Below are 130,838 nucleotides of genomic sequence, written 5' to 3' on the forward strand. Positions count from 1 at the left end.
CATTAGCTGTTTTAATATTTTAAAGTCTGCACATTATTACACACTTGTTAAATAGAATATTGGAAGCAAATGAATGACATTTAACACTATGTACAAATACACTTTTAATCATGCCATACAATATCACCGTGTTCAATGCACCTTTTATATCTACACCAGACTTTCAATTACATTTCTCTCAAGTTGTACATATTCTGTATATTTAGCATTAGCTTTTTTTTGTCATGCGTAGCGCCTCCTACAGCCATGACACAAGTACCAGGGCGCTGCGTGATGTGTGGGTATTCAGAGCATGCGCCCTGTCTGCGGCATGAGTAGGAGCTCTCTCTGCAGCACAGGGTCGCCCCCGACTGGTACCCGCCGGCCCCCTGCCGTGCTGTCCGTCACCAGCGTGATCTTGTTGAACACTCCGCGACCAAAGTATTTGGCCACGACAGCGAAGCCATCCGATGAATGCTGCAGCTGTCGGGAGACAATCGTGACAGAACAGTGCAACTTATTTCAGCAATATGTAATCAAGCAGGAACTTTATACAGAGCAGTTAACGACCCATTAAAATGTGATATTTTTGCAGGGGCCATAATTACCAACATAAAATTTGACACTGATTACCAACATTGTTTTTTAAATCGAATTGTTATAATTTTATGAAAATTAGAACTAAAAATTTTTCAGCAATTTTCCACGTGGTTTATTATAGGAAACAATTATTCTGTTTATCAATGTTTGAAGAAACGTTTGTGTGGATGACCAAGCCAACAATTGTTGGATATATTTACCAAATGATACAATACCACATGGCTATGACCAAATAAATCAGAATGCACCCGATCTCCTCAGATCTCAGTAGCTCACCAGGTTGATCCTGGAAAGTGTGCGGCAGGGTGGCCACCATGCACATCAGATTTTTAAAACCTGCTGGGTAAAGTAGTGGGTAGCATAGGGCATTGCAGAAAAAAATCCACTACTATGTTGTATTTATATGTACGTATGTTTAACTACTTTCGCACCGTTCGTAGCCAACCGTGCTAATCGGAGATGATACCATGTGTATGTTCACCGCCTTCACCAACCTGGACTGACCGGCACGAAGTGTTGGTCAGGTAACCCCCACAACCACATAGAGCATCGACAGGCCCTCTCATCCATCAGTGAATTGACACACACCTCGTGGTGGAAGGTCTCGTGCAGATCCCGTGAATGCTCTTGAGCGCGAATGCGCTCCTGTAGCTTGCGGTTTTCGGGCAAGCAGGCGGGGCACTCGGCATCGCTCTCGGCGTAGCCCTCGAAGCAGTGCTGGTGGTAGGCGTGCTCGCACAAGAAGTGCACAGATGGCAGCTCCAGCGGATGCTTGCACACGCTGCACTTTGTCACCTGAAAAATTTTCGCACTGGTGGAGAAAAAAAAGAGAGTTATAAATCATCAATCTATAAAGTCACAAAACAGCTGTCTAGAGCGTTTTTTTCATCTGTAAGTACCTTTCCTTGTAACAGTGAATACATTGTTGATAAGTACCGGTGCAACTCTACGGGAATTAGTCACAACCATGATAAAAATTTGTGTCCTTTAAGGGTAAAGCCAATGAAACATAAGCATAGCTTCAGGAATGGAAATAAGTTGACAATGAGGAACACAGACAGTCTTTTCACATATTTCGCACTGAGAATATTATTAGTGGTTGGCACAATGCGCTATGAACTCAGCGACCCGAGTTTGATTTGTGGCCAAGGATAACATCAGTGGCAAGCAATATATGAACTGGTGCTAGGACTCCCTTCACAAACATACACTGCATTGATCAGCGTGGCGAAGTATGGTCAAGTACAGGGAAGGTTTGATAAAGCAGTAGAAAGATTAATGGTTGTAAATGTATTTTGATTTCAAGAAAAATGTATTAACTTGAACAACTTATTCTTTTCCAAAATGGAATTGTTACTATTTCATAGTCATGCATGACGGTTATTAAAAATGCAAATAGTTCATTAGAAACTAGATTACAGTAACTGCTACAATTGTGTATTACAGTTTGAGTAAAACCTTGGTGGGCAAAGAGGCTTTGTGTACAAGTGGTGCTGTAACTGTGCATACACACCCATATGTATGTAGGACTTCTATGTATAACCGTGCTAATCGGAGGTTTGGGGGAAGGACAACAAACTACACAAAAAGCAATTTTAAAGAAATTAGTTTTCAATCTAGATGACTTAAAAGTGCATAGCTCCAGTTATTTCTTAAATCAGAAAGAACAGCGTTCCAGACGACCACAGAAGCGCATCTGAAAGTGTGCGATGCGGTGACCATCTTTGTTCGATTGCCAGTCAAAAGCCGCTGTGAGGATGACCAGAGTTCGTGTGATGGTTTATTCTCCAGCACATACACACACCTGGTGCGCAGCTCCTCAATATGGCCACGGATCTTCTCCATTTCCTCTCGATACCCACGCACGTACTGCTCATCCTCCGCTATCTGCTCGCACTCTGACTGTAGCCGCCGGATGATGTAGTCCTTGATGACTGCCAGTGTGGCTGTTGAGTTGTGAGCCAGGGTCTGCACCACTGCCAATATGTACCACAACAAAGATTGAATAAGTTTAATATCAGGAACATTTGACCAAATCACCCAGAATACGTTCGACCTCACAGATATTAGAAACTCGGCACGGTGGAGCCTGGATAGAGCTTGGAAGGGCAACCACGATGCACAAAACATGTGTTATAGACTGCTGTGGGATTGTTGGGGGCCGGGCAGCAACATTGTTGAACTGTCCTTCTATCCTCGTAACCACATGCTCTCCACCTTCAAACCAATCGCACTGACCAGCATGGTGAAGTATGATCAGATAACCCCTCTCCCTACGACCTATAGGGTGTATGGAGGCCCTCATCCAACAATTTATTGACAATGGTATGTACATTAGGAACTGTGATCATTATAAATGTCGAAAAGAGCGTTTTAACAGTTACAACATTGACAATGTTTATGAATGCGAATGTGCAATGTGGCTGCGGTGGTTTTACCAAGAAGGGGCGGCATGAGGTTATTTTGGTCGATGTGCTGTAGCACCTCCGTGATGAACGGCCGACAGTTTTCCTCCTTCCGCGCAAAATATCCCAGGGCCTGCTCCCACAGGCAGCTCTCACGGTCACTGTAGCGCTTGCACGCTTCGATGACACGTTGGTAGTCATCGCTTTCCATGTGAAACCGCACTATCTGCTGATATCTGCTCCGGGAAACAAATACGCAGAATTCGTATATCCACACACATGCAATGATGTAGAAAATCATGACTGTCACACTTGCCAAAGGAGCGCATTTAATGAGGCATCCAGCATCTGCTGTTGCCACACTGTGCTTTTCTTCCCAAATTGCTTCACTTTATCATCCCATACCCTTAAGGCTCTCAATCTTCCGATTAAATATTTTTTTTGCAATATCGCAAATAGTGCTCAACAACGGATGCCCATGAGTCACGGCAAACGTTACTTTATTATTCAGTAATATTCACAGAGTTCCTAAAGTGGAAAATATGCGCACTCACAGCTGTGCCTTCTCGTAGAGGAACAGAATGCCATCCTTGAAGTTGTTCATCTGACACATAATGAGGGCCTTGTCGAAGTTGCTGTTGAACGCTCCGCTCGTCAGCAGAGCCATTGTGGCATTTTCCAGGTTCTTTTTTTTCTAACTCATCCAAACGAAAGAAAACCGAGTGTCATTACTTCCATGTGCTCCTATTAGAGGTGAAATTCCTGCCGCGTTTGTGAACACTGAAGCCATTTGCTCCACCACACAATGCAGTTATTAAAAAGTAGAATATCTTGCATCTCCTGCGATTCTCTTCTGTTATTACTGATGAGCTACAACTTGAGCCTAATTAACATGAAATATGTACACAAGCATCAACAAATATGAATGTTTGCGAGGCAGAACTAAAATTGCATGGTTATGAGTTAACTTAAAATAAACGTTTAGTCATCTCTGTACTTTTTGTTGGAATTCAACTCCCATACTGGTATGTCTAACAAACTCAATTAAAGCTGCCATTGTGTAACATGAATGAAAAACTATTTTGACTGACAGCCTAACCAGTTGGGCAAAAGTATACCTACCAAACACTCATAAAGTTCAACCTGGTTAAGCAGTGATTGGTAGTGGTCTGTCTTATACCCCCTTGAAGAGAGGTAAAAATATACAGTTGTAAAAATGTGTTAACTAAAATATCTCTGATTTCATGTATCACAATATCTCCCACCAGCAAAAGGAGAGAATAGAGATAGACAACCCACTTAACTCTCTGCAACTACTTACATAATTTAATATCAACAACACCTAATAGCTAAGCAATGAATCGTATTCTGGTGCTGGCACACCTGTGGATCAGTCTCGTGCATCCAATCGCACAGGTAAAGCTCCAGCAAGGTGTCGTTGACACCCTGCGAACATCGTGGCTGCACCTCAGCCATGTGCTCCAAAAATGCTTTCAGCTGCTCCCGGTTATTGGCATATATGTGGATGAATTCCTCCGGGTTTGCCTGCGCGAACACACAATTGAAAACGTCAGATCCACGCAGACAAAACAGGCATCCAACCTGGACCACAATTACATTCACTTAGTTACAGCAAATCCATGTACCGTTTACAGCTCAATTCGCCTTTGTAGATTCATGTTTAAAAAAGCAACCACAGTGCCATGTGTATGGCAGCTACTTTTACAAACGTGGGAGGAAAGAATAAGGATGTGCCAGGCAGACGTTTCTTGCTCAATAATTTTTTTCATGCCGTTGTTGTATTCTTACAAACATTACAATTGAGTTTCTACTTGTTATGTTCAAAGAGGGAATTTCGCGCTACTGAATGAACCTTTTCGGCTTCTGCCGCGAAGGCAGAGGCATCCCCGTCGCCGCCGTGGGGATCGGCTCGCGGCCGGTACCCCGTGCACAGCACTTTGAGCAGCCCTGTCGTCTCCACTGGGGCGTACTGCACCAATGTCTTGCCGTACTTCTTCAAGTTGCTCTCGGCCTGCTCAAACGGCAGCTTGGCAATGTACACCAGAGCTTTGTGGCAGTCCTGCACACGTGAGTGACGTCCACAAAGCAGAAGGGGAAAGGAAAAAGACGAAGCATGTTGGGACTTATGAATTCTAACAGCACAGCAAAGACGCGCATTTTTTTTGTATGATGTCCACGGTAATTGAAAAAATATACTTTCGCTTACATTCACAATTACAGTTTTTTTCCCAAGGAAGATAGCAGACTGACATAATATTTAACTACAGCATGCGATTTACAAAGATATGATTTGAGTTACATCCGTAAAAAAAAACAAGATCTAGTTTTGGCCCTTCAGAGAACCATAACATAGTTTAGTGCCGTACCGCATACACCTGCATATTTATTTGGTAAAATACTGTGCTCCTCTGCAGCAGTCCAATACAAGAAACACACCCTGCTGGAAGACTTTATTCCCATATTTCAGTCATGAAATTGCAATATTAAATAACTGTTATGCCATGCTATTTTAATGCACCAGAGAGACGGTATGAATTGATATGCAAATTACAGTTGAAATTGACTTAATTTTTCACATCAGTTGTAAGGAAGCAGTAAAGCATGATGATTAGTAAATCATAAAAAGCTATTCACACTCCTTTGAGTCTTGCTCATCTCCTACTGGACATCAGTGAAAAAGAGCTTTATAGCTCATCAGATTCCTCCTGTATAAATACATATTCTGATTCTTGCTAGAACTCTTGCGAAATTAACACAATTTTAGTGAAGTGGTTAAGCGTGCAGGGGTCATGGGTAAAAAGTAACCTTGATGTCTTCAAGCTGGATCTTGAGGTACCACTCGTGCTGTCCGTCCTTCTCAGCCAGATAGAGTGCATGGTCATAGTATCCTGCCTGGCGGAGCACCTTGATGGCCGTCTCGACGTCGAACGCCACTTCACTCGTCTGTAACAGGCACGCACGTTCAACGTTACAATGCAAGCTGGCATTTTAAACAAAGGAAAGTATTGCCGGGGAAGACATTTCTTCGTTAATCATCTCCAGAAAAATGTATAATGGTGAAGGTAATCATTCATAGCCCTTTTGTTAATCCACTGCTGAATGAAGGCCCTCACATACCAGGTTAGTCATGGGGGTTGTTTGAACATATTTGACCACACAGGTCAGTGTAGATTAGTCCAAATTCCAAATTTAAGGACCATATATCCCCATTATGAAATGTTCTCCACGATGCTAAAGAATTAACACAGTAGTTTATACGTCAATTTGGAAATAATAAAAAAAAACATTACTTAAGTACACTCCAGCATACCTTTATGAACTCTTCCAGCTTAGAGCTGTCCTTGAGCTTGGTATAGCAGTTGAGCAACAACGTGGTGTGGTCCTTGTTTGCTCGGGATTGGCGATGCAGGGCCTGTAGGTATGCCGTTAAGTTGTGGATTCGCTGAGCGTCTAAGAACTTGCGAATGACATATGACGGCTCCAACTTGCCAATGGTCCTGGTGAAAAAAAAAACCTCAAAGATGATACATCATTCAACACTACACATAGTATACATCTCATATACCGATGCTCTAAATTTAATGCACATGTATTGCAGTCATGTGTTAAGTCACAATTATTAATAACATCATAAGAATAAGTGCTCTCAATGCAGTATTCGTATGCCTCGTTCAGCTGACGCACCTTATGTACTGCTGTATGGCTCCATCGTGATCTCCCTTGCTGTAGAGGTGATCCCCATACTGCCGAAAGATCTCTGCTAATCCATCCGTGTCCAGGTGTTGAGTCTTTGCCACGCTGATAGCCAGCACGTACAGATTTTTCTTAAACAGCATCTGTTGTGATGGTAATGAAATGTATGTTACTGCTACTCTACCGGGTACATCCAACATGCCTGAACCTAAGCTCAGCTGTCACACCCAATGGATTTCATTATTTTTTAAACATTTACCCATTTTTGTTGCAGTGGCACCTTTGGTGTCATCTCATCCCCGTGACCACCTACATAGGAAGGCTACTGAATACATAGAGACTCATTTAATTTCCTTTTGGTTCTAGAGTTAAAAGCAGAGTGACTGACAAGAATCAACACTCTTTAGATAAAGCAATACTAATATAATTTGAAAATAATGTCATTCAGCCATCCATCAATTTGGTGTCTCGAGTGACCTGTTGCTACATTAAAAGTTTTCCGCTACTCTCCAATACATTGTGGAAAAGGAATATATTTTTGCTGAATTTTCTTGAACTATTTCAGTTATATTTTTTTATAAGAGCAGAAATATAACCACCTTTCAACAAACCAATAATAGTAAGATAATGCAGACAAGGAATATATATAAAAAAATATATTTTGTTTCCTGGTCTTTTTAATTTCTTAGGGTGGAAAGGATCGATTTGTTTTTGTCTGGTACAATAAGTGAATGTTCCTTACCTCCAGCTTGGTCTGCGTGTCCTTCTCATGCAGGGCAACCAGCTTGTTGTCGCCCGTTAACACAAAGAGGGAGCCCCACTCCACCAGCACGTCCACCACGTGAGGGAAGGGTGCCGAGTAGGCAATCAGCTTGTTCTCCAAGTCGTACACCGTCACCATGTGCATGTCCATCGCTTGCCGGTCCAAGCCACTCCCTGACGCTCTGTAAATTTAACATCTGGTCTTCATTACAGAAATTACCACCGTCTTTAAGAGTCAGTAAACAAATTATTAGCACAGAGAAAATAGATTTTAAAATGTCATTGCCAGAACCGTTAGCCTTATACGGAAAATAATATTACGTAAAATAACCCCCCGCAATCCGCACGGCGTGGGGAGGCCCTCATCCAGCAGTGAATTCCCAAAAGGGCCATACATGCACATTTATTAAAATCGCCCATTTATATTTAATTACTCATCATCATCATTGATCATTCATAATAGTTCGACATTTCTCAAATGGGCTGCATGAAACGTGGACCCACCTAGGCATGGACTTCGAATCCTTGGAGACGATGACCAGGTAACCGCGGAACCAGCACACGAGGCGTTTCTCTCCCTCGAAGGCGAAGCAGGGCCCACGCTCCTCGGGCTGGTACAGGTACACGCAGTCGTCACGCGCCACGATGAACTGATTGTCCTGCGAGAGGTCGCTGAGCGTGGAGCAGCGCAGGGCACATCCGTGGGGGTCCAGCAAGTGCCGCTCAATCTTTGCCTGGAGTACGTATGACTGTTGGAACGTCAAAACAAGAGTGGAGAAGAAACCTTAGTATTTAGAAAACATGTGTGTAGATGCTACGTCGTTTGTGTTGATGACAGGACTGACAGATGGTGACTGCTTGTGTAGGCTTTCACTCAGCAGTGAACAGATCATGGCTGCTGATGATGTATATGTAATGGATTGTTTGAAGCCACAGAGTAAAATACATTTTTACAAAATACAATGAAAATACTTTTTCTTATTTATTTTAAATTCAATGGTTGAAGCTACAAACAAGCTGAAAATTAGTATAAGAGAACAGTACAATGAGTGGGAAAACATTGTTAATTTTCAAATTTTTTATATACAAATTTAACATGCAGTGTGAATTAAATGCATCAAATATGAATATTCAATACAAATATATATTCAAATGCGGGTTCTAAATTTTTCAGCATAAAGGCTGGAAAAGTGTAAGAATTTTTCTTTTAAAATCTGTTATTAAACCACACAAAATTATATAGTCACCTGCACGTTGTCGGTGGTCACCACGAAGAGGTGCATCACCTTGCCCACCTGGCGGAAGGCCAGGCCCGTGATGGGGTACGTGCTCTCATGCACCACCTGTGTCTTGCTGTGGCGGTCACGTGTGATATCTCCCTTGATAAGTACCACGCTGCCGTCCGTGAATCCTGCAGCACAAACGCAGCGGTGGCCCTCACTTGCCAAACTTGCAAAAAAGAGCAGCCAGTAACCGCACACGCATGACAAAACATTTCAACGTGTTCAAATGCAACCGTATATCAAGTCGCTGTACAGAAACAGTAGGTAGGTTATATAAATTAAGTAGCCCCATTGGCAGAGGAAATAATGAATACCTTGAGCCTGGACTTAACAGTGGCAGGAAATCAACAACACAAATTGGTCGATGGCAGTTTAAGACAATGAGGGTAGCAGAGGAGAATGGTCAAATTACAACTGAAGGACAGTCGATTGAGTGATTCGTTGAAAACAAAATATATGTTTCCTGGTATTTGAATTATATGGATGACCACATTTCCAGGGTCTCTTGTTATCAATGTTCACAAATGCTAAAACACTCTCCAAGTGTCAGGTATTCACCTATGCCCATGTAGTTGAGGCCCTCGTGGATGGCGAGGCAAGTCACTTCGGTCGGCTTGTTGCTGGGGATGGCTCTGAAGATGCGGCAACACAGTGGGATGCCCGTCTTGTCACGTTTGTCCATATTCCACACTTTTACCTATGTTGACGAAGAGAAAAAAATACGTAATTGAGCAATTTCCTCAGAGAGTTACATACTTAATAGGAACGCCAATTTGTTTAATAAGCAACATTATTTAGCGATTGTAAGTAATAAGTGTATGTCATGCACATGTATAATTCAAACGTTGAACAAAACTAAAGATTCGAAGTGGCACAGTGGTTAGCGAACCGCATGACGAACCGGCAGCCTGTTCGCTACCCACCCACGGCTGACATCAGGGGTGATATCTAAATAACTAAAGATCAGAGGCGGCACAGTGACCAGCGTGGATCCTGGGCCCCTTCTCCAACCTGCAATGACCAGCGTGCTGGCGCATGGCCATACAACCCCATGACCAGGGGTCGGCAATCTGCGTCTCCGCAGCCGTGTTCGGCGGCTCTTTAAGGACTGCTTGATGACGCTAATTTATTAAGGACCACAATCATGTATTCACAACACATTTTTACAAAATTCGGAAAAAAATGGCTCTTGTTATTTTAGTTGCCGGCTCCTGCCCTTGACCGAAAAGGGTGGGTAGGCCTTCACCGAGAAGTGGATTTACAAAGGGCTATAAACTCATATATATTTTTTATGTGATGTATATCCAAAACCAGCGTTTTAAAATATTGAATTAGTGATGCAGTTACTTGAAAATGTGGAATATCGATTTGCAATGCTTCACATTCCCATTGGCGACAAAACGGGCATCAGAATTTACTTGCCATGGGGTTGATTCCTTGCTCGTCTTCCCCCACCGACACGAACAGGTTGTGTTGCTTCAGCTGGTACAGGTGCGACACCCGCAGTTCGTACGCCTTGAAGCTGCTCAGCTGCAGACTCCGATTGAGGAAGTGAATGTTCCCTTCGAAATGTGCGCGTGTTAAGGAACTTCAAGAGCATCGCACGAGTTGTCACTGCAGACGTGTTCACAGATTATGCCTAAATTTCCACAAAATAGAACTCCTGTGCTCTATTACCCACGTAATTGTCAGTTAATAGATAACATGCACTTCCTCCTGCCTGCGCCGCTATCAATGTGGTCCCAACGCAAACCCTGATTTGTTAATTTTAATTCCACGTGTCCAAACCTTTGTGTCGGTACAAATGCGCGGACACAACCTCATTTCTAGCCACAGCTAGTGCCCGTGTTCTCAAAACTTACGAGTCGGGGCAAACTGCATGGAATATCGCGCAGGAGACATTTCGAACGCGCGCAAATTTGGCGCCGCGTTGCTGTGATGAGACACGAACACGCCGCACAAAACGCATATCACCGGTATGGCGTGGGCATGTGACTTGTCTCTGTAGCATTAATAACCCAGAGGTGGTGGTGGTGCTGAGGACATGAACCAGTGGTCTTGTTTGGGGAGGGGTGGCCCACACCAAGAAGTTTTATGAAACCCACCGCAATAGCCTGTCCCGATAGACGGCGCAGGTCACAACGAGGTCTGCGCGAGAGAGCGGTGGCGCAGCGGTTAGCGCTACGCCGCGCTACGAACCCGCCGACCCGAGTTCGCTTCCCGCTTCACGACCAACACCGGTGACGACTATCTGAACCGGTCCCGGGTCTCCCCTAGGCCGACTCGGCCTCAAATGAGTACCTGGTGCGGTGGCTTAAGACATCGCCGCTGGGTAAGACAAAGGCGGCCGGGCGTGGCGCTGACCACCCACCTCCTCGGTGTGCCGTCTCCGCCTTCATAGGTGCTACTCGCTGACAGAACTTGCCCCCAACATTCTGTTAGGAGGCTATACGAGGGGGGATATTTGCCTTTTTGTTTTGTTTTTTTCGCCGAACACACCACCCCAACCACCACCCCCCAACTCGAGTGACCAACTCGGCGGGGAAGGCCAACAGGATATCCCCGAACAGCATCTGCCCGCGGCCGCAGGCGCACACGCTGACGTTGAGCGCCGCGAGGCCGTCGAAGGCCCCGGCGCCTCCCGCGGGGTCCCGCGCCGCCTCTTTGTCGAAGAAGGCGAAGCGCCGCCACTGCAGGAACGCCATGGTCTTCCCCCTTCCTCCCGCTACCCGCCTCGCACAAACCCTACAACGGATCGGCGCGCCTCTCACAAACCCTACAACGGATCGACGCGCCTCTCACAAACCCTACAACGGATCGACGCGCCTCACACAAACCCTACAACGGATTGGCGTGCCTCACAAACCCCTACAACGGATCGGCGCGCCTCACACAAAGCCTTCAACGGATCGGCGCGCCTCACACAAACCCTACAACGGATAGGCGTGCCTCACACAAACTCTACAACGGATCGGCGCGCCTCACACAACCCCTACAGCGGATCGGTGCGCCTTACACAACCCCCACAACGGATCGACGCGCCTCACACAAACCCTATAACGGATCGGCGCGCTTCACACAAACCCTACAACGGATCGGTGCGCCTCACACAAACCCTACAACGGATCGGTGCGCCCCACACTCACACAAACCCTACAACGGATCGGCGTCCCTCACACAAACCCTACAACGGATCGGCACAACTCACAAACCCCTACAACGGATCGGCGCGCCTCACACAAATCCTACAACGAATCGGCGTGCCTCACACAAACCCTACAACGGATCGGCGTGCCTCACACAAACCCTACAACGGATCGGCACAACTCACAAACCCCTACAACGGATCGGCGCGCCTCACACAAATCCTACAACGAATCGGCGTGCCTCACACAAACCCTACAACGGATCGGCGTGCCTCACACAAACCCTACAACGGATCGGCGTGCCTCACACAAACCCTACAACGGATCGGCACAACTCACAAACCCCTACAACGGATCGGCGCGCCTCACACAAACCCTACAACGAATCGGCGTGCCTCACACAAACCCTACAACGGATCGGCGTGCCTCACACAAACCCTACAACGGATCGGCACAACTCACAAACCCCTACAACGGATCGGCGCGCCCCACACTCACACAAACCCTACAACGGATCGGCGTGCCTCACACAAACCCTACAACGGATCGGCGCGCCTTACACAACCCCCACAACGGATCGACGCGCCTCACACAAACCCTACAACGGATCGGCGTGACTCACAAAAACCCTACAACGTATTGGCGCGCTTCACACAAACCCTACAACGTATTGGCGCGCCTCACTAAAACCCTACAACGGATCGACGTGCCTCACTAAAACCCTACAACGAATCGCCGTGCGGCGCGCTCCTACTGGCTGCGGTCGCGCATAACACGCGACAAGTAGGAGCGTGCCGCACGCACGTGACCGCCGAGGCGACCAATCGTCGTCGTCATCGTGGTCCGTGGGGGCGGGGGGCGGGGCAATCTGTGCCTGATGATGCCGGTTGTAATTACTGGCGAAACGTCGTGCCTCAGATTGTAAATGTTGTGGATTTGCTCTCCCAACACACCGGTGTGTTGCTGTACCAGCAACGAATTGGCACGTTGTTTACGTGACAAACCTTAATACAGGGTTTTTTTGGGGTTAGATCGCGCAGAGAAATGTGTCGTTATACCCGCCACCACCCGACACATTGGTCGCGAAAGACGACGTCTGACAAACCTTGCTAATTGGCTGTGTCGGGTGGTGGCGGATTTAACGACACATTTATATTTAAGTGATTTATTCCCCCCAAAAAAACCTTTATTATGCACTCATAGCTGTCAACTCATACGGTTTACCCCGTATTCGTACGGGGAAATTGGGTTTTGAGGTCCATACGGCGTACAGCCGTTTCAATACGGGCAATATTGTTTTTTTTTTATATTTGTTTGTGTTTCTCCCTTGCGATAACGGCACGGGGTGACCAACGAGGTCTGACTTGGTCTGTAATACGGTAGGCACTGACAAGGGGTTGACAGGTGTGTCCGCTGCACTTTCCTCTCTTGAATTTGTGCCAATGTGCTCAAATAGTGGCCACATCTTGTCCGGCACCGATCTCGTCTGATGTCGTTGTCGAGCACATTCCCTGTTAGGTCTTCCTCTCGTTCCGATTCCTTCTGGTCTTTTTTTTTCTTCCCCCGAACAACAACAACAACACTTGTAACGTCCATGTCGTTTCCCATCCTACATATATTATTTGGGTCTTTCGGTAAAGTCACGTAGATAGGTTCAAAGAAAATGACAAAAAAATTACGAAGTTTCGATCGCAACACAAGCTTCTTTTTCTTCCTGATGACGAACGCTTGTGTTGCGATCGAAACGTCGTTTTTTTCTCATTTTTCTTCGTACCTATCTACGTGACTTTACCGAAAGACCCAAAGAATATGAATTCCTGCAGTCACGACAGCTTTAAGTCAGCATCCTACTGATGCGTCCAAAGAGTGCCAGTTTCCCTTCTCCATCACTACCTGCACCACCACCAACCACGCCTCCTCTGTGCGCAGTCACAGCAGCGCTTATGCCAGCTGCCAATTCTAATCGAGAAGCGCTTATGCCAGCTGCCAATTCTAATCGAGAAGGGGGTCAATCACGTGGCGCGCGCGACGCCGCCGCGTGACGCCGACTCGCCACGTGACGCGAACTGGAGGGGCGGGGGGCGACCCCAAAATCCCCCGCTGCCCCCTCCCTCCTCGCTCTCTATAATCACGTGACCGGCACCCCGCCGAATGGGATGTGATGGTGGTGGGGGGCGCGGGTGGTGGTGGGGGGCACGGGTGGTGGTGGGGGGGCACGGGTGGTGGTGGGGGGGCACGGGTGGTGGTGGGGGGGGGCACGGGTGGTGGGGGGGGGGCACGGGTGGTGGTGGGGGGGGCACGGGTGGTGGTGGGGGGCACGGGTGGTGGTGGTGGGCACGGGTGGTGGTGGGGGGCACGGGTGGTGGTGGTGGGGCACGGGTGGTGGTGGGGGGCACGGGTGGTGGTGGGGGGCACGGGTGGTGGCGGTGGTGGGGGGCACGGGTGGTGGGGGGCACGGGTGGTGGTGGGGGGCACGGGTGGTGGTGGTGGGGGGGCACGGGTGGTGGTGGGGGGCACGGGTGGTGGTGGTGGTGGTGGGGGGGGTGAAGCGGTTAGCGGTACGTCGGAGCCACGTACCCGGGCATCTCGAGTTCGACTCCCGCTCACGGCCACCGACACTACTGACGATTATCTGAACCGATAATGGACTATCTGTTTGCTTAAACACGTGTTAATAATATTATTATTAATCCTTGATCGTTCCCGCGTGGATTAAATACCGGCCGTTCCATAGGATTCGGGGGGGGGGGGTCAATCCTACGTACGCAGGTGGGGGGGGGGGGTAAAAAGTCGGCGTGCGTACGGGGGGGTGGTGGTAAGTTTTGACAGATTTCTGCGTACCTACTAAATGGATGGCCCCTAAGGTCCACTCGGCCTCAAATGAGTACCTGGTGCAGTGTGTAAGCATCGCCACTGGGGGAGACAAAGGCGGCCGGGCGTGGTTGCCGGCCACATAACCCCTTCATAGATAGGTGCTGCTCGCGAACAGCACTAGACCCCCAACAGTCTATGTTACAGGCAATTACGGGGGATATTATTTTTTATATATATAAGTGATTTATTTACTTTGCCAAGACTTGCAAAGAAAAAAAAACACGATTGCGCTCCTTAACTTTCTCGCATTGTTTCCTGTCGTAACGTTCTGACCGCGTGCCCCTACTTGGACGTGTGTGCAATAAGAGCTTTACAGCTCATCGGGATTCCTGCAGGATAAACATTCTGTGTGTGTGTGGGGGGAGGGGGTCGTGGCCACGTGACTCTGGGCACGCCCCCCCCCCACCGCTCGTTGCGTGACGTCTCCGAAAGCCCCGGATGGGTCACGCCCACATGGGTCACGCCCCGCGCCCCCCCTCCACCACCAAGGAGCTGTATGTAAATGTGGCGGCCATGTTGGCTGAGGGGAGAAGTTGAAGCGGCGCCGTTTAAAGGGGCAACAGATGGTAACGGATTCCGAGGCCGTCGAGAAAGACGGAGGGGACGGCGTTTTAACTCGTTGGAGCGGGTTCACGGCACGCGACGTTAACGCTAACTTTAGTTGGTAGGGTTGCCTGCGGTGTTTTGCGATCCGCTTTGACTTGACGCCGCGCGCGGATCGGGCTAGCCGTGTCTTCGTCAGGGGTAGGGGGCGCGCAATGATCATGCGGATAATATTCGGAACAATCGCGGTCGTTACAAAGAACAACAACAATAACGTTACAATGCCGTGTTATTGATGTTACGATCAAGCGTACATTCCCTTAACTGTTTTGGTTTCATTGTATCGATTCCGAGTCGCGAATCGAATCGTGTCTCGATTAATTCGTATTGCCCGTTTCGTTTTAGGCAATATTGTTATTTTATGCCGACGTGTTAACATTTTTGTTGTTGAAATTTAATAGCTTTGCGTGCGATTTAAGTAGTGTATATTTAAACGTAAATATTTGAACGGACGTGTGAGCTTGTGCGGCGATTTCAACGCATTATTTGCGTTCCGTTATTTATATCAACATTACCGCTTAATGTTTACTGCTCAATTGAGCATTGAGGGTCCATACCTACAAACTTAAGGGTTCATACCTACAAACTAAAGTGTCCATTCCTACAAACTTAAGGGTCCATACCTACAAACTTAAGGGTCCATACCTACAAACCGGTCTTAAGAGTTTTCTCGTCATGAAACAACGCTACTAAAATTATGCACTCCCCGAAGGCCGTGCAGCTGATTGTGTAAAATATAAATATCTTTTTTAAATGCGGAGAGTATATATGCCTACACAGTGGTACTCTTAAGCAAAATAATGGGATACAGTATTGTAACATTGCACGGTAAAATATTTCTATATTGTTTGCTAAAATGACAAAAAATGGTAAGGGTAGTATTGCTTATGTAACATTACTACTAAAGAATAAATATTAATGAACGTTCAAACAACTTAAAAAAACCATGGGCGTAGATGTGGCATCACGTTGGATGTGTGTAAATAAGAACGCCATCTTGCCTAGGGGGAAGGGATGGAGAGTGGTGCTGCTGTTAGTATTGTGGGGTACGGGTGGAGGGTATAAAACCAGGTGTGTTATCCCGATAGAAACACGAAAACAAAATACATTTAAGTAATTAAAAATGTGTAAGTCATTGAAATAATTACTGGACCAAGTGAAATGTGTGAAGTGTGTGGAATCTTTGGTTGTAAATGCATGTTTCGAATTCGAAGTGATTTCCTGCTAAAATGAGCATTGATGAATTGATGCTGGTCTCCCATTTACAGCCCTGAGTAACTGTTGGAAATTCCACTCTCCTTTGACGGGGGCTAGTTTATCCATAGGGAAATCACGCTGTTGACTTCCCCAGAAAGTGGTACTCACGTTATCGACTCGGAGGGCTGATGGGCCGAGTTATCCCCCGAACCACGACGTGACCTCGCAAAGATTGCGTTTGCGAGCCGCTCGCTCTGCCGCAGAGCCACCTTTGCTTCGAAGGTGCAAAGTCTTGCCTCGAACATTTGTTATCGATATTTTCTCGAAGGTGGAATAATTGTACGCCTGTTCTCTTTCTGTTTTATAATCTGTAGGTATCTGCCATGCCTACAACCTGTGCAGCGATTAAATGTCCTGAGGAGCGAAGCAGAGATTCGTTCATGAGGGGTATCACCTTTCATGGGTAACAGCACAGTTTGCACTTTTTTTTCCCCAACTCTGAAATATAAAATGACTTGGCAACACTTTTTTAAACGCATTGTGAACAAACATTATCCACTTTATAAAGTGCCTACGTTCGTCAACTCTGATGCCAAGCAGGATTTAATCTGATTTGATACTTAGGGCTTACCAGGTGTTGCACTCGTGGGGCTGAGAGGTGTCACCCCATCGTGTGCATGAGTTTGCTCTGGATTCTCCGGTTTCCTCGTACACAAATCTATTCATCGCCTTGAATGGTCTTGGCCACACATCTCGGCACACGACCCTCATACATATGCATCAATTAGATACACAAAGTGTAGGAATAGCCATCGGTAAAATTTCTCCTCTCGTTTTTCTGGGATGGGGTCTGAAGTACCGCAACATCTACCCTTAGCCAAATGTGACCCAGGGTTGCACGATTTCGCAATTCCGACTGGCTTGCCACTAGGTGGCGCCGATATGCGCACAACGCATACCATAACCAGACCTGTTACGTTATTTTAACAACTACACCTCCTGCAAGTGTTTTATTTGTAACGCTGCTTGTTGATGTTTAGTTTTCCAAAGGATCCGTTTCGAAGAAAACAGTGGAGGATAGCTGTTCGCCGACAGACTCCGGATAAAAAGCTCTGGGAACCAAGTAAAAGCAGCTGTTTGTGCAGCAAACATTTTAAATCGGACATGTTTGACAAGACTGGGCAAACCGTTCGACTGAGGGACAATGCCGTACCCACAGAATTTGACTTTCCACCTCACCTGAAGGTATGTATGTTGATGTAATCTTACCTGTAAAAGTCACTTTGTCTGTATCTGTCTGTCCGTCTATCTGTGTACGCAACTTGCGACGCCGTTAACTCGCACTGTGGGGTTTACGTTTCAAAAAAGTACCCAGATACCACGCGATAAGCCCAGGGGTGAGCCAGCGCTATTCACCGGCTATCATCAGAGATTTGTTCATGAAGCCATCCAGATATATAAACACAGACACAACTTCAACCGAGAAGATGGGTACAAACTGAGCAATCATTGGAAGGACGTTATTAACCAGGTAAAGTCTTAACTGACTGTGATGTTTCCATCCGACTCTCTGAGTACATCACCAGGTTGAATGTCTTTACATTAACGGGCTATGTGTCTCACTAACACAGCTACCATTGCCCCTTTCCCTCTATGGCGGGAGCTCTCGTTTTTTAACAGACTAACTGGCTGTGATATTTCTGTGTATGTGTCTCTCTCTATTTGTGTCTCTCTGTTTATTTGTCTCTCTGTGTATCTCTCTGTCTCTGTGGGTATCTCTTCTCTCTTTGTGTCTCTCTGTGTGTGTGTCTCTGTGTGGGGGTTGTCTCCATGTGTGTGTCTCTGTCTATGTGTGTGTGTCTCCGTGTGTGTCTGTCTCTGTGTGTGTCTCTTTCTATGTGTGTCTTTCTGTGGATGTCTCTCTCTGTTTGTGGGTTGTCCCTCTGTGTGTGTCTCTCTCTCTCTCTGTGTCTCTTTGTGTGTCTCTCTCTATGTGTCTCTCTCCATGTGTATCTCTCATTGACATGCTGGTCTCTCCTCGAAGTTGCTCTTGCGGGTTTTTTGTTCTTGTTGCCCGGTTCTCTGACATTGACATGCTAATCTTCTCATTGGCACTCCCCCTGGTTGCTGGAGCCGTCTCACATTGACATGCTATGATCTTTGGTTCTCTCGGTAAAGTCACGTAGGTATACCGAAAGAACCAAAGAGTATGGATTCCTGCCGTCACGAAAGCTTCAAATCAAGATTGACATGCTAATCTCTTACATTTACGTAAAAATTCCATCTCTAACTCCGCCCACATACCCTTGGGTTGAGCCCACCTAAAGCATATATAACCTCGTGTTGCAGCAGCTCTTTCTCCTGCATCAGCAGTTCTCCTGCTGTGTTCGTGTCACCTGATGACAGTTGGTTGTGTTGCGATCGAAACGTCGTGATCTATTAATTTTCTATCTACGTGACTTTACCGAAAGAACCAAAGAGTAACTTTAATCTAGTTAAATTAACAATTTATTACTATTATTATATCACTACGCTGAGCGCACGCCATAGCATGCATCTGCACGTGCGTGAGAACACTGACACGTGGTTCCCATAGTAACGCACAATTACGATCGGTGGGGGGAGGGGGGAATTCTCATTCGTGTTAAAAATGCAAAAAAAATACACACAATGCTGATGTAAATTCTTCAAAGTGTGATGTCCTCTTCTCCCCCACCCCAATGTGTGCACGTACTACTATAGGGTCGGCAGATACTACTAATGCAGTGCGGGCGGGGGGATGGTGGGGGGGGTAGCGGCCCAGCCCTAGCCGGCCAAGGCGCCACCTCGGCCGGCTGGGCAAGCTAGGCGAGGCCAGGGTCTCTGCACGGGACTAGGCCTTGCCACGGCACTCTGTTAAGTTAGTAGTTAACTGCTATAGAGTTGATAGATACTGTTATAGAGTCGATATATATGACTATAGAGGAGGTACAAATTACTGTAAAGTAGTTAGATACTCCTATAGAGTCGGGAGATACTACTGCAGAGTCGGTAGATGCTGCTTTAGAGTCAGTAGATACGACTATAGAGTCAGTAGATACGACTATAGAGTCAGTAGATACGACTATAGAGTCAGCAGTTACTGCTATAGTCAGCAAATACTATAAAGTTACTACTATAGTCAGTTGATACTGCTTTAGAGTCAATAGATACGACTATAGATTCAGTAGATACTACTATAGTCATTGGATACTCCTGTAGAGTCAGTATATACTACTACAGTCGGCAGATACTATTATAGAGTCGGCAGATACTATTATAGAGTCGGCAGATACTATTATAGAGTCGGCAGATACTATTATAGAGTCAGCAGATACTATTATAGAGTAGGCAGATACTTTTATAGAGTCGGCAGATACTATTATAGAGTCGGCAGATACTATTATAGAGTCGGCAGATACTTTTATAGAGTCGGCAGACACTACTATTGAGTCGGCAGTTACTACTATTTAGTCGGCAGATACTACTATTGAGTCAGTAGATACCACTACGGTCAGTAGATACTACTATACAGTCAATGGATACTATTATAGATTCAGTAGATACTACTGTAGAGTCAGTAGTTACTACAATAGTCGGTAGATACCACTATAGAGTCGGTATATAATACTACAGTCTGTAGATACCACTATAGTCTGTATATACTGCTGAAGAATCAGTAGATACGACTATAGAGGCAGTAGATAATGCTATAATCAGCAGATACTGCGATAGAGTTATACAGATACTACTAAGTCTGCAGATACTACTGTAGTGTCTTCAAAAATCACTCAGACTGACACGTAACAAGTCGTCACCTGCTTACACTTTATTAACCTATTCTTGCACCAGTTGTAGGCACTTCTAAAACTATCTGTACGGTCACTTAGACCTAACCTCTTCCCACTAGTATCTACGTTACACCTCACTTATCCTGCCCTCGGCAGCTCTGCTCTCAGCGACTCCGCACACAGCGTCCTTGCATACAGTGCCTCAGCACCCAGCAGCTTCTCACACTGCACTGCTGCCCTTGACTACGCTCCCTCAGAACCGCTCACTCGTCTGTCCCGGGTGGGGGGTTCAGCCAACGGAACGTGACGCGTCGTGAGCGAGTGCCCGCGGCAGGTCCATCCCCGCGGGCAGAGCCGGTATCGCCCGGGTTGGTGGAATGTTCCGACGGTTTAGCAGAGCGAGGCCTCTTCCGCACCGCAGGTGACGCAGTACGCCCACCCCCGGGGTGGTCCACCTCGGGAGTCTCTGCCGCCCCGTCCTTGGACGTTAGTCGCTCCGGTCCTGTAGATGGTACAGAACAATCCCCCTCACGTCCCGTTTCCCAAGGCGCGGCAATCGGCTCGCCGGACACATCAGACATTGGCCGCATAGGATGTGGGGATGAATCGACAGGACTAGGCGAGACATATCTTTTTAGCCGCGACGGTTGCACGAATCAGCGCTGCTGGCCTAAACGAACACATACACACTGCGGCCGCCGGACCTCAATAAACTCGACTGGCCCTTGCCAAAGACGGTACAATTTAGGGGATGTGCCTAGGGGTACTTGAGGGCAGTGTAACCATGCCCTGTCACCTTATTGCCAAGGAATCCCCGGCCCTCCTTGTCCCCACGACTGCTCGTTTCCGGCCTGCCTGCGGGCCGAGTTGCTCCTGGCAGCCTCGCGGGCCAACCGCAGCTGATCCAGTGTTCGCAACATGGGGTCTGGCACCACCGACCCCTTCTTGGAAAGGCGCTAGCCCAACTGGACCTGCACCGGGGGTTTGGGCTCCCTCCCGTACATGAAGTAAAATGGTGAGAACCCCATGGTCGTTGAGGAACCCACCACGGCGCCCACTACGCAATGAGCGCATTCCACTGCTCGATGCCGCGCGGCCAACACGCTAACGACCCCACACACTGTGTATGAGTCGCGACGTCATGAGTTTTTACAGGATTAATCCGCACCGGACCTAAGCTAGATGGGTGATGGGACAAAAACGGCCGTGTGTCTGATGCGCCCGGACTCGCCTGTATACTGTGGGAAGAGGAGGTGTTGAAGCCGGAGGATGATGGAGACGACGGGAAACTGCCAGTCCCATAGCGGCAGTTGACGGCGATGTGGCCCGGCCGGCCGCACCTTTAGCATTTCCGGGGAGAACGCCCAGATGGCTGGCCCAGCTTAGAGCACCACTCTAGTGACGGTGGACGCAGCCCACCGCTCCTTCCCTCCGGCCCCTGGGTGAAGGAGGCACACGCCCGCTCGTCCGTGGCCGGCTCCATTGCGCAGGCCGCCACCGCCGGCCAGTCCTTGAGGGTGAGGTGTGCTTGGATGCTGCGGGCCACCCTCAGAGGTCAGGTCGTCTTCCGCCACCGAGAGGGTGACCCCTTCCCCCCCCCCCCCCCCAATTCACAAGCCAGGGAGAGAAGCCGCTCCATGGCGAGGGAATCCAGGGCGACTGTCCATGCGAGGGTAGGCCACGTGCCCCCAAGGCAAGGAGTGCACGACGATAAGCCAGCGGCGTCTCGTTCTCCCCATCGCCTCAGCCTGAATCTTCTTTGAACGTTAGACCGTGGATCAAAACAGCGGCGATCTCGGCGCAGGCACGCTCGAGGGTCACTCAATCCGACACGGGGATGGCAAAAAAAGCAGCCAACGAGTCTTCGTCGAGCTTGGAGCACCTCGTGGGATGACCATCCCACAGAGGTGTAGGCGGCCTCGAATCGACGACGAAAAGCCATCCAATCTCCTCCTGCAGCGGTGAACTGGCTAACCAGCGGCAGATGCCGAGACTTGTAAGTGCCTAGCAAGGGCAATGGGGTGGCTTCCACCTTAGCTGTTGACGGCTGCTGGCCGCCACTAATCTTGTTGCCCCGCCCCCTCTCTCTTCCATCTCTAGCCCCGCCCACGTACCCTTGGGTTGCTCCCAGCTCGGACCTATATAACCTCTTGTCATGGCAGCTCTCTCGCCTGCTTCAGCAGTTTTCCTGCTGTAATTGTCTCACCTGATGACGATCGCTTGTGTTGCGATCGAAATGTAGTGATTTATTTTCTACCTACGTGACTTCACCGAAAGAACCAAAGAGTATCAATAAATACTACTATAGATTCAGTAGGTACTATATTCATTAGATACTACTGCAGAGTCAGTAGTTACTGCTATAGAGTCGGTAGATGCTACTATAGTCAGTAGATAATACTAGTCATTAGATTCCACTACAGTCAGTATATACTGCTGCAGAGTTAGTAGTAATGACTATAGAGTCAGATACTGCTATAGAATCAGTAGATACTGCTATAGAGTTAGTAGTTACTTCTATAGAGTCGGTAGATACTATTACGGTCAGTAGATACTACTATACAGTCAGTAGTTACTACTGGCCTCAGTAGATACTACTGTACAGTCAATAGATACTACTAGAGTCAGTAGATACTTCTCACTCTGTTTTGGTGTTTAAGTATATATGCCTACATGGGGGTTAAATATTTTTTGAGGGGGCGGGGGGTCGACAACTTTTTGGAAACCTTTTAGATAAACTATTTACCCCCCACTTTCTATAACTTTTTGGACTTCTGCAAGTCTTTTAGAGTTTTGTTGACAGACAAATGGACAGACAAATAGCACGCGGGGCTTTCACAATAGCTTGGTGTTTGTATGTATATGTTAAGTTTTTAAGAGAAGACAAGTTTTTAAATATATTTTTCCCCCGGGTAACACCGGGTACTTCCTGCTAGTCTATATATGTATATATGTAGTGACTTGTAGCGTCACTGCTGTGTACACATGTAGTGTTGTGGATTCAGGAGACGTCGGAGACGGTTCTTGTAGGCAACACTATTGATTAAAACACCTCGCTCAGCAGTACAGTCCCAGGACACTCAGGGTTACTGTCCTCCTACACCTACTGTCTGGGGAGGTACTGCCTCCGGCTACTGTGCCCTAACACAGGACTACACTCAGGGTCCTCTGGCTATGGGTGCCGAGGGGGAGGCTATTCTAACTCGCCCGAGCCAGGGTGCGAGTTCTGACGACTGACCCACTGGACCCGGCCCTTACAAGGATGTCGGGCCAGGGGTTCCCAGGGTCTCACCGCTGAGCCGCACAGACTCCCGGCCCTGATAAGGACAGCGGGGCTAGGGGTCTCAGGGTCCTATCTAGCTGCTAGTCTTCGGCTTCGGTCTTCAACTGGTCCAGGTCGGCTGGGGAGGTCCCCTTTCATGCCCATTGAGGGGTGGGGCTGCGTGGGATCCCAGAACCCCCGCAGCCCCCCCCCCCCCGTTGGGGGCTCTCTGGGATCGTGAGCCCCCAGCAGCCGCTTCTCTCTTGGGCTGGCACTGCAGCCCCTCCCCTGACGGTACGAGGTACCGTTCCATCTACGGCGCTACACACACACGTGTGATGTCACAATGCGGGGGAGCGTCACTACCACGCAGGTCTACACACACACATGACGTCATCCCGTCTGGAGGTGGGAATGACGTCAGAGCCGGTTCAGGGGATCTGGAGGCCGTGGGTGAGGGCCACGGGGGTTGTGTAAGGCCGTGGCACTCTGAGTGAACTCGGCTGGACACGTGACCGGATCAAGTTGGGGGCCGGCAGCCACCTTGGGGGGACACGTGGACAGCCGAGCAGCTTTTCCAGAGTTCTCGAAGGTGGGCGTGGCCGGGGTGTGGCCCGGACACGCCGAGGTGCATATAAGCGGCCTCCTCACCAGGTTCGAGGCTGCTTGTGTCAAGAAAGAAGATGCCTCGTGAAGACGCCTCAAAAGAACAGTCAAGTCTCCAGTCAGCGGACCAGCCAGTAGCCTTCCTGGCTGGGTCATGCTAGTTGTATTCGAGAGTCTGTGTTAGTGAGTGATGGTGTGTGTTAGCAAGAATAGGTCGGTGGTCACCACCCTATGTTAAGTGTTACGTTGAGTTAATAAATAGTGTTGCCTCCCAAGAAGTTGTGTGTGCGCCTATTTCGAGCCCATTACATATATAAAATGGAAATTTGTGAATGTGTCTGTTCAAAATGTTTAGCATACTTCCCAACATGCAACTTGAAATTTGGCATGTGGGTAGCTTCCAGACTGTACACAATGTAAAAAGTATAAAAATATACTTTTTATTTTGGGGAGGGGGGGGGGATAATGGATATATAATATATTGTACGTAAGTGAGCGGTGACGTCACAACTGTGATGTCACCCGCATGCGGCAGCGTCATGTAGTGTGTCTGCTGACGTCACGCATCCCCCCCCAAACCCTCCGCGTAGGCCTTGTATCCCGCGCGGCAGGGGGAGTGGGGAAATAATGGATATCATATACTCGGACTAAACTTAATTTCCGTGCGAAGAACGGGTACACCTGCTAGTATGTAATAAAACAACTCATCAATGCTGAAAGTGGGAATCTAATGCTCAGGAGCATTTTCACATTTGAGACAACTTTTATGTTTTGGTCACATCCAGATCCAAGAGTGGAAGCCACGGAAGACACGAGCAGACGTGAATTGTGAGCAAGTCATTATCTCTACACCTGAAGACAATATTTTGCCCTCTGTATATCTGGTAAATACATGCAAACTTTAAGTTTATCAGATTTTTTTCATTTTAGTCTCCCCAAATGACTCGAACAGCTTGAATAGAACATGTATGCTTTAACGTGCCTCTTAGTTTATGAATTTAATATTTATACTCGGTATGTCAAAACATTTTAAAATACTCCACAATTTGTTACCATTTTGAGATGACTCAATTGTAATGAAATTATGTTTCCCACATGCTATCCATGATATGGAGTTTCCTTGGTAATTTGGCTGTAAAGTCATGCATCAATTAATACTGATAAAAATACATGCATCGAATTGTATAACAATCAATGTTTTTAGATTTATGAAACTAATACGCTAAGATAAGTCCACTTGAGTGAACAAAAATGTTCAAATGCAAACGAGATGGTAAACCGATATGAAATAAAAATGTTGATTCCTGCATCGAATCACAAACCTGAATCATAACAAATTGATGTTTGGGGGGAGGCAATTTATTGCTGCAACCCTATTTGGTAACATTTAAATTGGATCTACAGTTTAATCCAACACTGAATGCGTTCAACAGCCAGACATTGCAAACCCGTTTTACATACTGTGCCTCAAAACCTCATTATGTAATCAACGTTTTGTCTTTAAATCCATGTTGTATTTACGCACGCACACAGCTGTATTTGCTTACTTATGGATAAGGTGAAGGATTTGCATTTATCAACCGCTTCAATGCCGCAGCACCCCCAAAGCGCCTTAATAAAAGAGAAATATAAACAAAAAATTACGTGCGCAAAAGAAATTGGAAAAACTGAAAGGGGCGTAACGAAACAATGAGACAAACAACAAAGGGCATCGCGGATGCTTTTAATGAGCTTTGAAAGCTGCGCCTTTCTCTGTTGATTTCATTGCATGTGCACACATTCAAAGTCTTTTGAGGTTTGACATTTAAAATATATTTTCTTCACGTATGTGTGCAGGACCATCAATATGCAATACGCAGTATTGACAAGATGAAAAAAACGTTGCACATTGTGGAGGAGCAAAGAGATTTCTTAGCTAAGAAGCTGAGGAATGCAGAACTCCGAGAACAGCGTTTGCATACCACATGCGCAAAGATCTCGAATGAGCTGGAGAGAAATCAATGTCTCGTTAATGAGTTGAGGATGAAGCTTGAATCGTTATCTGGCGACCGTTTAAGTTCACAGTAATTGTCATTCTAATATCAGGTTAATGATAAAGTACACACCTTAACCCTTTGAAATATTTTTTTCTTTTTCACAGCACCTTTCATATTGAAATATTTTGTATATAAAATGTATATAAAAAACGTATCGGCATTATATTTTACCAGAATTAGTAGCATTAAGATAACTGTGTGCCAGAAGCTTTATAATGAAAGGCAAATTTTCATTATTTATTTATAAAATCCATTGATATAGTTTTCTATTTTATTTACATGTCGTATTTCTACTGCTTTGAAAATATACAATATACCGTTGCAACTTTAATTTCTGTACTTTATTATTCTGAATGTGGCAGAGGTATGAAAATCCTCATGTATGTTTTGTACTTAACTAAATCTGATAATGTAAACCTTATGGAATGAAAGTGTGGTAATACATATAATTTAGACTGGTTTAAATGACCCAATTACAACTTGATGCTTGGGTTTTCATATTACAATTCAAAAAGTAATAGCATAATCAGAATGAAGACTTCTCCGCATTGTCGCGCGATTCAACATACCAGCTGACTCCGACATGCGAGCCGATCTCACGTGTCCACATCTGGTGGACGCCTCTTGGGTGCGCTCACTCCTTTGGCCACCACTTTGTCCACCACTTTGTTGTTAGTCTCGACCACCGGGCATCACAACTTCTTGCGACGTGTCCTGCTCAACTACAAACTTGCACAGCACTTTTTTTTTATTAACACTCGTTTATAATTTGAAACATGTCAGCGTTGATTTGGGCAATGGAAAGTCTACCTAACACGAAGAGCCATTGCTCAAAACGTTGCCTATTTTAAATTGTCCCTCTTTAAGGCAGTGTTATTAATGTTCTAGTTATTTTGCACCACTATCAACGTAGCAGCATCACCAAACCATTTTTCTAACTTGTTTAATATACACCCGAAGCAAATTAATATTTCCACATCAACTAAATTTCACTTGCACGACTATCGATACGCATTTCGTTGTAAAGTGTACTGCAACAAGATGAAACGGCTCGTTTCTCGAGTCCTATATGATGTTGCCTGTACACCGAATGAACCCTGACCCCCAGCTGAGATGACCACCCACTTAACACACTGCGAGGAGTTCACAGCACATGGCGTGGCTTTGCCGGTGTTATATCTGCAGGCACCTTGCAGTCACGTTATGCAGTTTACCCGTGTTACTGGCGGACGGCGTTAATGAAGGTGACCTCGATATCAATGTTCATTATAAGATTGCATTTCCCCGTAGGATAATTATCGCGTTTTTAGTTTCCTTTTACAAATGTATAATGAGCCAATCATTTTTATTCCTGAAGAATATCTGTTACTCAATAGCTACGAATAGATAGCTTCATATGCCAATTCAAACATTTCATCAGAAACCATTATAATGTAATTCTTGAGGCCCCATAGTGCAACGTAGTGTCTCCAGCTCATCATCCAAGCTGTCTCCCTGACCTCTCGTGTAACTGGGAAGGGCCATTGCCCGAAACGTTGCCTGTTATACAGTTACTATTTTTAATAAAACTGTTGACAAACGGGATTGATTCAATTAAAAAGGGAAAATCGCCTTTGGCCAATTGGCTCCCCCCAACCCCCTCTCTCCCCCCTACATCTTCCCCAAACCTCCCTTCTCCCCTCCATCTCCCATCGTTCCACCCCCATCTCCCACCCCCATCTCCCTCCAGCTCCCCCCCTCTACCCCCACATCCCGCCCACATCTCCCACCTCCTCCCTCATCTCCCCTCTGAACCTCCCCTCTCCCCCACCCCCCACCTCCCCCCCCTTCCCCCTCTCCCCCCAGTGTGGTCATTTACCGGTGGGTGGGGTGGGATGGGAAAGCGGCTCTACATTTCCCAACGCGGATACGCTTCCGCTTGCGATTGGCCCGCGCCGCGTTATACGCGAGCGCGCGATTGGCCGTCGGAGAGGGGTGGCCGCGTCCGCGCTGGGAAATGTAAACGTGTTCCTCTCCGCGCCCCCCCCTCTCTCTCCGTCCCTCCCTCCGCCCTCGTTGCCGATGCTGCCCGCGTCCGCAGTCCGACGACGAGGAGGAGTGGCGCGCTCGGCCTAGCGCGGCTCTGTCGGCCTTCTTCCTCTCGTCGTGACTTCATTACTGCCGCTACTGCTCGTCACATCGTCGTCGGCGATACCGAAGCAACTCCCCCCCCTCCTTCCCTCCACCCACCCACCCCAGGTCGTCGTTGTCGCGGTGCGTGCACAGCGAGGCGGGATTCTCCACGGTGAGATGGCTTTGGTTGAGTTTAAATGAATGGTCGTGGGGGATTTGGTGAGGAGGAGGAGGAGAGACAGCGCCGCAAGATGGCTCGAGGCGGGCGACTCTTCCCTTATGGGTTGTGTGTGTGTGGGGGGTGGTTTATTTTTTTTTAGGGTGAACATTTATAATGAGATTTTTTTTTGAAAGAACCACCGGCCATTGTTACGCATTATTGTGTTGTTGTTTTCGCGCGGGCAGAGGTTGAGCGTACGACTTGTAGAGAGGCGTTGCGGGCATTGCCGTGGTGAGGGGAGTGACCGAGGGGTGGATGGTGGTGATGTTGATGGTGATGATGATGGTGATGTTGGTGGTGATGTTGGTGGTGATGATGGTGATGTTGGTGGTGATGATGGTGATGTTGGTGTTGTTGGTGTGTGATGATGTTCCGGGCTGCCTCCCTTCACACACGCGCACACTTTAAAGTCGTTATACGACAGCCACGTTCACAGAAAACAAAAAAAACGACTCTTAGTAAGCTGCCATCATCACGTTTGTTTGCGTACATTTAGTACTGTACTGTGTACGTCACCGGGGGGTGCTGTGGCTATGCGTCGGCTATCCGCGACACTCCGCTTCAAAACCCGCCTGAGGTGGGGTGTGTGCAAGGTAAGGGTTGCGATTTAGTTAACAGCCACGGATAGAAACGCAGTTACGTAACAATAACTAACAGTAGGTGGCAAAAACGCACTGCGCTACCACGTACCCCTAGGTCACAACACCCCCACGAGTTTAGAGTCCCTGGTCACGGCTAACGCCAGTGACGAGTGGTTGGTGAACGTGCCCCGCCGGTGCCGCTTCACCAGCCCCGCACCCTAACCTCATGGTGGTGAAGTATGGTTAAATAAACAACACCTCACCTCACCCACCCCTCTGTGACCTGCAACTGCGTGGAGAAAGAAGTCTTCAACCAGCAGTGGATCGACAGGATCTGCAAGTGAAGTCCGCACATGAAGCAGTCCACGTGTAACTTGCGTGGCCGCGGACCGGAACAAGATGATGTTTGTCCCTGTGTTGATGCCACCCGTAGGAACTAATTGGACTTGTCCATAAGGTGATTAGTGGGGTTTAATGGCATTGTTTACTGAAAGGATTTCTTCACTGCTGATCAATCGGCCCACCTCGAGGTTTCTCTCATTTGCCATGGTTATTTGTTTTACTGTGAATTCACTGTAATTCAATTGCATTACTGTACAAGTTGATTCACTGCAGAGTGCCACAAATAATGAATTCCTATTTGGTCCCTTGTGTTAAAAATAATAGACTACTTTGGCTGTAATCATCAAATACAAATAACTTTCTCCGTCCTTCATTGCCTTCATCGTTGGCCCATCCCAGTAACTGTATGATTTTATTTCTATTCCATGGGAATTAAAATTATGCAGATGAGTTTTTAATGCATTATTAATAACAGTCTGCAAGCATCAATCCGATGCATTGCGGTAAAAATGACGCGTGTGACGGCATAAAAAAATCGAATATCCCCACCCCCCACACACTAATTCAAATCAAGTGGTGAAGTACACTTTAGTGTTCTATGGGCTTTCAGTATAAAGATTTCAATACCGCAATTCAAATGCATTGTAATGCATCGCTGACTGTAACAGCATGAATTATTCAGCATCCATTAATTTGCATGAAAGATTGCTGCTTTTTGACGGAGCAGTATTAATCGCTGGACGTTTTGGCGTGCCCTCGTTACGTTCGAGGCTTAATTGAAGTTCGTTTTTCTCCTGCCCCCCCCCCTTTCAGAGGTGGCACCGAGGACACACCAGGCACCTCGAGACATGGAGCAGTGCCCGGGGGCAAAGGCGACTGATCCCCAGCCGATCACCGACACACAAGGCGACCGTCGCTGGATGTCCATTGTAAAAGCGGGTGGTGGTCGCATCCGCCTCTCTGTCCCGAATACAAATGACCAGTCGAGGGCACTCCACCACAAAGCACGGCTCCAGTGGGGCTCTTGATTTGTTGCGACAGTTTATTTAAAAAAAAATAGCCAAACCCAAAAGCAGAGCTGACGAATACGGTTCTTCAACCAGATTGCAGTGGTTATATCATCAAACCTTTTAATTGCTATTTTCGATTATTTTGAATATATTGTGAAGTTAAAGAGGTTTTGGTACATTTTTGATTCCTGTATAGTTTTAAGTGATACAAAGACGAGACGTATGGTTTGCATACTTCACCTCGCTGGTTAGTGCTGGTTGAAAGTGGAGAGCAAACCTTGATGCTGGAGCATAGAAGTTCAGTGCAACAATGGCTTGAGCTGGACTGCCCTCGACTGCCCACTACCTAACCACACAGCCATTTGACAACCTGTGTTATGCATTGTAGTCACCCTTCCAAAGTATCCAGGCTAAGGCGTCTTCAGCTTCCAAGATCTGATGAGATTGAGAGCATTTCCTGTGATTTGATCAGAGGCTTTATTAACATGAAAAACCAATGGAATGCCTGTGGTTCGTGACTCATAAAAAAATCTAAATGAGAGGTGTTGATGTTTAAAACTAGTATGGGCTATTAAATGCAATGTATAATGTATGTTTGTGAAATGTTCAATGAAATATTGTACAGTAAATGGCTTTTGTCAACCATTTTTTATTGTTGAAGTATATACAGTAAGTGATTCTGTTGTGACCAGGTCATCATTAAATCCACTTGCAATCTGTATTCTTTTCAAGCAGGAGCATGAATAATGCAATTTAATACGAATCGCAATTTCAAAGGTCCCACTGTAAGTTTGCCCAACCCCAATTGACTTGCAGCCAACTGAAGTTTTTTTAATGAGCCAAGTTTAGGGCCGTGTAAAACATTCAGTGATGCGTGCAAGTTTGAATATAATTTGCGGATAATACTTAGATTGGCTAAAATTGTGCTGTCCACATCATTGTGAACTAAATAAATCTCACTTTCAAGCTCTGCAGCTAGCAGTGTAGCACTACGTGTCAGAGAGAAGCCCCGGAAGATGACAATCAGATAACTCATTCTGAAGTAACTGTAGTACCTCTCTATCGACACTAGATGCCATACCTTTTAATGCCCCACAAATATTGTTCATTGTATGTCAGAAACATTTGCATGTTTCAGCCTCAGAGCTGCAATGAAATGGCTTTTTTTATGTCACAGTTTTGCGTGCGGTCCTTGTAACTGGACCGAGACCATCAATTCACTACTTTTAAGAACCCACAGTTTAACCACAGATGTCTCCCTAAATTTGAACCAAGGTTCTTTGAGGTGCTGTCACATTGTTCCGACCCCCGAGTCACCCAGCCACCCCCATGAATTATCTCTAAATGAGCAACTACATGAAACCTCCTGTTCATGGCTCATAGGCAAGGCTGTTAACTAATGTTTGTCGTTTCAGCACGAGTCCTACGTGATCGAGTGCAAGAGCAAGGAGCCCGAAATCCTCTTTGTGGGTGACTCCATGGTTCAGCTGCTTGGACAATATGAGGTTACCATCCCAATACATCTGATTTTAAATTGAATGGTTTTGAATATATATGTGAACACGATTTAACATAAAACATATGCTCACTAACCTTTTGACACATTTGTATTGTTATTCCATTTCTAAATAATATTACTGTTTCGTGCAATGCCATCTGTTTCCCAGATCTGGAAGAGGCTGTTTTCCCCCCTACATGCATTAAATTTTGGAATAGGCGGGGATGAGACCCAGCATGTGCTATGGAGGCTCCAGAATGGAGAGCTAGAAAACATCGACCCCAAGGTACCATTGTCTCAGAAAAATGCAAGGATATTATAAAACATTTTTTTTAAAAAGGCATGTAAGGCACTGATTGATTATCTGTTAATCGCTGTGGATTAAATGTGCTCATGACACCCCCCATTCAAATATTAAAAATATAGTTGCCAATTGAATGTTTTATACATTAGCTTTTAATTGGATGTTATTGTCTGATGTATTAAATATGAGTATTGACATTTACACGTTTGATTTTATAAACTTTTTTGGTTTTGTGTTTGTGTCTGCAATGTTGGTGTCTGATTCGTTTTAAACTTGACTTATTGTTCACACACACACAGGTTATTGTGGTTTGGGTCGGCACCAACAACCACAAGCATACACCGGAAGAGATTTCTGAAGGGATTTTAGCGATCGTGACGTACATAAATGAAAAACACCCCCAGGCTGCTGTTGTAGTTTTGGTAAGAAACGCATCTTGTTTTGGTGACAGCTTTAATACTCAACTACATTTGGCCATATTTCACTTAGAGTAGTATGAATGCATTCTGTAAAAAATAAAACATGCTAATTACTCTGTTTACAGGGATTTTCAGCGAGATTTTCTGACCAGCCACTTGTTAATAATTACGTGCTGAGGACGTCATAGCATCTCTACATATGGCCACTAATCTGTACCCTCATACCTCTGGGGTTCTTATCTGGTTGTTTATCTCACATTTGTCTCTCACCTCTGTCTCTTGTTTGTCGTTTTTTCATCATTTTAAAATCTCTATCTCGGTGAGCCATATCTCTCGATCATAGCTCAGCAGGCCACTCCAAGGGCCTTCACGGGCCCGATGTGGCCCTTGGCCTGTCAGTAAAAAAAAAAACCTGCTGATATCTACCGTTTGAGGCTGCTGAATTTGAAAGAAAAATAACCTCACTGCGTTGGTAGTAGTGCACAAGCAACTATAACAAAAATATACAACACATTGTCAGTAATACTGGTTTAAAAATATATATAATTGGTGACGTTCCGGGCAATGACCTTTCATAGCACAGTCATGGCATGATCGTCAATGCCACTAATTGATTGGATATATTGCTCACACTTGTGTTCCACAATTTGACAGGGCTTGCTACCTCGTGGGCGAGATCCAAACCCACTTCGGGAAAAAAACCTGCGCGTCAACGAGCTCGTGGCAAAAGCGCTCGTGCCCGCCAACGACGTGAAGCCGCCCCGGGCCCACTTCCTCGATGACAACTACGGCTTCGTACACTCGGATGGCACCATTGGGCGCAGCGACATGTACGACTTTTTGCATCTGACGACGGGCGGCTATGAGAATCTTTGCGGCCGCTTGCACGAGCTTATCCTGAATCTTCTGGGCGAGACGAACGTCGCAGCGAAGACACAGGGGGAACCATCCGCCTAAGCACCTGAATGCTCCCTTACCCCACAGACGGGCTCGTTAAGTTTTAGCCGACGCATTCTCATATGCAGAGGTTTTGTTCGGTCAAGCTTTTTTTTATTTACTTATACAATTTTGGGTTATAAAAATATTGGTCTTTTTTTAGATGACAGGTTTTGCTTTAGTAATCAATTAACCTTTAGACTGCAATCAATACAACAGTTTTGAGGATGGTAATGTAAATAATTGCATAATGAAAACCTGTTTAGTTTACTCTGGTGTATACTTGCATGTGTCAATTGACTCTTTTTAGTCTTTTGCTTAACAGCTCTAATGTTGCTAAAGAGCACTTCAGGTTGTATGGGAGGACCTTAAAATATTTGCAGTCCAAAGGTTAAGTGTCACTTCAAAGGATTATCAGAATGTCATAAACGTCTTAACATCATAATGCACACTGTAATCTGCCTATATGTCGTATGTGCCTGGATTAGAATAAGTAAGGCAATAATGCAATTAGTGGATTTTGTTTTATGAACAAAATTGCTGGAACCAAAAGCCTTATTTAATTTTCCTAATTTAAGTACAAATCTCACATTTTCTCCTATCAAGTTAACGATCAGTGTGAAGAGAATGTGCACGCTCATGTGATGAGACGGTGGCAGAACAATGGGGTTTGTTTTTGCTTGCTGTGGAAAGCTTTTTCTGTTTGTAGCATTTCGAACTTGTGTAACATTTAATTAAGAAGGAATATGTGACAGGTTTACTAGATAATTCCAAGAAAAATTGGTTCAGCAAATGTAAAATTTGGCAAACTAGTATCAAATGTGTTCAAACCAACGGTTCCACATTCACACACGCTCTCAATTTCTATATGTTGGAATCAAAATGTAACATGTTAAATTTACATTCGAATGTTTTTTTTATTTACAAATAATTAGGAATAGTGATTATGTAAACTTATGAGAGTTGAACAGATGGTTTTAACCTAAAAACAACTTACATTTTTGATTTGTATAACTTGCTGAACCCCAATCTTTCTGGGATGTCAGAACAAAGCAAGTTCATAAGTACTGCCAGTGAAAGTCGTATGATGAATGTTTTGTGTTTTAATAATGGCACAGGATGAATACTAATTTACAGTAACTGTCATTGCTTCACAAATATCACCGAAATAAAATGTAATCTCACACTAGTGTTTGTTTTATATACTTTTTGCTTGTTGCTGAACTTGCCACTGGCAATGTTATACGAACACCAAACTCTTGACTCTCTTAAGCGAATAACTCGTACATTCACACTGACCTTGTTACCTAATTAGGTATTGGTTATCAAAGCATTATAGACACTGAGTGTAAGCTGGTCTCTTTTTAATAATGTACTTATTTATATTGAATGCACTTGCATGTTGTGTCTCATGTTTACAATTAATGTGTTTGACATTTCTCTTTGAAGCTTATCACGATTATTGAAATGAGAGCATGGCTGATTGTGATTCTGTGCATGTTTGTTTGCAATAATCATTAATTAATTAACACTTAAAGCTGCATTGAAAATATAGTCCCCGCGTATCCTACAGTGATCTGGCCATATGACATCTAATATATTGTAGTTTATTTGAGAAATAAATGTTTTTGTCATTTTAGTCTGGAACAAGAGTTGACCATAACTGAGCTGGGGGTTATGCGAGTGCATAACGTTTAGAGCTGACAGAGATAACATTGGCACTAAATGTATTATTAGAGAAGGATACTGCATCTAAGCTGGACCCAAAAGTGACCAACGTATAAGTAAGAAAAATGTTGCACATAAAAGAAGATCTGATGCAGACAATGATAAGGAAACTGGCACAGTTTGGACATGTAAGACGGATAACAGGAACATTTTAAATGTGTGGAAAAAATGAAACCGGATTGAGGCCAGAACGATCTGCAGTGAACAATGAAACAGTTCTAAACATCTTCGCCCAGTGATTCTCAACCTTTCTGCACCCACGTGCAAATGGCAATGCAACACATTTTTTAAACCACCATGCAGTAAAAATGTGGTTAGTGACTCCGGGCCACTTTACATGAACTTGCAGACCATTACTTTTGACTAAGGGTGCAAAAACAAAATAGCGGAAGGTTGGCGCAGTGATAAACTTTATGAATGTGCAGTTTGTATGTTCTCCTGCTGTTCTGTATGGTATTGGCCAAACATTCCAATACTTAAAATGTCTGCAAATTACTTGATTAAGATTACACACAACTCCTTGCAGAACCTCTTGAAAAAGAGCCTTGAGGTTTCTTGAGGCTCTTCTGGATAAACAGGCTGAATTTTTTTAGTTTAAACCTTCACAATAATATTTGAGGATGGTGGAAAACGTTCTAAACCCTATAAACAAGAAAATACTAGAGCCACTTTGCCTTTTAGTTCATACTATTTGGTTCTATTCGGTAAAGTCACGTAGGTAAAAAATAAACAACAAAAATCACGACGTTTCGGCCACAACATAAGCGGCCTTTATCAGGTGAAGGGACCAGACTGTCTCGAGGACAGCACTGGAGAGAAACACAGCCAAGCTCAGACCGCGACCTTTAAGCTGTGTGATAGAAACTAAGGTGCCTTGACAAAGGAATTTGCATAAAAATTTGCATTTTATTGGCCGACTTAGCATGATGAACGATGTAGAGGTGGTGTACATGCGGGTGAACATGCCGGTTGGCGAGGGGCGGAGGGGGAGTTTACCTATTGATGGTGTGAAAAGGGAATTTTAAGAGCTGCGAAAGTTTGGGGTACCACTACTTGAAAAAAATATATACTGTACCATTGAAAATTTGTTTAATGTTTGGTTCGATTTAGAACATCTTTCCAATGGTTGCTTAATTTGAAACCATCTCGGTTGAAATTGTGTCTGTGTTTGTAGATCTGAATGGCCTCATGAACAAATCTCTGATAAAAACCCGTGGGTTTGCAAAGAACCTTGGTATCGGAGAAAATTATATCGTGATCACCCACAGCGTTGTAACAGTGATCAGCTACGGTAGAAGAATTCGTTCTGCCGTGTTTCAAATCTGATTTGTGCTCGCGAATTCGGTCAGAGACATGTCGCTTCGTCTCCCCGATATAGCAATCACCGCAGGTACAACTCAATTTAGTTCATGTTGTGTACACTTAAACAGCCAGAATACAACATTCTTGCTTGTACTGCTCATTCATGCTTCGTCTATTGCAGGTAGACACCCGTGATGGATTGTGAAAATTGATTTCCGCAATAAAAATAAATTTTAGAGAATGTTTAAATTAAAGGAACTTAACTGACAAATTTAAAGTGTATGGCGACAACGCACAATCATATTCATCATTTCAAATGTGGGCTGCAAAATCATGTATTTTAACAGACTTAAGACCCCAGGTGAATGTTGCTTGCAAATACTGTCCAAGGTATGTTTTTTTTTACACAGTCGTGGTACTGTTGTACAAATTAGCTGCCACCCTGGGCATTGGTGTGGAATCGTTGGAAACAACCTTGAGAGATCACTTGGGAATGAACAAGGTGTGCGCACATTGAGTCCCGAGAATTTTGATATGCAACATCGAGGGATTGTGAAAATATTGCATTGCAATCTTGACTTGTTGGAAGGCAGGCTGGGACAAGTTGAAGATGTGATTTATTACTGGTGAGGGACCTGGATTTCCCATCGAGACCCCCGACCCCGAATCCAAGCAGCTGTTTATGCAGCGGAAATATTCTCGCAAATATGGTGGTCAATGCTGAGAATATGCTGATTAACATTCTGTTAAAATAGAGTAATGTTTAGTCCTGGTCAATCAACGGCTGGATGATGGCCTCCCATGCTATATTAGTCATAAAAACTGTTTGACCATACATCACCATGCTGGTTGGCTACGTTGGCAACCCAGCGCCTTTATTTTTCGAGCTCAGATATCACTCGCCACTTAGCGGTGGATGGGACATTATTTCAGTTCGCTGGGTTCATGGTGCATTGCGCTAACCACAGCACCACGGCGCCCCATCCATTAAGAAAATGGTTTACATGTTCTCTGTACTGTATATGCAGTCGTAAAGAATGGGTTCTGTAACCGACGTACCATTACGCATAAGGCTGGGTCATAGAGATGAGAGCAGTACACGTATAATTGTTTACCCAAAATATTCTCTCCAGGGGCTCTGTAGAGCCCCCTCGAGTGGAAGCCATTGCATCGGCAGTGTTGCGAACAGGCGTGCACCTTTATCTTTCTGGAGTCCATAAATAGTTTACATTTATAGAGTCCAATGCAGTCGCATTTGGGATTGAAAGACCCCTTGTCTCGGCAAATTTGTTGAAGCTATCCTCTGACATTCCATTCACCTATGTATTTACGATTAAATCAGTGTCCACATGTCCTCAAGGCCTTGATCCATATTCTCAGACGTCATCTTGTATTTTCAACTGCTCCAGAAACATTGCTTTCTATCAAATCTCCGACCAATCTTAACACAATTCAGGAGTCATTCGCTCTTGCTTTACTGTGTCATGACCTTCCCCTCGCTGTATATTTATGTATTTTGCTGTTTAATACTGAAAACCCATCTCCTACCCTCAGTGACATATATATTCTGATCATAGGTTTTCCCCCTTTTTTCTTGCAACAAAACAGGTGTTAAGATGTTAAAACACCAAACTGAAACCTTTTACAAGGAATCATGTCTGCATTAACCACAATGCTTGTGGTCAGAATGCAATAAAAAAACATACTCTGATAATATATGCATTGTCCTTTAAATATGTATTCTGTTCTCTTACCCGCACGTATTTTTGTGTGTGTACTGTCTTGTACATATTTGCATTGTGTTCTGAGACCTTCCCACTTAAATATCCATTACTGTTACTTGGTTATCACATTTCTTCGTGGTTAAATGTTACGTAAAACTAAGCTGTTATAAAATAGTGCAAATCGAGTCATGGAGTGGACGCCACACTTGCCGCCACATTCACACAATACCAGTTTCGTTTGGTGGCCCTGCTCAAAGGTTGTTTTAGCGCCGCAAACCAGAGCTACCAGTTAAACCAGAAGTTCGCAATTTTGCTCCACCCCTTACGCCACCACATTCTGGTACACGTGTGCGTACTTTTCAATTGGCGTCGGCTGCGCGCACGGTTCCGTGTAACGCTGTGCGAGAAGAGGCTCTAACTCGAAGGTGAACATTTCTGACGAATACCGACATAAATCCCTGCCCCCAAAACTTCAACTTGCCCAGCTGTAATTTTCGAGGGGTGTGTGTGTGTGTTGTTTTTTACGGCAAGTGTACAGGAATGGCATGCCAAAGCTGCACGTATGCAGACGTCAGCCAGCACCTGCCTACCTAATCCTCGGACGGATTTTCCACCTCAGTTGTGATTGCCAAGTTATGTTTTTACGCGAGCACAATCTTTCAGGCGTGGACACAACAATTTTTTTCGCCAGAGGTGTATGAAATATTCACTTAAAAGAGTACACAACAGCTGTCTATCGTCATCTGTAGCATGTGTGTATGTAATCGTGCAAGAGGCTACACGTCCGAATCGATGTATTCAACTATCTCACACACACACATACACGCCTGCCACTATTTTCACAATGTGAATTACGAATTTTCTTGAGATCAAAGCAAACACAACATTGAGGCTTTATTATTGCCAGCCTAAAGCTCCGAATTAAGGTGAAAGCTGTAGTCCTTCCAGACCAATGTTTTACAGCAGTATTCGATTGAACAGGAAAGCTGTGGGTTGGTGCAGGCAAGGCATGATTGAGACGCATTGCCTCAGTGTGACACCAATGTCATAAAATATATCACGTTAAACATAATAAGAGATGAGACAGCTGTAACTGACAGGGCATACACATGTAAATCACATTGAGTTTTATCGTGGCATTTTTTGGGGGTCGTAATTTAAGTGTAGTAATGCCAATCCAAATGAAAATTGACAGGAAAAAAATTACAGTGAGGGAAAAAAGTATTTGATCCCCTGCTGATTTTGTACGTCTGCCCACTGACAAAGAAATGATCAGTCTATAATTTTAATGGTAGGTTTATTTGAACAGTGAGAGACAGAATAACAACAAAATCCAGAAAAACGCATGTCAAAAATGTTAGAAATTGATTGGCATTTTAATGATGGAAATAAGTATTTGACCCCCTCTCAATAAGAAAGATTTCTGGCTCCCAGGTGTCTTTTATACAGGTAACGAGCTGAGATTAGGAGCACACTCTTAAAGGGAGTGCTCCTAATCTCAGCTTGTTACCTGTATAAAAGACACCTGTCCACAGAAGTAATCAATTAATCAGATTCCAAACTCTCCACCATGGCCAAGACCAAAGAGCTCTCCAAGGATGTCAGGGACGAGATTGTAGACCTACACAAGGCTGGAATGGTCTACAAGACCATTGCCAAGCAGCTTGGTGAGAAGGTGAGAACAGCTGGTGCGATTATTCACAAATGGAAGAAACCCAAAAGAACTGTTAATCTTCCTCGGCCTGGGGCTCCATGCAAGATCTCACCTCGTGGAGTTGCAATGATCAAGAGAACGGTGAGGAATCAGCCCAGAACTACACGGGAGGATCTTGTCAATGATCTCAAGGCAGCTGGGACCATGGTCACCAAGAAAACAATTTGTAACACGCTACGCCGTGAAGGACTGAAATCCTGCAGCGCCCACAAGGTCCTCCTGCTCAAGAAAGCACATATATATGCCCGTCTGAAGTTTGCCAATGAACATCTGAATGATTCAGAGGACAACTGGGTGAAAGTGTTGTGGTCAGATGAGACCAAAATGGAGCTCTTTGGCATCAACTCAACTCGCCGTGTTTGGAGGAATGCTGCCTATGACCCCAAGAACACCATCCCCACCGTCAAACATGGAGGTGGAAACATTATGCTTTGGGGGTGTTTTTCTGCTAAGGGGACAGGACAACTTCACCGCATCAAAGGGACGATGGACGGGGCCATGTACCGTCAAATCTTGGGTGAGAACCTCCTTCCCTCAGCCAGGGCATTGAAAATGGATCGTGGATGGGTATTCCAGCATGACAATGACCCAAAACACACGGCCAAGGCAACAAAGGAGTGGCTCAAGACGAAGCACATTAAGGTCCTGGAGTGGCCTAGCCAGTCTCCAGACCTTAATCCCATAAAAAATCTGTGGAGGGAGCTGAAGGTTCGAGTTGCCAAACGTCAGGTTCGAAACCTTAATGACTTGGAGAAGATCTGCAAAGAGGAGTGGGACAAAATCCCTCCTGAGATGTGTGCAAACCTGGTGGCCAACTACAAGAAACGTCTGACCTCTGTGATTGCCAACAAGGGTTTTGCCACCAAGTACTAAGTCATGTTTTCCAGAGGGGTCAAATACTTATTTCACTCATTAAAACGCAAATAAATTTATAACATTTTTGACATGCGTTTTTCTGGATTTTTGTTGTAATTATTCTGTCTCTCACTGTTCAAATAAACCTACCATTAAAATTATAGACTGATCATTTCTTTGTCAGTGGGCAAACGTACAAAATCAGCAGCGGATCAAATACTGTTTTCCCTCACTGTACATTGTTACCACACAAACGCTGGCTAAATGCTTGCGAACAGTATTAGTGTGGCATTTTGTGTGTTTTTTTTAAAATGCATCCGCAGATATTTTTGTTCGAGAAGAAATTATTGGAACGTAGAAAGGCACGTGGGTTTTTGTGCTCATCACAACCTGAAGGCGATGAGGATTTACTCACACTATGCCGTGCTTCCAATGCCGTAAACGCCCATAAACCCGTTGACACATTCTCCTGATGGACAGACACACACACGGTCTCAGATTCCAACACGTAACAACACGTTAAAGACTCGGGGGTATGGCTCTGGACAAACAAAGTAAATGAATGCGAGTTTACTCTAAAAAACTGTAAACCTTTACCGGAGCAATGTTTTCCTGCAGCAAAGCAACGAGAAGGAAAACTACGGATGGTTTCAATGTCTCTGAGTCTCATCAACCGTGTGCACTGTTGCACGATTGTCATTGGGTTGTCGGGGTTTTTTTTTTTAGACAGGACCTAAACACTGATGGAAAAACAAACAACACTGATGGAAAAACAAAAGTGGTCAGTGTATTATTTCACCACGCCTTATGTCCATAAATGCAACGTTTAAAATGAATTATTTCAAAGCGATGAGAAGCAGCGATGAAATCAGCTCGCGTGCTGGTACCAGGTGAACTGTTGCATCGCAGTCATATTTGGATTTTCGCGTGGATTTTCATCCGAGGTTCCTCCGTTTCCCCCCCCTCCCCCTCTCCATATTTAGAAACATGCGTTCGGAGCATAATGGCCCCCGCTATAAATGCCCACACGATAAGCCACTTTCGCTGAGCTGCCATCGCCGAGGTCACTTCTGGAAAGAAAAAAAAAAGAGCCAACCCAGAGAGCTGTGTGCATCTCAGTGGGTGGCACATTACCTTGCGGTATCCCGTCCACCACGAGCCTGACCGCCCCCCACCCACCCCACCGCTCCACGCCACCCGCCCCCGTGTGCCTGGCGCCTCCTCGTGGCCACAGCTGGGCTCGGCTTCCCACCCCCCCCACCGCCCGCCGCCTCGAGCCGAGCTCTCATTTCTCTGCCGAGAGAGACGCGAGCCAGACGGCAAGGCGGGGAGACATCTTCCTCATCATCCTCATCATCATCCTCCTCCTCCTCCTCGTTCTCGTCGTCGTTGTTGTTGTTCTTGGTCGACCGGGCGAACACCCCGAACCAGCCCGGGGCGCGACTTAGCTTCACCGACGGACCGGAGGACATAGGACGCGAGTTTAGTCGTCGGGTTTTAATCGCCGATTCGACCGGTTTAGCCTTGCGATGTGATGCAGCCCCCAGCCTCGGCGACTTGAACCGCCGTGAACATTCGCCACCGAGGCGTCCCCTTAAGCCAAAGAGGATAGCCAGCCGCCTCTGCGGGCAAGCGCAGCCGGGAGCCCCAGAGCCAGACGCGGCCACACGGACAGGCAAAATTAGCCGAGTCTTAGGCTCGTCAGTCAGGCGCGTCGACTGGTCGGGCGCTTCAAGCCATTAGGCACCGGGTCAACTGATAAGCCAGATAGCTCGATGTACAAGATAGCCAACTAGCCAGATAGTTAGACAGACGTGCCAGATAGCAGTCACTCAGTCGTCAGGTTAGCCACGGGGTCGTCTTAGCCAGCTAGTCGGCGGTGCAGGCAGCCAGCCTTCAAGGCAGGTCAGTCAGTCGCTCAGTGATCACCTTGAACACGAAGTCAGATGGTCAGCTAGCGACTCGGCCACCGCGTTAGCCGCTAAGTCAGCTGGCTGCCCAGTAATCTAGTCATTAACTCAGCCGACTGTGTCAAGCCCCTTCGGAAGGACAGCTGCCTTGCCTGTCAAGGCATCTACGCTCCAGAAACTGCCTGAAGACATCAGTGGCGATGGCGAAGAGACCGCCGTGTTTGTAATGACGATGTGGACGGTGTGTGGCGAGCGCGTGTAAGAAGAGTGAGCGGTGAGTGGTGGGTGAGTGAGTAGTGAGTGGGTGAGTGGGTGGTGAGTGGTTGGGTGGGTGAGTGGTGAGTGAGCGGTGAGTGAGTGGGTGAGTGGTGAGTGGGCGGTGAGTGGGTGGGTGAGTGGGTGGTGAGTGGGTGGGTGAGTGGGTGGGTGGGTGAGTGGTGAGTGAGCGGTGAGTGGGCGGTGAGTGGGTGGGTGAGTGGTGAGTGAGTAAGTGGTGAGTGGGTGGGTGAGTGGTGAGTGGGTGAGTGAGTGAGTAAGTGGTGGGTGGGTGAGTGAGTGGTGAGTGGGTGAGTGAGTGAGTGGTGAGTGGGTGGGTGGGTGAGTAAGTAAGTGGTGGGTGAGTGAGTGGGTGAGTGGGTGGGTGAGTGGGTGGTGAGTGAGTGAGCGGTGAGTGGGTAGTGAGTGAGTGGTGAGTGAGTGGTGAGTGAGCGGGTGAGTGAGTAGTGAGTGAGCGGTGAGTGAGTGAGTGGTGAGTGAGTGAATGGTGAGTGAGTGAATGGTGAGTGAGTGGTGAGCGAGTGGTGAGTGAATGGTGGGTGAGTGAATGGTGAGTGTGTTGCCGGGACATGCTGCGCGGAGCTGTTGGTGACTGGACCAACGTTGACATCTCCACACGCAGCGGTGAGTGTGGGCACACGGGCATCATGCAGCCACCACCTCCTCTAAAGCTGATCACAGAGACCTTGGGAGACACCACACGCAGACACGCACAGAGACAGCCACAGACAACTCCACACTGACGTCGCAGTCGATGACGAGAGTCGTGACATGGAAGTGTCGTGACATGTTAAGGTGGTGAGGACGGGTGACAGTACTGTACCGGGTGATGATATAGGGTGACTACGTGGGGTGGGTGACATGGTGGGTGTCACAGGTCAGGGTGGGTGGTGATGAAGGGCGATATTTCACTGGGTGAACGACAATGGCAGGGTGTTCATGTCATTCACACGGAATTGTGAACGACATGGGTAACGAGAGGGTGACAACAATGGGTAAATAACTCGATAGGGTGACCAAGCAGGTCAGTAAGGCCCTGGTAATGAGGGTGGGTGACATTGTTAGGTGATTTGGGCTGGGTGTCAAGGATGAGAAGAAGCAAGACTGGGTGGCAATCCATGGTGACAAGGATTGGTAATGAGGGTGGGCGATAAGGCAAGGTGAAATGTGTTGAGTGACAAGGTAGGGTAAGAAGGCAGGCTTGCGACAGAGGGTGGGTGACACTGGATGATGAGGGTTCGTGGGTGACGAGGCAGTCAGGCTGACAAGTCGGGGAGGGTGAGTTACAAGGTATGGTGACAATGCCGCCTGACCTGACAGGTGGACATGTTAGGGTAACTGACAATGATGGATCAAAAAAAGATTAGGTGATATGGGTTATTGACAAGACAATGTGACATGGCTGAGTGACAAACAGGGTGAGATTGGCAAAGCAGATACGCACCAGGGGACTGGATGCTAAAGCACATATAATCGCGGCCTCTGGGGGATGTGTATGGAATGCGCATTATTACATTTGAATGATGATTATTTTATGTGTTTTGGCCACATTTACGATTTCGTTTCATCACCAGTGAAAATTGATACTATTTGAACCTGAGCTTGTCCTTCCCCGATGTCCATTCCGTGTTACGCGAGTGCCATGTGTTGTGTGCTCGAACCAGAGTTGGATTTCTTGCGACAATCATCATCCTCATCCTCCTGGTTGCTCTGTCTACACGGCAGCTCTTTGGCTACCATCTTCTCCATCCTCGCTTTTTCTGCCCTGTTATTCGTCACCAAACACGACCCTTCTTCCTTCAACTCTTCCAACATCCCAATCCTTGGTCTTTCCCTCGTTCTTTTGCCTTCCTTGCATAATATCCTTCTTCAAAACCGTCCCCCAGTGTCCAGTCCAGTTCTTCCCATGACTTTTATAACCATTGTTTTGATGATGCCATGGAGACTTCTTCAGTGGTCTCCCCTGACCAGCGAGTTAACTTTCTGCGCCACACTCATCACCAAGTGGAAATTGGAATCTGAACTTTGCCTCATCCTCCCTTAGGTTGACTCAGCCTAAAGTGGGAGTACCTGATGTGACGTGATGTGACTACTTTGGCTGTATTCCTGGTCACAATAACCAATGGAAATTGTATTCTTGGTTCTTTCGGTAAAGTCACGTAGAAGGGAAACAATAAAATACGTGACTTTACCGAAAGAACCAAGAATATGAATCCCTGCAGTCACGAAAGCTTTAAATCGAAATTTAATGGAAATTGGTTCATTAACCCTGGCATGACTCTCATCAGGTGTGGCTGCTCTGGTTGAATTCCTGGTCAAAGTCACTACTGTTGTAAATTGATGTCTCATGCTGATCCGAACCAGCCCTTGGTTGACTTAAACAAAAAAAACTCAACATATTAGTCAATAACACTGTGGCCTTAAAAAGCAAAAAGGCCGACCGACGTTTTGGGCAATGGCCCCAGACAGCACATAGGCCAGAGAGACAGAGTGGTTGGCTGAAACGAAATTAAGTACTATGAGGTGTGAAGACTTGGGTTCTATTCCTCGCTATGATGCAGAATAACAGTTTTAATAACTGAGCTTGTTCTGGACCTCAACTAGGTTGCCCCAGCAAAATATAAGCACATTACTGCATCGGGTGCAGTGTGGTCACGAACATCAGCACAGGGGATAGACAAAGCCTGTTGGGCATGCTCACTTGCACTACTTACCCCTACAGTCACAAGGTCTAAACATGTTATCTATAGGTACGTATGTTGAATTTCTTTCGCACCGTACGTAGACAACCGTGCTAATCAGACGTGCGGTGATGTACACTCTACACCGTCTGTATTAGTGTGCACACTGTGTTGACAATTGTTCTGTACATGTACAGGACTATATTGTATTTGTGCACAATGTACATTGTGACCACGGTTTTAGCCCAATGGACACTACGCGTGAACACGCAGGCCAAGTACTGTGTGCTGTGCAAGAGCGCACCCGGGATCTCGGGTCGTGTTACTCCAAGTCCCACATTTTCGAGGCAGGTCTTCGCTCGTCTTTCTCTTTATTTTTATTTTCCTGCCGTCGCTCCACGAATGGAATACAGCAGGGCTGGTGCTCCAAAGGCTTCGCTGCTCCCCATCACGTGGCCAAACCATTGCAATTTCCTCTTGACGACGGCGTTAAAGAGAGGCGACTCCTGTATCCCCAGCTATCGAGCGTTCATAATCGTCTGCGACACCCGTTCATTTGATTTCTGTTTCGGATAAGAAATCCGCAGGATCTGACGGTAACATTTAATTGCAAATGCCTGCTGACGCTTCTCCGTCACGGCTCTTAAGAGTTCACGTTTCACAGCCGTGCAATGACAATGGGAAACAGCTGAAGCTATTAAATTGCGTAAAAATGAATGTGTCCAGATACGCGATTATCACACTGATTTGGAACTAAGCCAGATGATGGTGGTTGTAATCACCGGCGAAATGTCCTACTTGAAATTGTCAATGTTGTGGGTTTACTCTCCAACACACCGGTGTGCTGAACGAGTAACGAATTGTGATGTTTTGTTTACGTGACAAACCTCACTAATTGGCTGTGTTGGTTGGTGGCGGGTTTAACGACGCATTTATATTTACTAACCCAAAAACCTCGAATGGATAATATTGGTCGCGATACCCTACGTTTGAAACTAAGCCGGCTTGTATTTCGAAACCACATCGCCCTCACTTCTCAAACCAACTATGACTCTGTGAAGCTCACCAACAGCTGAAGTGAGGTTTGTTGCAGGAATTCACAAAAAGTCAGAGCTTCTTCGCAGATCAGTTGGTTTGGGACGTGTAAGTGATGTGGTTGTGAATATCAAACGAATCTCGGACGTTCCTAACCAAATTCCCCAACCTTTTTCTTTCACTGTTTAGTGATTTTTTTAGGTTTTTAGTATTTTTTAAGGTTTTTAGTGGGTTTTTTTAGGTTTTTTGGAGTTTTTGGGTTTCTTTGAATGGTTTTGGGTTTTTTGGGGATTTGATTTTTTTTGGCTTTGTTTTTCGTTTTTTGGGATAGTAGTAGGTAAGTAATGTCAACAGTCGTATGTTTGTACGACGTACACATTGCATTATTTGCACGCGCATGGGGTTGCGTGCCGTGTGTATACGCGGTGTGCATTCACGTCACAAGAGAATGCACGTGGACTATCACATGCTCCCTCCCGTTGTTGATTTAATTGGCATATATTTCACTGTGACTATCTGCAGGGGAGACCGAAGGTGTTTTGGGATTTAAAGATCTTGTTTGAGCACAGTGTGCTGTCCAGTGTGCTAATGAGCGAGAGTGTTTCTGTAGGTGCTGGAGAGTGGAGTGTGTGTGTGCGTGTGTGCGTTTGTTTGAGGCCCATGATTTATATCTGTGGGAGAGTGTGTCTAAGTGTGTGCTCATGGTACATTAGCAGAAGCGTGTGTCTGAGTGTGGTCTGCGTGGGGAGTGGTAGTGTAGCGGTTAGTGCGCACTGTGTTGCGAACCCGGTAACCCGAGTTCGATTCCCGCTCACGGCCAACACCAGTGACAATTATCTGAACGAGTCCTGGGCCTCCCTGAGGTCGACTCTGCCTCAATGAGTACCGGGTGCGATGTGTAAACATCGCCACTTTGGAGACAAAGACGGTCCGGCGTGGTTCTGGTCATCTACCTCCTCGTTTGCAGTGCCGGCCTTCATAGGTGCTCACTAACAGCACTTGCCCCAACAGTCTGTTGAGGCTATAGGGGGGATTTTTTGTCATTGTGTGTCTGAGTATGCCAGGCATGCTTTTGTGATTGAGTCATAGCTTGTGTATTCGGGGAGTGTTCCCATATTTTTATTTCATTCAAATTATCATAAAATCGGGCCTAGATGTGAAATTTCGGATGATCAATTTTTTTAATGATTTAAATTGATCAAAAATGTGACATCGCTTAACATGATGTCACTTCCGTGCTTTTCCTGCTAATAGTGCAGTCATATGACGTAGTTTTTACATTGTGATCACTTGTTATTTAATTATTAAAACGTTAAAATATATACAGTACATGAATATTAGTATTTTCCTGATGGGAATTTCTATTAAAAATTTTAATCAATTATACATTTAAATTATTAAAGTGATTACATTTAGTGTATTAACAATGAGAGTTCTTAAAATTTCAATTAAACCCAAATTTGGGCCTGGAAACCAAAGATCTGAAATAAAAAGAATGTCATTAAAAACTCATCCCCCGTGTGTATATGTGGGGACAGTGGTGCAGCAACATTAGTTTGACTCCCACAATAAGATCAGTGGCGAGTGATAGCCTAATTGGTTCTGGGCCATCCTGTAGGTCAACTCCGCTTTGAACACAAGTAGTTGGTGCAGTATGTAATAAACATGAGCAGTGGGGAGACACCACTCCCGAGTGCACCGTGCTGGCCTTAATAGGCCCTCACTAACAGCACTTATCGCAAAAGTGTATGTAGGCCATCCAGGGGAGTATATCTATGGAAGTGTGTGTGTGTCAGGTTGTGTGTATGTGTTTGGTCAACTCTGCCGTGTGTATGGTTTACGTCTTGGGAGAGTGTGTGAACATTTGAGAGAGTTTGTCTCGTGTCTATGAGTCCGATTTGCCAGTATAGCATGGTGACTGAGCATGCATACATGCATAAGAGAGTGCGACAATATGTGAGATTTCGTACACATATAGTATTTGCCATGAAGCTGCATCTCAGCTCAATTATTCATGGTAGAGTTTTAGTGGTTTCATCAAATAAAGGCCAGGTTCCTACCTCAAACCCATTCCTTTGTTTCTCTCCTTTCTTTGCCATTAACTTCTTCATGACCTCTTGCCACCACCAACCAGGTCCCCCTTTCCAAATTTCCCAGTCTCATTCCATATTCGATTTCTTTCATATTACTTTTCCACCTCCTCTCCTATAGCCTGCTTTCCATTGTTAACTTTTCTCATCTGTTCCCCAATGTCCTACCGAGCTCCATTTCAGTTTTATTTTTCACTTTGTTAATTTACATCCGTTATCTCCATTTGAGAATTTGGTTTCATGGGTCCAACCCACAGCTCTGGTGATGTTTCGCTTTGCACACACCAAATACTGTGGTGGCATTTTGTGTGTACCCTATAAAGTAGAACCATGCACAAGTTATGCTTTTTGTAAGCCAGCGTTTTGTAAGCCAGTGTGCGCACTTCCAATGTGTCCCCATTGATGTTGCCATTTTGTTCGGAACACTTCTTCTGTCAATTTGATTAACGGCTTTAATAGGAATGAAGAAGGCTTAGCCTTTTGGTTCCCATGGCTTGCTGGCTGGTCCACATGGTAACATCGGTAACATTAGTAATTGCACCAGGCCCTGCATGATTGCTTTTTCCACCTTGCTGTTATTTGGGGCCGGGGCTGTGTCCACAAGACAACGGTGTCTATAAAGTTAAACTTTGATACCACTTTAATAAACAATGTATTTGGTTACACTGGCAAGAGCACAATTAACAACAAAACTTTACACGTTTGTAAATAACAAAATCTAATTACGTGACATTTGTGGTATTGGCCTTTCTTCATAGCACGTAAAAATATTTTAATTATAATGATTCCATTCAAAACAGTTTTATTGACGAATCTGTTGAGTTTTTTTTACCTAAATAAAACGCAATTTTATTGTTGCGTACACGGTACACCCAAGCTGGTGTTTATACAACATCTCTGGAATGTAATTATATCATTCTGTAACACTGTAGCATTGGTGTATTTTTTTGTATAACCACATCATGTTTTGTGACACTCTATACTGCCCTACTATGCTATTATAAAGCAACTTAATGTATATTTTAATGGTCATGAGTGATCATTAAAATAATTAGAATAATTTGTTATTGTTGACACGGTCAGTGCTGGAAAATCCACATTCCTATGACTGAAAAAAGTTCGTTTGGTCGTCACTGTTGACTTATCCGCCTATTGATAGTATCAGGACACACACACGCTATTTATGTGTACACAGCAAATAAGACCCCATTGTGTGGTTTAATTTGTTAGGAACCTGAGATGGGGGTCCGTTTTTAAAACACTTCAAACACCTTATTTGCTTAACGTTTCATAATCGCCAACGCACGCAGTCATTTCACTTGCTTTCGTTTATTTTAAAGCGCTGAGCAAATGCAGTATTGGCAAACTTAGAAATATGACTCTTTTTCAAAGTACTACAGACGGGGGTAATGTTTTGTTGCTGTTTCAGAATCAGACGTATCTCGATAAAGCGGTTTCATGGCTGGCTGCGTTTTAGCGCCCACATTTAACTCCATCCCACCCTGACAACCTCTGCCGTGGAAGACCGCTCTGTGTCCCAAACACTGATATAGTGCCACGTGCTGAAGAGAGAGAGAGAGGACTTCATGTGCCCTACTCTTATCCGGCTGATACAAGGCTCCTGAGAAAAGTAACAATCGCGAATAAATTACGTTGATACGTTTGTCATTTGCCCAGCTCAGGCCTAATCAAGAACGTGGTCATTTGTTTACCAACCTAGGCACACGAAGACTTTGTCTTTACTTCCAAGACAATTAGTATGATTTACAATTCTTCGTCAAACCAACACTGGACTAAGATCTCCCCGCGCCAAGTCGGTCACGAGGGTTGTGTGCGCTTTTACCAGCTGGTCAGTGCGGCCTGGTGAAGTGGGGGAACCCAGGACCAGGTCCGATATCACTCACTGTGACACCACTCACTGTGACACCCCTTACTGTAATATCACTGTGACACAGCTCACTGTGACACCACTCACTGTGACACCCCTTACTGTAATATCACTGTGACACCACTCACTGTGACACCCCTTACTGTAATATCACTGTGACACCGCTCACTGTGACACCACTCACTGTGACACCCCTTACTGTAATATCACTGTGACACAGCTCACTGTGACACCGCTCACTGTGACACCCCTTACGGTGATATCACTGTGACACAGCTCACTGTGACACCGCTCACTGTAACACCCCTTACTGTGACACCACTTACTGTAATATCACTGTCACACAGCTCACTGTGACACCCCTTACTGTAATATCACTGTGACACCGCTCACTGTGACACCGCTCACTGTGACACCGCTCACTGTGACACCGCTCACTGTGACACCGCTCACTGTGACACCGCTCACTGTGACACCGCTCACTGTAATATCACTGTGACACCGCTCACTGTGACACCGCTCACTCTGACACCCCTTACTGTAATATCACTGTGACACAGCTCACTGTGACACCGCTCACTGTGACACCCCTTACGGTGATATCACTGTGACACAGCTCACTGTGACACCGCTCACTGTAACACCCCTTACTGTGACACCACTTACTGTAATATCACTGTCACACAGCTCACTGTGACACCCCTTACTGTAATATCACTGTGACACCGCTCACTGTGACACCGCTCACTGTGACACCGCTCACTGTGACACCGCTCACTGTGACACCGCTCACTGTGACACCGCTCACTGTAATATCACTGTGACACCGCTCACTGTGACACCGCTCACTCTGACACCCCTTACTGTAATATCACTGTGACACCGCTCACTGTGACACCGCTCACTGTGACACCGCTCACTGTGACACCGCTCACTGTGACACCGCTCACTGTGACACCGCTCACTGTAATATCACTGTGACACCGCTCACTGTGACACCGCTCACTCTGACACCCCTTACTGTAATATCACTGTGACACCGCTCACTGTGACACCGCTCACTGTGACACCGCTCACTGTGACACCGCTCACTGTGACACCGCTCACTGTGACACCGCTCACTCTGACACCCCTTACTGTAATATCACTGTGACACACCTTACTGTGATATCACTGTGACACAGCTCACTGTGACACCGCTCACTGTGACACCCCTTACTGTAATATCACTGTGACACAGCTCACTGTGACACCGCTCACTGTGACACCCCTTACTGTGACACCGCTCACTGTGACACAGCTCACTGTGACACCCCTTACTGTAATATCACTGTGATACAGCTCACTGTGACACCCCTTACTGTAATATCACTGTGACAGCTCACTGTGACACCACTTACTGTAATATCACTGTGACACCGCTCACTGTGACACCGCTCACTGTGACACCCCTTACTGTAATATCACTGTGACACTGCTCACTGTGACACCGCTCACTGTAATATCACTGTGACATCGCTCACTGTGACACCCCTTACTGTAATATCACTGTGACACTGCTCACTGTGACACCCCTTACTGTAATATCACTGTGACACCGCTCACTGTGACACCGCTCACTGTGACACCGCTCACTGTGACACCGCTCACTGTGACACCGCTCACTGTGACACCGCTCACTGTGACACCGCTCACTGTGACACCGCTCATTGTGACACCCCTTACTGTAATATCACTGTGACACAGCTCACTGTGACACCCCTTACTGTAATATCACTGTGACACTGCTCACTGTGACACCGCTCACTGTAATATCACTGTGACACAGCTCACTATGACGCCCCTTACTGTAATATCACTGTGATACAGCTCACTGTGACACCCCTTACTGTAATATCACTGTGACACAGCTCATTGTGACACCCCTTACTGTGATATCACTGTGACACAGCTCACTGTGACACCGCTCACTGTGACACCCCTTACTGTGATATCACTGTGACACCGCTCACTGTGATACCCCTTACTGTAATATCACTGTGACACAGCTCACTGCTACACCCCTTACTGTAATATCACTGTGACACCACTCACTGTGACACCCCTTACTGTAATATCACTGTGACACAGCTCACTGTGACACCGCCCACTGTGACACCCCTTACTGTAATATCACTGTGACATCACTCACTGTGACACCCCTTACTGCAATATCACTGTGACACAGCTCACTGTGACACCGCTCACTGTGACACCCCTTACTGTGATATTACTGTGACACAGCTCACTGTGACACCGCTCACTGTGACACCCCTTACTGTGACACCACTTACTGTAATATCACTGTCACACAGCTCACTGTGACACCCCTTACTGTAATATCACTGTGACACAGCTCACTGTGACACAGCTCACTGTGACACCCCTTACTGTAATATCACTGTCACACAGCTCACTGTGACACCCCTTACTGTAATATCATTGTGACACCGCTCACTGTGACACCGCTCACTGTGACACCGCTCACTGTGACACCGCTCACTGTGACACCGCTCACTGTGACACCGCTCACTGTGACACCGCTCACTGTGACACCGCTCACTGTGATATCACTGTGACACCGCTCACTGTGACACCCCTTACTGTAATATCACTGTGACACAGCACACTGTGACACCCCTTACTGTAGTATCACTGTGACACCGTTCACTGTGACACCCCTTACTGTGATATCACTATGACACCGCTCACTGTGACACCCCTTACCGTAATATCACTGTGACATCACTGCTCACAGTAATATCACAGTGACATCACAGTGGCACCGCTCACTGTGACACAGCTGACAGTGACATCACAGTGACGTCGCTCACAATGACGCCACTCACTGTGACATCGGTACTGCTTTGATGTCGATTCAGATATCAGGCACGACTGATGTTCTCTGCGGATGGGAATCAAACTCGCGTGGCCATGCTTTATGGTGTTGTATGCAAACCACTGCACCACCTCTTCTTGCCTTCTTGCCTTGTTTGGGATTATTTTAAATACGTTTACATGAATGTAATATAGCATATTTAGAGATGCAGTAGGAATATATAAAAAAAACTATAGTAATCACGTAAATCTATTTTTGTTGGGCAAATTAGTGTGTGGAATACGCTGCCTTTAAATAGAGGGTTTTAAGCATTCACACATTGCATATTTTGGCATTGATTTGATAACATGTGGTGTGAATTGTGTTCTGGAGATTAAGCTCATAAAGCCGAATACAGATTTCCTCGAATTAATTTCAACTGCCTGAGATTTACATTTCAAAGCGAGTAATGCGGACATCACGGAATAATACGCCTGTGTCAAACGGAACTCTGTGGAGTTGTGATTAATTTTATGTTTGCTAATGGCAGATCTGCACGGGCTAGATGTAAAAAAAATAAGTGCGGTTTTTATATGTTACTACATTGGCAGTGGTGCAGAAGTGCAAAAAAATAACAAAAGACTCAACACATACGTCAAAAACCACTGCCCTAAAAGTGAAAAAATACACATAATAGGCGACATTTTGGAAAATGTTACTTCTTTTAGCAAAGTGAAATTAAGATATATAGTAAACATAACAGAATGAATAAGAAAGTACACAATGTACACATTCAGAAACAATATATTGCATCAGATGATTGAGACAACTTAATTAAACATTTTAGGATATTCAAATAAAATTTTTCCAGCAATCGGCCTTCTTTTAGCCTCGGACCATTACCCGAAACGTCGCGTTTAAAAAATATTTATTTTTTCCCCATTTATTCACGAATGTGTTGAGTTTTTTGTTGCTGTACAGGCGAGAGCATTATTGTTTGTTTTGGATGCAGGTATTGAAACATATGGTTCAACCATATGCCCGTTCACCACAGCCAGCATTGATTTAACCTTTAAGAAACACAGCGGTATTAATAAGACCCCGCGTTTTACAACTACGTCCTTGTAATTGAGTCGTGCATCTGATCGTAAGGCTAAGTTTTTTCATGTAGTACCGTAATTATGCTCTGCACTATATATAAAGCGTATTTTGCTGAATTTAATGAGGTACAACTTGAATCGCATTGTATTTCAGACACAAACGTTCGTCCACGTTCTATAATGTATTTCATATACACCAACCAGCAACATTTGCAGCGTGTTTTGATATTGCTGGTAACTTGTTTAAATTTAGCAGACTACACAGGACTTAATGGCTCTACCTCACAGTGTCACTGGCAATCATGGCACGGTGTAATTCCTACAAGTTATAAAGTACCATCCTTCTATCCTCATTGGGATATTTACTACACAGCATCTCCTGAATCCGCCGTTGTAAATGTGCATACCGCGGAATCATCTCCCGGTAAATCCCTGTGCACTACTATCTTCGATACCCTTGTAACGATGCATGTAATCGCCCGTGAGCACTCCTCCTACATTCACGATCAATCAAGCCCCACACCATTTATAACTAGCTGAGATTTCCACTATTCTTCTTTCGTACGGCCGATGTAGATGCAGAGCAACGACTACAATTTCACATTCAGGCGGTCAGGCCGGAGAACCGCCACGCCAGGAGTAGCGGAGTGTATCGCTGTGATGTCTCCTTCGTATTTGTGGATCGGGAATTGCGTTGTTATACGTTGTGCAGTCTATTCTGGACGACCACAGTCGCGTACTGGCAAGTTTTACATTTTCCATGTGTGTGTGTGTCACGTATTCGCATCTTGCCATGGTTTGTGCAGCGGATGCGGTTTAGGGGGGGACCATGGGTTCCGTAGAAGATCAAACAACAGCGGATACCGTTCCGTTGAGAGAGAGAGAGAGACAGTGTAGGCAAGGGTCGACTATTAATAAATCGTAATGTTCGGTCGTAATCCATCCACTGCTGGATGAAGGCGTCACCATCCCTTACAGCCCTGTGATGCAACAATATACCTCGCGCCTGCACACTGCAGGCTGATTTCGTCATTCCATCACCTCGTTTGACGACCTGTCGGACACATTTCCAGGAGAAATATCCCAAAAAGTAAATGAGTGCCGCCATAGCGCGCGTTAAAAATCAACAAGGCGATGAAGGTGAACTTATTGTCCATCTGGGCAGAGCAGTGGTGCAATGGTAAGCGCTACCGTGCTATGAACCTGGCTGACTTAATTAGATTCTTGGCCATGGCTAACAGCAGTTGCTAAGGCCTTTCCTACTGACTTCACAGGCCCACATTGACCGGCAGGGTGACATGATATTTGATAATCTCCCTTCTCTGACAACTGTCACAATCGTTTTAGAGCCTACACAGACTACTCTGCTATATATATACTGCGCCATGGATTTAAAAAAATACTATATTTCGCAGCGGTGAGCGCACTGCGCAGTGAACCCGGCAACCCAAGTTCGATTCCTAGCCACGACTGGTGTTGGTGGGGAGTGATATCTGAACTGATCCTGGGGCCCCTTCCACACCAACTTCACCGACCCACATTAACCAGTTTGGTGAAGTGTGCTCAATAAACCTCGATGGACCGACATTACATGAGGATTAAAGCCTTCGTCCGGCAGTGGATTGACAAATGACTCGGTATTATTCCTCTCAATTGTATAATCACATTAACCATGTCAAGCTATTACACGTGTGAACTTTCACATGGTAATACACAAGAGTTGGTCATTCTTCCCAGCACCCTCCGCACGTCACTGTGTTCCCCATAACAACCCTCCCCCTGTGTGTGCGTGTGTGCGTTCACCCAAATAGCCTGCTGTCGTGTAAAGAGCCCGGAGGTACGGCTGTATATAGAATACGCCTGCAGTTTTTTCCCCCCCTCTAAATCCAGATTCCTCCGCCAATCTGCTTCATCAAATGGTGCAAACATTCGACCAACATTGACCGATGTTGGTCCAACGCTAGGCCAACGTTGGGCCAACATTGGTTGACTGTTGGCCCACTGTTGACCCAACGTCGCATGTTTATTGGTATGTGTGCTTAATTAATGGCAGTAAAACAACGCTTGTCCACGTGGGGATTTGACCATCCTTTATTACACGGGAGCATGTAAGTGCAGTACAACCATTGCTTTTGCTGCACTGTCCCGTCACATGGAATTCTTCTGTTTGACAAACTCGAGAACAAGAAACTTGAGTTCAACCGCTTCATTTGAGACCTTAAAATTAAATTAACGAACACAGTGTGGCCAGAGATCAATGTGCTGAGAGACACTATTATCATGATTTTGCGTTTCTTACAACCATTGCTTTTGCTACCGTGTCCTTTGCTGCCCACCATTTTGCCCGCTAATAAGCCCATTTACAACCTGCGTGTGTGTGTGTGTGTGGTCAGCCGGGGAGCGGGAGTGTAGCGGTTAGCGTGCTGCTCTACGAACCCGGCGACCTGAGTTCAATTCCTGCTCATGGCCAACACCAGTGACAGTTATCTGAATCTCTCTGGGCCTCCCCCAAGGTCGACTCAGCTTCAAATGAGTACCTAATGCAGTGTCTAAACATCGCCACCAGGGAGACAAAGGCAGTCAGGCGTAGTGCTGCCCACCCACCCCCTCGTTTGCCATTCCGGCCGTCCATCAGTGCTTGCTAACAGCACTTGCCCCAACAGTGTGTTAAGGTTATACGGGGGATCTGTGTATTTGGTGGTCACCTGACCGAGTGCTATCCAGGTTTTGACTCGGCTTCGCTTCTTGTTGTTGTTTTTCAGCGTGGGCTGCCGGTCTGGCCAAGCGTTTGGGATGGGGTTTGGGCTGCTGCTGCTGCTGCTGCAAGGCTCAGGGCTGCGCAGGACCCTCCGGGGCTGCCTCTGCTGCTGCTGGCTTCTGCTGGCGTTGCTGGTGCCGTGCGCGAGCGGGGGCGACTGCCGGGGGAAGCGACTCGTTCTTAACGGCACTCACGGGGAGGTCACGGACGGACCGGGCAACTACTCTGCCAACGGCAACTGCGAGTGGCTCATCACAGGTGAAAGGGATAAATAATTCACACACCTTCGCATCTTCGCATTGTTCCACCGCAATTTACCTCTGTTGTACCAAAATCCGATACAAGACTAATGTACATATGCAGCCCATTAGCCAACCCGCTGCTGGATGGCTCGCCTCACTACCTCATGCAGGTCGTGGGGGGCGAGTGAGTGTTGGTGGAGGTGGGGAGCGTAGACGTTGGAGTTTAGTGAGGACAGCACAATAATGGACGACCTGCAACAGGCCTGAGGAAGCCTTCATCCACCGTTGGATTGACAAAAGGCAGCGATGATTATATTCCTGGACATTTTTTTGTTACATTATCCTCACATCAAGCGGGCGTAAATTATTGTTATTTAGACAGAGACAATGTTGGATTACATTTTTAAAATAAAATTGTTCGACTGCATCAACTGGCAATGTAATCACGTATGCTGTAAATCATGCTTTGACTCGCGAGAATCTCTCCAACATTGCCAATGATAACAGCAGCACGAGCTGTAGTAGCAGGAGCCACAGTTGCTCGCACTGCACTGCAGCTACATTCTCATCGCCGTTACTGCAGTGAGTCTGTAGGTTAGGTTGTGCAAGCCCAAACGCATTGCCGTGCCCCGCGGGACAGCTGCTGCAAGTGTTTTCTGGCGTTGAAACGTGCCGAAGATTCTCATACACGGGGGGGGGGTGTTATCGTGGTGAAAACCGACGCTTGGAAGTGTGATCCTCTCCAAGGAAACCCCGGGTCGAATTGTAACAACGTGTTTTCAATGTACGCACACTAAATTGGTCAGATTCCCATCACTTTAAGGTACCAACCAGTCAGTCCACGCGGGGAATTACGGGGAGCTTTTGCAATAAATGTAAGTGATTTTACAGCAATATTAAGTGAGATTTACCTTAGAGATGCTGCATGAATGGCATTGGCCAGGTGCCATGAACGTACATGTGCTGCATATTTAACATTGAGGTTGAAAACCTCGATGCATTCATTAGCGTTGCCCGTCTGTCCGTAACGGGGGGGTGGGCGGAGGGGTGGAGGGATTGGGGGGGCGGGGGGGCGGGGGGTGGCGGAGGGGGCACTGTAACTCTCGTGAAGATGTTTCAGGGTGAACCGGCCAATGGTATTCAGTTGTGTTGCTGTCAGGAACTTAACCAATTGAAAACCAGACAAATTGATCAAAGGGTTTTCCAGAAATTGGAAAGCCAGTCCATGCTGCTAATCAAATTATTCTTTGAAGGCATTAGCTCGGTTAAAATAACGCCCGCGGCTTTTCTTCGTGCGACAAGGCATATTTACTTGTTTAACTGAGTGTTCAATCGCTTCACATTGAATGTCGCTTCCCAGCTCCGAGCCAAGGTGATCACATTGTCCTCAAGCTGAGGGCGATCGAGACGGAGTGCTCCTATGACTTCCTCTTTATCTACGACGGCGACTCGTACAGCAGCCCTCTCATCGCGAGTCTGAGCGGAAACACTCTCCCAGACGCGATAGTGGCTCGATCGGGAAAGGTGAGCTTCCGCACACATCAGTACAAATGTCGGTGTCGTTGAGATACAGTCCATTCTGCTAGAATGCATAGTATTCGTCACGCAAATTGGATATAACGTGATGAATGTGTTAGGGAACACATTTTTTGTAATGCGAATTGGATAGAACGCCATTGAGTGAACGGAACTACGTCGCGCGAGTAGGAATAAGCGGTCGTACAGCTGGCTCGCGCGTAGCATCAACAAAGGCTTTGGGATGCTGCAGGATGCTTCTAGATGCTACCCACGTTCCTTTGTCTTTATTCAGCCTGTGCACGCACTTCACGTGTTATCGTGGACTCTGCTTTACCATATATTATACATTATTTATTATAACGTGATGTTTCCATAATGCGGTGTTCTAAAGGGGCGCAACTCACGCATTTAAGGATAACAGACTGTATTGGATGACTAGAGCATGTATTCCCCAAAGGAGCCACATGAACAAACCAAATTTGTCTCTCTGACAGTCGATTTTGTTAGGCTTCCAGCGTATTGACTTAATTAACTGCTTAATTGAAAGGCAGTGAAATCTCACCGCTTTTGAACGGATCAGGTTTTTCAGGATAAGTTCACGCTTCACTAATTGCCGCATCCCAAATGGAAGCTCGTCGTTTGTCACATTCCCTCTAAGCTTGCATTTTTGGCGCACGCTTTGTCATTAGTACACGCCGTCGTAATATTCTTACCGGGGTAGTAAAACACTGGCAGCTGCAATAAAAGTCTGTTCAATTATTAATCCGCCGCAAACTGCGCCCGTGCCAATGGCGGGCGGGCGGTCTGCAGATGCTGATCCACCTCTTCAGCGACACGAATTACAACCTGGAGGGATTCCTGGGCACGTACTCCATCTCACGGTGCCCGGCCAACTGCTCCGGGCACGGCGACTGCACGGGCAGCGGCAGCTGCGCCTGCTCGCCAGAGTGGGTCGGCGAGTCCTGCCAAAGCCTACGCTGCGACGTTGCCACGTCCGGCAGTGGCACGTGCTCTGGCCAGGGGACCTGCTTGTCGGTACGTACGACCGCTTCCCTTTCCCGCGCTGTCGCCCCGAGCGCTAAGACGAACCCGAGGATGTGTACTTCTCTCTTGTCCTCTTATTGCGCCTGTTGCTCGCCACTGGAAGAGTCGTAAATGTTTTTTTTTTTACTGCCGTGAAGCACTTCAGTTGCCGACTGGTAATTTAATGGCATAATGAGCAAATGTTTATTCATGCTGCTCGGGTGGGGGGGGGGCGAAGAGTGTGCTCAAAGGGAAAGCCAAGCTCAGGATTAGAAAAAAGAACCCATTGCAAAGGCACATTGTCGGCAACAGAAGCTGACTGCTACACAAGGAGCCCTCAATCGAGCATTAGTCAGCCGATTGCCATTCATTTTAACTTTAATGGTCTTTTGGGCACCTGCTTTATTGTGCCATTTAAGTTGCAGTCTGCAATTCGTAATTACCAATCGCATGTTACAATCATTTTCTTATCGTTCCCCCTGGGGCTGATTGTTTATATATATATTTATTTTTCCCTTCCCCCCTGGAAGAACGGACAATGTCAGTGCTCCTCCAGCCTGCACGTTGGCGTGAACTGCAGCCTGGCTCTGCGCAACAACTCGGACGGGAACAAGTGGCACCTCATCGCGCACACGCAGGCAGCGTTCACGCCGCGCTTGGGAGCTGCGGGGGTGTTCAGCCACGCCACCGGCTGCCTCTATGTGTTTGGAGGCAAGTCGCGGGTCACCGCCCTCCCCCGGGTGTCAAGACGCCGCGGTCGGCTCTCCCGATTGCAGTTTGTTAGGGGTCCCGATGCGTTTGTTCGGCTTTGGTGTCCCGACGGTTTGATCCACGTGCTGGAAGCTTCTTCTGTTCCTGAGGTTCCCAGGAGGTGGGGCAAAACGTCGAACGTCATGCCGAGCAGAGCGCGGGCCCAACCTGAGAAACACGTGGGAGAGAGCCACTCACTCGGCGCAACCGTGAACGCCTGCACCGCACTCACTGCGCCGTGATTTGGTTCAAGGCCGGTTTGACTTCGTGACACATGCATAGGCCCAGTGTAACTGTATACAATTCTAGATAACTGTATACAGTCATACCTCGGTATACGACCGCTTTGGAATACGTCGAATTTGGTACACGTCGTGTTTTGAGAGAGAAGAAAAATGTCTTGGGGTACGACGTCTTGCTTGGGATACGAGGCGCTGCTTGCTAGAACTTGTATGGGCAGGGATGAGTCACCGCATCCCCGCGTAGACCCCGATCGCGAGTGAGACAAAGCGCCGCTCCTCAGTCTGCCTGTAGATCTCGTTCAGTGCACAACCCCCTTTGCTCCAACTCTCTGTGAATTTTTACGTGTTTTTTGTCATTTTTATTTATGTATGCATTTTAGTAATAAGTAGTGTCTACATTATGTTATACAACCACATTAATATATAATTTGCCATGTAAAATAGAATTTCTTATACTCTGGATCAGATTAATCTTCTTTGGTTCTTTCGGTAAAGTCACGTAGAATGAGAATAAAATAATAAATTGATAAAATAAAATAACACAATAATATTCTCACGACGTTTCGGCCACAACACAAGCGGCCTTCATCAGGTGAAGGGACGAGACTGTCTGGAGGACATTCACAGGACATTCACAGTAACTGGGTATACACTACAATGTATAATGAATACTATATAGTGAACCAATAAAAAACTAAAATATAAATTACCTCAATGTTATCAATAAACTCTATATATTCTCCAATCAGCTAAGCTACCAACAATAAGTCGTTATATATCACAATGCTATATGGCGAAAAAAATGGGTGGATTCTTACCCTCAACTTTAGCAACATGGATAGCTCATTCTATGTGACTTTACCGAAAGAACCAAAGAAGATGAATCCTTGCAGTCACAAAAGCTTTAAATCGAAATCTGGATCAAATTATTTCCTTTCCCTTTATTTCTTATGGGAAAAATTCGTTTGGTGGATGTCACTTTCGGTATAAGTCCTACCTTCTGGAACGAATTAACAACGTATACCGAGGTACCACTGTGTATGTATTTTGTTAATCTGTTTAGACACCACATTTGTAATGCATATGTACTTGATGTATAATCTGTAATGAAGGCTGCCCACGCTTTTCACCTGTGCATGCTTGACCCACTCTTCCCCACTCCTTTGTGCATTAACTGGAAAGCCTTAATTATAAAAATACAATAAATTATAATTTGTGCACAGGGCCACCTTGTAAATAAGAGGGCTGTTCTTTCTCTTTCTCACCCCTGTTGCCCTGACAGGTTTCACACTCAGCACGGTGCTTAATGATCTCGTAAAATATAACATCACCAGCGGCAAGTGGGAAAATGCCACGCCCCCTGTTTCACCGGTAAGCAGTAACAATTCTCGCTCTTTGTGTCATTGATCACCTTTACGTCACGTCTAAAGAAGCATGGAGGGAGAGTGACGTGCCTGAAATCACACAGACAGACAGACAGAGGAACAACACATGAGAACATACGCAAGTTTGAGACATCGTTCGGCAGGATGCGTCGCTCGAAAGGATTATGGCGATTGGTCAAGGCTAACGACGGGTTGGCACCCAAAGGAGAGAACGCGCCCGAAAGGAAGTCCGCCGTGGAGATGGAACAATAATCTCCGCTCATGTGTAAGAGCTAGATTTATTGATTTATCTCATGACCGTGAGAGATGTCGATGGCTCGGGAGGCCTTCATCCAGCAGCGTATTGATCGTGGGGACTGTTGTCATGGAGTCCCAGACCATGCAACGTATCGCATGCACCTTGCCACTGAGACCTGTTGCGGGAGGCACTTAATTTCTCCACTTAGCATCTCAGGAAGCCATTGAGTGGATCGCCAGACTAGATGTCCAATTGTAAGCTTTTCCCATCGTACGAACGAAGAAGACGTTTGCGCTTGGACAAACATCGTCACTCATTATATATCGATATATAACCTTAACAGTGCTGAGCGTCCCCCCGCCCCCCCCCCAAAACCCCTCAGGCGCCGTGGTTTTTTTGACGGAACGCAAATGACGGCTGGCACGCGCGTGTCGCCCCCCGCCATAGGAGGGGCGATACCTGCACACAGCGGTGGAGTGGCAGGACGGCATGCTCGTGTTTGGAGGGGAGCTCGCCCGAGGCCGTCTGGCCAACAGCCTGTGGTTTTACAGCCCCGGCGCGGCGAACTGGACACGGCTCTCGGACGAGGTGGCGCCCCTGCCGTCGCCGCCGCCGGGCCTTGCAGGGCACGCGGCCGCCTTGGTTGATGACACACTGTACATTTTTGGAGGTTGGTGAAACCGCATTGGCAGTCCATTACGTTTGTTATTCTTATCACTTTTATAATGCACGTCTTGCTGAGTCAGGTGACGGCCCTGCGTGTCTGTGTACTTTGTTTTTGTTTGTTTTGTTGTTTCACGGTTGAAGGCCCGAAATAACAAGCGGCCAGCAACAAATCTGCACCATTGAAGTTGTAATAGACACGAGTTCATTCGCTTCTTGAATTGAGCAAGGTTATTGTCAAGAGCTGAGGAAACGAGACGATTGATGAAGGGAATTCCAGAACCGAAGAGTGTGAGGGGGAAAGAAGCAGAAAGAGTAGGGTTGTAACATGCAAGTGTTGTGGTTGTACGAGTGAGTTCGTGGATATGTCATGCTGTGAGTGAGTGTGTTGTTGTGGTGAGCGGTAGTGTAGCGATAGTGTAACGAACCTGGCTATGACCCGAGTTCGATTCCCACTCACGGCCAACACCTGTGATGATTATCTGAACCAGTCCTAGGCCTCCCTTCGGTTGACTCAGCCTCAAATGAGTACCTGGTGCAATGTGTAAACATCGCCACTTTGGAGACAAAGGCAGCCCGGCGTGGTTCTGTCCACCCACTCCCTCGTGCGCCGTGCCAGCCTTCAAAGGTGCTCGCTTCCAGCACTTGCCCCAACAGTCTGTTAAGGCTATAAGGGGGTTCTTTGTCTTTCTTGTTGCGATCTGACACGCAACGCTGTCTGGTAGACCGAGTTTGTGTAGTCTTGACATGTGCTTATTCACTGTATATATTTATAATGACAATGTCATCACCTTCCGATGTAGTGATTCGCTGTCTTTACCAAGGCGCGAGGGCAGATTGCGATAATGTGCATATTTTGTAATGGAGACCCGGAGAAAAGAATCGGGAATTTACCGGTGCTGGAGTACAGCGAGCGAAATTCGGCAGTAAGTGATTACAAGTGAATGTAGTAAACCATAGTGCGTTGCCAATTTAACTTGAAACAATGCTTTATACTTATGCGATATGCTTTGTAGACTAGTTGGATATAACATTCTTTTTGATCTTGCCCTTTTCTCTGAAATAATTTTAAGGGGTATTTCTTGTGGAATAATGATTTCTCAACTTTGACAAAATTTAGGGATTGTGACTTAAAACGTGCAACATGTCATTACCCTAACTGAGAATTTTCTAATTTGGACACCGCAGGCTTTACATAATCCCGGGCCTGCATATTTTTTATAAATCTCATAATGGTTTGAGGGAGTGGTGGCACTCTGGTGAGCGCCCCGAGCTATGAACCCAGAAACATGATATAAAGTCCCGGCCATGGCTAACACCAGTGATGGCTGATGAGGCGGTGCTCGTCTACCATGTTACAGCACCCGAGCCAGTCGTGGAAATTCTACGTTCCTATGGTGGGGGCAAGTCTTTCCATGGAACAACCACTGTTGGTGACTTGCCCACAAAGAGATATTCATTCCATGAACCCCGGGAGCGATGATTTTCTGAGTCAACCTCCAACCAAGATTTGAATTCTGAAACCTTCCAACTAAGGGTAGCTGCGTGGCGAGATGTTATCTGCCCCGCCTGGTATGCAGGAGGTCGTGGATTCGATTCCGACCCTTGACGCCTGCTGTATATTTGTAGTTTGCACGTTCTCCCTGCGGTCGCATGGATTTTTTCCGAGTCCTCCGTTTTTTTTCCCCCCTCACATTTAGGATCAACATTCGTTCAAGAGTATTCAGCTGCTATAAATTTCCACGTGATAAGTCACCTGGTTGAGCTATCATTCATGGCCAGGGTCGCTTCTGTAAAAGAGCTTCATAGCTTAGTGGGCCTTACGTAGTGAATAAAAACAAAAAAAAACTGCGAGCCTCTTACACTTCCGCCGAGCCACTCGGCCGGCCGACGAAGGGCCGTTTGTGTCCATCGGTTTGCAGGGAGGACCGAGCAAGAGGAATTCTCCTCGGCCATTTACGCATTTAACTTGACGAGCAAGGCGTGGAGGAAGGAGGTCCCGCTGGCGGGGCTGGCCCCGGCAGCGCTGGGCCACTCCATGGTGTTCTACCCCGAGGGCCGGATGCTGCTCGTGTTTGGAGGCCACCAGCCGTCCAGCACCAGGCCCGTCGCGCGACCATCATTGCGTTTCCCCCTTTCTCGCAAATAATTCACAGCCGGGCTTTTCTCGTGGGGTTATAACCTTGGCGTGTGATCATTAACTACCCCCTAGTTTAGTTAGTTTTTTTTTATTTTATCTTTCCGTTGTTTGTTCGAAGTGTAATTAAGTTTATGAAAGTGTGAGATATGGAATATCTTTGCTGAGAGAATCTATTTAACATTGTAAGCTGCAGAAGTGTCTTGGCTTTTTATTTGGCTTATTAAAATTGATGAAATTGCTTCGTGTACTTTTCAAATATACTGCACAATTTAGCCTGCTTATTTATTTGATGGAAATGTTGTTATGAAACATGACACGTAACGTCTAACTGTGTAATTCTTCAATAACAAATGGAGTGCCTTATTTTGAGATTGTCATTTTTACCTCGGCAATGATCCAGAGTTTGCATAAACTACAGTGATAGTACAGCTCATGCGGCTCATTATAAAAAAAGATCTGTATGAATAAAAAAAAAGCGCTATTTTATATACGTAAAAAAATCAAGTACATTTTACCCTTTAATCAATGTTTTCCCAATGCCTGGCACCGTCCGCTAACGCGACAGGTTTAGCAATCGCGTGAACTCGGTGCACGCTTACCATGTGGACCGGCGGTACTGGGCTCACCTGGGCCGTGACGGGAGCCCCAGCGTGCCGATCGAGCGCGCCTTCCATAGCGCCGTCATCATGGGCACCTACATGGTTGTTTACGGTGAGTCCCCCCCCCCTCCTCCCCCCCTCTCTCTCTCTCTCTACCTACCTACCGTGGCTGAGTGACTGCTGTTGTGAGGAGGTTCTGCCTCAATCGTAAAAGCACGCAAGAGCTCGGTGAGGCTCGCAGGTTGGCTACGTACTGTGCGAAAGAAGTTCAACATACGTATACACATGTCTGGCTACGTATGGTACGAAGAAGCTCGGCATACATGCATGTTAGCTACGTACGGTGCGAAAGAAGTTAAACATACATATACACCTCCGATTAGCACGGTTGGCTACATGTGGTGTGAAAGATGTTCAGCATACATGTTGGCGATGTACGTTGTGAAAGAAGTTCAACATATATACATACCTCCGATTAGCGCAGTTGGCTACGCACGGTGTGAAAGAAGTTCAACATACGTATATATATGTTGGCAACGTATGGTACGAAAGAAGTTACAAATACATACGTTGTCTACGTACGGTGCGAAAACATTTGAACATACCTCCGATTAGCATGGTTGGCTACATGAGGTGAAAAAGAAGTTCAACATGTTGGCTACGTACGGTGCAAAAGAAGTTCAACATACACACATACAGGTTCATGTTTGAAGTGGAGACCTCAAGTCAGGAATCAAACACAGAAACAAACAATAAATAAATAAAGCGCTCAGAATCAAAAAGTCTGGATAGACCCAAAAATTGGCGCGAGTAACAACGCAGAGACTAATGCACGAAAACCAGAAAATAATTTAATTATGCATCGGACAAAAAAACAATGAGATATACGAACCAAAAGTAATGTTACGTGCTCCTGTAGCAATACTTAAACGTGATAAATATACGAAGAGAAAAGAAAGAGCAATGGGAAGCACTGATGTACTTATTGGCCAAGGGTCGAGTCTGTGCTCGTTAGACCCAGTGGCTCGGGTGCTCTGCCAATCGACGCGTTTGAGTGCGGAGACGTCGCAGGTATATGCTGGACTTTGTCCAATTACCATGAAGGTGTAATTTTGCAGGATTATTCCACACGTAGATTTAAACTTGATAAGTATAAAGTATATTCGGCAGCTGTATCAGTTAATTACCCAACAAATGTCACCGCATTGTGTTTTTTAACCGAGTTCCTGTCCACATTATTCAAACGGTGTCTCATTGTGTGCAGTTCACATTTTGAATGATTCTTTGGTCATTTAAAGTTACTCGAACACAGACAACTTGAATTAGCCCACAGCATATGGGATGGCCCTGGATGCGTCCAATTTTGTTGAGACCTTGGAAGCTAAGTAGGGACTGAGCTCATTTAGCGCTTGGACGAGAGATTGCCTGGAAATACCAGGTGTTGATGACTAGTGCTGTGAGGTGGCCAATATATGGCAGTAGAGCATAGGATATTTGAATCCAGCTGTTTGGAAATTTGAGTGTTAACCCCTCTGGCCTCTTGTGTGCATGGGTTCCCTAGCGTCCTCCCACACGAAGCCAAACGCTCGTTAATGGAACATTTCCAAACATCCTCGAGCAAGGCTGAGATGTTAACTACCTTACCTGGTATACAGGAGGTCGTGAGTTCGATCCCGACCCTGACGCCTATTGTATATTTGCAGTTTTCATGTCTTACTCTCCCCGTGGTTGCGTGGATTTTTCCTCTGGGTCCTCCGATTTTTTCCCTCCACATTTAGAATCAACATCATGCGTTTAGAGTATTCGGCTGCTATATATTTCCACGTGTTAAGCCACTTCGTTGAGCTATCATTTGTGATAGCCAGGTCGCTTCTGAAAAAGAGGTATACAGCTCAGTGAGTCTTACCTGATAAAATAAAAAAAATCGTGTAGTAGTCTTATAGTTTAAAGATTCTTGACAATCTGTGAGGCTTTCCCGTGTAAATGGAGGAAGGGCATTATTTGGTAAAGTCACGTAGTAGGTAGAAATAAATAGGTCACGACGTTTCGATCGCAACACAAGCGACCGTCATCAGGTGAGACAATCACAGCAGGGAGACTGCTGAAACAGGCCAAAGAGTATGGATTCCTACAGTCATGAAAGCTTCAAATCCAGATGGAAGGGCATTATTGGGACAGTAGCACATAACAGAATAACACACGGAGTAAACACTTTTGAAAAATCCATTCATAAGAAGCATATCCTTTACCGCCTGGCCGTCGATTTTTAATAAGTGTAGAATTTTTTTAAAAAATTGTTTACTTTATATATTAATGTTACATCTTGATGTTGCCGCAGGTGGAAATGTTCACATTCACAATGGAGAAGAAAAATGCTATGCCAACGACGTCTATTTTTACCACCTTGGCTGCCATCAATGGGTGAACAAAGATGACCTCATTCAGAGCATCCCTGGTAAGTTCTGATGTTTTCCGCGTGATCACTCGCACGGGTTCCATCGACTGACGAGATGAGAGCTTTCTTTTCGTGTGCCATGGTATCGAGCGAGATAATTGAACTGTACTGTTGATGGAATATCCAAAAGTTCCTGAAATTGGTGTTTCGAATCATTGGCTCTAAGGCACCCGGTTTAGCTTTAAAGTGTGATAGGGTTGTGGGCGGCATTAGTGAAGGTTAGGATAATACCATTTTGTTTTTTATTCGAAACTGATTTTACAAACGTCGCGTTTAAAGGCCCTGTTGTTTCCTGCATCGGGGCCTTGCACTCAAATCGAAACTATACCCAAGACAAAACAAACACACCACGTGGGCAGCCAGTGTAACGCTGCTACGCCGGTTTCATTTCATTACATTTTAACTTGAGACGCGTGTGGTTATGCGTGAGCTGAACGGGGTGGCGATTGTGCTGACCGCGGTTTCGTCCCCACTCCCCACCCCCTTGCCTCCTCCTCGGTGCGAAACCTCCTGCACCGTCGTCAACGCCGCCGCCACCGGCACCGCCGCTGTGCACAGTTGTCGCCGATGACCACGTGCCGCTGCAGGGCCGCTTCTCGCACGTGGCGGCCGTGATGAACGGGAACGTGCTGCTGGTGGCGGGCGGCTACAGCGGCGTGCCGCGCGGTGACCTCATCGCGTACAAAGTGCCCATGGCTGTCGCGCAGAACACTTTCGCCTCCAAAACGGTGGGGCGGTGGTGCAGCAGTGTGGGCGGTATGGTGGTGCGGCGGTATGGTGGTGCCGTGGGGTGACGGTGCAACTGTTTGTGTGTGCGGGGAGGCGGTGTCGCAGTGGTTTAGTCGCGCACTGCACACTTCAGTCTCTCAGCTACAGCTAAAATCAGCGGTGGGTGAATTTTGACCCTAAAAGACCTTGGGTTGACCTTGGGTAAGACAGCGACAGACGTGCAATTCCATACAAAAGTGGAGCAGTGATGTAGCGGTTAGCGCACTGCGTGCCGGACCTGAGATTGATTCCCGGCCGCAGCTAAGATAAAGCGCTGACCAGCATGCTGAAACACAAACAACCCTTGTGACTGACTTGGCGTTGAGAGGGCCATCATCCAGCAGTGGATAGGCAAGGGGCTTTGCATTGTTTTATCTATCAAGTGCCTGGTTGCCATGATTATGAACGGGAGGTGGATGAGTCCACAACAATCACTCACCCCTGCTTTTGTTTTTTCTCTACCTAAGAAGTCCATGCTTGCTTTATTTCGGTCCTATGGCGGAACGCTTATCAAATTCCAATTTTCATGCCTCTCTCCACGGTTTAGCTTTCCGTATAATTTTTTAAACCCAATTGCCATGTAAATTCTGTTTTTCTTTTCCGCATGTATAATTTTTTGGAGAGAGAAAAATGGAAATGTTGTGGAAATACTATACTCCGCTGATTTTGGACTTTGCCTCCAAAGGTTTATTTGGAATTGATTAATGTTTAACAAAGTGATGCCACGCACAATTAGCACGATTGGCTACATACAGTGCAAAATAAGTTCAACATACATACACAATAAAGAATAAACGTGGTAGACATAGTAAAGTAAAGTCAGCAGAGCGAGGCATTCATTTGTATTTAACATTTTCATAGACGCTGCTTGTGCTGCCGCTGCTTGCATTATTATCAACCTCACCATCTTCTTATTTTCAAATTTTCCTTGCTGTGGTTTTCACACCTGATGATGATTGCTTGTGTTGCAGTCGAAACGTCGTGAGCATTTTATTGTTTTCAATTTTTATTATTTTATTGTTTCCCTTCTACGTGACTTTACCGAAAGAACCAAGAATATGAATCCCTGCATTCACGAAAGCTTTAAATCAAAATTTAACCTCACCATCGTCAGCATCATCATCAGCATCATGCATACATCAACGTACATTTGTTGGCAATTTTTTAACCTATTTTTTTACCTACGTGACTTTACCGAATAGAACCAAAGAGTATGGATCCTTGCAGTCACGAAAGCTTCAAATCTAGAATTTGTTGGCATGTTCAAGCACACACGTGAGTGGTTAATGCAGACTCAGTGCCTTCTAACAGCTGTCTTATTTGTTGTTGTTGGAACACCTGAACACGTCTGACTGACAGAAAGGGTTAAACCTTTTCTTTCTTTATCATCTTGCGACCGGAAAAATGGGCCCCGCTGATATCATCATCATCATCATCATCTTCTTCGCTCAGGTGAATTTTAACGTCAACTCAGTGAACGGCATCCTTGCCCATCTTCTTCCCCGCGCAGCTGCTGTCCCCGTGCTCGTTGAACACCGCGCTGGAAGCGTGCACCAAGGACCCCGAGTGCGCCTGGTGCTCCACCAAGAGCAGCAACCAGGCCTGCATGTCCCACCAAGAAGCCCTCCTGGTGAGAAGAAGTCACAGGTCACAGTGACCTTCCGCCAAAACGGAGCGCTCCTCTCACTCACGAGCCGGCAAGGAGAGAGTGGATTAACGAGCTTTGGCGATTAGCCGGCGTGTTAACCACCGGGTCCCTCCAACCCTCCACCCGCCCTCCCCTCTCCCTTTTTGCTGCGCAATTCCTCGTCTCCCGTCGCAGCTATGCAGGGAGGAGAGCACGGTGTCGCTCTGCCTCGGCGTCCACCGCTGGCTCACGGGCTGCCAGGCCTGCCTCGCGTTCGCCGCGGGCGGGAAGCGCCTGCCCGGCAGCGTCCCCCTGTCCCGGCTCGCCGAGCCCCTGGGTTGGTGCGTGCAGCACCCCGCGTGCCTGCGCCGCCAAGGTGCGTGTCACGTGCTACCCAAAAATCGCCTCTCCTGGTTCTTTTAAACGTTTTTTTTCTTTTTCTCTCGTATGAATCCGGATCCCGCCGCCTGCAAATCAACCGGGGTTCTCTAGTGCAGTGAGTTCATGGGGTCAGCCTGGTCACCGACGAGCGACATAGAGAACCACTGACTCAATAAAGACCCATAGACTCACTTAGAAACCCATAGACTGTCATAGACACCCGTAGATTTGCATAGAAGCCCATTGACTACATTGACCGAGTTGTGATGAAACATTGTTTAATTGTTTGTGAACTTGGCTTATCTTACGTGCAAAACATTGCTTTTAATTTCTAACATCATTGCCGATTAATATTCAAACACTGTGAGCCTTTTGCTCGGACTGTTTGAATCACATTAAAAGGTCCAAAGGCTTAGCTTGCTAACACGTGTTGGACTTCGAGTAATGTATCTGTGTGGAAGAATTAAAGCGGCTTTCCTGAAAATAGGCAGTAATTCCACGATGATTACTTTGGCAGCTTGAGCGGGGATGAAATATTCCGTCGCACGCTTGAACCCCTCGATTTTATAACACCTGCAGCACTCCAATTTGCATCATCGCGGAATTCATTCAAATACCGTGACATGTAACGCTGTGCCCGCTGCCACCTGTAGATAACGGCAGCTGCAGCAGCGGCGGCGGCGGCGTCTCCGGCTGGTGGGGCACCAACCCCTCGTTTCTCACCGCCTTCGAGGATTGCCGCTCGCGCGACTTCCCGCCCGGCGTTCACTGGATTAAGCATTTCCAGCCGCAGAACGACAAATATCCCGACGAGGTACCCCCCCCCGCCCCCCCCACTCCTCGCCCACCACCCCTCCTTTCTGGGGCATCTCGCCGCGGCGTGCGGTGCAGGCAGGCACGTTGCGCGACGACGCCTCGCTGACGCTCGCCTCGCTGATCTCCACTCTCGCACTTGAGGCGTGAGAGTGGCCCAAGTTTAAGGCTTCTCTGTATGAAGTTTTGATGTTAGAACCGTGGCGGTCGATTATTTGTTTGCGACGTGCGGAGCCCTGGCACGTGGATTCACGGTTATGGTCAGGGCGTTCGGAGTTATCGCTGCAGTCCCATTGTTTACAGTTATGGCTAAGGCTCCGTTATTCTAGCTATGCCTGCAGTACCTGTGCGCTTCGAGTTACGGTTACAGGTCCGCTCTGGAGAGGTATGGTTAAGGCGCGATTGTTTATAGTTGCGGTTGAGGCGCCAGTTGTGTGAGACTTGTTGTTAAAGCTGTAAGTGTGTGGAGTTTTATGTGTTGAGGCCTCGGCATAAATTGTTACGGTTCAAGCTTCCCATGTTTGCAGTTATAGGTTTAAAAAAAAAAAATCGGCGTTTGCAACTCGGCTGTGATTTTTTTTCTGCGTACACCGTGCTCTGCTACATGGTTCGTAAGAAAAACAATTAAATCAACCGACTTTGGATTCCCGACATGCCCTTTGGTTACCGATTTTTTTGCGGTGCAGCCATTTAAATGCATCAGCGCCAGCTGTGCACATGCCTACGCACACGTTCACATCACCACTTTTAATCTCTCGGGGACGTGCGCTGGAACACTGGACGTTTATCTCTGCTCATCCGCATGTTCCCAGCCTCTCTGCATTTTTTTTTATTTTAAATCATGGTTATTGAGCTCAGGCCCAGAGCCGGAATATGCCACGTGGCCAGTTACAAGGGTTGATAGAGTTTTAGTGTTTTTCTTTTTATAATTGAGCAAGGATGTACGAACTTGGGAAAATAGAATTCCAAAATGGAGATGCAAAAATAGAAGTATTTAGACCTGCAGTGTGGTGGTTGGGACGCAGTGTGAATAAGATGAAACAATCAGCCTGGTAGCGCAAGTCCTCAACATGGCTGGAGGAATCAATGAGTGAAGTTTACGTGAACAGTAACCATGGTGGTAACTATAGAATAGTGATATGGAGGCGACGACCGCCGGCGAACGAGTGACTGGAGTGAATGAGCGAGCGACCGGGAGTGAATGAGCGAGCCACCGGTAGTGAATGAGCGAGCGACCGGGAGTGAATGAGCGAGCGACCAGGAGTGAATGAGCGAGCGGCCGGGAGTGAATGAGCGAGCGACCGGGAGTGAATGAGCGAGCGACCGGGAGTGAATGAGCGAGCGACCGGGAGTGAATGAGCGAGCGACCGGGAGTGAATGAGCGAGCGACGGGAGTGAACGAGCGAACGACCGGGAGTGAACGAGCGAGCGACCGGGAGTGAACGAGCGACCGGGAGTGAACGAGCGACCGGTAGTGAACGAGCGAGCGACCGGGAGTGAACGAGCGACCGGTAGTGAACGAGCGAGCGACCGGTAGTGAACGAGCGAGCGACCGGGAGTGAACGAGCGAGCGACCGGGAGTGAACGAGCGAGCGACCGGGAGTGAACGAGCGAGCGACCGGGAGTGAACGAGCGAGCGACCGGGAGTGAACGAGCGAGCGACCGGGAGTGAACGAGCGAGCGACCGGGAGTGAACGAGCGAGCGACCGGGAGTGAACGAGCGAGCGACCGGGAGTGAACGAGCGAGCGAGCGGGAGTGAACGAGCGAGCGAGCGGGAGTGAACGAGCGAGCGAGCGGGAGTGAACGAGCGAGCGAGCGGGAGTGAACGAGCGAGCGAGCGGGAGTGAACGAGCGAGCGAGCGGGAGTGAACGAGCGAGCGAGCGGGAGTGAACGAGCGAGCGAGCGGGAGTGAACGAGCGAGCGAGCGGGAGTGAACGAGCGAGCGAGCGGGAGTGAACGAGCGAGCGAGCGGGAGTGAACGAGCGAGCGAGCGGGAGTGAACGAGCGAGCGAGCGGGAGTGAACGAGCGAGCGAGCGGGAGTGAACGAGCGAGCGAGCGGGAGTGAACGAGCGAGCGAGCGGGAGTGAACGAGCGAGCGAGCGGGAGTGAACGAGCGAGCGAGCGGGAGTGAACGAGCGAGCGAGCGGGAGTGAACGAGCGAGCGAGCGGGAGTGAACGAGCGAGCGAGCGGGAGTGAACGAGCGAGCGAGCGGGAGTGAACGAGCGAGCGAGCGGGAGTGAACGAGCGAGCGAGCGGGAGTGAACGAGCGAGCGAGCGGGAGTGAACGAGCGAGCGAGCGGGAGTGAACGAGCGAGCGAGCGGGAGTGAACGAGCGAGCGAGCGGGAGTGAACGAGCGAGCGAGCGGGAGTGAACGAGCGAGCGAGCGGGAGTGAACGAGCGAGCGAGCGGGAGTGAACGAGCGAGCGAGCGGGAGTGAACGAGCGAGCGAGCGGGAGTGAACGAGCGAGCGAGCGGGAGTGAACGAGCGAGCGAGCGGGAGTGAACGAGCGAGCGAGCGGGAGTGAACGAGCGAGCGAGCGGGAGTGAACGAGCGAGCGAGCGGGAGTGAACGAGCGAGCGAGCGGGAGTGAACGAGCGAGCGAGCGGGAGTGAACGAGCGAGCGAGCGGGAGTGAACGAGCGAGCGAGCGGGAGTGAACGAGCGAGCGAGCGGGAGTGAACGAGCGAGCGAGCGGGAGTGAACGAGCGAGCGAGCGGGAGTGAACGAGCGAGCGAGCGGGAGTGAACGAGCGAGCGAGCGGGAGTGAACGAGCGAGCGAGCGGGAGTGAACGAGCGAGCGAGCGGGAGTGAACGAGCGAGTGAGCGACGTCTGCCGACTTGCCGCAGGTGTACGTGATCCAGAACGTGAGCACGGTGCTTCCGGCGCTGCTGTTGGTGCGTGGCCGGGACGGCCGAGAGAACGCCAACGTGACGGCCGTCTACCGCGGCTTCCTCCACACTCTCGGATTCTTGCTCCAGCTCTCCGTGGAGGTGATGAACATCAACGCCCGGTTCCTGCTGGGCTCAACTCCAAACTCCAGTTCCCTCGCCAACCTGGTCAGTATCCTCAAGCTCGGTTACTCGACTCCGGCGGGCCGCATTGTAAAGATGAACGTGCGATGGCGTGCCACGTGACGTCACGTGTCTCTCGTTGCAGAGGTTGCAGCGTCATATGGAGTCATGGTGTCTTTGCATCGTCACCTCTCATCTGAAACGTGTTGTCTGCAGCTCTCTCATCTCTCGGTTATCTCGATGTCACCTGTCTCCGCGTCTTCATCTCGGCAATCAATATCTCTTTCTGGGGACCACTCCGAGAGCCTCTCGTGGGCCACGTCTAACCACCCCCCCTCCGAGCTGTCGGTTAGCAAACTCTGATTTAGACAATCGCGTTCCTGCCGTCTCGCTGAGCTCGTCAACGTGTTCCCTCGGCCTAGACGTTGGAGGCGAAAATATCGTTGTCGCCAAACCTGGAGAAGGACGACGTAACGCTTCCAAACTCCGCTCGGAGCAGCCGATACCTGTTCGTGATGGAAGGCCAGCAGGACAGCTCCTCCAACCTGGAGAGCAGAATGGGTCTCACGTGGAACACGGACAACATTGACAGTAGGGTACGTGAGCGCGCGTCTTGTTGACCTGCCCGCTGTCATGACCGATAAAACGGGTTGAGACATCTCCCTGCTCAAATGAGCTTCGAGGCATCGGTGCTCATCGCCCGGTTCGCAGCTCCGAGCCAGTGGCTGTAATTCCGCATCCCTATGGCAGGGGTGAGTCTCCCCATAGGACAACCACTGTTGACATCCCCACAAAGTATTACAAACTGTATAGACCCCGGAGGTATGATCGTCTGAGTTAAGCACCCCCCACCACCCACCCAGGATTTGAACTCACAATCTTCCACTCGCTGTACCGTTGAGGCGCCTGATCAGATGTGCCTAAACCAATGTGTGATGTTAACGCTCGCCTGTGAACAGCAGCAGCAGCAGCTCGCAATGTGCATACGAACGTGCCTCTCCCTTGTCGGTCTCCCCACAGCCAATCAAGAGTCTGCACTTGGAACCTTACAAATCGGGCGACTGTGACCAGCACTCAAACTGCCCGGCGTGCCTCTCCGATCAGCTGTGCGGCTGGTGCCCCGTCAAGGCGTCCTGTCAGCACCGGCTGGGCCCGGCGGGAGCCGCGTGCGCTGCCGAGGGCGGCGTGGAGGTGGCTCCGATGCTCATGCCCGAGGAGTGCTCGCTGTGCTACGTCCGCACGGACTGCCGCTCCTGCACGCAGGTGCGTCTGCGCATGCACGTGCCACCGTGTGTGTGCCACCGTGTGTGTGTCTCCGTGTGCGTGGGGAGCGGTAGTGTAGCGGTTAGCGCGCTGCGCTATGAACCTGGCGACCCGGGTTCGATTCCCGCTCACGGCCAACACCAGTGACGATTATCTGAACCGGTCCTGGGCCTCCCCTAGGTCGACTCAGCCTCAAATTAGTACCTGGTGCGGTGTGTAAACATTGCCACTAGGGAGACAAAGGCGGTCGGGCGTGGTGCTGGCCACCCACCCCCTCGTGTACCGTTCCGGCCTTCATAGGTGCTCGCTAACAGCACTTGCCCCTACAGTCTGTTAAGGCTATATGGGGGATCTTTGTTTCTGTCTCCATGTGCGTGGGGAGCGAGAGTGCGGCGGTTAGCGCGTTGTGCTACGAAACCGGCGGCCCGAGTTCGATTTCCACTCACAGCCACCAACACTAGTGACGATTTTCTCAACCGGTTGACTCAGCCTCAAATGAGTACCTGGGCAATGTGTAAACATCGCCACTGGAGAGACCAAGGCAGCCGGGCATGGTGTTTGCCACCTGATCCCTCATGCGCCGAGCCGGCCTTCTCATAGGTGCTCGCTAACAGCACTTGCCCCAAACAGCCTGTTAAGGCTATACGGGGCACCTTTGTCTTTGTGTTATGAACCTGGTGAAGAAAATATTATTTTAAATTGTTAATGTCATTGCAGAAATCACTCTCCATTCAAGGGAAAGAAAAAGTTATTTAGTGAAAATGTACTTTCTCTGCCCAGGATGGCCTGTGTGAGTGGCTGAGCAAGGACCTGGTGTGCATACGGAGGGGGAGGATTCAAGGTGCAGTACAAGACCCCAAGAGCTGCCTCAAACCCTGCTATGAGTAAGTCTTTGAAAACAGAACAAGCACACGTACACATGAGTTGTACGCTCAAGAGCACAGTTCAATACACACAAGTCCAGGAATGCTCATGAGAACACATCAACAACAACAACAACAGCCGCCATTCGCCACTAGGTGCCGGTGACATGACCACGGCGCTTGTGCCGGGCTACGTGCACTTTGAGGCCACTTAAAGTGTCGAAGGCTCGCTGGCAGGAGGTCATGGGACAGACGCGGGTGCCAAGGGTTCACTGACTTGCTTCCAAGGCAGCCTGTTTTATCCACCACACAAGGAAGGATTGGGTCGAATGGGAATACGTTGGTGTCAAGGCAGGGAGGAGAGCAAGCAAGACGCAGCACAGCCTAGGACGGGCCCAGGACAAACAACAACAACTTACAACAACAAGCCTCAGGGGCAGCCAGGGCAGAACCACCGATTCCTCACGCACCGCTATACAAGTGTCCCCAGCATATTCTTCATCTCATATACACTGACTGAACAATTTTAAGAACAATGGAATAACAACAATGACATGACCATGTGGCTCAAGCGCACTGCGGTTCCTGAGCGCGCGTGAACGTCACATTGTGACGCGGAGTCTTTGTCTCGTGCCTTGCAGAATGCGCTCGTGCTCGGAGTGCCTGTCCGAGTACAGCGAGTGCGCCTGGTGCGCCTCCACCTCCGAGTGCTTCCCCTTTTCCATCTACCTCGCCAAGTACCCCAACGGGCAGTGCCGCAACTGGCTGGACAGGTGGGCACTGCTGTGGCTACCTTCCAAGTGCAACCGGGTTCAACCCCGGCCCCAACTCTCATTGTCACCCAAGCGCACATTCGTTCGATTTGAATCAATTTAAAGAGATGTTCACGATCATGATATGAATGCACGGGGAATTCCGCGCGTCATTATGCACTGTCCAACGTCTGTGCAAGTTGCTCGCGAATGGTCTGCAAAACTGAATGTGCCACGTAATCGGGCAGACAGCATTGTACAGGCTCGACAGGAAAGTGAGAACAAATACAAATGATAGGGTATAGATGAGACGCAGGAAACCACCATTATCATGAATCGTGGCGAACCCTCGCCTGAACGCTGAACGTGTCGTGGTCACATGAACTCTTGAACTTTTAATTAAAATCTTAGAAGGTCAATTTGTAGCGTTATACAAATCAATTTTGCTGCATGAGTGCAACCAGATTTTTTTTGTACACTTTACACATTTAATGTAAACCCACCACACCGAGCACTCATTTTAGTTCCAGTTGGTTGAGGTTCGAGACCACGTGAAGTAAAGCCGTGCCCTCCCAGTGGCTCGGTGGCATTTTTACACGGTAAAAGCTTTTCGTGTTGTCCCCCTATTTGCAGTCCTATCGTGTTTTTGTATTATTCGTTTTAACGTTTCCGATCTGTTCCGACTGGACGTCTGGATTCCTCCAGTACAAATAAGCCTGATTCTCATTCTTTGCAGCGTGACGTCATTACGCCTGTGCCCCAACTGCTCGAGCTTCGACAAGTGCAACGACTGCCTGCAGAGCTTCCAGTGCGGATGGTGCTGGAGCGTGGCCAACCCCACCAAGGGCCGGTAAGCGCCGCCGTGGTGACGCGGTCCCGTCTGCTGGAAGGCGCCGCGAACCAACGGCGCGATGGGGAGCGCTCGGTAATCTCCGCACGGAGAATGAAAGAGGAACACGCGGATCGGAGAGCACTGCGGAGGTTAGGGACGTTTAGTTTCACGCCGAGGATTTTCACGATCAACGTTGCGATTCATAATTCGATTCGTTTGCAGGTAGGGGTGATGGGGGTGGTCAAGACTAACGTCGGAATGGCAGCCAGGGCAGAGAATTAACGCAAGAGGAAGTCCACCACGGATAAGGAGCGACAAAATCGGGCTGTGCGTAGAGCCACCGTTCGGGGGAATGCCACATCGCAGAACCGATAAGGGGTGGCACGACGGCTTGGAGAGGCCTTAATCCACAGCAAAGGATCGATCGTGGCCGATGGCGGCGATGTTGATGATGATGATAATGAAGGCAACTGGAACCTTTTGTCAAAACATTAATTCCAACAACGGCTGCAGCTGCTGCGAAAGCGTTCCGCAGCAGGTCAGTTGTGGGACCGATGCGTGGGGGCTGTGCCCGCAGGTGCCTCCTGGGAGACTTCGAGGGCCCGTCCTTCGGAGGTAACTGCTCGCTGGAGGTGCGAGCGGCGCACGCGGACGTTGGCACGGACCAAGAGGTGGCCTGGTCGTACGGCGCCTGCCCCGATGTGGAGGAGTGTACCCTGCGCCTGGACAACTGCCACGCCAATGCCTCGTGCGTCAACACCCCCGACTCGTTCACCTGCCAGTGCCAGCGTGGCTTCCAGGGCGACGGCGTCGTGCACTGCAACAAGACGTACGTACGCGCTACGAACCCGGCGACCCGACTCCCACCCACGGCCAACACCAGTGACAATTATCTGAACTGGTCCTGGGCTTCCCCTAGGTCCACTACGGATAAAAAGGTGGCCGGGCGTGGCACTGTCCACCTACCCCCTCGTGTACCGTGCCGGCCTTTAGAGGTGCTCGCTATCAGCACTTTCCCCAACAGTCTGTTAAGGCTATATGGGGGATCTTTGTTATTTGTGCGTGTGCACCACTGCCAATGCAGCAACATCGCCAAATAATTCACCAAACTTCTATATGCATACATCTTATTGCCTGTTACAAGCTATTGTTTAATAACCTTAGGGACTAACCGTTGCTTGATTATAATTTGCATCGACTGAGCTTAAATTGTCTGTGATGTAGCGCAGGGTGTGAGCCTTTGTAAGTTTGTCCCTCTAATGCGCTTAACCTCTCATGGGCGATGGAACGAACCGCTTGTGCAGGGACGAATAATGAAATGGAGTCTCATCGCTATTCGTAGCTAAAACTGCTCTTGTTATTTTAAGGGTGTTATAAGCACCCATATTAAAAAGGCACAAAACAGCAGAGCTGTCTCATCCATGGACAGGGGGTGGGAACGTGTCAGAGGGAGGAGAGGAGGCATAGCAGGGATTATTTGAGAGGTTAGAGGTGAAAGCAGGATAAGATGGCGGCCGAGACTGGAAGCTGGACGTGTCAATGAAGAGAGCCCTTCCCTGTGTGCTGAGCCTCTGTGTGCCTTCGTACATTCTCATTATGGTCGTCATTGTTATCGGTAGGTGCTACAACCACTGCCAGCACGGGAAGTGCAGCGGGCCCCCGGACTTCGTGTGCCAGTGCGACCTGGGCTGGACGTCCACGTCCCTGCAGACCAACGCGTCCGGCGAGGAGTGCGACGTCAACTGCGGCTGCAACCTCCACAGCGCGTGCTCCGCGGGGGTCGGCCGCTGCGACGAGTGCCAGGGTAGGCGCCGTGAGAATTCGTCCCGAGCCGATGTTCGTTTGCAGCAGAACGGCCCTTCTCTCGCGCCGATATTCCATCCGTGGCACACCGCGCGTTGTCTTCGCTCCGACTTCTCTTCGCTCCGTCGCTGTGCTCCAGTTTATTTTGCTCTCGCGCGGTCACCTTAACCGAAAGCGCGCGACCACGGCGTGCGACGCGCGCAGAGTGGACGACGGGCGACCGCTGCCAGCTGTGCCGCACGGGCAGCTACGGGAGCGCCGTGCAGAGGGCCACGGGGTGCCACCCGTGCCAATGCAATGGGCACGGGGACTCGGCGCGCGGCGAGTGCGACGTGACCTCGGGCGCCTGCTACTGCGCGGGCGACACGGAGGGGGAGCGCTGCGACCGGTGCCGCCCGGGCTTCTACGGCGATCCGAGGTCAGCGCCGCGGGGCTGCGTGCCGCCCTTCGCTAGAACTTGGTGTGGGTGTGGGTGGGTGGGTGGGTGGAGGGGAAGGGGATGGCCCTGCCATTGGGTGAGGCTGGCAACGGGATCACGCCCGAGAGGATGACCTCGCTTGGAAAAGGGAGGAAGTGAGATGAGCTCGCACCGTCACGGGGTGGTGTGTACTGTGCGACCACTTGGCAAAGGCCTTCATGCAGCAGTGGATAGATGGCAAACGATGGTTGAAATTTGACCAAGGTGGCGTTGCATTATACCGATAAGGGATACAGCACCACAGCACTCTATTGTGGCGACACGCATTCTAAATACATGCATTGTGCGCGTGTGTGCTTTGCGTCTTGTACCGCTCTACAATCCTGTCAATCTGGGTTACATTTTCGGCCACACACATCAATTTCAGCCTGGCTGTGGTTTGCTTAGCCTAAAGTCATTTCCTGGAGTGCTGCTGCATTGACGCCGATCCTGCACTGGGCCTAATTGGTTCTTGCTTAATAGCACTTGCTCGAGCAGTCGAATGTATGTATGTTGAGCTTCTTTCGCATCATACATAGCCAACCATGCTAATCAGAGGTGCGGAGATACCAGGGGCGTATTTGTAATTATCTTGGTGGATCCAATTTGTCCCACACGTCAATACCACAAAGTGTCATTTGGCGTCCTTGGCAGATGTGAAGCTCACACCAAACAAAGGATGTGATTGGAGAATTTATTGTTGGCCATGAGTAGCAACTAGGTGTGCGATGATTGATTGCTCAATATCGATTCTTACTCTCATAGTCTGAGAGAAAATATTAACCAATTTATTATGGACGCAGATTATATGCAAATCATATGCTTGCATTACATATATTTTTTTACTAACCGGTGGTGAAGTCACGTTGCGTGAAATTCACAGCACAATAATACATGGCATGTTGGTTTTTCGCAACGGCTTGCAAAGTCCAATCGCGGTATTCCTGGTTGTAGTTGACTCAACTCCTGAAATTGCCCGTGGTAGCGCGTGGCCGAAGCCCAAGAATAAATTCTAGATTTAAAGCTTTCGTGACTGCAAGGATCCATACTCTTTGGTAGAACCAAAGAGCAAGAATAAATTCTCAACACGTGGCCCGACCAAAATAAAACCACGCTTGAGACTAAGATATTTTTTCGGTCGCTCTGCAACTAACGCGCCACCGTCACGCGCCGTACCGCGCCGCCACCGCCGCGTGGTGTCCACCGCGCAGGGCCGGCGGGAGGTGCTACCTGGCATGCGACGGTCGCTCCTTCCTCTACGACGTGGGGGGCTCGTCGGCACTGGGCTCCGCGTGGGGCGCCGGCGTGGCGCCCGGCGGCCATGCCTACTGCGTGTGGGTACTGCACGCAGCGTCGTCGACGGCGGCGGTGAGCTCGCCCTCGCCGCACCCCGCCAGTCGCGACGTCCAGCCCCGACTGCCGCCGCCCATCGTCTTCCGCCCGGAGCCGAACATGAGCCTGCAGTGCGGGGTGAGGTGACCCATGGCAGCGTGGTGCAACTCCAGCCCTCGCGGCCCTCTGCACCGCCCGCCCACCCAGCTCCTTTCTGCCTCTACCCCATGCTGAACTGGTTAACATTTCAAGTAAAATGTTTTGTTACTTTGGACGGTCAGCCGACGACGGTGCCGTGAGAGAACCATCTGTGAGAAGGAAAGCACTGATTTAAAAACGGGGCAGACGGAGCTCGCAAAGCATTTTCAGGCTCATTAATTTCAGAGGATTACGCGATTACATCATTAATTATCGGAGTATTACCGAGCGGCCACGTCCGCTGTTAGAGTGCTAGACTTGACCGTCGCTCTGCATAAACAAATGAAATGTTTCGTATTCAGCTGCTTAGATGTCCAGGCCAACGTTATGCAGGAGCATTCGTTTAAGGAAGCAAATTCTCAAATGTATTTCGACTTTCTAGTTCTCATTGGAAGTCAGGCTTGTTAAACAAATACTTTCTTGGTTGCAAGATGTCATCGGCAAAGGCACTCCCTTTAAACAATGGGGCCCTCAAGCATAAACAAAGTCTATAAAAACGTACGCATTGTCATAGAGGATCATGGGTACATAAATAAATAAAATGTTCATTTGAGTGTGTCCTCACAACAACAACAATAATCCATCAGCCTCTTGGGCACTGTCTGATGTTGTTACCAGGGCTTAATTTCAGCCGGGAATGTATGGGTCAGTGACCCAAAAAATGTCCTCGGCCAGCACACCACATCCATTGTGGCTAATAGCCACGTGTCAACTCCAGTCTATGAGCGACCTGAAAAATATTCGTTGAGAAATTAACCCTTGGCTGTTCGTGGCTTTGTGGATTTTCACCGGTTCCGACTGTAACATTTGTCAATATTTGTCATTGCCCTGCCCCCCCTCCACCCTGCCATCCCCCCCCCCCGCCTTGTCTCTGCAGAGGGACTATGTCTACGTTTATGACGGCGTCCCCAATTTCCTGAGCAGTGGCGCGACGCAGCAGGCCGTGTGGGCCGACCCCAGCCTGATCGCTGCCCTATGTGGAGGGGGAAGCGGGCAAGCGCTCTCCGTGGAGGCACTTTCAGGTTGGATGGCGCGACAGATGCACGGGGCTCACAAAGGGGGCCCAGGGGAATGGGGGAGCATTTATATTCGTGGACCCCCAATCGAGATTGCCCAATTGTAGGGATTTGTGAGCAAAATTAAACGCCTGACCCCCGCAGACAATTCTGACAATGGAAGTTTTAACTTTAAGTGAATTCATCATTGTCGTTTTTCTCGTTTGGTGTACGACTGCGGACGGTGTATGGATTTTCAAATGTATACGTTGACATTCCCCGGTGGTGTAAAATGCGATGATTGAGAAAACATGCGTGTAGTGTTCACTGGTCAGTGTTGTGCATTCACAGTGACTTAGTGACTCGATGTGAGAAGTAAAACAAGAAACAAAAATACACCTGCGAGGCACGTATTGGCCCTCCTCTTCATGATTAAATTCATTCCCACATTCCTATGGATTCATCTAATACAGAAGACCCGTTAGACTCGGATTGAGACCTACGATCGACTACCTCTCCATGTAGAATTAAACACGCCCACTCTTTCTGCACGGCTTACAGCGTCGTGTTCAGGCATCGCCGATATTAATCCACAATCGTGCGCCACGCCTGTAACGTGTCCCTTCGCGGGAGCAGGCATCCTGACGGTGTACGTGCAGGGAAACTTCTCGGGCCCGTCCGGCGGCACGATGGGCTTCAACGCCACGTTCACCGTGGCCGCGTGCGACGGCGACGCGGGAGCCGGCGGGGAAAGCGGCCTGTGCTTGGCGGGGAGGGTGTGCCAGGATGGACGCTGCGTGTGCCCGGCCGGGTACGGCGGCCCCGACTGCAGCGCCCAGAGCTGCCCCGGCTCGTGTGGCCAGGAGCTCGGCCGCGGCTGGTGCCACCCGGTAAGGCGTGCGGGCGAGCTGGCAAGCAGCACGATTGGCTCGTCACGTGAGACGGGAACGGAGCACCAGGTGGAGAGAACCCCCCCCCCCCCCACATTCTTTTCCCGTGTATGCAGGGAACACATTTGGGGGTCCCTCCACCCAGAGCATCACGTGAAGGAGCGTGCCAACAATATATAGATATACCAAAGGCGTTTCTATTCGCGCCTACGAACGTTCGATTTCAAACAGTAATTTCCATATTCTGTTACTTGCGTGTGATTTGCAAGGCTGGGCGACTGAAGCTTGGTGCAGCTGGTTTAGCAGGGGAACTGGCGCTACATTTGTTACAAAGTTAATAATGTTTTTTTTTATCTGCACGTCCTCTTTTGCGAAAGCTACTTTCTCCCTGAATGAGTTCTCACATGCTTATTAAAATGTTAAATTGTATGCAGAATTTAATTTACTATTATTTTTATGATTACTACTATGACAATGATGATGATGATAATGCTGTAGCTGAAGAGGCTCTCTTCACGCACTGTGAAGCAAGCGATTAATTATTTAGAGGCACTCCTTTTCCATTAACCCGTGCCTCTGTGTCCACTGCCATCTTGCAGGTCAGCAGGACATGTGTTTGCAGCGCCAACTATTCTGGGCCAGACTGCAACTCTACCAGGGACCCCGACTGGGGACTGTGGGAGCTACTCATGGACTCGTTCATTGAAGGGGTCAGACAGCGTTAAAACTACTCTGGCGTGCATAGTTCCTTGCCCCGGGAGGTTTAAACCTCATAAATTGTACACGCAGACCTTACCGCTCATTGCACATGGATATATCAAGACACAGGAAGCGCCTATTTGGGCTCGCAAAAATATCCTGGCCAGGTCTGCTTTTCTTATTAAAGAAATTACAAAACATACCAAAAGACTCCTTTAATGAATTAACATTTCAACTGAGTAGTCCGTATTTATGCGATGAGCAACATAGATTAGCGAACTGGCATGGGATTACAACGTAGGCCTGACATTAATTTGTGACACTTTTGATATATATATAATCCTTCCGGTGTCTGCTGCTTTGGAAATGAGAGCGCGGTAGCGTATTTTTACGGCTAGCGATAACATTTTTAATAAAATAAAAACATGCTCTTTTTAAATGAACGCGGCCTGTCTCCTGACCGCTTTTACCTCTCGTTGCCATCGCAGGTAAACGGACACGTGGTTAAACGCTTTGGCCACTCGCTCGTGGCCGGGCCCAGCAAGACGTTGTTGCTGTTTGGAGGCTACTCCCCGTCGCTCGGGATAATCGGAGACCTGCACAGGTGAGACGGTTCAAACCGTTGGCATATTTTACCTTTCACTTCACGTTCATTTTTTTTATTTAAAGCTTTCGTGACTGCAGGGATTCATATTCTTGGTTCTTTCAGTAAAGTCACGTAGAAGGGAAACAATAGAATAATAAAAACATAAAACAATAAAATTCTCACGACGTTTCGACTGCAACACAAGCAATCATCATCAGGTGTGAAAACCACAGCAAGAAAATTTGAAAAAAGTGGCGTTTTTTTTTACGTTAGCACCACGGAGAGCGATTTGGCAGTTATTCAGATGGACGAGTCCATCTATGTTCGGAAAAGAGGAGGGGGGAGACGAAAATAATGGATACGGTCTGAAAGCCACCGTAAGCATGAACAATCAGTTAAGACCCGAAATGGTTTATCAAATCCTTCCAATGATTGCTAAGCCAGAATCCATCTTCTCGGTTGAAATTGTCTCTGTGTTTGTATATGTGGATAGCCTCATGAACGAATCTCTCATGGTAGCCCGATGGCTTGCAAAGAACCTCTGTCTTGGAGAAATCAATGTCATGTGAGCCTACTGAATTAACAGTGATCTGCCACGGCCGAGGTGTTGGTCCTACCGTGTTTTAGGTCTGCTTTGTGTTCACGAATGCGGTCCGAGACATGTCGTTTGGTTTCTCCAATGTAACTACTACCACAAAGGCAATTTAGTTTGTAGACCCCAGGGTTCTGTATGTCCGGAATCACATCTTTTACAGATGGAACCAGATCACCAATAATATGTTAATAATAATATGTTATTTTTTTGGTTGGCTTTACATGAGTACGTAGGCTGTTTATCCCTTGCCTTAGTTGTACGATCGATGCCTTGAGATGCATTCACTGTGGATTCAAAGTTTAGGGTCAAGGTGTCTCGCCGTGGCCCCGGTTGTTGATGCCACCACAGCGCTTTGCACCCCCTGCCAAATCCCACAGCTGCTGCATGGTGGACACGCTTTGGTCTTGTCGAAAGTCACACTAGAAAAAGAGATCGGTGATTAACACGATGCTGATTTTTCCTGCGGACATCTGCGATGGGACATGTCTTTTGCTTTAATGTGAAATGTGTTTTCCCTTTTGCTTCTGAGAAAACGTCAGACTTTATCTTCACATACTGTTCATTGCCAGCAGCTGCATTGGTTTTAAAGCGTAGGCTCGTATACTCTGCTGCCGTTGCTACTACGAACACTGTAATCATAGCAAGCTATGCTCTATTAAATGCCAGGTGAAGGCCTTCCCAAGCCGTCGCCATCTCTCTCAATCTATCGATTTAACAATCCACCTCACTCCTGCACAACAGCTGATTTAATCTCTCCTAAGCTCTGAGGTGCATGCCCTCTGGTGCGTGTTTCCTCCGGACAATTAGAAGGGGGGAAAAAAATCCTTCCTAAGAAACTTCCAGGGCGATTGTTTTGCAACTAAATGGCCAGCCGTGGTGAAAAACGCTTGAGAGAGAATTCGTATTCAACGGTGTCGGACGATGGTTGACAAATCGACACGGTTACACTTTATGTGCTACTGTTGTCGCGGTACGCGCGATAAGGTACAACGCTTCGGAGCTCGCGGCCGGATCGTGGGAGGAAGTGCAACCGTCGTCGATGGTGGCAGCGGCCGGCGGCAGCGCCAGCTTGAGTCCCAGCGCCCGGTACTTCCACGCGGCCGCTTGGTTTGGTGCCCGAGGCCTCATGATCGTGGTCGGTGGGATCACTTCAGCTGGCGTCGCCAACGACACCTGGGCATTCAACACGTCCGCTCTCACCTGGCAAAGAATTGAGGTGGAGGACAGTCTTTGTTTTTTTTATTTATTTATTATCAACTTTCGACGGTTTTATACCGAATGAATACTTCGTGATGCGAAGTATTCATTCGGATATGTCCAAGAGCCAGCACGACTTTTTCCAATGATTGGCATAGATGCCCTCAGCAAACAACTTATTCTTTATTATGATTATTATATTCCAAACCCCACGTTTTAATCTACCCCTGCTGCAGTGGTTGTGTAAAGGATCGATCGCAGCGAGCGTAGAAGTGCAAGGTGGCTCCTGGGCTCCAGCCGCCGTCATTGGCAACGGTGTTCCAACGGATCATTTAAATTACCCGCGGCGGCCACAAAAAAAAAAAACGTTGATGAGCGTCAAAGAAATGACGCAAACGAAATTGGATATTTAACGCGGTGATTGAGAGAGAGAGAAAGAGAGCGCGCTTCTTCGGCGGGACAGTGGCTAACTGAAGCACCTTTGCCCATGTTCCGGAGGAAATCACTGTTTGAGGTCTCTCTCTCTCAGGGGGAGCGGCCGTGCTGTAGGCACAGCCGCTGCGTCTCCAGCCGAGGGACTCTCCCGCTCACTCGTGAGCGACAGTGTTCAAAGGCTCCATCTCGCCGAGCGCGCACGGCGCACTCCCCCTGCCGCTAGCCGTCGTTGCGTTCGTAGTGACGCATGCACACAGCTTGCTTTTTTTTTTTTAAACAAACCCAACAACAAAAAAATTCCTTCTCGCATGCGTAAATAAATAAATCTTCAAAGATTGTGTTCCCTCAGGGATTAATTAGGTTTTTTTTTTTTTAACGAAGACAAAAATTTGAGGAATAAAAAAAAAGCTTCAAAGCCATGTCACGGGAGCGAGGAGATTGTACCCCCACCGCCGAGCACTGTATTTTATTGGCAAGCGTTGACAACTCCGAGCCCTTACCTCACTTACGGTGGTGCACTGTCAGCCCAGCTAAACCCTCCTTGCGCTAAGAGGTAACACAATGAATTAGTTAGACCTCTACTCAGGACAGCTCCCAATGAGATCTCTGCAGCTCAATGTTGCGCGTTTGTTAATGGCGGTTATTGAGTTTTGTGCTTCGTAATGCTGTGCATTGCGTGCGTGTGTCCATGCATCCATGCCCTTGTGCTTGTGTCCGTGTATGGATTCGTGTATCTGCGTGTGAGTGTCTGCGCGTGCACGTCCCTGTGCTTGCGTCTGTGCATGCGTGCGTATATTTGTGTGTGTGTCCATGCGTGCGTGTCCTTGTGCGTGCGTGCGTGCGCGCGCGTTCCCGTGTGTGTGTGCGTGTGACACGTGTGCACCACAAGTCGGGGACGCTGCCCCCGGTGGCTGGCCACACGCTGTCGGAACGAGAGGGCGACTCTCTGCTGCTGGTCGGCGGATACTCGCAGGAGAACGGCTTCAACAGCCACGTGTACGAGTACAGCGCGGCACGGGCGGCGTGGCTGCCCCTCGCCACGGGGGGCTCCCCCCCAACCGGTATTTTCCGAACAAGCTCACGCAGCGACTGCGAGCGGCCTTGTGCCCCAGGCGCGACATAAATCCACGCCTTGGGCCGCAGCCAACCCTGCCCTTATGCCCGTTCATGATAATAGTGCGGTGGCAAGGTGTACCCACATCAAAGCAAATGAGTATAATCGGTGTAGCTCATTTACATTGTTGGTCTTTGAGCCGCTGTTGGACATTCCACGTTGAGCCCAAGAGCTCAGTGGTGTGGCCTCTGACCCTTGAGCCACCCAGGCACCTCCTGGCAGGCAGGCGCCGTTTGGTTTTGCATCGCTATTCAGCCCAAGGTGTGTGGCCAGCCCTGACTATGGGCCTCACATGGTGCTGGTGACAGCGTCGCCCCTTGCGTTCTCATAATGACATTCCATGTTGTTATAGCTCGACCAGTAATCCAGTGGATTAGAGAGTGTAATAATTGGTAATAGTAGTCGTTTTCTTTATTAAGTCATTTGCATTCTCTCAATTGCCCAATAATTTTTCGATTTAAAGCTTTCGTGACTGCAGGGATTCATCTTCTTGGTTCTTTCGGTAAAGTCACGTAGAATGGAAATAAAATAATAAAAATAAAACATAATAAAATTCTCACGACGTTTCGGCCACAACACAAGTAGCCTTCTTCAGGTGAAGGAACAGAACTGTCGGGACGACAGCGTTTCAATGAACACTGCTAAGCTTCGCAGCGTCTTTTAAGCTGGGTGGGAGGAGCAGAGCGCCTTGACAAAGGAGTTTACATATAAACAGAAGAATTTAGCATTGAAATAGCTGTGTTAATGTGATAGATTAGCAGGATGTTAAAGTCAGAAATTAGCATGTAACTGGGAGATTACCCCAATAATTGCTTGAATGACACGGGCAAATATGAGTGAACGAAATGCTAAATCAAGCAACGCATTTGCGTAGCGTCACCACTGAATCGTTGCCACCCACCCCCCCTTGCCTGCCGCCAGGACTATATGGCCACACCAGCGTGTACCACAGCGCCACCCAGGCCTTGTTTGTGTTCGGCGGTTACCGCTACGCCCTCAACTCCGTGGGCGTCTCCGACGAGCTGCACGCCTTCCACTACCCCTCCTCCAACTGGAGCCTCGTCAGCCCAGCGAGGAACGCCAAGGTGGGGGCCTGCCGCCACCTCGACACCGAACACCCGTCACCGCGGTCGCACACGCGGCGACGTCTTTACCTTTCTTACAATTCTTACACCAGGTGCGCTCTCGGCTTCGCGCCACGGGGCAAGGCAAACGTCGACTCTGAAAGCTCGCAGGGAGGTGCAACCGCCACTCTGTTTAGAAAAACGGTCGGCGGAAAGCGAAATTTGCCTCGCTACTTTAGGAGATCCCTTTTCAAGTGATCCCCGGTACACGCAGAGTGGTGCGCTGCCCGGTGTTGGAGATTGTCCTTGTGGGAAAGCCGGAAGACCTCTGACAACTCTGATCCTCTCAAGGGGGCCGCTGCACTTTCTCACGCGTTGCCTAACTGTATAGCACACGGCAGTCAAACTGAAGCTTTTTTTACATAAATGTTTTCACGAGAGCTGCAATTTTTTGCCAAATTAAGTGAAAAATCTCATTTGTAATACGAACGCCACTTTGGTGCAGGAAATGTATGGCCGGACTAGAGGCCGTCGGCTAACGGCGCTTAATGCCATTGTGGTCGACCGCCCATTTTGAGCCCAGAATCTCAGTGTTGCCAGCTCGGTCGCTCCGACCCGGGAAGCCATGCGGGCACCCTCCATGGCAGCCGCCAGTTTTATTTTGCCGTTGTGATTCGAGCGGCGACTGTGTCGAGTTCGCTCAACCCGATGGCGTTTTTCGAAAGCGGCGATCATCTCTTGTGTCTTCCGCAGCCCGCTCCGCGATATTTCCACGCTGCCGCCCTCCTCGGTGATGCCATGGTGGTGTTGGGGGGACGCGCTGATGCCCAGAACTTCTCCCGCGACCTGCTTCTCTATCGCATCGACTGCAATACGTGGATCAACGCGGAGGACATCGGTGACGGCACGCACAGCCAGAGCAGCCCCTGAGTTTGTCCGCTGTAGACGGTGTGGTCGTCAAAGCTGCTCATGTCACTGGGCTATTTGCTAGTGTAGACATCGCTGTTGATTCGTGAACTTCTTTCGCACCGTACCTAGGGATCCTCGCTAATTGGAGGTGCGGTCTTAGAATTGCGCTCTGATTATATTAGAATCGCTCTGTGTTCGTATTAGAATCGCTCTGTGTTCATATTAGAATCGCTTTGTGTTTGTATTAGAATCGCTCTGTGTTCGTATTAGAATCGCTCTGTGTTCGTATTAGAATCGCTCTGTGTTCGTATTAGAATCGCTCTGTGTTGGTATTAGAATCGCTCTGTGTTAGTATTAGAATCGCTGTGTTTGTATTACAATCGCTCTGTGTTCGTATTAGAATCACTTTGTGTTCGTATTAGAATCGCTCTGTGTTCATATTAGAATCGCTTTGTGTTTGTATTAGAATCGCTTTGTGTTCGTATTAGAATCGCTGTGTTAGTATTAGTGATGATGGAATAAATATCAATTTACTCTGTTTAAGTTTCAGGCCATGCAAAACGAATGATGTAAGCTGGAATGAAATGCACATCTGTTTGAAGTGAATTCCCATATGCATCCTTTGCTATCTATAAAATATAATGGCTTTTTATATTTGATGCAGGTCACCCCCAGTTGAAATCGAGTAGGCATCATACATTTGTATGCGTTGATTTTTTTCTCGGTTGCAAATAGAGAATTGTAAATCAACTGAAAACGGTGAAAAAAAATTGCATTTAAAGTTATACTTTTGTTATACAATTTCTTTTTTTACATTGACCTCTGAGAAAAGTCGAAATTGTACAGATGTGTGCCTGATTCTTTACTCGCCCGGCAAGTTAAATGTATATATTTTTATTTTTTTATTCTTTCGTAAAGACGGGAGGATGGCAGGTGAGCCGATGGAGAGGATGACGGCCTCGGCGGCCGTGGAGGTCGGGGGTCGCGTGCTCGTGGTCGGGGGCGTGGACGGCGTGGCCCGGGGTCAGATGGGAGCCCTCTCTCTACCGCGCGACCCCTGCGTGCTGCTCGCCGACCCGGGCCCCTGCGGCGCGGCCGGCTGTGCCTGGTGCCTCGACGGGCGCCACGCCTCCTGCCGCTCGCGAGAGGAAGCCGAGAGGTGACCGCCGAGGGTGTGACGAGCGACGTCGGGACCGGTCCTGGCCCCCCCACCCCCCCGTGCCCCCCCGTGCCCCACCCCCAGCCACCCACAGCCTCGGTAGTGCTTGGATGAGTGACCACCACGCGTGCAGTAGGTGTTACAGGCTGCTACGGGGAGAAGTTGTGGACAGCAGAGGGCAGTTAAGCAACGTCCACTGCACCTTTATGATCCCGCGTCTACGCTTCTCACCTTCACTAACCCACACTGACCTGCGTGGTAAAGTATATCCAAACAACCCTCACAGCTGGCACGGAGTGGGGAGGTCCATAGCAATGGATTGACAAACGCCCGTGAGTCATTATTATCATTATTACTATTAACGATCGTGGGCCGCTGGAAGAAAATCCGCCGGCAGTCTCGAATCCGTTGCCTCTGTTCAGCAGTGCATGGATGTGCGCCCGCTGAACAACGCTGAACGCTGAACGCTCACGAGCGTCCCGTCCCGCCCCCGCCCCCCCCCCCCCCCCGCAGGCACGGCTGCGCGACGGTGAACGTGACGTGTCGCGTGGCAGCAGCGTCCGACTCGGAGTGCCGCCTGCGGACGTCGTGCCCCGAGTGCCAGTCACGCCACCCGGCCGAGCTCAGCCTCCAACCTGTGAGCCAACAAGCAACCCCCCCCCCCCCCCCCCCAACACAAACGCGCACACAGCGCCGGCGGGGACGCGCCGTGCTCGTTCCCATTTGCGAGGGTGCCATCCCGCTCGTGCTTTCCAGCTGCGGTCGAGAGCGTTCGCGCGTCAGTCACTTGAGGGCGAACTTGTGTCGCTAATCGGCGCTTGTCTGTTTGAAAGTTGGGTCATATTGATCGAGGGGTCGCACAAAACGCACAATTTACCTTTTTTGTCAGAAGAAAAAGAACCGGCATGAGGGTATGGGGCAGCAGGCACGGGGAGGGGGGGGCCAGGCCAAGAGACACATGAGAGAGAGAGAGAGAGCATTACGATCAACACCGCGACACAGCTCAGGACCAAGCAATTGGGGTCCAGTACCAACAACAACAACAATACCAATGAGGCCCTGGGGCAGCCGAGGCAGCCAGGGCAGTAACAACGAGTCCCACGGCATACAACGTACTGTAGTGGGATCAAATAACTGTGGCTTTGCTGACGACCATCGTAACTGGGAGCATTGCCATCATCACGGCAAACTCCCTGTGGGTAAGAAGTTCCCAGGAGCTGCGCCCTTCCCTTGCGGGGTGCAACACGGCACGTGCCCAGCGAGGAATCTCTCACGCAACTCTCCCGGCAGTCGCTGCGGAGGAGCAGTGCGCACCATCTGTTGTTGTTCAGGGAGGCCGATGTGGGTATTTGTTTAACGCTCCGTTTAATGTCCTGTCAGTTGGGAAAGATGCGCACCACCATGGCTCCTCGATAAGCAAATGCGCCGCGCAAAGTATTTCTCATTGTGGCAGGCAATGTTTACTCTTTGAGTTTAACATTCAGTTACTCGGTTTTTTTTCTATGCGTTTTAACAGGCAGATTATTTTCGAGATAAAAAGCACCCGAGGCAATACGATCTTTGAGGAGCCATGATCCGAAATGGATTAAGCAATGCACTGCATAAATTATCTACCTTTACGTGTATATACGCACCGAGATGTGTATACAGTGTTTCAATCGCACAGAATGCACATCCGATTGGCACGGTTTGGCGACATAGGGCGCAAAAAAATTTAAACACACATACGGCAATACAACACAGTGGCTTTATAAGGTGTCTCATGGCTACCAGATCTCAAGACAATACACAAAACAGTGACTCAGCCCATCACCCTATTGTGGTCGATAAAATGAATACCTCTTTGCATGGGGAATTCAAGAGTGTGATTGCACTGTGGAGGCAATAGGAATGCAGATTTTCCATCTTTGTCTCAAGAGCTCTGCAAACAGTAGATGTGCACCGACCTCGATGCTTGCCGGTTTGAGCAGAAAATCACTTGGGAAGAGCCCTACGGTCCAAGCTCCGCGTGCGAGTGCGTGCGTGCGTGCGTGCGAGCGAGCGTGCGAACGAGTGCGTTTTACCTCGCGAACGCGCAGGTGTGCAAGTGGTGCGCGCCGTGCCCAGCGACCGCGGCGTGCGTGTGGCACGAGAGCGACTGTGGCGACGCCACCGCCTGCGGCGAGAGGCAGCAGCGGAGCGACGCGATCCAGGCGGGCGCGTGCCCCGAGGCCACGTGCGAGGCCTCCGACTGCACCAAGTGCCTGGCCGCCGGCAGCTGCATGTGGTCGCGGCACTTCCAGAGGACGGGTAAGAGCGGCCCGGGTAGGCTAGGCCTGGGCCAGCACCCCTCTGTGGTTGCTGGGAAGGGCTGTGAGGATTGGCGGGCTGCGTCAGTGTGGCCGGTATTTTGGGTCTTTATCGGCGCAGGACCACCACAGAGAGCCCCCCCCCCCCCGCCACGTTGGCCTGGTCTAAGTGCAATACCAAACGGTGCCACGAGGAGTTCCCGGGCAGCTCCCGGGGGTTCACCGCACACCGCTGAGGTTCTGCGTCCGAATTCGAGCAGTTGCTCCACCCCCCACCCCGGTAAACCGGGTAAAAAAATATATGGCCCGTTTATGGTTATATTCCTGTAACCACCGGCTGCGCAAAATATAATTCCATTGGATCTTTTAATTCAGCATGCTTCCTGTCCTGGGAATTACAAACATTTAATTTTGCTTGGCAAACGGCGAACATCTTTATAGCAGGGCGCGTGAGAAGGCGGAGTGACCTTAGTGGATAAAATGAAATTCAAAGCATCTCAAAGATAGTTCTACAATACTGCCATCCAGAGGATGTTCTCTTCACACGGGGTGGCGCTCCACATGGCATCAAGACTTCCGGAATGAACGATTTCCACCCCCCCACTCCTGCCCCCTCCCCCCTCTCTTCACACGGGGTGGCGCTCCACATGCCATCAAGACTTCCGGAATGAACGATTTCCAAACCCCCCCACTACTGCCCCCTCCCCACGACTTGTCTCTTGTAGCAGGGGAATCGTGGCGCATTAACGTGCAGCCGGCGTACAACTGGCGGTGCCTGAGCGAGTCGCTGCGCAGCGCGTCGCCCCTGCGCGTCGAGTCCTCCCCGCCGCTCGCCTGCCCCGTGCCGTGCCACGGCCTGACCACGTGCGAGGACTGCACGAAGGCCAAGGGCGCCAGTGGCGGGTGGCAGGAGTGTGTGTGGAGCGGGGCCCTGCGGCAGGTACAGTGGGTGTGGACCAGCGGCGTGGGAGGACAGGGTGGGCACGGTGGTAGCAATCCTGCCTCACGGCAAATGGTTCCCGGGTTCGCGTATGCCCAGAGGTAGTTGTTGCGTGCTCTGTCGCCTTTTCTAATAACCCAGTTCCCCGTTACCCCACCTACGGCCGAAACACCCGGAATTTTGACGATCTCATCGGAGCAACGAAAGCCTAGCAGGGTTGAGCCTGGATAATGCTTGGACCGGTGACCACTGTCATGAGCTGTCACGTCATTACCTTCGTCGTGATGGACAGCAGAGGGCAGTTCATCAAGATCCTTTTGTTGTTTGTGCTTCTATGCCCCCTACACCTGTTATCCTTGCCTTCACCTATTTACACTGACCAGCGTGGTGAAGTATGGTAAAATAGCCCGTATGACCCTCACAGCATAGGTAAAGCCATCATCCAGCAGTGGATTGACAATCACATCAGCGCCGTACCCACTCGCGTGTCTTGTTTACAATGTGATGGCTCAGAAATCATAATTTGTATTATAGGTCACTGGGGGGATTATACGATTGTTTATTTTCAACAATTGGGAATTGGGCCTGCTCTTCATTAGCTCTGGGGGGGAAAAATACATTCTTAATTCAGTCGGTGGGGCAGTGGCGGGCAATATCTGAACCATCCCTGGGGGCTCCCACCTCTTCACTGTCCCTCATAGACCCAGTGACTGACACAGCATTGTAAATGTTGTGGATTAGCTCTCCAACACACCGGTGTAACGAATTGGCATGTTCTGTTTACGTGACAAACCTTACTAATTGACTGTGCCGGGTGATGGGGGGGTTTAACGACACATTTATATTTACGCGCTCTAACCCAGAAAAAAACATTTGATGGATGATATTGGTCGTGAAAGCCTACGTATTAAACTGACAGCATGGGAAGTCCTGCACCCAGCATTCTATTGACAAAGGGGGCTGTGAAATTCAGTCTCTTACTACATTGGTATGCAATTGTAAACACACAATAGACTTCAGTTGCAGTGATTGGCTGGCACTGGAGGGTAATAAGTTGGTGTAAAAAGTGTTGGGACTCTACTGGATACTGAACTTTTTCCAAGACTTGGAAAGCAACGTAAAATTGCATTTTTAAAAATGTGTTCCCGGTTCTTTAGCCATATACGACACACCACCTCCTGCCACTGTTTACCCAAAGCAATCGATTTTCGCTCAGGAAAAGCGCATGTGGCTCTCGCAGTCATTCAGAAATGTAGTCTTGTGATTGATTAATTGTGGGATATTATTACAAATGTTGTGGTTGATGCTGTTAAGCAATTTGGTTAAATGTTTACTCACAGCGTAGGGTGTTCTGGTGACTTCCTGACACCCAGTGTGTGCACATAAAAAGTGCGTACTCATCAACTACGTATCCTGTTACTACTTCAGTTGTCGTACATTAACTTAAAAACAATAATAATCTCAATAAACGTTCACGTATTACACAATTACACATTTTTCTAACCGCCGCTCATTTGACTATATGTGTGTCTCGGTGGCAGGAGGCCGATTTGGTGAATGCCTGTGCAGGCGTTTGCATTCGTTGTCTTGCGCGGCACATTAATGAGTCTCGCGTTCGACCCGACATTCAGACGGTGACGGCGGTAAATGGTGACCTTGTTGGGGGCTGATGCTGCAAGTTAGCGGTCGGGCCACCTCACGTGAAACATGAGCCCCGACCGGTGGCTCGTTTTCTCAGACGTTGGCGATTTTTAATTTGCAGTCCTCCCTGTCGTTCAGGTTGAGCATAGCAAAAATTCTCACTTTGAAATCATTACTTTCCCGTGGGAGGCGGCCGGCTGGCTCGGAGAGGTCAGAGCGCTGAGCCGGCGACGCCAAGAACCCGAGTTAAAATCCAGGCAATCTGTCTGTTAATTTAACTTGGGTTCCCAAGTATGGCGAGTTAATCGCCTGAGGCCATTTAGAATACACAGCGAAATGAATCGTAAAAAAATTGGGCGTTTTACACCATTTGTATAACTGCCAACAGGTCCGGGTATGAAAAATATAATTTGGGTCTGTCACATGACGAAGCGATGCTGTCATTGCAGAGTATACGGGGACAGTGCTGCTGTTGTTGCGTATGGATCTAAATTGTCAGAGGATGTGAGGAAGAATATCTGTGCCTCTCACACGCTGTCTGCACTGCTTTGCAAGATTTCCAAACGGATGAATCACTTCTTAACGCAACCGACGACCAAAATTGGAATGCCACTGGGGGGGGGGGGGGGAGAGGGAAAAAAAGACGAAATAATTAATGTCCATATAAAAACATTTATTTATTGGCGATGGTGCTGTGTTGGCAGTGATTGCCAAGCACAGCTAACAATAAAACCCGACACATTCATCGGGTAATACTGCCCTAAAAGGTAAACACACACTATGTGACTTTTCAAGCGGTGGCCTTTATTAATAACTTTTCTGTGCTGTGTAACGAAGGGGACCCCATTGCCTGTAACGTCACCTCTTGTGCGTTTCCTTTCGGGGGGGGGGGGGGGCAGTGTTATGGACGAACGTGTCGAGTGTTTTTTTTTTATACATGGTGTGTCTTTTAAAAGTGTACCCAAGTAATATTTATTGTTTTTATTACCATTAAACGCGAGCCGTATTACAAAAGCGCTGATCACAGAACAGAGTGGAAAAAACATTCCGCAAACAACAGGTCTCTGGTATACCTACAAAAGAGACGCCCTTTTATAACTGAATGGTGGCGCGCATTGCGCAACCATTTTGTATCACGGTGATGCACCAGCGGCCAGCATGATTGTCACTCACGGACGTGCCGACTTTCGTTAATTTTGCTCGTGGCACCGCTGCCAACGCGGCGGCATCGCCAAGTAAATTATTCTCGTCTCCCGTTAAAGGCAGCGTGCCAAACTCGCGCATCTCGGCCAACTTGGCGCTTCGACGTGCGTTGCTCTGCCGTCGCTCGTTCGCGATCTGCGCGATCTTCGCCCGAGAGCCATTTATCTTTGCCCCTAAATCTTGCCGCTCCCACCCCTTTGCCCCCCTTCCCGCACCATGTCTGGCAGTGCGTGAGCCCGAGCTTCCTGCCGATGCGCTGCGCGGGCGGCGCCTGCGGCCAGCTGGTGTCGGGCTCCGCCGACGGCTGCCCCGCGCCGTGTCTGGCGGAGCGGCAGTGCTCATTATGCCTGCGCCAGCTGGCGTGCGGTTGGTGCGCCGTGAATGGCCTCAATGGCCTGGGCGGCTGCATGCCGGGCAGCCTGGCGGGGCCCAGCCCTGGGCGCTGCTCCGTTGAGTTCATCCCGCTCTACGTGCTCGCCCAGATCCCCGGTGAGAGGCACCGTGTCTGTGTCCAGCAGACGTGGGTGCGTACGCATTGATACCCCATCAACGACGTGCAGGTGCGCTTCCGTGGCCGTCTGGAACTCTCTTCCGATATTAGGAAGGCACTGGAGCTGTGCATTTTAAATCGAGATTGAAAACCCTGTTTCTTTAGAATTGCTTTTTGTGTTGAGTTTGTTGTCCTTCCCCCGCACCTCCAATTGGCACGGTTGGCTACGTACGGTGTAAAGAAGTTCAACATACATACATCTCGATCAGTCATCGTACCCTACGAATGGCTTGGTGCAGCAAGCACTGTCTCACCAGGTTTGGTCTGTGGAGAGCTGCAATGAAGGAAGACCCAGCAGAGAATAGTCGATGATTGTCAACCCAAGGGAGAGAAGAGAGTGACAGATTCGTACCGTGATGAACACACCGTGTTTTACGATAGGCGAAATCCACCGTTAAGTCGGTTATTGATTACAAACAAGTAGTATACGTCATTGCATTGTGAAATATAAAATAACAAACGTGTAGCTATAGTAACGGGAAACATGAAAACCATTAATGCTTTGTCGAGATTGGATTCATTCTTTTATTTATTTCTACCGTAACTTACGTGACAGGTTGAGGAATTACTTGAAACTGAATACGGCTCGAGTGGGAGACCTCTTTGCGTTTGCATTGTTACATTTTACAAGCGCCCTGCTTCACATATTACAACGAATCATACATTACAAGCTGGTACCCGCGTGAATTATCCATAACGTTATGACCAGCTAATTTATTAACAGCATTGGCTGTGGGTTGCACTCGCACAAATAAATAAAACCTCACCTTGTTTGTCTTTAGCACCAACTTATAATGTCAAGAATTTATCGGAATAAAATAGAGCAGACGGTACACCTCGAAGTCGAACCGATGAATGTTGTAAATGCCAACCATAACGGATTATACAGAACCAGTGATGTTTATTGGTTCCGATATAACATTTTGATTTAAAGCTTTCGTGACTGCAGGGATTCATATTCTTGGTTCTTTCGGTAAAGTCACGTAGAAGGGAAACAATAAAATAATAAAATCTAAAACAATAAAATTATCACGACGTTTCGACTGCAACACAAGCAATCATCATCAGGTGTGAAAACCACAGACGAAAATAATGGATGCGGTCTGAAAGCCACCTTAAGCATGAACAATTAATTTAAGACCCGAAATGGTTGATCAAATCCTTACAATGATTGCTAAGCCAGAATCCATCTTCTCGGTGGAAATTGTCTCTGTGTTTGTATATGTGGATAGCCTCATGAACGAATCTCTCATGGTAGCCAGATGGCTTGCAGAGAACCTCTGTCTTGGAGAAGTCAATGTCATGTGAGCCTACTGAATTATAACAGTGATCTGCCACGGCCGAGGTGTTGGTCCTACCGTGTTTAAGGTCTGCTTTGTGTTCACGGATGCGGTCCGAGACATGTTGTTTGGTTTCTCCAATGTAACTACTACCACAGAGGCAACTTAGTTTGTAGACGCCAGGGTACTGATATGTTTTGTGTGCAATTGAAAATCAAATATTTAAAAAAATACGTATAAAATAACATAAGCCAATATTTCAGGCAATAGCTCTAAAAAAAGGGCAGTGAAGAATGGATCAAAATGTCAACGTATTATTTAGTTATTTCCACGCTCAAAGGCTGTGCTAAATGGCAAATTTTCCCCATCGCTTAAGCGGCTCACAACAGACATTGTCGTTCGGTCATTTGGGGGCTTTTATACGCTGGACGTCACGAGATCGCTTTTTATGAATAAAAAAATTTACAACCCCGGAAAAACAGCTCCATGGGCCTTGAGCGCCCTCACCCCCCCCCCCTAACTTTTCACTCGTTCCTTCTCTTCCTCTCGGCTTGACTCGGCGGAAAGTGAGCAACTCCACAAGCACGCAGCCCTTTGGGAGATGGGCCTACGAGGCTTGCCCCGCTGAGAACGAGTGCCTCAACGGCCACAACAGCTGCAACGCGAGCGAGGATTGCGTCGACCTGCCGCACGGATTCGAGTGCAATTGCAAGCTGGGCTACGTGCGCGATAGGTGCCCGCCGCTCCCACTGCACGCACGTCCACGCACGAGCACGCACGGGCACGTCCCACCGCACGCGTTCGCACCCTCGGCTCGGGTCAAACAGACCGGCTGGGCTCCGGCGTCCCCCTAAGCCTGTTCAAACGGGGACGGAAACGCTAACTGGGCCACGTGCGGGAAGGATCCCCCCCCACCGCCACGTTCGGTGTTGGTTCGGTGGGCGGGTGAGTGGGTGGGTGGGTGCGTGTTGGGGCGAGTTGAAGTGGATACGTTTTTTGTTCGTGCGTAAACACAAGGACTCACCGGGACTTCCCCCGCGTCGCTCCTTAATGGAACGGCAGCGGGGCAAACGGCGTTCAGCGAGCAACGGCTTCTGCCAGCGGGGCGTACGGAGGGGGTGATGGAGGCAGCGCCACGCCCGGCCGCTATCGTCTCCCCCCACTGCTCGTGAATAGGCGCACATGTGCCAATTCGGAATTAACCATAACTAAAATATGACACCGAATGAAAACATATACCTTTACGCACCGTGTCTGAAAATTTTCTTCAGGTCATTCATTTTGTTTATGCGCTTTGTTAAATCAAACGCTTGTCATTGTTATGTCATTGCTATTTATTAACCACGAGTCATTACATACACTGTTACCTTCTTTAAAAAAAAATAATACCCTTTGTCTTTACAAGATATCTTTCATCGGTGCACTCACTCGTTGAACATTAACCATGTTTTTTTTATTGACTTCGATACATAACGGCGCGGTAATGCGCACAGAACACTCCTTTTACTGTTACGGTCCAACCTTCCGTGACGGCCAACAACGTCCCCAGCGGCCGTTGCTGATGTTTTTGTTTCGCTCTGCGCCGGCGCCGGCAGCACGGGCGGGCCGTGCAGGCCCGAGTGCACGCAGGGCTGCGTCAACGGCGCTTGCACGGAGCCCAACAGCTGCCGCTGCCTCTTCGGTTTCGTGGGGGAGAACTGCTCCCTCCCGTGCCCGTGCAACGGCCACAGCGACTGCCAGCGAGTGGGAGCTCACACCGCCTGCACCCAGTGCCTCAACAACACCGCGGTGAGGAGCCTGGCGCGGAACCGCGCGCTGTGCATCTCCTCCGTCGGATGTTTTGATTCCGGTAGATTTTCCCGTGCTCGTTTCATTAACGAGCGGGTCGATCGTTGTTGGCCTTTATTTCGTTTAGGTTTTATTTTTCCCCCGGTTAGGCAATGGGTGCGTTTTCTTCTTCTTCTTCGTTTTTTTTGTTTTCTTCACGCGTCGTGATTTGTATCGATGACGCGACGCCGGCGTGGGTCCCGCGTCACAGTTTCTGTTTACGAAGCGCTTCTCATGCCACCCCCGCACAGAGACCTCCAGAGCGCTCGTCAGTTGAATTCAAAACCATTCCATATTTTCTTTCGGTCATCGGTGAGTCGGGACTTCCTGTAAAGGAACGCTTTACAGCGTCAAATAAGGGCTTCTTGGAAATTCAAGGAACAAGGGGGGACCCATGATGTTGACGATGAAACATGTACGACCTTTGACCTATGTAAAATTACGTGACTGTGCCTCCCGGCTGACGGGAAACAGGGCGACACCTGCAACAAGTGCCAGCCGCTGCACGTGGGCTCGGCGCTGGGCGGCGGCCGGTGCGAGCCGTGTGCCTCCTTCTGCAACCAGAACTCGGACGTGTGCATGAGCCACGAGGACCTGGAGCGCGCGCGGCGCGACCCGCAGAGCTACCCGCTCGCCCCCGACAAGGTACCGGCGATTGACGCGCGTGCACCGTGAGCTCAAGCGAATCGATAATTATCGGTTGACGAATCGTCGTGGCGCGAGCGAGTGGACTGCCGCGTGATCCTCACGGGTGTGCCCGCTTCACCTCGTGTCGTGGCTTGGGACCTCAGGTCATCCAGTGGATCCAACAGGGGGCGACCAAGGACAACCTTGTGTGCGTGAACTGCAAAAACAACGCCTATGGCACCTTCTGCGAGAGCTGCGTCAAAGGGTACTTCCTCCTCAACAAAACGTGCACCAAGTGAGTGTCGTCGCGGCATCATCGTCGTCATTATCGTCGTCGTCATCGTCACTGAGCTGTGTACATTTGCATCAATCTCGCCACGCAAATGTCAGTCGTCGCAGCTATTCTCATGAAAAAAAAAGTCATCCGACCGGCCACGTAAACCTGTTACCATCATCGTCTAATCCTTCACGCTTCCGTCGTGATCGTAATCTGAGCTGCGACTAAACGATGTCCATTTAACGATGCATTACAAATGTACAAACTCATGTGATTATACGGGTATGTTACGGCTTATTTACAAGTTCAAAACTTGCTGTGATGACTTAGTTTCCACAACAGGCGTCGTATTTAAACCCCAGACTTCAGCTGCATTATTTGTATTTTTAGACTTGTTCTTTTCCACCCGGCAATCTTGCTCGGATTTTTTTTGTGTTCTGGTACACAATCTCCCGTCGGTCGTCAAGGCCACCCTTCAAATGTTCAGACATTATTTATCTTTTGTCCCCTGTTATTCCGCAAAAGCACTTAAGTTTGTCCCGGTTTGTGCTGAACCGCGCGCGCTCGCGAAGGTGCCAGTGCAACGGTCACTGGGATTCGTGCAACACGGCCGACGGCACGGAGTGTGTCTGCAACAACAACACGGAAACCAAATGCCCCAGCACCCAAGCCGATCGCAAGGACTGCTGGAAATTCCAGGTTTGGCGCTAATCCTGCACGGTTGCCCATGTCGCTGTCAATGTAAGAATAACAGTAATTAAACTTGAATTTGGAGCTTTCGTGACTGCAGGAATTATTCTTTGGTTTTTTCGGTAAAGTCACGTAGAAATAAGAAATAATAACATTACATAATAGCGTACGACGTTTCGATCGCAACACAAGCAATCATCATCAGGTATAGAAGAGCTAAATTTACGAGAGAGAGGAAACACATAACCGCAGATATATATACAGACACAGATACAACAGGGGATACAGAGAGAGAGAGACGGGGGAGCACACTAAATCAAACAGGGTTTAGTAAAATTTGGAAACCATATAACGCAACACAGACGGTCGGTCAAAACACAATTAACGCAAGGTCAGGTTGATTGTTCACTTGTAACGCTGCACCGCCGCACTGCATCCACCAAATTCTGTCCCCCCCCCACCCTCCCAAACCACCAAGCTCTGCGGTCCTCTGTTTATTAAGATGTTATCAGTGTTTACATTTCCGAAGCATCCCTGCATCAGCGCCAAATACTGGGGAGAAAGACGCCAATTTAAACGTTATTCCGCGTCAAAGGCTGTGTTCCTGTTATTTCTGGATAGCCTCTCCACTGGTGTAACGTATGGGATTAACCCATGATGATGTTTAACCAAGGCCTCATGAATCGCAGCAACATATAAGCAGCAACACATTCCTTTTCGAAATCCTAAACTGAATCTGGCACGAGAACCTCGTCATCGCAGCAAAGCGCACCACCAAAGCGTGCTTGAACAGCTTTGCCCGAGACGAAATGGTTTACACCTAGATCCCTTGAATCCTGCTTAAAATAATAAAGTGTCGTTGGCCTAATAGCCGCCGGGGCTATGCTTAGTCTTTGATCGATCGATGGATTTTATTTTGTTGTCACGGGTTAGTAAAAAAACACTCGGCCTTAAACTGTTGTACAAGAACGACCCGCCGGGGACCTTGGTGAGAAAAAAAAAAGGAAGTTGCAGCAGCGAACAAATCACAACATTGCAGACACTGAGCAGCGAACTCGCAATCAAGTAAAACAACATTCAAGTCGTGCACCTTTCCAGTAACGCCAGCAGGCAGCACAGAAATACAGCACCAACCCGCGCGGGAATCGCTCACCACACGTGTAAGAAAAGGGAAATCTTATATTAAGGAGCGGTGTTTGCTTCACGGGTACAAGCTAACGACCCCAGCTCAGAACTGACGTGCGGCAACAGAGCGACTCGTGTTCCCGCGGGGGACGCGGCGACCACCAGGGCAGTATTTCACACGTTTGAGCCCGCAACCGTAAAAGTAGTACAAAAAAAACAAGTGTTCCAATCAACGGCTCCGCGGCACGTGTTCCGTGCGTGCGCGTGCGTGCGTGCAGTGCGCCGGGTGCAAGGAGATGTTCCTGGGGAACGCCACGGACGGGCGGCAGTGCTACCGCAAGGTGACGGTGGAGCAGGACCAGTGCTTCGACCCGAGCTCGCAGAGCAACTGCTACAACGACCAGGTGCAAAACCTGCCTGCCGGACGCACCGTCTTCTTCGCCGTCCAGCCAAAGTTCACCAACGTGGACATCCGCCTCACGGTGGACGTCACGTTCGGCACCGTCGACATCTACGTCTCCAACTCCTTCTCCACCTTCTCGGTGGAGGTGAACGGCACGACCGGGCGGCACGTCGTGACCGTGCGCGACCCGCAGGCGACCGCGGTCGTCGGCAGCAGGGCGGATCACGACACGGTGAGGAGGAGGAGGGACGCCGGGAGCAGCAACTCGAGCGACAGCTCGGGCAACGCGAGCGTCGGCACCACCGGCGCGATGATGACGCAGCGACAGCCGTCGTCGCTCACCGACATTGGGCCCGCGAAGAGGCTGCAGCGTGAGACGGCGCAGGGGCTCATCACCTTCATCACGGTGAAGCATCCGGACCCGATCCTGCTGGTGCAAGGCGTCCGCGACCGCCTCGTCATCACGTTCCCCTACACGGTGCACGCGCTGCGCACCAACGGCTTCTTCGTGGTGGTGCTGGGCGTGGGGGCGGGCGGAGGGGACGGCGATGTCAACAACGGCGAGTCGCAGGGCGTTCTATTTTTCCGGCAGGACCAGGCGCACATCGACCTCTTCGTGTTCTTCAGCGTCTTCTTCTCCTGCTTCTTCCTCTTCCTCTCTGTCTGCGTGCTGCTCTGGAAGACGAAGCAGTACCGCGACCTGCGCCACGAGCGGCGCCGTCAGATCCTCGAGATGAACAAGATGGCGAGCCGGCCCTTCGCCCGCGTCACGGTGCACCTGCTTCTCCAGCACGCCGGGGGCTGCCGCGCCGCCTCCGCTAACGGCGCCGCCGCCGCCGCGCCGGCCGCCGCGGCGACGCCGGAACCGTCGCTGCTCGGCCGGTCGAGGCCGCACGGGCGCCTGGCGCGGTTCTACGCCCGTGCGCAGCACTCGGACTCGAAGAGGGGCACGGCCATCGGGTCGTCCGCCGCCGCCAAGGGGGCGATGCTTCCGCCGTTCGACGGCAGCAACGGTAACGTCGGCAGGCCGTCGCACCACACGACGAACTTCGGCGGCGACTTCGGGGGCTCGCGTCGGGGCGACGCGACCATGCTGCTGCTGCGGCCCGGTCCCGTGTCGCTGGAGCCTACGGACGACGGCATGGCGGCCGTGGCCACCGTAATGCTCCAGCTGCCCGGCGGCTCGCAGGCCCCGAACAGGGCCTGCCTGGGTTCGGCGCTCGTGGCGCTGCGCTACAACCTGCAGGACTACTGCGGCGGCGCCAGTGGCACGGCAAACTCGCGCAAGGGGGGCGGGGCCCAGCATTCGGAAAACACTCCCAGCGTAACCCTGCAGTGAGCGAGCGAGGGAGGGTGCTGTAAATACCTTCACGGCTTCTACCGCTTATCGTGTCGAATTTTTTTTGTTTTCTCCCTGGAATATTCATAAAAGCAAAGCGAACAATGAGCCCCGTTGCCGACGCGAGCCGGTTGGCTGGGCCGCTCGGCGTGCGCGTACCAGAAGCGATCGCGACCACATGCACGGCACGGTCTGCGCCGCAACAATCGCCAGCGTCTGCCTCAAGAGACGCCGCTACTCTCCGGCCCCTCATGCAAAGCGATTGAGAGGCATTGCGGCCCAACGCCATGGCATCTGCTATTAAGCACAACCTGTGCAAATCGCTGAAGTGTATTTCTTGAGTATATGCACATTACTACAACAAAGCTTGGTTAGGCATCTCTGCAACGAGGTTTAAATTGGTTGGGCCCGTCAGGCATTCTCTTTATTTTGTCACACAGCAACATATTACATTTCTTGTAAAAATTTCATACGGTGTTTTTTTTGTTACTGCGTTACTGCTTGCGTGCGTGCATCTGTGTATGCCACCGGCCCATCAATATTTGGAAATTTACACCGTGCTGAATTTTTGAATGTGATGAAGTCTCCTAAAATATGTAAAGTGTGTGCTCATCTACTGGACAAAATATAAAACTTGTGGATGTTATTTTTGTTTTAAATACTCTGGGTAACCACTGCTGACATGAGCACTTTATTTAACAATAACTGTGCACTACTGTGCATTTAACGTTTAAGTTAAAGAGTTTGAACACTGTACAAAACATACAGGATTGTGGGATGTACATTGTACTTGCACTTTTATATATATCTGAATGTTACGTTTGATTTCGATCAAAGTATTCGTATTCCATTTTGCGTTTGGATTTAACTGATTGTATATTCAGGACAAGCGAACATTGGATATTTAACATTCATCCTTTTTTTTGTACATTGCTGTTATTCAGTGCCACCCGTTAACTTGTCAAAGATTTCCACAAAGTGTTTTTTTCGATGCTCCCGTTGGAGTTGACGTTCAATAAAGAGCTTCCAACGCTGCTACTTCGGTGTCTTGACGCACCCCCTTCCTTTCCAAGTGGTGTAAACCGCGAATGCCTCCCTCTGGGCCAGTTCACAACATGCTGCATGTTGTCCAGTAGCTGATCCACAATTTACATGTGAATGGAGACAGGTGGTATAGTCATGGCAAGCTTAGACTCGAGGGATCTGGAAGGCAGGAGTTGAGAACCACTGTTTTAGACTGGCTGTTGACGATTCTACTCCGTAGGTTTCTCCAGCCACATAAACCTTTCTTCATCACTTGCAGAGACACACGGCACTTGGCATACGAACCGGTATTCAACACGTCTTCTCCGTCTTGCTCAATTGAGCGTTGGGCGGTGTTCCACCTACCTTTCCGGTTCTGTGCCATTCATAGCAGTTACACGTTCGTGTGGCAGTTCGTGTAGCAGTTACACGTTCGTGTGGCAGTTGGTGTAGCAGTTACACGTTCGTGTGGCAGTTCGTGTAGCAGTTACACGTTCGTGTGGCAGTTGGTGTAGCAGTTACACGTTCGTGTGGCAGTTCGTGTAGCAGTTACACGTTCGTGTGGCAGTTCGTGTAGCAGTTACACGTTCGTGTGGCAGTTGGTGTAGCAGTTACACGTTCGTGTGGCAGTTCGTGTAGCAGTTACACGTTCGTGTGGCAGTTCGTGTAGCAGTTACACGTTCGTGTGGCAGGGACCCAGTTCATCTTCGTGACAATCTCTGGTGGCATTGACGATGAAGACGACGGTTGAAGATCTGCCGCCCTATCTGGTGAGCTTCACCGCAAAGTGGTTCCACCCCCCGCGAGCGTAACATCCGCCGCCTCCGCACGCCCCGCTATCCAGTAAGCAAGGAAAGCCGAGCTTGGAGACAGCGATTAGCGACATTGGGAGAACGACAGCTGCTGGAGGCCCCGCGTAGTCGCGGAATGCGCTCGCTCGCGCGCCGAGCGCTCGCGCCCTGTCTCCGCAAGCCTTGTTGTTGGCCGCTTTAACGCCGACTCCTGGGATTCCACCTTCTGAACGAGCCAATTTTTTTTATTCGCCGAGTAATGAACGGGGACCTGCTGTGCGTGCCCTAAATTCGCGCGCGTGGCTTGCCGGGTGAAGTCCCGCGCGTTCATCCGGATGCGTCAACAGCAGCAATCGCTGAAAGAATAGTAAGGACATCTTAATTGAGCGAGCTGCTTTAACCATCGGAAGAAAATCAATTGGCGCAGCATCGCCACGTTGGAATCGTATCCGTTCGTGCGTTGACATTTGTGCGCCGGAGTCTAAACGCCTGGGTTCGAGTTGACCAGAAATCTCAGCTACTTGCACAACCAAAAACTCAAAAGAGTGAAGCACCTCGCACGCACTTAGAGTGGCACTTCGCGTCGCAGTTGCATGGGGCAAAAAAATGTTTGTAAGGAAATTTCACTTCGGTTTGTAGTGGGTGCATTTCAAGATGCAATCAATCCCTTTATGCAGAATCATGTACTGGTCTGTTGGGATTACGAGATGCGTGTTGAAACGTGAGAACGAGTGATTGTACAACAAAGGAATTGTTTTTAATATATATAACACAACGTTAAAATAGAGCGTGCGCCGTGGTTACGTGTGTTGGGGAGGGGGCAGTAGGTTGTGGCCTATTTTCGGTGTTGTCTTGGTTCCTGCTGCGATGCCAAATAAAATAAAAATAATTGAGGGCGGTGTAATATGTCAGTGAAGTCACCTCTTAGCACCGTGTATCAAGACCCCCTTTTTTACCCAAGGGATTCCAGCCTGGATTTATGGTGGCTTCTCAGACACTCCAAAGCCAGTGCTGGAAATTCATGTGTTTGCTTACAATAGGAAAGATATTGGTTTGAACCAAAGTCGAGTTAAAAAAAAGAAAGGTGAATTTTATTAGGCGCCTGACAATGACACGTCCTTTTATTAAAACTGTTTTTTTATGCAAATCATAAACCCATAACAATCATGCGCGTAAGAATTGGCTATTTATTATGTATACAGTACTTAGGATGTATGCAAATGATATGCTAATGTTACATTCGAGTTAGTGGATTGGACAAAACTGCATCAACGTGGGATTACAAATGACGGTAAAAAAACCAGACTAAAAGTCACAGTTCTTGTGGAAAAAGAATTGAAGTGCAGGGAAGGCTGAATCATTACATGCTTTATTATTTATCCTTTTGGATAACAGCTAAAAGGGAAAATGCCCAAAAGGATGTAAACCAAAGATGGAGCGATTACATGGGCTCGCGTGCTGGAGCTAAGAGGGATTGTTGCGTCGCTTGACCGTACGTACAGTGAGGGAAAAAAGTATTTGATCCCCTGCTGATTTTGTACGTTTGCCCATTGACAAAGAAATGATCCAATTTTGATTTAAAACTTTCGTGACTGCAGGGATTCATATAATTGGTTCTTTCGGTAAAGTCACGTAGAAGGGAAACAATAAAATCATAAAAATATAAAACAAGAAAATTCTCACGACGTTTCGACTGCAACACATGCAATCATCATCAGGTGTTCAGATGGACTCGTTCATCTGAACAAACTGTCAAATCTCTCTCCGTGGTGCTATAGTTAAAAATAACCGCCACTTTTTTCAAATTTTCTTGTTGTGGTTTTCACACCTGATGATGATTGCTTGTGTTGAGTCGAAACGTCGTGAGAATTTTATTGCTTTATATTTTTATTATTTTATTGTTCCCCTTCTACGTGACTTTACCGACAGAACCAAGAATATAAAGAAATGATTAGTCTATAATTTTAATGATAGGTTTATTTGAACAGTGAGAGACAGAATAACAACAAAAAAATCCAGAAAAACGCATGTCAAAAATGTTATCAATTGATTTGCATTTTTATGAGGGAAATAAGTATTTGACCCCTCTGCAAAACATGACTTAGTACTTGGTGGCAAAACCCTTGTTGGCAATCACAGAGGTCAGACGTTTCTTGTAGTTGGCCACCAGGTTTGCACACATCTCAGGAGAGATTTTGTCCCACTCCTGTTTGCAGATCTTCTCCAAGTCATTAAGGTTTCGAGGCTGACGTTTGGCAACTCGAACCTTCAGCTCCCTCCACAGATTTTCTATGGGATTAAGGTCTGGAGACTGGCTAGGCCACTCCAGGACCTTAATGTGCTTCTTCTTGAGCCACTCCTTTATTGCCTTGGCCGTGTGTTTTGGGTCATTGTCATGATGGAATACCCATCCACGACCCATTTTCAATTCCCTGGCTGAGGGAAGGAGGTTCTCACCCAAGATTTGACGGTACATGGCACCGTCCATCGTCCCTTTGATGCGGTGAAGTTGTCCTGTCCCCTTAGCAGAAAAACACCCCCAAAGCATAATGTTTCCAGCTCCATGTTTGACGGTGGGGATGGTGTTCTTGGGGTCATAGGCAGCATTCCTCCTCCAAACACGGCAAGTTGAGTTGATGCCAAATAGCTCCATTTTGGTCTCATCTGACCACAACACTTTCACCCAGTTGTCCTCTGAATCATTCAGATGTTCATTGGCAAACTTCAGACAGGCATGTATATGTGCTTTCTTGAGCAGGGGGACCTTGCGGGCGCTGCAGGATTTCAGTCCTTCACGGCGTAGTGTGTTACCAATTGTTTTCTTGGTGACTATGGTCCCAGCTGCCTTGAGATCATTGACAAGATCATCCCGTGTAGTTTGGGCTGATTCCTCACCGTTCTCATGATCATTGCAACTCCACGAGGTGAGATCTTTCATGGAGCCCCAGGCCAAGGGAGATTGACAGTTCTTTTGTGTTTCTTCCATCTGCGAATAATCGCACCAACTGTTGTCACCTTCTCACCAAGCTGCTTGGCAATCGTCTTGTAGCCCATTCCAGCCTTGTGTAGGTCTACAATCTTGTCCCTGACATCCTTGGAGAGCTCTTTGGTCTTGGCCATGGTGGAGAGTTTGGAATCTGATTGATTGCTTCTGTGGACAGGTGTCTTTTATACAGGTAACAAGCTGAGATTAGGAGCACTCGCTTTAAGAGTGTGCTCCTAATCTCAGCTCGTTACCTGTATAAAAGACACCTGGGAGCCAGAAATCTTTCTGATTGAGAGGGGGTCAAATACTTATTTCCCTCATTAAAATGCAAATCAATTTATAACATTTTTGACATACGTTTTTCTGGATTCTTTTGTTGTTATTCTGTCTTTCACTGTTCAAATAAACCTACCATTAAAATTATAGACTGATCCTTTCTTTGTCAGTGGGCAAACGTACAAAATCAGCAGGGGATCAAATACTTTTTTCCCTCACTGTATGTGTAGAGGGTTCAACTGAATCGCAGACGTACTCTTGGAGGCAACACATGTATTTAACACCAACACATGGGCTAATTGTCCCTTAACAGAATAACAACCTATGGTGGTGACCACCAGGCTAACTACACTAATTACAACGTAACTGCTACTATGGACCAGACCACAGCTTGGGTCCAGGTCCACGTGTTGGAGACTCGGTAGAACGTAGACGAAGGCTTCTTTAAGATGAACAACAACACCGGTCCCTCTGGGGGACCCGGCTTATATTCTCTGTGGTGTGGCTGGCTCCACCCTTGGCCACGACCACCTTCCAGAACCCTCTAGCAGGATCTGGACCCGGACCACGTGACCACCCCTAGCCCCCACTTGGGGCTCCCGTGTAGACTTAACCGGTCACGTGTCCTCTCGGGTCAACCAGAGGGCCCACGGCCTTCAGTAACCCCGGCACACCCACACCCTGTCCTGTAGGGCTGTCACTGCACGCCAAGCGTGATGCCACCCAGCGCTATCAACCAGCGCGCGCCGTGCCTCTCTAGGGCCGGTACTACACCCACACCATAGTGGTGTCTGCGATGTTGCTACACCGCTCACCGAGCCCCTCTAGGGCCAGTACAGCACAGGGACATCCCGCGATGCCACTACATATGTATAACACGTAGACTTTCGCGACCAATATCCATAATGCAGGTTTTTTTGGGTTAGATCGTGTAAATATAAATACAAATACAGGAGGATTTTTCCACAAATCTGGCTGTCCGCCTGATGATGCTTGTTGTAGTTACTGGCAAAACGTCGTACTCAGATTGTAAATGTTGTGGATTTGCTCTCCAACACACCGGTGTGCTGTACTAGTGAATTGGCATGTTCTGTTTACGTGACAAACCTCACTAATTGCCTGTCGGGTGGTGGCGAGTTTAACGACGCACTCATGTTTACGCGATCTAATCCCCAAAAAACCTGTCTTTTGTACGTATGTATGCATGCCAAACTTCTTTCGCACCGTACCTAACCAACCCTGCTAATCGTAGGTGCGGGGGATAGGACTGCCGGGGAGTGTGCCTTCATCTAGCAGTGAGCAGACCATGGCTGAAGATGTGGATGACGATGATGACGACGATGAAAACCGTCATTGTTTCAATCAATCTTGACTGATGACGCCTGCAGGCACAAATGGCACCTCAAGCTCAAGCTGCTGAACGAGAATGAGGAGCACGATACTTCGTGGCGCTTTCGCAAAGCCGCGAAGACATCCGGCATAGGCGCACTTAGTTTAGAGCCACTGTCACGCACACAGGAATAAACAAATTAGCGGATTGTTGAGAACTCGAGCGTCTCTGAGGCCGCGTTGTTACCCTACACAACTGGTGCTCCAGTATTATAATCGGCGAACATGGCTTTTCGAAACGCCGGCAACTGGTCGTATCTGTGTGTGCGGTGCACATCACCGGGCTGTCGACGAGCAGGTTGAATGAATTTGGCGATGGTCATTTCGGTTTTATCATCAACAACAACAACAACAAAACCTCCGGCCCTTCCGTTGACAGCGCGTGCACACTCGTAGAGTTGCGCGCCACCGCGAACAGGTCTCGAGAGAGAGTTGCGCGCACGTCGCTCCCGGACTCGGAAGAGCTTGGGAAAGGAGGAGGAGGAAGAGCAGGAGGCTAACTTCGTGGAAGAGGGAGCAAGCCTCGTGCGTGTGTGTGCTCTGGAGCAGCGCGCAGCAGTGGTCTGCACGAGACGGCTTTGGTGGTATATGACTCATGAAAGCGCCCCTGATAAACCTCCTGCCCGCCACTCCCCGCGTTCCTGGCAAGGACAGCTCGGTGTGCGTTTTGTTGTTGGTCAATGTAAGGACTCCCCCATTCCTTGCATTATGCAGAGCAATGTATGCAACCGTGCAATGCCTTGTGTGGAGCAATCAAGGCAGACGATGATTTTGCTGGCAATTGTCAAAATATGCCCTGCAACGGTTTCCTCTTTGGAGAGCATGATTGCACAAATTTGGATAATTCTGATCGCTGCTCCCTCCACCCGCACCCCCGAGTGACTGACTGGGATGGCAGCTCCCAGTCTGATCACAGAGGGGGTCACATGACTACCCGAGGTTGTGTGCTCTGTAGACCAATGAGTGTTCATTGAACACACGTTTTTAACTGTTATCACTGGCCAGACAGAACTCTATGCCATTGCCGTACTAAGCTGATATCCACAGTCGCAGAACCGTAAATGTGTGTTGCCGGGAACAATTGCTGGCAACTAATACCCAAAAATCCAACGAGTGCATTGTGGCCAGACCGCTCACAGAGCCTGCGGTCTGGATATGCATCATTCCGTCTAGAAGCAAAGAATTGATTTCTGACAGATTATTTATTTTCATTATTTTTTTAACGCACAAAAAATGTGTCAAAAGCACACAGCCTTTGTGCATCGTGCAAAGCCCATCAGCATTTCCCGAGGTAGTGCATTGTGGTTATCTTATCTTAGGTCACCATTGAAATACATTGAGCAAATGTGACCGATTGACAGCAGCAGAAGAGATGTAGTGATAGACGACGTTTGGACCCACCGGTTCCATCCTCTACACCACTGCTGCTGCGGGTCCGTCACATTTGTTCAACTTCTTATTTGATGGTACCCTCCGCGAAGAGGCCCACAATTCACTTCTGCAGGAAATTATATTTGTTTTAGCACGATGCACAGAAGCTTTGTGCGTTTTACAAATTTCTTGAGTGCTCTTTAAAACGCATTGTTTTCCAAGCCCCTGCGATTGTTTTGTTTATGCTGGGTTTTATTTTTTTGTATTCAAGTATGAGAATAGGTTTTCCCATTTTTTCTGGCAACAAAACAGGTGTTTAGATGTTAAAACACCAAACTGAAACCTTTTACAAGGAATCATGTCTGCATTAAACACAATACTTGTGGTCAGAATGCAAAAAGAAAATACTCTGATAATATATGCATTGTCATTGAAACTGATTGGTCCACACCAGAGACAGCTTTCTTTGGAGCCTAGTCTCAAAAGATGTTAGACCAGAAGACGAGTATAAAAGCTGGACCTCGGGACGAGTCCGGCAGTCTTTGTCAAGCTAAAGAAAGAAGACCAGCTAGGCTAGGACCCTGGGAACCCCCAGACCCGCCGTCCTTCTAAGGGCCGGGGCTGTAGTGGGCCAGTGGTCGGACCCTGGGAACCCCAGGGACCCGATGTCCTCCTAAGGGCCGGGACCGAGTGGGCCAGTGATCGTGGCCCGAGGACCTTGGCTGGGTCGGGTCAGATTGCCTCCCCCTAGGTCTCTTTAGCCAGAGGAACGTGAGTGTAGTCCCAGTGCTTAGGACACGCGTGCCCGGAGGCTATACCTCCCTAGGTCGGGTAGAGGAGCCGCTACCCCTCTGTGTTAAGGACCCGTGTATCCCGCAGTTATATTGAATAAACGTGTTGCCTCAAGCGCTCCGTCTCCGGTCTCCTTGGACCGACTACATTTGGTGTCGGAAGTGGCCACGGGATCGGCAACCCTGGCTGAGGAGGGAGAGATGCTGCCGGCCAGGCAGCTGGCCGCCCCGCCACCCGCCGTCTCAACGCCGCCACGCAGCTCACTGCGGGAGGCGCATTGCCGGCTCGCGGAGCTGCTCCACACCGCTGCCTCTATCCTCGGCGACATCCACCGCGAGGAGGCTGCAGCGGGGGTGGAGGATGCGGCGAAGCGAGCAACGGACTCTGACGCCGTTGCGCCTATGACTGCCGCACGTCACGTACGGTCCCGGCGGGAGCCAACCAGATGGAGCTACGTCATCGGCAGCACGACGGACCCAGGAAAAGGACATCTTACCTGCTGACAGCGACGCCGTTCCAACCAAGAGCGAAGCTACGAGGCTACCCGGGGGACACTCGTCGCCCGTCCACCAGCGACTGCCGGCACTAAAATAATTTTCGGCTGCAGGTGGCGACTGGGCGGCTTTCCAGCGCCGTTTCATGTCCCACCGGGAGATCGTCGGCTGATCAGAGGCAGAGGCACTCTGAGCTCTCCCGGCCGCACTAGATGACGATGCCCTCGGCGCCCTCATCACAATTCCACAAGCGAACCGGTCCACGCTGCAACAAGCTCTTCGGCAGATGCAGGTGATTTATGGACCGCTTTCAGACTTCCGCCATAGCTTCAACAACCGGAGGAAGGGTGAGTTAGAGACTCCGTTAGCTTTCCGTAGCACGCTGCTGGCCCTGGCCAGGGCCGCTTTTCTGCGTATGGATCACAAGGCCATAGACGCGATGGTGTTGGAGAAGCTGCTGAGTTTGGCACGGGAGCTGCGCATCGTCATGCCCGCAGTGGACGACGACGATTTCTGCTCCCTGCACGCCACGAGGTGTATCTAGGTGCACCTCCTGCTCCAGCAGGACACCAGCCTCACCGCCTGCACTGCTCCAGCCGACACCAGCAGCTCCGAAGAGGAGCTGACGCACGACCGGGCCTTCGCGTCAACCCAGGCGAGGAGCTGGAGGTCCGATGACCGCCGGCCTTGGTGGGACTCCCGCCAGCAGGGACGGACGACTCCGCGGTTGGACGTATCGTCTATCACCTGCTACAATTGCGGCCTATGGGGACACGTGTCGTCCGGCTGCCGGGGCCTGCGCCGCCGCATCCCCAGACCACGATCCTCGGCACCGCGCTCACCCCCGGCTCCACGACGGACTCAGGCAAGTCCTGGCACCTCACACTCTCGGCCCGCACTCGCCACCCACACACACCATCACAATTCGCGTGATCATCATGCGTTGGTCGGTGGGGAGTCAAGTAACTGTAACATCGATCGGGCGCTCGGACCGGGTCAGTGGTCTGAGTTGGCCCACAGAGTTGTTACCGCGGCTGCAGGTTCCTTCGCCATTGTGGGTTTCATAGAAGGGGTCGTGGTCTGGATGTTGGTTGACACAGGCGCATCGGCGACCATCATCTTGGACTTCATTTTTAACATACTACCCGGTGATTATTGTTTCTTGTGGCCCGTTGATGTACCATGTTTCGCCGCTAATGGGGGTTCGTTGGGCATAATTGGCCGGATCGACGCCCAGATCCGTATTGGCGATGTCAAATTGAATGGTCCTATTTTGGTTTCTTCAACCCTTGCCATTCCGTGTTTGCCAGGGACAGATTTTTTGGGCAAGATGCCCATTAAATTTTTTATCAATCAGGGTTGCATTGAACTCCCCTCTGGCCGACGCATGTCCTTCTTGCCCTCACCTTCTCGGTTGCGTATGGCTTGCGCTACCGTCCAGGCGTTGACGTCGCGCACTGTACATATTCCGCCCGGGTCTCAAATGTTGGTTCCCCTTCGTCTTTGGAAACCCCTTGACTCGGACGCGATAGCAGCAGGGGTTTTGTTGGGGCCTTCGAACACGGCGGTACGCGGTTTGAACTTAGTCGGTGCACAGGCGCTCGTTTCGGGTGACAGAGAACCCTTCATCCAGGTCCTGAATGCGGGGTTACGTACTACCGTCATCCCTCAGGGTACTGGGCTCTCTCATGCGGCACCAGCACTCCTGGGGGACTCGGTGGTGGGCCACGTGGGGGATGTTCCTACATCCAAACTGCGTTCGGACCTCGATGAATGGTGGATCGACTCCCTTTGCTCGGCTAGTGCTAACCTGACGGACTCCCAGTGGGGTAAACTGCGTGCGTTGTTGCGCGATTTTTTGGACGTCTTCAGTAAAGGTAAATTTGACATCGAGTGTGCCGATTTACTTAGCCACCACATTGATACGGGAGACACCGCCTCAATCCGGCAAAATCCATTCCACCTCAGTCCTGCGGAAAAAGAGCATGTCAGAGTGGCCGTAAATGACATGCTGGCGGCGGATATCATTTCCCCATCCACCAGTCCATGGGGGACACCGATCGTCCTCGTTAAGAAACATGACGGCAGCCTCCGATTTTGCGTAGAATTTCTCCGTGGCCGACGCCTATCCACTCCCCTGGATGGACGAGCCGCTTGATGCCCTGGCAGGTCTGCGATATTTCTCGACGTTGGACCTCTTGTCAGGGTTTTGACAATTGCCCCTTGACGAAGCATCCAAGCCTAAGACGGCTTTCTGCACACCGCAGGGCCTCTTTGAATTTAACCGGCTACCTATGGGGCTTCACTCGGCCCCAGCGACGTTCCAGCACCTGTTGGAGCTGGTCCTCGCTGGGCTCCAGTTGGATTCCTGCCTGATTTATCTAGACGATGTGATCGTCTTTTGCCGTACTTTCGACAAGCATCTCTCTCGATTGAAGGCTGTTGTTGTCAAGATGCGGGTGGCACATCTCAAATTCAAGCCGCAGAAATGCCACCTCCTGCAGGACTCCGTTCGCTATCTCGCCCACATCGTTAGCCAGTCTTGTATCGCCACGGAACCCGAAAAAACTAGTTGCGTCCACTAATGGCCAACCCCCACTTCAGCCGGGGATGTGCGGAGCTTTATTGGCTTTGCCTCTTAATATTGGCATTTCGTGGCAGGATTCACATCCGTTGCGAAGCCCCTCCATGCACTGATGGCAAAGGGTGCGAAATTCCATTGGGGGGAGGCAGAACAAGCTGCATCTGACGCTCTTCATGACGGCCTGGTCAATGCCCCTCCCTTGTGTTACCCACATTTTTCCGTGCCGTTCCTCCTGGACACGGACGCCAGCAACACCGGCATAGGAGGGGTATTGTCCAAGGTCGTTGATGGCGTGGAACGTGCGGTCGCCTACGGCAGCAGGGTGTTGTCTCCCGCAGAGCAACGTTATTGTGTCACTTGTTGTGAACTGCTGGCCATAGTCTTTGTTCAGCAGTACAGGCCTTACCTATATGGTAGGCACTTCACCATGGGTTCCGACCACGCGGCACTCCAATATGCATTGCGAGTTGATCAACCATCGGGTCAACTATCCCGCTGGCTCGAGGTCCTTCAGGACTATTCATTCACGATTATCTATCGTAAGGGTATCCGACATAGCAATGCTGACGCGTTGTCACGACTGCTTGACTCTGGGAGATGCGCGTGCTTCATGGGATCAGGCCGTTGCAAGCAACCCGTTGATGGTTCGCCTCCTTCCCTCACTGCGGCAGCCGAGTCGAGGGTGGGTTCCCCTCAGGTGTCCGACGCGCCCGTCACGCAAGGTGCGCTGTTAGGCCTGAGTTCGGACGATTGGAGACGTCTCCAGGTGGAAGACGCTTCCCTCAAATTGCGCCGTCGCGCCGGTGAGCCACACAAGGGTAGAGGTCACGAGGGGCCGGTTTAATTTACCATTCGGGATGGCCTCCTCATGAGATGGGACGGCTGCGCACAGAAGTACAAATTGGTGGTACTCACTTCCCTACGGGGGAAGGCTGTGTGGGCTGCTCATGAGCGTCTCCTGCATTTGGGGATACACAAGACCCTTGCCATGCTCCAGCTGGACTTCTTCTGGCCGGGCATGGCAAAGGATGTAGCCAACGTGCTCCAGCGCTGCACCCAGTGCGCTTGCCGGAAATCTCCCTCTAGACCGTCCTGTCTGCCTCTACAATCGATTTGTGTGTTTCGCGTGAATGAACTTGTTGCGCTGGGCATCTTGGGGCCCTTTCCCAACACTCCCCAGGGTATAAGTACCTGTTAGTTGGGGTGGAATACTTCACTCATTGGCATATGGCCTGGCCGCTCCCCAACCAATCAGCAGCGGCCATCATGGAGGCCTTTCTCCAGGGCTATGTCATGGATAAGGATGCTCCCGAACGGCTGCTAACCGATCCAGGGAAAATTTCTCGTCGACCTCGTTGCGGGATGTGTGCAACCTGCTGTGCACACATAAAATTCGTCGCTCGCCATACCACCCACAAACTGACGGTATGGTCGAGCGGCTACACAGAACACTTACCTCTATGTTGAGCCACCAGGTGTGCGAATCACAGGTCGATTGGAACCTACATATCCCCGGAGTCCTGGCCGCCTACAGGATGGCACTCCATGCGGCTACGGGGTTTTCACCATTTTACTTAATGTACGGCAGGGAGGTCAACCCCCCCGTGGACGTCCAATTGCGTGCAAAGCAGCCCTCACCTAAGTCCAAGATCGCCGAACACATTTGATTCAATGTTCGGAGGTTGGTTGAGGCACGAGAGGCTGCTAAACACAATTCTGAGGCTCGCCAATTGGCTAACGAGCGCCTGCCAAGCCTCCACGTATTCAGTCATGAATGGGCTGAAGGTGATAGGGCTTGGCTCCATTGCCCCTAGGTGGCCTTGGCGACATTGCCATAATTGCGAAAACCCTGGAGGGGTACCGGTGGACATTGTGCGGGTTGTCCGGCCACAGTGTGTGAAGGTCCAGCATGGTAAACGGTGCTGGTACGTCCACCCGTCGCATCTCAAACCTTTCTTCTCTCCTCACACTCTACCTACACTACACAGGGGCCGAGAGCGTGAGGTGTCCGACGAGCCGAGTCGTGCGTGCACGGAGTCTAACCCTCAGCCCAGCCATGTCATTATGCCCTCAGACGCCGCAGGAATAACGTCGCCACTGCGGGCCACGCTGGCCACTCCTGATGGCGAGCACCCGTCCGCCCAACTACGGAGCAACCAAGATGCTCAGGTCCCTACGGACCCATGGCTACAACTCCCCCCCCCACCGCTCCGGATGGACCAGCTATGAGAACTCGCTCCAAATCAAAAACTTTTTCATAATTCCCACCCACATTCTCACGGCCTCCGCACCGCTTGTTTACCTTCCGCCCGGTTGGTCGTCGCTCAGTGCTTGTCCTTGCCTCGTCATGCCAACGGTCGACCTCGTTCGCATCGGTTGCGTTATGGGGCTGCGGGTGAGCGTGCGATAATATGTAGTTTGTGTAAATAGTGTAATATTTGTTCAGGTGGGTTGGGGTATTTATGTGGGGCCGTTCGTGTTGTTGTTCTTGTTTAATGGGGCACACGTACTCGTTTTTGGTTTGTCCACGGATTTTATTGTTGTTTGACAGCCGGGACGGCTGATGTAGCGTCATTGACAGGCATTGTGTATCGCATCTTGTTATGTATACTTACCCAGCCCCAAGAGAGGGGTTGGGGGGTTATTCCAGAGCCCCCTAGAGAGTTCCAGAAGGAGGGCTTGGCCAGGGGCGGGGAAACCCTGGCACGAGTATAAAAGCCGGACATCGGGACGAGTCTGGCAGTCTTTGTCAAGCTGAAGAAAAAGACCAGCTAGCCTAGGACCATGGGAACCCCCAGACCCGCCGTCCTTCTATGGACCAGGGCTGTAGTAGGCCAGTGGTCGAACCCTGGGAACCCCCAGACCCGCCGTCCTTCTAAGGGCCAGGGCTGTAGTAGGCTAGTGGTCGGACCCTGGGAACCCCCAGACCCGCCGTCCTTCTAAGGGCCAGGGCTGTAGTGGGCCAGTGGTCGGGACCCAAAGACCTTGGCTGGGTTGGGTCAGCTAGCCTCCCCCTAGGTCCCCTTGGCCGGAGGAACGTGAGTGTAGTCCCAGTGATTAGGACACGTTAGCCCGGAGGCTATACCTCCCTAGGTATTGGGTAGAGGGGCCGCTACCCCTCTGTGTTAAGGACCCGTGTATCCCGCAGTTATATTGAATAACGTGTTGCCTCAAGTGCCCCATCTCTGGTCTCTTTGGACGTGATGGCGGGGAGGAGGTCGTGATGGCGTGGAGGAGGCCATGGTGGCGTGGAGGACGCGTTGGGGCAAATGCGAGTACCGATTATAAGGCTGGGACCACACACGAGGGGGCGGGTGGTCAACACCACGCCCGGCCACCTTTGTCTCCCCAGAGTTGATGTTAAATATCGCACCGGATGCTCATCTAAGGCTAAGTCTACCTAGCTAATGCCCAGCACGGGTTCAAATATTCATCACCGATGTGGGCCGTGAGCGTGAATTGAACGCCGGTTGCCGGGTTCGTAGCGCAGCGCGCCAACCACACACACACATGCATATGCACCAAAACCATTCCGAACTGTTCATTGCTATAGAAACCCCGAGGCAACTGTTGGCCTGCTCACGCATTGCCGCGTACACTTGTCTTCGGGAAAGAAAAAAAACGGCGCATTGTGTCATTGTTGTGGAACACAGTGCAGATGCACGCTGCGTCTCGAAAAAATGTCGAGGATGTGCCCGCGTGTGACGGATGAGCAAGGAGGTCTCTTGCATCTCTGCATCAGCCCCCCCAACACACACCCACACATCCCCCCCCACACACACACCACATCACCGCCACCTCCCTCCCCTTCGCCAAAACCATGGAGACGCATCCGCCTTGCTGCTTTATTGAACCAGCTGTCAAGGGCCTTAAGAGCATGCATGTGCAAGTGGGTGAATTATGCCTGTGTACATACGTGCGCGCGCCCGCGTGTGTGCACACGCGCGCGTGTATGCGTTAAGTGCATGCGCACGTGCTCTCGCAGGTACCCGTGCGCGTGTACACTTTGTGATGGATGATATTGTGCGTGTGCAGTGCGATATTGAGAGATCACCTTTCCTTGAATGTGCGGGGGTTATAGTTGCGGCGTGGAGGGAACGGTGTTCAGGAAAATGTAAGTATAACTGGCCGGATTGGCTCAGAGTGCCAGAGTGTTCAGCTGGCACCGCTGAGAGCCTAGGTTCAAATCCGGGTTTCGGGTGCCCCCGATTAAACCGCCTTCTCGAGTGTAGCGAGTTGATTGATGGTCTTGGCTTGCTCCGAAAAGACTGCACAAAAAAACCCATCATTACATTTTGTTCCTTCACTTACTTTGGTTCAACACCAGCCTTCAGAATGTTATTCTACTCCGTATGGCTGTTCTTGATGTAGGCCAACCATTAACATTTGACATTAAGTTGGCTGAGCCAGGTAATTGCACCAGGAGTAGCCGAGCGGTTGCATCACTTTGACGCCTCCTCCGTATTTGTGAATCCGGCGTTGATTCGTTATATGTTCTATAGTCTGTACTGGGTGACCAAAGTCGCACACTGACCGGGAGAGTTTATAGTTTTTTTTATTGAGCATCAAGTTTGCCTTTAGAGGCTATAACCCCCTTTTCCTGATGACGACCGCTTGTGTTGCGATCGAAACGTCGTGGGTTTTTTTTTATTTCGTTTTATTTTTTATTCTTTTTAATTCACTTTATTATTGTTTTTTCTATCTACGTGACTTTACCGAAAGAACCAAAGAATAAGTGAGCACATCTTCTGCTGCCGCCAAGGGTCTGTGTACTGGATGCGGTTCAGGGTTGTGGCCCAGAAGCTTCGCGGAAGATCAAAGTCAGGCATCTCCCACGTCGGCTCTTTCACGAGGAGGTGTCCGTTTGGTTTTCCAAGCAGCATCGGAATTATAATTACCAGTGTGGCCGCCGTGCTACGATCGCAGAGTTTCTGGGATCGTCCAACCCTACTGTGTAAAAATATCAAATCTAACTTGAAGACTTTCTCTGGAGTAGCCTTGTGTGTGTATGCGTGTGCGAGAGAGAGAAAGAGAAAAACAAACGCTTCCGCAGTCATTCTCTACAAGATTTCCAAATTGATTCCTTGTCTCACGGCAGATGCTGACGGATCAATTGCGATTTTTTGGGGTGAAACGGCCAAAATGTATAATAGAGTAAGTGATAACTTTTCAAAATTTCACTGCATTGATAAAGTATCCCACGATGCTTTTTCGCGTCGTTTTGAACACCGTGTCCCAAGAAGCACCATCAATTAATATAAAAAAAACTCAACACGTTTCAATAACGCTGTGGCCTTAAAAGGAAACATATATAGTATGCAACGTCTATCGTAGCACACGCAATCGTTTAAATATTTCCTTTCAAGGCTACGGTGTTTTTGATGACTGTTTTGGGTTTTTCTTGTTTGTTAATTGTGTCTGTGCACCAACTGTCAAATGTAGGCAGCATCAGGCAGAAGCGGCATCACCAAATAATTCACCAATGAATGAGTGATGTTCCGTGGAACAAAAAAGTACGGGGCCTCCACGTGTCATAAATAAGTGGCGTGCGGCTGCGCTTGGGTCGTGTTACGCGAGGGCCGTCACACGACTGCAAAGGACCCTAAATAAGCCATCAAACCGTGGTGCATTAATGGGCGGGTAAGTGAACGAGCCAAGCAGACGCGGAATTTCTCCGAGTGCGCTCCTCCTCTCCACCGTTGGCCTGCTGTGTGCGCCGCGCTGATAATCATCATGACGATGGTGATGGAGCTCGCCAAGCGACAACTTCGTTAGGGATCAGAATGCGAGGAGGCGCTGAACTGCGAGCTATTCAATTACGGGGGATCGATTCAATAGCCTCCCGCGATGTCATGGAACCAAGCGGCCCGGCGCAGAGCACCGTGACGGGCCCTTGGGTGGCGTGTTCCATCACGTCTCGCCACGTCCGCATAAATCATCTCCCTCCCCGTGCCCTGCACCGGTACCGCCAGCCCGCCGGCCCGCTGTCGCGACACACCCCTCCAATGGCACACCCACTCCGGTCACTACACCCACTCTGAGTCGTTGTACGTTGTACGCATTGTGTGCCAAAACTTATTTTGCGCCGTGAATTTCCAACCGTGTTAATCGGAGGCGCGGTGGAAAGATGACAAACTAAACACACAAAAAGCATTTGTACAGAAACGAGTTTTTCAATCTTGATGATTTAAAAGTGCACAGCTCCGGTGGCTTCCTAATATCGTGAAGGAAGAGCGTTCCAGACGGCCGCAGAAACGCATCTGAAAGTTCGCGATGCGGTGACCGTCTTTGTTCGATGGCTGAGCCAAAAGCCGCTGCTGCGATGATGACCGGGATTCGCGTGATGATGGTTTATGCTTCTTGACGAGATCAGCAAGGTGATCTCGTCACTGAGATCACCTTGTTACTACACCTCTCTCACTACACCCACCATCATCACAACACCCACCATCATCACGACGCTCACCGCCATCAATAGCAGCATTCACCGTGGAAATCGGCAGCAATTGCTTCGTCCTCATCGATGCTGAATCTAACCTTTTTGAATAGCTGTTGTTTATCCCCCCCGTATCAGTTATAAATTAAATATTAAAATAAGCGAAAGCCAAAGGCGAAAGCCAAAGGCGAAAGCCAAAGCAGTCACGGGTCGTTAATTGCATGCGGCCGTCGCTATGTTCCTTTAACAAACAAAACAAATCCTGTTCGAGCGATGATCAATCACATAATGCATGCCAGGTGTTTAATCAGCTCCTCAACCATCTGCAGTTGCTCAAGCAAAGTCATTCCAAGTGCATCGCTCCCACCGCTTCTCTCCTCAAATTGACGGCTGTCGAGGGTTGCTGGCAGGGCTCCGACAGGTAAACGCCCGAGTCCGCGCGGATGTGGCACGATCGGGATGGGAGTTCGCATCGTAGAGGCCACCCGGGATAACGCCAGCTCCTCGTTGGTGGGAGACTTCGATGGTTTCAGCCCGGCCACTAATTTACTCGCTTTACCTTACAGCCTCTTTGTTCAATCTACTGCTGGATGAAGCCCACCCCCCCCCCCCACGGCGTGTCGCTCGTTGCAGTTTGTTTAGTCATACTTCACCATGCTGCTCCATGCGGGTTGATCAAGTGGGAGGAGGAGACCCAGGATTGCTTGTCACTGTTGTTGACTGTGGTCCGTAATCAAACTCAGGCGCCTGCATCCACAGCGCAGCGAGCTCCAAACCCCAACGCACCGCCGCTTAACCCCTCGGTCACCGAAAACTCAAAAGCAAATCCATTGTGGCTTATAATGAATTCGGTATTGCACTCAATGTGGCCCGTCCCAAGAAAATCTCGAGCTGGAAGCCAATGAATGCATCGTCAGTCCCTGCCAGGACACCACAGCGCTAATTCTCCAAAACGTTCCAATTTGCGCCACATTCAGTGCACCGTGCATGCACCGTAATTTTTGCGCTCCTGTTAATTCTTAACAAGCCTCCGCTGACTCCTTCCCATTATCCTTTGACGAGCAGTGCCCTGGAAATAATTTAAACAATCTTAATGACATGATTTATTCAACTACGGCACGATGACTTTTAATTCATTCAGACATGCATTTCCTCTAATTGTGTCCATCAGTATTCGTAATTCCAACACGCCTAGGCGTCTCGTGCTGAGCGAGTCACAATTTGAGCAATGATTGCGTTTCGCGTACTCAATAATCAGTGCACTTTTACAGTAAAAAAAAATAGTGTCTTTCGAAATTCCCCGTTCTGTAATAACATCCCGAGTTTACTGCGTAGCCCGTGGCATTCACTGTTTAAATTGCCCAGCAGAAGTAATCACGACAATTAAAGTGTAAGCCCTTTGTTCAGCCAGGTGAGAGCTATTTAATACAAATTATTCTATCCAATGGCGTCTCGAGGAAACTGCCCACGTATGGACGGATGGTTGTTAATCTCTTCTGATGTGCATTATGGCAATGCAGAAACCGCGAGTTATGGTTGGTGAATTAAAAGGAAGATTTGCACCTGCGTGAGATACCGTGAGGGCAATGATAGAGCTGCTCGGTCAGTGGTGACTCATCCCCCAGCCACCGATCCTGCCAACTTCCCGTCCCTCTTTAAGTCCACGCTTAGACCTTCCTTTTATTCTCTGCCGATGATTGACTGTCGTTTCCTCTCTATAAATTAAACGTGCACACCGTATTCTGCGCAGCGTCGTGAGATGACTTCGCTTTGGATGCTAAATAATTCCAAAGCGTATTATGCCGTGGAATCGGTTTAACGCACGAATAGTCAGCGGCAAAATCGATTTCACTTGTACATGAATAATGTTTTCGCTTTACTATTGATCCATATTACGTGCAAGTTATATCGCTAAATGGTGTGCTGTATTTACACTCATGGGGTAAAATAGGAGAAATGAAACGGAGCAAACAAGAAACAATCGAAACGAGGCAGTACAAATGAGACAATACATTGATCATTTCTCGCATCAAAACCTCACAATTCCCATACTTGGCGATTTGGAGGGGGAGGGGGGCGCGGGCAGTAGGGCGGTGGTGAGTTGCTGCATGCCAAGTACCTACAGGAGACAGTACAGCAAGTAGGCTATGACGTATCCGTGTGAAGTCTGGGCGTTTCCGTACATAACTGTGGGTTTCCCTCTGGCTACCGATTTCCTCCCCCCCAAAAAAAATTTCCATTGGAAAATTCAGAATCTCTCTTGAAAAAGAGACTTGAGACTCAATGATGTTTTTTTTGTACACAAACAAAATATTAAAACAATGTAATCTTTAATAATTGTTGGTAATTGTATATGTCAACGCTTGAGCACCCCTTCTGTATAATTGCCCGGATGCGTTTAACGGACAGCGCACGTTTGCATCGGCGTTTAGCACGATGAACACTCATATGCCGTTGAATATGGATTTAAGAATTGACGTTGATCTAATTACCAGTGAAATATCGAAATCGTGCGCTTGCGTGTGTTACTTTGACGTTCTGGCCCAGCGTCAATGACTTCGTATAACTATTACAAAGCACGTTTGACGACGAGGATATAAAATGCCATTCCCAGGTATCATTACAAACTGAAAATATATGACGCTAAATAGCTGATGCAGTCCTACAGATAATTCCCATATACGATACCCCTTTCATTGTAATCATGTTACTTTTTGTTAGGTAAAATATGAATGTTATATTCATGCTGTTCAATAAATCCTCCAAAATATATGACGCTAAATAGCTGATGCAGTCCTACAGATAATTCCCATATACGATCCCCCTTTCATTGTAATCATGTTACTTTTTGTTAGGTAAAATATGAATGTTATATTCATGTTGTTCAATAAATCCTCCAACATATATGACGCTAAATAGCTGATGCAGTCCTACAGATAATTCCCATATACGATATCCCTTTCATTTTAATCATGTTACTTTTTGTTAGGTAAAATATGAATGTTATATTCATGTTGTTCAATAAATCCCCCAAAATATATGACGCTAAATAGCTGATGCAGTCCTACAGATAATTCCCATATACGATACCCCTTTCATTTTAATCATGTTACTTTTTGTTAGGTAAAATATGAATGTTATATTCATGTTGTTCAATAAATCCTCCAAAATAAAGCTGACATTGCGCCACAAAAACCTGCATAGCAGAAAACTTGTACCAGAGCAAAAAAAAATTGATGCAAGGAATTCTGATGGTAGGGCTTCCACTCTCACTTAACAATAATAACTATTACAGTATTGTCATCAGCTTTTACTGTACAGTCTTTCGATCGGATTTGTATCTATGCTTGATTTTTTTTATGTACAGAGCTTTGAGATAATTCGATATGAAAGGCGCTTTTATAAAACAAATAGTATGATTGTTGAAGATTATTAGGGCGTGACGTTTGTCCACATTTTCTTGAATTAAAATTGTGGCCACCATATCTGATGGCTTTGATGGAGGAAAGTGTTTGTGCGCAGCCAGCCCATTGGTTTGAGATGGGAGCGCATGCACATTTCCTCCAAAGTGATTTTTTTTGCCGCTTCGATTGGCAAATTCGCCTCTAGGAATGAAGGCTTTCAAGTGACCGTGCCCTACATCCGTCCGTAAAGGTGCTGTTGTATTCACCGATGAGCGAGAGAGCCGAGATTCCCATGGACCTTTGCTCTGTGCTGCTCACCCTGCCCCAGCGTTACTCATCGAGCTCCCAAGAGATGCACAGCGGCCACGTGTCAGTTCAGCGATTCGGATCCCAATGCGAATTCACAAATAGATTATTTTCCACCTCTCATTTTTACAGTCTAGGTGAGATTTCCCCCCCCCCCCCCAGTCCACTCTGCATTGCTCCTCGAAACTTCGTTTGCGCAGTTCAGTTCACTCTGTGAGCCTAAATATCACTTTGTTCTGCCTCGACTGTTGCGGATGAAGGCCTCCCCCGGCCATGTCGGCCATTGGGGGTTGTTTGACCATACTTCACCATGCTGGTCAGTGTGGATTGTTGAAAGGGAAGCTCAGGACAGGGTCGCCGATGTTAGCTGTGGCAGGTGAATTGAACTCACGATGTTTGGCGTAGTTCTCCAACCACTGCACCAACCCTTGCTCCCTCCCACACAACAACAATTGTTGACGACCGATTCTTCGCTTGGTTCGCGAGGAACGACAATTTGACAGTGATGTGGAGGGAGACGAGGCGGATCTGACAATCAACGCAAGACCGCGCCCGCGGTGAGAAGGAGGGTGACAAAACGTGGCATCTGCAGTGGTGAGAGAGGGGGGGGGGTGACTTCTGGTCGCCTGATGTCCCCACACATTCGTAACCCAGATACCAATTAAAAGTCTCAACAATTATTGTTTTTTTAATGATTCGAAATAATAACTTTTTTCCCCCTCACAACATTTTTCTTCTACAAACGTATCATGGGGCGTTTATTTCTTCCATCCCCCCCCCCCCCCGTTTGCAGTTCTCTCTGGGTCTCAAGACGTCCTTGTGGATTGCCCCTGAATGCCGTTGCCGTGTTCTGATCTTCTGGTGCGTGTTTCACACTCGGCCTCGCGTGTGCCGAAGCAGTGATTCTTCCTCCTCCTCCTCTCATCTCGCACCCTCTGCTCATCTGTTCCCTTTTTTAGTACGTACGCTTAAAAAAAAAGTAATGATTGAACGGTTTTGCCAGCTTTCCTCTCCGCCTCCTCCTACTGCCAACTCCCCACTTCCTTCCCTTATTGAGTACGTCTCGATATGCATTCATCCCTGGCTCTACACATCTGCGACCACAATGCCGTCTGTACTCCAAACCCCCTTATCACAACTCGTCAGCTCCGAACAAACTCCCCCCACACTTCCCCCCCCCCACTTCCCCCCCCACTTCCCCCCCCCCCCACTTCCCCCCTCTATCTCTCCTCTCCCCACCAGCCTCGACCCCGCCCCCTCAATGGGACCATTCCTTTACATCTCCCCGGTCCAACAGCCCAGCAGTGCATAACAACCACCCTCACTCACCCTCAACCACCCTCACCCACCCACACACTCACTCACCCACCCTCACCCACTCTCAACCACCCACACACTCACCCACCCTCACCCACCCACACACTCACCCACCCTCACCCACTCTCACCCACCCACACACTCAACCACCCTCACCCACCCTCACCCACCCACCCTCACCCACCCACCCTCACCCACCCTCATCCACTCTCACTCACCCTCACTCACCCTCAACCACCCTCACCCACCCACACACTCACCCACCCTCACCCACCCACCCTCACCCACCCTCATCCACTCTCACTCACCCTCACTCACCCTCAACCACCCTCACCCACCCACACACTCACCCACCCTCACCCACCCACCCTCACCCACCCTCATCCACTCTCACTCACCCTCACCCACCCTCACCCACTCTCAACCACCCACACACTCACCCACCCTCACCCACCCGCACACTCACCCACCCTCACCCACCCTCACCCACCCACCCTCACCCACTCTCACCCACCCTCACCCACCCTCACCCACACCCACACACTCACCAACCCTCACCACCCTCACCCACTCTCACCCACCCTCACCCACCCTCACCCTCACCCACACCCTCACCAACCCTCACCACCCTCAACCACCCTCACCAACCCTCACCCACCCTCACCCACCCTCACCACCCTCACCCACCCTCACCACCCTCACTCACCGTCACTCACCGTCACTCACCCTCAACCACCCTCACTCACCGTCACTCACCGTCACCCACCGTCACCCACCCTCAACCACCCTCAACCACCCTCAAACGCGACCCTTCTGCTCCCCTCCACCTCTCCAGCACCGCTCACCGTCTCGCCACCAA

The 130,838-nt window shown here is 48.8% G+C and overlaps 3 protein-coding genes and 1 long non-coding RNA gene across 5 annotated transcripts in view; 3 read left to right on the forward strand and 1 right to left on the reverse strand.

Annotated features, from left to right (window-relative positions):
- Positions 1-12,525, reverse strand: part of VPS11 (VPS11 core subunit of CORVET and HOPS complexes) — a 13,102-nt gene extending 577 nt beyond the window's left edge. The window contains exons 1-16 of the mRNA XM_076053123.1: positions 11,302-12,525; positions 10,166-10,312; positions 9,302-9,440; positions 8,708-8,871; positions 7,965-8,209; positions 7,441-7,642; positions 6,690-6,841; positions 6,316-6,502; positions 5,811-5,948; positions 4,858-5,064; positions 4,368-4,529; positions 3,539-3,678; positions 3,018-3,220; positions 2,384-2,555; positions 1,168-1,390; positions 1-462 (exon numbers count right to left, since the gene is read on the reverse strand). The exon at positions 1-462 is cut by the window's left edge and continues 577 nt beyond it. Coding sequence (XP_075909238.1) covers positions 286-462; positions 1,168-1,390; positions 2,384-2,555; positions 3,018-3,220; positions 3,539-3,678; positions 4,368-4,529; positions 4,858-5,064; positions 5,811-5,948; positions 6,316-6,502; positions 6,690-6,841; positions 7,441-7,642; positions 7,965-8,209; positions 8,708-8,871; positions 9,302-9,440; positions 10,166-10,312; positions 11,302-11,448 — 2,805 coding nt within the window. The 5' untranslated portion in view covers positions 11,449-12,525 and the 3' untranslated portion in view covers positions 1-285. The remainder of the gene's footprint in view (positions 463-1,167; positions 1,391-2,383; positions 2,556-3,017; positions 3,221-3,538; positions 3,679-4,367; positions 4,530-4,857; positions 5,065-5,810; positions 5,949-6,315; positions 6,503-6,689; positions 6,842-7,440; positions 7,643-7,964; positions 8,210-8,707; positions 8,872-9,301; positions 9,441-10,165; positions 10,313-11,301) is intronic.
- Positions 12,526-15,181: 2,656 nt separating this feature from the next.
- LOC116957553 (uncharacterized) lies at positions 15,182-17,654 on the forward strand. The gene is made up of 3 exons (XR_004405193.2): positions 15,182-15,329; positions 16,938-17,026; positions 17,604-17,654. It is a non-coding gene; the product is annotated as an uncharacterized LOC116957553 (long non-coding RNA).
- Positions 17,655-28,290: 10,636 nt separating this feature from the next.
- LOC116957560 (platelet-activating factor acetylhydrolase IB subunit alpha2-like) lies at positions 28,291-34,887 on the forward strand. 2 transcript variants are annotated; one of them, XM_032979798.2, is made up of 6 exons: positions 28,291-28,560; positions 30,345-30,460; positions 31,957-32,046; positions 32,209-32,325; positions 32,643-32,765; positions 33,417-34,887. In XM_032979798.2, exons 2-6 carry the CDS (start codon positions 30,380-30,382, stop codon positions 33,717-33,719), a joined length of 714 nt encoding a protein of 237 aa, XP_032835689.1. In that variant the 5' UTR covers positions 28,291-28,560; positions 30,345-30,379; the 3' UTR covers positions 33,720-34,887. The 2 variants fall into 2 exon arrangements, with proteins under 2 accessions (XP_032835689.1, XP_032835696.1); XM_032979805.2 differs by having other exon boundaries at positions 28,291-28,529.
- An 8,696-nt stretch (positions 34,888-43,583) lies between these two features.
- Positions 43,584-107,848, forward strand: MEGF8 (multiple EGF like domains 8). The gene is made up of 43 exons (XM_032979816.2): positions 43,584-43,831; positions 57,621-57,874; positions 59,219-59,382; positions 60,187-60,411; positions 60,930-61,110; positions 62,674-62,762; positions 63,462-63,684; positions 65,600-65,780; positions 66,383-66,528; positions 68,755-68,871; positions 69,430-69,599; positions 71,150-71,269; positions 71,462-71,642; positions 72,301-72,461; positions 75,313-75,522; positions 75,900-76,073; positions 76,498-76,740; positions 77,521-77,624; positions 78,245-78,376; positions 79,092-79,205; positions 79,765-80,016; positions 80,807-80,991; positions 81,195-81,408; positions 82,659-82,917; positions 83,855-83,999; positions 84,609-84,862; positions 85,462-85,572; positions 86,050-86,165; positions 87,727-87,958; positions 89,264-89,435; positions 90,410-90,573; positions 91,306-91,450; positions 92,380-92,620; positions 93,134-93,257; positions 94,699-94,909; positions 95,634-95,848; positions 98,920-99,181; positions 101,090-101,255; positions 102,118-102,310; positions 102,824-102,994; positions 103,141-103,271; positions 103,826-103,952; positions 105,347-107,848. Exons 2-43 carry the CDS (start codon positions 57,652-57,654, stop codon positions 106,808-106,810), a joined length of 8,712 nt encoding a protein of 2,903 aa, XP_032835707.2. The 5' UTR covers positions 43,584-43,831; positions 57,621-57,651; the 3' UTR covers positions 106,811-107,848.
- Positions 107,849-130,838: the final 22,990 nt, after the last annotated feature.

This window comes from Petromyzon marinus, chromosome 3 (assembly GCF_048934315.1).
Source record: "Petromyzon marinus isolate PM22_M1 ecotype Great Lakes invasive population chromosome 3, UKy_Petmar_22M1.pri1.0, whole genome shotgun sequence".
NCBI lineage: Eukaryota > Metazoa > Chordata > Hyperoartia > Petromyzontiformes > Petromyzontidae > Petromyzon > Petromyzon marinus.

What these genes read in the sequence shown, in the direction of transcription:
- LOC116957560 (XM_032979798.2), top strand. Translation starts at nt 30,380, where the DNA reads ATGGAGCAGTGCCCGGGGGCAAAGGCGACTGATCCCCAGCCGATCACC. An exon ending in AGCTGCTTGGACAATATGAG is followed by an intron (nt 32,047 to 32,208) that starts GTTACCATCCCA and finishes TCTGTTTCCCAG; the next exon opens with ATCTGGAAGAGGCTGTTTTC. An exon ending in AGGCTGCTGTTGTAGTTTTG is followed by an intron (nt 32,766 to 33,416) that starts GTAAGAAACGCA and finishes ACAATTTGACAG; the next exon opens with GGCTTGCTACCTCGTGGGCG.
- MEGF8 (XM_032979816.2), top strand. Translation starts at nt 57,652, where the DNA reads ATGGGGTTTGGGCTGCTGCTGCTGCTGCTGCAAGGCTCAGGGCTGCGC. An exon ending in ACTGCCGCTCCTGCACGCAG is followed by an intron (nt 76,741 to 77,520) that starts GTGCGTCTGCGC and finishes TTCTCTGCCCAG; the next exon opens with GATGGCCTGTGTGAGTGGCT. An exon ending in AGGACTGCTGGAAATTCCAG is followed by an intron (nt 103,953 to 105,346) that starts GTTTGGCGCTAA and finishes GCGTGCGTGCAG; the next exon opens with TGCGCCGGGTGCAAGGAGAT.